Source organism: Trachinotus anak, unplaced genomic scaffold (assembly GCF_046630095.1).
Source record: "Trachinotus anak isolate AG129_WGS33_773 ecotype Australia unplaced genomic scaffold, CSIRO_AGI_Tana_v1 ptg000019l, whole genome shotgun sequence".
NCBI lineage: Eukaryota > Metazoa > Chordata > Actinopteri > Carangiformes > Carangidae > Trachinotus > Trachinotus anak.
The window spans coordinates 23,413,292-23,552,563 of NW_027273870.1; the positions used below are offsets into that span (position 1 = coordinate 23,413,292).

Below are 139,272 nucleotides of genomic sequence, written 5' to 3' on the forward strand. Positions count from 1 at the left end.
ATAAATGTAGTGGAGTGAAAAGCACAATGTTTGCCTCATGTAGCAGAGCAGAAGTAGAAGCATCAAAATTGTACTTAAGTTCAGTACTAGAGTAAATGTGCTTAGTCAGGTGTTTGCTAACAAGTTTGCCTTATCAACTCAAAAGATAATGACACTGCAGTGTTCAAATCACTCGTTGAAGGAGACCAGGAGAGTCCCGTGTATCTTTGTTGAGGAACATTGGGGATACCTTTGAATTCTGGCGAACAATAGGGGAAAACATCTCTAAACTACTGTGACTGTGTCCGCCTCATTATCAGCTAAACTCTTCCTCTTTTGTTATCCAACTCCCAGCTCTCTTTCCAGTAAAAAGACGACAGTCTCCATCTTGGACGACATCGGCAGCATGTTTGACGACTTGGCAGACCAACTGGACGCGATGCTCGACTGATCTCCTGCCCACGTCTCATTTCCAACTCCCTCTCCCTCATCATGTGTCGGTGTATCAAGAAAGCTCTCCCAAGGCTCGATGCTGGCGTTCTGAGAGTGTGTGTGTGTGTGTGTTTGAGAGTGTGTCCCTCCTGCGCGAGCGCTTCTCATGTAGCCTTGTACAGTATACTGAGGAGGGAGTCCTCTTCGTCTGCTGCAGTAGCTCTAGTACGCCTCCCGATGCGAGGAGGCCGCTCCCACACAACCTCTGACCTCTGCAGCCCAGCGAGTCACCGCCGCCCAGCCCTCAGACAGCTGTGTGGACCGAGAAGCACAATCATGTTCCTCATCCTTTATCTCTACAGACTCTGGCTAGGACAGAGATGCAAACTCAGTCAGACAGGGAGACCGACTGATAAGCATATTGCTTGCAAAAATAAGCACATAAACTGACTGACTGACTGACAGACAGACGGGCAAATAGATAGATAGATAGATAGATAGATAGATAGATAGATAGATAGATAGATAGATAGATAGATAGATAGATAGATAGATAGTCAGAAAGATGAATACAGATGAGACACTGGAAAGAGTTTTTAAAAGCACAAGGAAAGACAGGCCACTTTCTGAGTCTGTCTCACTCCTGCGATGTCAACAGGATGCATTTTTCCAGATGAATCGTAGCCTCTATTTCTCTTCTGTGTGCGTGGAGGATTGTGGTTAGCCGGACTTCCTGAGCTGTGTGTTGTCTCTGTTCATGTTGTTGTTCTTGCTGTTGTTGTTATTGTTGCCGTTGTTGTCGTTACGAGTGTGTGTTGTCCCTGCTGATGCTCATGTCAATGTCCTCCCACTCGTACAGTAGTTATACTAATGATCAGAACGACGATGTAGATGTGTGTCCACGAATTTTGAGACACTCACACACACACACACACACACACACACACATAAATGCACATCACATCGGTTTTACAGTTATCTCACTGGTGTTCTGCTTTGTTGGTGTTTAGCTCCACCTATGGAGGGTTGCTTGGAAATCAATCCACACATTTACATTACAAAGACTGACTTACACACATTCACATGCAAACACACATATATACAAGCACACTCATGCGGTGTATCCCTTTGTCCTGCTGCAGTGAACAGTGTTTTTAAAAGATAATCCTATATTTCAATGCTTTATATAGTACATCCAGTATACATACATAGAGTTTATAATATACCTGGGTATTTGAGCTGTTAGAGCTCCCTCTAGTGTTGGTTAGTGAAACTGCCTCTAATCTGCCCACCTTCCATCTTGTCTCCCCCCTTCTTTTTTTTTTTTTTTTTTATCTCCCTTTGTGTCCGTTCTGTTAACTCTGCATCTCTCTGTGCCTTGGTAGTGTTCTTTCATATATTCAAGATTATGTTTGTCTCTTTTTTTTCTTGTTTTCCACTCTAAAATGTTTAATGGTTTTCTCTGTTTCCTCACAAACCCATGCTCCTTGTATGTCTGTGATGTCGAACGTAGCTTATAGGTTGAGTTGTGAGTCCTATATGATCCCTGAGATCAATCGCCCTGTCTGCAGTCCTCCTGTAACCATTGAGAAGCCTTGTTTGAGCCCATTTACACCACCCCTGTAAGCTGTAATAAGTTGGCTCTGCTTCTCCTCAACTCCCCAGTTTTCAGTGGTCCCCCATGTAGGCCAGACAGTGGATCAACCACCAGTGTTCATCCCAATGAAGAGTCTACTTGTATTTTTATGCTCTTTGAAAGCAAAGATATATTTGAGAGACAGATGGTTCTATGTTAATAATAAAAATGATAATAATGATAAGACATTGAATTGAGGTGAGCTGATTGAGCCTGTACATTTATGGTTGAGTTCTGGATGTGTTGTGACGGCTGTTGTGCCATGGTTGGGTTTAGGTTGTGTTTCTGCTGTGATGATGCATTCCTGTACAGCTGTGATCAGAATAAATGTATAAAATAAACCTTATGTGACTCTGTGAGTGTTTTTCTTTTATATCTCATCTGCTGAGGAATCTGCATCTGCAATATTTCAGGGATTTTGGGAGGTTGAAAGATGTGGGGTGACGAGGATTTTACAAATGTCACATATAATAGGATATTTCGAGTCTGCTTCATATATTTTTAAACTTTTTTTATTTTGACAGTTTTAGGCAAAATTTATTAATGAATTAAGATAACAGTGGCAGTGCAAAGATGGCTTTGAAACAACATTTAGACTATAATTTACAGAATACATAAGTGGACAATTCAATAGGTAATTTTGTGGCTTTTTAAAATCTTTAAAAAAATTGTACAGGGTTTGGTTCCAGTCTCTGATGGGGTCTCTGGACAGCATCTAAGTATTTCTGCTGCACTGTTCACTTTTGTCTCAAATCTTACTGAATACTGGGTCTCTTTCTTATACTTTAAAGAGAAGGTACGGACCTCCTCCATTTGGAAAGTGCCTTGAGATAACTTCTGTTGTGATTTGGCGCTATATAAATAAAATTTGACTACTGTACCACTAGATTTCTCTCACTTGGAACCTAAGGGCCCAAGTTAAACCATGAAAAACAGCTCCAGATCCAAAATGCACACAAAAGTATTTTAACAGCAGTGTCCACATCTCTACCTTATTATACACCAGCATCAAGTGGATGATATGCAAATAATAATTATAGTCCACGATGCAGAAATAATAGGCATACAGTGTGCAGCACATGACTAATCACTGGTAAAATATCTCTCTTACAAATAAGGCAAAAGGCCAATGTTGTTTTCACTCTTATTTCTAAAAAGTGACTCTGATTGCTGCATATCACCAAAAATACACATTGCTTACCCCGTGATACACTGAATTAAGAGCAATGTTTTAAGTGAGGAGTTTACATTTGGAGCTCTTGAAGTACTTATTGACGATGTGTGTCAGCAAATTAGACAGCAGCCATAATTTGACTGAAGGAGCATGTTTGCCTGATTTCAAGAAGACTTGCATATAGAGGTGGGGATTTTATGGTCCACTTGACCAAAGTTTATGCTACATAACTGAAGGATTTGAAGTGTAAATATGAATATGAGTTTCTCAAATAATTAAGATTAGCCAACATCACCACCTGTATATACCACCTGTACTTTACCCTATTACTGTACTGGCTGAAAAAAGTTAATATTGTCTATTTATTCATGTTATGCTTTGTGCATGTGAGCAGAGCATTCACATAATGAACATTTATTTACAATCGTATTTTTCATTTCATTCGTTTTATATACAGTCTATGGTTTAAACATGCATATGTATCATATCTGGCCCATTATTTTGGTTGTACTTCCTGGTATAACTTGGTAACAGATCAAAATTAAATATTGTTGTATGGCCCACCACTCATTTCCAATTTTCAACAGCATTTAATGATATTTAGTTGGTTAAGATTCAGAAACTACAGCTCCCATGAGGCTTTGAGGGGGATTCTAACTCTAAGGTTAATGGGACATGTAGTTGTCTGATGCCAACGAAAAACATGGTTATTTTAGCGTTGTTAAAAAGATTGTCTGTACAAATAACTCTGTCGAGCACAATACTGGAGGCAGAGTAAGCGCAGAATGTGGTCAGAAAATCTAGTAATAATTTCTCCGACTTTCTTAAAGCCGGAAAAACACAGCACAGCGAAGGCGGGACTTCCGGTTGAACCGGAGCCATATAAACCCATCGCCTCCGTTTAAACCAGCCTCTTACTCGCAGCTTTGGGAGGAAGCCGGAGCCTCGCTGTCCTTTCCCAAGTTTATCCTCCAATTACTTCACCATGAGAGAAAACAACAGCCGACGGTCTCCTCTTTTCTTCTGTCGCCGAGTGTTTCCGGTTGTTTTCACAGCGGAACCGGCTCAGACGGGTGAGCGTGAAGTTAACATGTGCAGGACCATGTGCAGGACCTCAGGCTGCCATGTTGGTCTGAGCAGCAAAACGTGGATGATCTTAGAGCAGGACAGAGGCACACAATCCCTGCTCATGTAGTCCAGTCCACATTTAACAGGTCTGGGTTTAGGGGTGTGTGATCTCGACCTGGCAAAATTGCGTTTTGTGTGTGTTTTCAAGTACAGTTCAGGTTTCACAGATCTGCAGCTGTCTTTAAACAGTCTTCCTGTTAATGTAGTGCATGTTTGTTCAGTATGAGACTGATGCATTAGCATGTGATCACTTATAGTAATGTGGTGGAGTTAATATTAACTACTTCATGTGTCATTTATAATGCAAATATGCATTATCATTTATATAAATTGCTCATGTTTTGTATCGGAGTATCTTAAAAAGCACCTATTTCAATTTCCTTCACAGAAAAAAGCCTTGGAAGATAATTCAAGTTCATGTATAAAGGTCCTAAATGTTTTTTCAGTTTTTAATTTGTTACTCCATTCATACATTTTCTCCTTCTTATTCAGGTCCAGGCCATGTTTAAAGACAGTATTAGGAATTGCTCTAGACAGCTGAGAAGCACTGACGAAACAAAGAGACTTGGCGGCAGTGATGTAAAAATGTTCATGTTTATGTCCAATTATCCAAATTCCCATTACAGATGAGGCTGAAATTGATGAGAGGGCAGGCTGAGGGATGGACGGTGCTATGTTTCAGCAGACTGAAGACTTGGGAGCTGGCTGAACTCCATCCTTCAGGATGACGTGACGGTGTCGACCTCATCAGGTGGGAGAGCTGGTGAGCCTATATGTTGGTTATGTGAAACGGTTTCAGCCAGTGATGACAAACTAAATAATCTTTTCTGACACCTACTATGAGAGCTGAACTCCAGCTCCTGATTCTAACTTTATTCTGAGGCTCCACTGTCAGAACATCACATCAGCCTTCACCTCAAAACTGTCACTTTTCCCTAACTTTGTTTTTAAAATGTTAAACCACTTTACAGGTAAGAATGAGGAGGCTTCAAAACTGGCCGGACGGAGATCCAAGGCCAACTTCAATCACAGATGATTGAAGTTGTTTTGACCAGGTGACACTGCTGCGTTTGAGAGCTGGTGAGTTCATATAGTATGTTGGCATTTGAACTTTTTTTTTTTTTTTTTTTTTTTTTTTTTAAAGCCACTGATGACAAACTAAATAAACTTTTCTGACACCTACTATGAGAGCTGAACTCCAGCTCCTGATTCCAACTTGAATCTGAGGCTACCTGGTTGTTGTTGTTCAGAGCATGTGACCCCGCCTGTTTCCATCTCTGAAAATGTCCACTTTTCTTGCGCAGGTGAGACTGAACAGATGGGAATGAGGAGACTGAAGACTTGGGAGCTGGCTGGACAAAGGTCACAGATCCTGATCCAAGGGGCCACCGCTGAGTAAGAGCTGGTGAGTCCATATAGTATGTTGACACTCTTTTTGTTGTTGTTGTTGTTGTTGTTTACAGCCAGTGATGACAAATCAAATAACTTTTCTGACACCTACTATGAGAGCTGGACTCCAGCTCCTGATTCTAGCTTTTTGTCTGAGGCTCCTACAATAAATATGTGCACTTGATGACTGTAGTTTCTTTATGTGATTTATAACTGAGCTCCTCTCTGTTGCAGGTGGATTCATGAGTCATCACAAAGGAAATGAGTATCCCTGAATGGTGCTGCTGATGGCAAACAAGTGATCTGGTTTATTTAAATGGAAAGTCTGTCTTTCATTCCCTTTATTTTTTATTTTTTGTCACAAAACACTGAGTCTAATCTGCATTGGTCTCTTTGGTCCTGTTCACACCTGACATTAAAATGCGTCTTCAGTGAGCACGTACGATCAGATCTCACATTTCTGCCCGGACAAATTAAACTTGTGGCAGAGGATGTCAGTTGGTCCTTCAGCGTAGCCCAGGACAAGTTAGCGTTCACGCTGCTGAAAGAATTTGCTCATATGTAGCCCACACCGCTTCTGAATGTGGTCTGAGTGCCTGGATTTCAAATGTCTCAGGTGCATTCACACCTGTCCACTTGTAATAGGATCTCATGAGACGCTTGTCAGTGTCAGATCTGAACAGGGGCTTTCAGATTTCCCCAACACTTTATCCACATGTTGTCAAACTGTCAAGTTTCATGTGTTGAATAAACGGTGACGCTGTTGACTTGTTTTCTGAGCTGTTGCCATATTACATACAGCCATATTCTGACTGAAGGCAGTTTGTTTGCTTTGAAGAAAAGAGGTGAGGACTTCTGCAGTCCACTTGTCTTACATTCATGTAATTTCAATAGATTTTTTTTTTTTTTTTTTTTTATTAAAACTTTGCCAGAGACTTTGTTAGTATTCACCTTCTCACACGGTCTCTAGCTGTTTTACATGTGTAATCACTCCAACATGTTCTCAAATGTCAGGCATATGGATATAGTCTACATAGGAGTTGTAAATGGGAATTTCTCAATCGTCCTTCACTGGATCTTGATCATTTATATTAAAGAAAAATGCTCAGTCAATTTGGGGCTAATATCAAATTATCTTTCATTTGAATTGCAGATTGTGCCTCTTTTTAAATTGGGGTCTGAAAGAAGTGGGGTTCTTATAGAATTAAACAAACTTATCTAAATAGATTAGAGGATTCAGAGGCTTCACACTACATCTTGTCTATGCAGTGGTAGAGCTCAAGTATTGTAGCTACTGAAGTACAGTTGTGATGTACTTGTACTTTGTGTATTGAAATTTTAGGCTACTTCATACTTTCACCCAGAGTAAAAGTACTTTTAACTGCTATAGTTACTAGTTTATATTATATGTATAAAGCAAAATAGTACATTATCAACCTATATTATTAAAGGCCCTGTATAGGCATGCGTGTTGGGATTTATATCTTTGTTTACCAAAACAAATGAAGTTCTGACTTGTCCTGCAGCCAAGCAGCAGAGCGCATCACATCTGTCTGTTGTTGTTGTTGTTTGTTTTCTGGTCTGAGATGCGGGGCTTCTCTCACTGTGCTGATTGCTGGTCAGCTGATGGAGTCTCTAGAGGCCTCTGGTCTGTATTAACCCACACACCGACATCATCTCCGCTCATCTGAATAGAAAATCAACTCCCGGCTCGTCCCCCCCCCCCCGCGGAGCGCGTCCTCATTTGCGTGTTTCCTGCTTGGGCACATTTCCATACAGGTGCGTCCTCCGCTCCGGGCTCATTTGACTGTGAAACCAGGCGGTGGAGCTGCTTCCCTCCGCCCTGCGCATCCCGCATCCAGTCGCTACCGGAGAGGAGCGCAGGGGAGTGCCCTGCGCCGCGGACCGCCGACACACAGCCTCCTCCTCCTCCTCCTCCTCCTCCTGTTCCTCTTGTACTGAAGCCGGACTCATCTGCCGGAGAAACTCCTCGACTCTCTGCGGTTCAAGCCCAGTCTGCACCCTCTATCTCCCGGCTGCACACGAAATCGACCAGCGGTCCTCTCCGTTAGGCCTGACGGTAAGAGCGGTTGTTTGTGTTTGTGTGTGTGTGTGTGTGTGTGTGTGTGTGTGTGTGTGTCAGGGGGGTTTATGTCTTTCTATCCACATTTAATCACGATGCATCTGCGTCTGAGCCGCATCATCCATACTCGATTTATCCTCGTACACACTGATGTGAATGTCGGAAGAGACTCAGTCGAGTGTAAATGCGCCTGAAACGTCCCTGACTGCTGAGTGATGGAGGCTGGTGTCACTGAAACACATTTGGAGGACATAATTACTAAATGATGAAGGCCTTTTCACGGAACAGCTGGCTGCTGTGGAGACAGCAGGGTGGATGCTTGTGGAGGAAACTGGCACCGGGCGCCCGACCTACTTAGATCCATTAAAAAGATGAAGAGGAGGAAGAAGAGGAGGAGGAGGAGGAGGGAGAGACAGTTTCCAATATAGAGGACTAAACTGATCCATGGCTGGTCTGAACTCTCATCTGGGCCCTGTCTCTCTCTCTTCCTGCTGTAATGTGGCCTGTGGCAGGGTGGGGCATGATTTACAATAAGTAGAAATAAAAGACAGTGAAGGCAGCCAGTGTACTATGGTGGATTATTTGAATGTCATTTTGTAAACATTAGAGATGTAAAAGCAAAGTGCATTCTCTTAAGTACTGTACTTAAGTTGAGTATAAATACACTGAAATTGCACTTTTGTGTTTTGATGTACTGGAATTTGATACTTCTACCGCACCACATTTATCCGCAATCATTTACTGCACCTTGTTTTTTTTCCCTCTTGTAATGTAAAAACAAGGAGCTGTACTTAAATACAATTTCAGGGTTATTAGTATGTTACCTGAGTGTTTCCATTTGGTACAACCTAATACTATTACTCCACTACATCCAGTGGAGGTAGAATTAGTTTTGAAATAGTGTCAAAGGTAAAAGTCCTGCATTGAAAAATGGACTAATTGGATTAGTTACTGATGCATTTACATGTACATTATTTTAATGTTGCAGCTGGTAAAGGTGGGGATCATTTGTGAATACCCCTGAAGACCAATAAAGATTTACATTAACCTATAATAATAAATCATAATTTATTTGTTGATCATATTTTCTATTCTTAATCTAAATCACAAAGAGCAATAGTAACTAAAGTTTTTAACTGCATTGGACTAAAAACCACAACATTTCTGAAATGTGAGGAAAATGGAAATACTCAAGTAAAGTATAAGTATCTCAATCTGTTCTAAAGTACAATATTTGAGTAAACGTAAGTGACTATATGTAAGTTTTTGAAATTGCTATATAGCCAACGTTAGCATTACAAGCTGTTTACTTACCAGTCTAGAAGAAACGTGAGTTCAGCATCACACTTCATTCCTTTACTCAACAAGAGTTGTCTCCAATGGTGGAAAGCAATGCCAGTGTTAATTTATCTAATTTATTCCACTGAAATTTGCATGCTAACCAGCCACCCCTGGCACATCCCATTGCGTAATACTATTTTCCAATACCGAGTCACTGTAGCATCCCATCCGCCCTTAAGCATTGTTCAGAGGGTGTACTATAACCTCATGTACTGTAAATGCAATGATGGCTGAAGCTCTTGGCAGGTGACCACCACCACCACCACCACCACAGTCCAGCATGAATCCATGATCAGTGGCAAGATAAAACTTAGATATAGCCCCTTTAAGGTCATTTTACTGCTTAATACTCTTGTACGTTTTTGACTTTCAAAATCCATTTAAATGGACAAATGTGGTGATATTGTATATTTTTCTTAATGTCAAAAAAGAACCAAAGGTCTTGTCCAATGTGTAATGTTTGCTAAAATGTTTTGTTCCCAGCTATTTTAGAAGATTGCAGAGCCTTGTTAAAAAATGAAACTGTATTTATTTTGACCAGTTTAGGCAGTCAGACAGATGAATGCATCGTTGGTTTTGATATTTTTGTGAGACAAACTGACAAGAAAAATATGTGCAGAGTTGCTTAAGTTGAAGATTTGAAGTTACAAAAACATTTTTTGAAACATTTCAACAATATGAGAATAAAATATAATATAATATAATATAATATAATACTTGTTTTGAAAGCTGCTTCATCGCTGTTAAAAGCTGCAGTGACAAAAAAAAAGCCAGTGTTGGCTTGAATATGAGAATATAATTTGCAAGTAGGAGTTTTACTTGTATGAAAAACAACTAACATATGGTCTAAATAAGCAGATCAACATTCATCGACATTTCTGGCAGTAACTATTTCTGTATGAATACAGGTTGTTCTATCAACCACTTCCTCTGTTCAGTGACGCACCCCAAAGTACTGCCATCTGGTCTTCATGGGGTTTTCTCAGATACTGTCAAACAGGGTAGGGGCTCCTAAACCTAGGGGTCAGGACCCCATAACTGATAATAAGATATATAATCACAATATGATTAACACTAAGTAATTTTCGGATTCCTGTTTCTCAAATGTGATGATTTGATGTTTTTTTCTTGATCTTACAAGATAAGGAAACTGAATATCTTTGAGTTTTGGATAAAACAAGACATAAGAAGACGTTAACTTGGGCAGCTGGGAATGATAACGGGTATTAATAAGAAATAAAATTACACTAGGGCTTCAACTATCTTTCAGTTTATCTGCAGATTATTTATTAAGGACTCAAAAAAATGAACCGGAGCAAAGACAATTACTCTTTGGTTGAACTGGTCACAACCACCAACCAGTGTTGAAGGGTTACACGGTGGTGTTGATTCATTTTAAACGTGAAATAGTGATGAAGTCAGCCCTCCATCCACTCAACCTGCTGTGTGTTTTTGTGGTGTGTGTCTGTTTGTGAACAGCAGAATCATAATGGAGGAGTTAGACGTCCCACAGATGAGGAGAGAGGTGGAAAGCCTTCAGTATCAGCTGGCAATCAACAGAGAGAAATCCTCCATCACTGTCACTGAGTGAGTGTGAACTGTCCACACACACACACACACAGAGATCTATTAAAGTATTGATTACCATTTCCGTGCTGACAGTGTACTTTTGTTTTGCAGGCTGGTGAAGTGGATCGAGGGTTGTGTTTGTGAAGATCCGTTCCTGAACCCTGAGCTGATGAGAGCCAACCCCTGGGTGGAGAAGGGCAAGTGTGTGATCCTCTAATGGTCACACACACACATGCACACACAAATACACATTCACACAAAGTCACGGATGCATATTAACTAAAGAATCATCACAGTCACGCTGCACTAACTCACTCTCTCTCTCACACACACAGACATTATTGCTATTATCTTGTTTATTTATTTGGAGACTCCTGAATGCTGTTAATTTATGTGAAGATAACTGTGTGTGTGTGTGTGTGTGTGTGTGTGTGAGTGTACAGCACTGAGTAGCTTTCTAGAGGTTTGTTTTGAAGGACTGCTGAGAAATGTTCAACAACACAACGTTTTTATTGGCTCTTTACACTGTCAATCAAAAATAAAGACTGTTTTGAATTTAACAGATGGATTTTTCGATTCATTTAGACGCTCACATGCAGCACAGCAGCAGATACAGCTGAAAATTAGGCAGTCGTGTGTGTGTGTGTGTGTGTGTGTGTGTGTGTGTGTGTGTGTTACAGTAGTTCTCTGATGTAGACATTTCGTCTGACAGCATTGGACATGCCTTCGTTGAACCGGAACCACACGTCACTGTTGCCCACTGCTGTTCCCATAGCAAGAACTGCACATTTCTCACCTAGAAGAAGAGGAAAAGAGCAATTAAAAAAAAAAAAATACAACGACACACACGCACACAAAATATACTGCAGTGCTCATGGAGAGAAGAGAGAGGACCCACTGGTTCTTCAAGCTCCTCCTGAAGTGACCTCATGACTACTACTAAAGAGATAAATCGCTTCATCTAATATGTAAGTGACAGAATAGTGATTGACAACAAGTTCAATAACTGTTTAACATAGAGATGCAACTAAAACAACGACAAATTGTTTTGATAATAGATCAATGAGGCAGTGTTCTCAGTGGACTGGGATCCATAAAATTACGTCATATCCTCATGTTGCTTGTTTCGTCTGACCAGGAGCCTAAACCTCAGTTATATTCAGTTTATTTTCATTGAAGAAGAAGAATATTATAGCAAATATTCACATTTAAGAAACTGGGACCTCAGAGTTTCTGCTGTGTGCTTTAGCTTCAAGCATAACTTCAATTAACTGATCAAAGTGATCATTGCTGATTTGCAGGTTTCGGAGAAAACTGAATCCCTTTGGGTTTTTTTAACTGTTACTCAGACAACACGAGCAAACGGAAATCATCAGCGCCTGCCCCGAGAACAAGCAGCGGGAAATTAACATTTTATTATCTTAAGAGCTCATTGATTTATCAGTAATGAAGACAATCATTCGTTGGAGCCCTACTCGAGATGCTTAAGCCTTTTTTAGTGTGTGTGTGTGATGCATTTTGTTATACGCTCATGTTTTCCATGGTCCCGTCCAACTTCTTCTCTCCTCACACGTCAACTCAAGAGCATCTACAGATACCAAGTACTGATCCAACACCAGTGCTGCCTTTTTCCCCCAAAGCTGAAAACTACACACCTCACTGCATGAAGCTCATTGGGATATATGCATATGTTAGGTCACTAAAGACTGAGTTGACGGCCTCGACTGAATGAATGTAGCTCAACTACAATTTTTAAAATGGCAGGGACAAAGAAACTGTGTTTAATGTGGTTCAGTTTCATTATGGCCTGATCCATTAACCAGGTCCGTCTCCACAGAGATACAGACTGAACCTCTCACCAAAATACTGTAAAACACCAAGCAGTCTGTACAGGCCTACAAACGTGCTGACTTTAGAGTAAGTCTATCTCATACAGTGATGCAGATCATCTGCACCAACCAGACACTGTCAAACTGATGTGCAGGTATTCAACAGGGGAATTAGGACGGGGATTTACAGCTGTGCCTGTTTTGGTTCCTGCTTTGACCTGCATATAGCCACAGCTCTGCGTTTCCACCCTGATTAACCCGTTAATCAATTTCCGGGATGCACTGTTTTCAGGAGGGTTCATGATTTTAATGGGTCTGACTTTAATTGCCACAACCACTAAATGCTGAATCTGGGCCTGTGTTACCAATTCAACAAAACACACAGGTGCTTGTTCAAAGCAGGTTTTGAATCGCAGTTAAAGGCATCATCTACCTGCACAGCTGTCGTCCAGCCAAATAAAACAACTTCTGACTGAGGGCAGACTTAAGAGGGAAGGAAAAACGGTTTTAAAATTTCAAAGAATAGTTTTTCCTTCAAATTGAATTGAACAAGCTGCAGTTTATGTTCATACAGTACATGAGAAATGAAAGCAATAACTGAAATAACTATTGTATTCTACTAAGAGGTTACAGAGGAGCAGTAAAATGCTTTTTTCAAAACTGTGAGTAAAAATGAAAACTATTATGAAAATATTTACCCTGGTGCGATGTTGGAGGAGAGAAAACAAACGACACAATTCAGTCTAAGATTGTAGATCAGGCCATGTCACGCCCTTGGTGTTGATAACACAAATATGATGTGACCAACGTTATAGTGGCAGTGCTGCTGACAGTCCGGATTTCCTGCCTGCAGTCTGCCGCAGGAGCACTGAATTAGTAACATTACATAACACACATCAGTTATCACCTCTGGTGTGTTTGGACCTGATGTGCCTCGAGGCACTTTTCCCTGGAGAGCCTGTGCCCTCAGAGCATTTGAATAAATGACGCCACACTTGCGTCACTGAGCACAGTCTCTACAGTACCTGTGTCTGAGGACGGCTGCGGTCTCTGAGGTTTAGGGGCAACAGCTCGACCGAAGAAATCCACCTCCGGCTGCAGGACACAGACACACAAACACAGGGTGAACGGGATAATCAGGAAGTTTCTAAAACACTGTCCTCAATAATAAGGTCAATAACAGTGACAACCCCCACCCCCTCCCCCTCCCCCTCCACACACACACACACACCATCTCTCATTAGCCTAATTTCCCAGTCTTATCATTGGGGACTTTAACCCAGTAGCTCCTCATTATCCTCATTTCTGCCCTCTAGAGGCCCCCTCTCTTCATCACTCTATTACAGAGCTATTAAAACTCCTCAGCTCTGTGCAAATAGATGCTGGCTGCTCCTCTCTGGCTCCACCTACAGGCGTTAAATAACACATTCAACTGTGGCAAGATCATCACCAGCAGGAAGGGTGCGCCATCGCTACTTCCTCAATAAACTAGGTGCTCAGCTAACCAAGGAACCTCCACAAAAGCCTAAAATAACATCAGTGACAACTAAACTCATAGATTTCATCAACACATCTCAGCGTGTAAGCTACACAATGGACTGACACTGATCTTGTAATGTGGTGATTCCCAGACCCTTCATAGGGATTTTTTTTTCATGGCACCCCTAGTTGCCCACTAACCTCCATGGTGTCATTTTTTTATTGGAAAATTTGCAACTGTATGTTTCAGTTATAAGAATCTATTCAAATGAATAAAATAGGATTAATGTAAAATATGTGATACATATGAACAAACATCAATTTGTAGTGAAATACAGGCCTCGGAGAAAGAAGAAAGCAGCAGTTTTAAGCTGTTTCTGTGTGGATTTGCATATAAGTAATGAACCTGAACAAGTGTACTGGTTTGTTAATGTGTTTTTTTGTTTTATTCAGAATTAAAATTTGCTATTTTTGCCGATCTTGAACTATGTTGAGGGTGAAGATGTATCATCATTTCTTTGAGCTTCCAGAGAGCATGTTACTGTCAAACTGTGCTGTTATGTCAGTGATTCACTGCACTAAATGTTAGCGAGCACAACACCCTGCTGTAGCCAAACCATTAAGACTAGTATAACACCATAACGCCAGATCTGACCACTATGTGCGTTCTGTGTGTCTTCACGCAGCTACAAGGCCCAACGGCTTCAAGATTAGCCGTCCTTCCTTCTGAACTCTCCCCCTTCCACCACATCTTTCTTTTGTTTGATTTGGTTTTGTTGAATTTGGTACAATACTACACAATCACTCACAGACACCGTGAACCTTCTGAAGGACAATTTCACACATGGAGTTAATATATTTTGTTTCCCTTTTTGGCTAATAAATTGGATCATTTGATTTTCCTGGTACAACTGTGAATATTTTCCTTTCTTCATCGTAGCCTCAGAGCTGGGTCCTGACACCTCTGAGTGTGTGTTTGTGTGTCTCACCCTTGTCTCCACTGTCGTCTGTTTGACAATGTTCTCCAGCCTCTGCTGATGGTTCCTGGTTGGTTTAGGACCGGTGCTCTTTTTTTCTTCCTCTTTCTGCATCAGATAGAGACAGCAGATTATAAATACATTAGATTATTAACACACACAGTGACCTGATTGTCTGCAGGCTGCACTGTGTCTAACAAACCCATGATCTCTTGGGTAAAACCATGTTGTGTATTTGAAGTCTCACCACAACTGGGTTTCGCTGCAGCATCACTTGCTCAGCTCTCCTCATCCTCTCCTGCTCCATCTCTCTGCCGATGGTTTGTTTGGCCTGATACGTCAACTGGCGACGCGGGGGCAGGCCTGGAAACCTCACCACCTCCTCAACGCGTCTACAAACACACACGATGAGTAAATAGCTCTACACAAACAAGAGGCACACGTGGTTTACACAGAGACACACTCATAACACGATGCAGCTGACACTGCGGTGAACCCTGTTAGATGACAAACAAAATAACTAAAAACTTCCACTTTTGGTGCCGTGGTTTACATTCTCCAGGATAAAACCCTGAATCTGCCTCATCTAAAACCTTAATCCTCTTACCCCTGATCTCCATCTCTATTCAACACACAAACACACACACACACAGGGTACGTGCCAGTGAACTCTCATTCAATGCCTAAAGGACCTAAATATAACATAAATAAGATAATACCAGTCTGTGGGACTGAGAGCTATTCATTGCCAGTTACCGCTATAAAATTTCAGTGCTGTTATTTTCAGAACTTGGCAAACGCTAACGAAAGAGCCACTTGGCTCAAACTCCCCTTTTAACATGACGAGTTTTACACTATGCAGCTAAAACTAAGTAGTTTAACCTCTGACAACGACATTTATCTGTTTAGCAGTTCGAGGTGTGAGCACACACGGCCACCATCTGCAGCTTATACAGCAAGTTACATATAACTAACAAACTCCACAGAGGCAGGTCACATATACTGAACATAACATTAAAGTATATACATGTATGTCTTTTTGAATTCAGCTCTATCCTAGTGATAGATTATCTGTTACCCAGTTAACCCAGTTATTTTCAGTATGTCTATAATGTGATTTTGCCTTGTGTTTCTCTGCTTAATGCCTTTTAGGTCTTACGTAAAGCACTTTCAGTTGCCATGTGGTTGAAAGGCGCTATAAAACAATAAACTTACCTTGCCTCTAAAATGTCAGAAAATAGTGAAAATACCAATCACAATTTCCTGAAGCCCTTGTCGACATATTAAATCTGCCAACAAAAGTCCAAAATCCAAATGTATTTGATTTAGTATCATAGAAGTCTAAGGAAGCCAGCAAATACCCAAATATGATAAATATGTTAAAATCTGAGAATTTGTGGCATTTTGCTTATAAAAATTGAAAAATGTTCTCAGTTATGCTTTGTCCTTGAGCTCAACATTCCTCGTCCAGCTTTTTCCAACACTTGTTTCCTCCCAGTTTCACTCCTCCAACAACCCTTCAACTGTTTGTCTACTCAGCTCCCACACCACCACCACTACCACCATCTCACACTATCACCAGGTGTTGAGGGGATTATTCTCTAAGCCTTCATGCAGAGAACCACAGTGTGGACAAGAGAAGTGACCTTCAACCCCCAGGAAACACACATCTGCTCTGCATGTGTCCTCATGCAATATACAGTGGAGTAAAAGGGTGTGTGTGTGTGTGTGTGTACTCACGGCTCCAGCACATATGTGTACTGTCCCTCAGGTGTGCGGTCCTGCCTGTAGCAGAGGTTGTATGCGAGCATGGTGTCAATCAGCTCACGCATCTGCTCCTTCTCTCTGCTGCTGAACAGCTGTGGATTCACCTGGAAGAATCACAGGATTTACACACATTTTTACTGACACTGACATGACCAGCAATGTGTTTTTTCCCCCTATTTTTTCTCATGAACCCCAACTTATACCAATTTCTGTCTCATCGACTCATCGCTTCCGTGCTCAAACACATTCACATTAGTTCTTGGGATAGATTTGTTTGTGGACAAGAAAACTCCACGGGCCCCTTTAACACACTGTCAGAGAGGTTTTAATTAAACTATACGTTTATCACTGAGGCCTTAGTTAGTGGTGGTGTTGAACTGGACTGCCGTATGGTGAAATGTGTTACTCCACCCCCTCCACCCCCTGAAATTATAGAACTTATATGCATGTGTAACTTCTGTGTATATGTAATATGTATTTTCTCTAAGGTCCACATGTGATAAATTGAGTCAGGGCAGGAAAAGCTGAGGTTCCAGTTCAGACATTTACACACCAACACCTATGTAGGTATACTGTGCATGCTTTTACATACAGGCCGTAGTTTGGGACAGATAATGTCGAGGAGCAGCGTAAGGATATCAAGGGTCAGGCTGAGCAGGCTGATCCTGGTTCTGATGCATGCTGGGATATCAGCCAACATGGAGGATAAGGCGTTCCTGCTGCTGAGGAGACGGGAGGCAGCCTGGAGAGGACAGAATGACTCAGTGATGACATCTCAATTGTTAGTATCAAGACTTTGCTGCTTTTGGTTCCTTATTTGATTTGTCATTTAACTCCACAATGGTGCGTGGAGCTGATTAGTACCTCGTGCTGGCTGTGGGGGTAGCTGATGCGGGGCACGTGTGTGTGGGCAAACAGGAAGTGGAATGTGACGGACAGGAAGGGCAGGTATCTCATCAGGGAGAAGTTCTGGTTGTGCAGAATGATGTGGTTCAGCCTGTCTGAGAACGACAGCCAATCCAGAGCCTCGCACACGCTCTGCAGGTTGGGGTCTCTCACACGCATGGACAGATAATTATCATACAGACCCTGAGGAAAAGGAGGAAATATATCATAATGGATTCTTTTTTTCTGGTGCTAGGAAAGATTGGTGCTTTCACCACTTGAGTAGTGGCCTTCAGAAGAAAAGACAGTGCTCTACGTTCATTACCTGGGAAACCTTTTCATACTCTCCACTGGATGAGGCCAAGTGTAGAACGTGCTGAAACCTTTGAGCTCCGCCTCCTAAGCCCGGTGCCTCCTCAAACCCCTCACCGATACGTTTCCTTCAAGACAAATTAGGACGATTAGTCGACATGTCGTTAGTGAGGGCCAAAGAAGCAGAACATTTATGATTCATGACAAACTCCAAGTCAAACTCTGGTAAGACACACACTCAGACAAGGGGTGAAAAAACACACCGTTTTGTTCGTGGTAACTGGAAGATCTCCTGCCACAGATGGAACAAGCCTTTGTTCTGGTCCTTCTGTCCCACAGAGACACACTGGACTGTCTTGGCGTCCAGCTGCTTGTGGCCGCGACCGTGGAGGAACTGCATAGACGAGTGCGCAAATTTTAATATAACGGCATATAATATAATTGTATATTTCCAGTAGACAGAGGCTCACCAACATTCAGACCCCCCTGCATGGTGCTGCCACCCACCTGTAGTGTGTTGATACAGGACCTGATGTCGTTGTCTGTCTTTTCGCACAGTGACATCAGAGTGCCTGTGTCTGCCTTCATCCCCTGCTGGAGCGAAATCTGCAAACAAAGACTCAACATAAACATGCAGTGTTCTTGTCAGTGTGTGTGTGTGTGTGTGTGTGTGTGTGTGTGTGTGTGTGTGTGTGTGTGTGTGTGTGAACTGACCTCTGCCAGTCTCTGTGCGAGGCGGGAAGGCTGAGTCTGAGGGAAAGTCAGGAGGAAGGCCTGCTGCCTGAGAGGTCTGAGAGCTGGGACATAACTAAAAGCAAACAGAGGTCATCAGAGAACGGCTGGACACACGCTAAATCAAATATACACAAATAAGACCTAATTTACATGTTTAACATTTATGTGCCCGTAAAGCTTTAACACAGTCTCTCTTACAGGTCGTTACAGATGCAGATGATTGGTCGAAGCAGGATCGACTCCTTCTTCTTTTTCTTCTTCACAGCCTCCACACCGGCCTCCCCGCCGTGTCCATCTTTCCTGTTCAGAGTTGCTGACAGAATGTTGATGGCGGCCTGTCGAGCACCACAGATGAGCATATTATTAATATTGAAATCAGTTATTTTACTTCTTGTCTTTACTGATTCCAACAGTGCCCTGAACGTACCGCAGGCGCTCCATCGATCTCATCAATAATGAGGCAGTTGGGTCTCTCACCGGCTCCTAACACTGACTTCATCTGCGTTGCCGTGTCGATGCGTTTCTGGAAGACCTCTGCGCTGCGGTCGTCACTGTGTAAATAACATCACTGAGGTCACGACAGGAGGATTACTCTAAACCTAAATCTTATCATTTACTGCTTTTATTGTATTAGTCTTGATTTGGTTTGTTTAACCTGGCATTGATTTCCACCACATTGTACCCAGCATGCTTGGCAATGACATGAGCCAGGGTGGTCTTGCCCAAACCTGGAGGACCAGACAACAATGCCACCTAGAGAAGGACAAAAAGAAATTAGCTTTTTTACAACTAAATGTCACTAAACTGACATTGTACTGACACGAGTTTGCAGACCTTGTATTTAGGTCTTTTGTACTGGTCCAGTTCAGCCTCCAGCAGCTCCTCAGTAATCTCAATCTTGGTCTTGAAGCGATTTGGATTCTGGTTGCCTTGATTGGGTTTGAATGAGTGTTGGTTGGGAGCCTGTCTGTCAGACCGGACAGGGCGGGACTTCCTCTCTCTTCCAAACACAACAGTGTCCCAAAGTTTCAGCCACTTGAGCAGACAGCGGTTGGTAAACTGCAAAGACACAATCGCACACAACTGGTGTCAGATATTCAAGCAGGGTCCACAAAAGACTTGGATTTCTCAATGACAGAGGGGTTTTATTTACTGACATACACAGACTATACACACACACATCACTTACATCATCACTGAGAAGCTCTGTGTAGTGTCGGGGAGAAAATCTGTCCACCCAGAGACGTGAGCTTCGGCCCTCCGTGTCTGCAGGATCGTCGTTCTCTTTATCTTCTCTGCTTTCAGGCTCAACAAACACATCGTTCACACTGCTGCAACAAAAAACACAAAAAGACAATTAAAAAGCAAACACTGCTTCTATTCACTGTCTTGATATGTTTGAATGTGTGTGTCAGAGAGACAGGTGGTGTTACCTGGCCAGCAGCTCTGTGAGGCGCTGAGATTCCTCCACAACCTGCTGATGACGCTGTGTGATTTAAAAGAGGAAATGAGTGAAATACATCCTCCAGGTATATCCACAAAATAAAATGTATTAATTTATGTAAACAGTTTGTTGCTTTGGCCTCATAAGGTGCTACTGCATTAGATTAAATCAAATTGATTTTGATTAAATGAATTGAAAAATCTGTCAATTTGAACTTGAATAATAGCATTATATGTTTTTCAGCTACATTGTTTTGTATCAGACATTTAACATTTGGCTTTTGTTGGCTGCAGATACTCTCAGGTCGTTGGTTGAGAATGATCATACTATTCTCTTTACTTGGCTAATCATTATTAACTGTTTGGATCTAAGGAAACTAATAAACCTGCAGGACTTGTGATCAATGAGAATCAACAGTGTTCTGCAGTACAGGCTACTTGGCAGATTTCACACATACAACAGGAGCTGGGTCACTCACCCTCTCTGCTTCATGCTCTCTCAGCACACTTATTGGCACCGCCAGGAGCCCCAGTGAACCCTGGGAGTTAGGTACCATTCTGGAGTCTACTGCCTGGAGAAACACACGGGCAAGTGCAGAGAAATACAGAAACATGACATGAATAAGTGCTAGATACCAAAGGGACGTAACAGCAAATCAGGGTTTTACAACAAGGTGCTCTGAGGTGTTTGTGCAACACTCAACATCCCAGATGTGTGATTGCTGAGGAGTTTAACCTTCGTCCCTGTGTCTTCTTTCTGCCGAAGATAGACCCGACTCCCTGATGAGTCTGTCACACTGATGTACTCTCCCTCTAAAGGAGGTCGCTTCAGGACACGTAGTGATGCTGGCGCCGCTGTGGGAGGTCGCCTGGGCGTCTCTGGGATCGTAGCAAAGCCACTGATATCCAACACAGCAGGAGTAGACCTACAAAACAAACAAGAGTGAGTCTATTGTAGTGTAGATCTAGTGCTAATGATAAATGCCCATCGCAACCGACCAGTGGCCGAAATTATGGCTTTAAGTTGCTTATTGTGTCTGATCGACAATCAAAAATCCCAAAGGTATTCAAATTATAATGACATGAGAGAGAGAGTAAAAACATGTCATTTGAGAGGTCATGTAGAGGTCAGCACTACATGTTATAAATTGAAAAAAAAATAGACAGAAGCACCTTAAATGTAAATACAATATTTAAGTGATCAGACAATCCACTCAAGGCATTACTTACTTATTATTTTATCCACTTAAACTTAAATATACAGCAAAATAAAGTTTGCAAAAAGCAACTGTACATTGCCAATAATAAACCAGATATGAAACCAACTACTTGATATCGTAGATGTTGTTTACTTTTCCCTCCATAACATCAGCGGCTTTCCCCATCAGCTCACACTGTGTTTATTACAGGCCCACTTAACTGTACCTCCTTCTGCCTCTCTGATTATTTTTCTTCAGTGTTCCCAATCTTCACCATCACATCTCTCTTACCTGAAGGTGTGGGAAGGTTCATACTGCTCAGGAGAGGATGGAGGTGTGATGTCAGCACTCTGCGGCGGGGACTTGCTCTCCTGAATTTGTGATGTGCTGAAAAGTCGCTTGGCCACACCTGCATCCTGCTTCTGCCGCTTTGCCTTAGGAGCTGAAAGGAGAACTTCAGAGTTATGAAAACAAAGAAACAAAAGGACAAACCACATTTTAATTTTCAGGTTGAACTCACTGATGGGCTGATCTTCCAGCAGGCGCTCTATGTCTGAAAGGTTGTCTCCTGGACCCTGACTCAGATGTCTTCCTGGCTTTGAAGATTCCTCTAAACCATTCATGCAAACACACAAACACAAAGATTTACATACACACACACACACACACACACACATATATATATATATATATATCAGCCTAAAATGTGCATGTATTTGAAGATTTTCTGTTTTTTTCACTTTTAGATCATAAAAGTTATATGTATAAGTAATCTGAGGATGTTACCTTGGGTTAAGGGAAATTTCAATAGGATTTAGATTTAATGACATTTAATAGGCTAAACAATAATTAGGTTAATTATATAACATAATGAAGAGATTAGTCAGTAATGGAAACAGTAGTTAGACTAAGCCCAAGACATGTGTTTGGTGTATGACTAGTGATTATAGGTTTAATTAGAGAAGATCCACCTTTATTGTAATTGCACAGAGCAAGGATCCATATATCAAATACAGTTTAGCATCTAACCAGGAAAAGCAAAACATCTATAATTATCTATAAATATTAATGAATGGTATTAATATGTTCGCAGAGTGCACAATAAACCTGTGTATACAGTATCTTAAGATCTAAATGTCATGTTATGACTAATGTGTGGTATCTTTTATGAATAAAGCAGTTTTTTAAACGTGAACCTCATAATTCAAAACTCTTCTTGCATGAATTTGTGAAACTTACTCCAGATTTATTTCTAAATAGCGAAGGTGTTAGATCATTCCACTATTAATGGACGTAATCTAAAAGAAACACGAACAGGTCAAAGACAGACAAAGCTCTGCGTTTGTTGTCCGCATGAAGATGTAGTAAAGGTAAACAGTTCAAACTTGTAACTACCTTTGGTTGTTAAGAAAAAATACATGAAAGTTCCTAGTGGAGTTTGTTAGCTGGTTCAACTACAAGTCGACTCACCCTCCATCTGAGCCAAAACTTCCAGTTCATCGGCGAACTGGTCCTCGAAGTCATCCTCTCTCTCGAACAGTTCGTCGTATTCGTCCATATCGGCAACACGATACACGGAGAGACACTGTAATTTGTTAACTCTACAGACAAACACACCCTAAATGCTTACTGAAATCAAATAAAAGCTATTCGCTGCTCCAGCAGCCAGTTTCACGGAGCAGATTTCCCGGCAATTTTTTGTTGTGAAGGTTTATTTCCGGGTTACAAACCCGCCCCCTCTTCCCATGGATGTTTTTTTTTCAATAAAACTTTATTGACAGAAAATATTCAATACAAAGGCAGATATTATTAATGTATCTTCAAACAAACATTTGAACAACAGCCAGGGGGGTTGGCTAATAAATGAATACAGAGAATAAAGAGCACAAATTATATGTCTTTACAGCTCTCTTGTTATCTGAGTCACAGATACTTTGCATATATTGTTCTGTTTCCCTTTGGAAAGCCACAAAGCATGGCTGAGAGTGACTAAATTCAGCTTTGTGTATGTGATATTTCCCTAATATTATTATCAAGTTTATGACATACAGTTCTTTCTGTTTCCTACTTCTGACATCATGGACACCAAAGAGTAGCCTATACTGTTCCAGTCTAAAGAAAGTTTCACAGTTTCAGGCTCAGAGTCACACAGAGAACAGTTCACACATTAATCTTTCTTAAATTTATACATACAAATAATGTTTGGCAGGGTAATATCTATGAATTAGTTTGTAAGACACTTCTCTCACTTTATTTGTAATTAAGTATTTGTAAGGGAGGTTCCATATATGGACCCAGTTCAGATCATTAACAATATTAGACCAGTACTGAACAGCAGATGGGGTAGAAGTGATATCAGTTTGAAGCAGAGATCAGATGAGATCATTTCTTTTTTTAGTTTTAACAGAGAAACACATACACACTGGTGTTAATATAGGATCTAAAGGAGGACAGACTGGTTTTCCAGCACCTCTTCATAGAGTTAGGATACCAGAAGGAACAGCATCCATTACAACTGCAAAGTCTTTTGGGGTGACAAGTTCCCAGGGATGTCATGGATGTATTATAAGACCTGGATGACGGATCTAAAAATGGCGCCATTCAGTTCAATACAAGTTGCTCGCCTGGCGCATACGCCGAAAAAGTTTCTGGCTTCCGGGTTACTTCCGCGTTATGCGGCCCATAGAGACTGCGCAGTAGTGTCACTCCCATCATGCCTTTGGGCAACGAGAACGAGCGAAAAACGTTCTCGATCTGGCGCTGCGCGTTCACGAGTGCGTTCATTGTGTGCACATCCTCCTTAGCTTTGATTTATCAGTCAAACTGTTGCTGAGTGACTCAGTGCTGCAAAACGGAGACAACAAACATGTTTACAAGGTTTTTCACCTGCATTTATTTAGGTTTGTTACTCTGAGTTTACTGTGTGTGCAATCACCACCAGAAGTGATCACATGCTCATCAACCTCATATCATTTTACAGGCTTTATATCTGAAATGAATTCAAGATCTTGCTGACTGAGAAGAGTGCATTTAGGTGAGGGATCAAGGTGGAGCTGCAGAGGGAGCAGACTCATGCCCACAGCTGGTTGAATCTCTGCTGTGACCTGGGATCAGAATAACGACCAGACTCCTGTCTCTCAGCTTCCAGTCACTTATTGTGATACATTTAAATTCTTTAAATCATTGAGTTGTATTGATATAAGACACAGACGGGTAAAACAAGCTGCTGCCACTGCCCCAGACAAAGTGACGAGAGACGAGGAAGTGACGTCCTCACTGATGAGATGACTGACAGACTGAACTTTCATTTTGACCCCTACAGAGTGTAGTGACTTGTAAATGTAAAGTTTGTATTTGAATATTGCCACTTTTCAATTTTCATTTTATATGGTCATAGGACGCCCACATGAGTGTGTGAAAATGAAAATGCTAATTGGATTGCTGCATTTTCTTTTTAATTAAATTGTGTGTACTGTGGGATGTGGGGTCACATGACTGCCGGCCTGAGCAGGACAGGTGTGCTGACTGGGCAGCTCACACAGGTGTCCTGAGTTTTCTTTGTTCTGTGTCCTGAGCTCATTCTCTGATTGGCCTTCAGTTGAGCTGCTTCCCTCCATCTTTCCACCTTTGTTCCTGAGTGTGTAGAGTGAGTAGTTTATTTCATTATATTTCCTCCAGTCATGTTTATCCTGTTGAACATCTAATCTCCTTGGTGAGCTGGATTAGTTACTCACTTGAGATTCAAATGTTGGCCGTTGTGTTGTGTTCACTTCACACTCAGACTTTATGACCAAACAGTGAAGTCTTGATTGGTGCAAGGTGTCAGATGAGGTTCAAACTGTAAACTGGACACCACTGAAATCCAGGACGACCACAGCTGCTGTTTTCAGTTTGCTGCAGAGGCTTTTCTTTATTTTGAAGGAGGCTCAGTTCGTCTGGAGTTTGAGTTTGTGGGTCACCTGTGGAAAAAAATCTCACTCATCTTAATATTTTTTTAAAAATCGTATGAAAATCAACAGTAGTTTGCAGGTTTCTGGGGCAAGATTACTCAGCTTTAGCAGCAAAAATCCCCAAACACACACACACACCAAACAAACCTATTCAAATTATATGGTTGTCATGGTTTAATATTTGAGTTCATGGTCTTCAAGAAAACGCATATTTAAATAGTAGGAACCTTGTCTTGTGTTCTTGTTTTCTTCCTCTGAGTGTTGAACATAGTTCAGACACAGAGCAACACTTCAGTCCTGTCACTAGAGGTCACCACAGACCTGCAGCTCAGAGAGGAGCCTTCCTCCTGTGGGCTCATTGTGTGCACATCCTCCTAAACTCTGATTTATCAGTCAAAAAACTGTTGCTGAGTGACTCTCAGGAAAATGGAGACAACAAACATGTTTACAAGGTCTTTCACCTTCATTTATTTAGGTTTGTTATTCTGAGTTTACTGTGTGTGCAATCACCACTGGAAGTGATCACATACTCATCAACCTCATATCATTTTACAGGCTTTATATCTGAAATGAATTCAAGATCTTGCTGACTGAGAAGAAGAGTGCATTTAGGTGAGGGATCAAGGTGGAGCTGCAGAGGGAGCAGACTCAGCTGATGGAGATTCACGCCCACAGATAAATTCTTTAAATCATATGTCTGGCAATTTCCATTGAAGTTGTATTGATATAAGACACAGACGGGTAAAACAAGCTGCTGCCACTGCCCCAGACAAAGTGACGAGAGACGAGGAAGTGACGTCCTCGCTGATGAGATGAGACTGTCTCTCAGCATCTTATCACTTGTTGTAATACATTTAAAAATCTTTAAATCTCATCTCTGGTCGTTTCCTTACAGGGAACAATCTACAACCACTGCCCCAGTGACAGAAAAATTACAATTGACAAGGAAGTGACGTCCTCACTGATGACCTGCCTCAGTGAGAGGACTGAGTGCATTTTCATTTTGAGCCCTAAAGAGCACAGTGACATGTAAATGTAAATGCAGTGGCCTGAGGGCTGTTTGTTAATTATGTTTAAATACTGTCACTGCAGAGCAGGTGAAGTCTTTGAAAATCATCATTTTAATATGTTCGTAGATGAGTACACACATGAGTATGTGAAAATGAAAATGCAAAATGGAGTACTGCATTTTCTTTTTAAATTATACTTAAAGCATCCTGTGGGAAGTGGGGTCACATGACTGCTGGGCTGAGGAGCACAGGTGAGCGGACTGGGCAGCTCACACAGGTGTCTTGAGTTTTCTTTGTTCTGTGTCCTGAGCTCATTCTCTGTTTGTCCTTCAGCTGAGCTGCTCTCACTTTTGTTCCTGAGTGTGTAGAGTGAGTAGTTTATTTCATTGTATTTCCTTAAGTCATGTGTGTTTTAAGTGGTACATTTAATCTCCTTGGTTTGTTCTCCCACCGTTATATATTTAATGCGATAATGTATATACTGATTTTGATTTAGAATTGTTTGTTGATTTATTCAAGATAAAGTGATAGAATTTGACCTGTATGTTCGCTTCCTTTCATTTGTAGACATGTGACCACTCACACCCGACTGACTGCAAGCAAAAGATTAAAAACCTTCAGATGGAACCTGCTTGTCCTGCTTTGCTCACATTCATTCAGTCCAGCATTTTATCCTAGAACACATACGTGTGTCAGAAATCTCAATTCTATCATGGATTTTTTTTTTTTCAGTTTCAAGTTTATATGATAATTCTCTTGAAGTCTTCTATAGGCTTTTGTAATGACCTTAATGTTTAAAATTTAGTCTGTTATTTTCCTGCACCAGATGCTTTGAGGACAGACCACTATAATCATGGATTGGACTCTACAATCATAATCCAGATTGTGCATTTAAAGGAGAACCCAACCCTTTGACAGAACTGTTCTTATTCCTGTGCCTCAGAACAGTTTGGTCAGTATTTGTGAACATGCAGCTCTTCACTGAAGTTAGAAACCAAAGAGAGAACATTAATCTTCGATGTCGACCCGGTTTGCTCTTTAACAGTGAACGGGGCTCTGATGCTGTGAGGCCATAAAATGTTTATCATTTCTTGGCCCGAAATGAGATTCAAATTTCAAATTTTGTGCCCAATTTAAAGCCAAATGAGACGTGTCAGGAGGAACACAACACAGCTACTGTAGATTATAGGGTTAGCAAGGTAACTAATTTCCCCCAGTGGCTCAAATTAATTTCAGCTGTAGATGCTGAGAACAAACCTTTGACTTTTTCAGTCGATCGTTCCAGAGTCTGTTTTTCTGCTGTATTTGTTCATTTGCGCTCAATGTGAGCGATTCAATTAAAGATTGATGCATTCCACATTTTCGTTTCTCACTGACAGATTTTAATCAGTGTTTTGATGGAAGACACAGCTGCTAATATTTCAAAGTCGATGCCGTTGTGTTGTCTCTGGAGGATTCTCTGGTTTCCAGCTTTAGGACAGAGGGATGTTTTCAAACACAGACTTCACTGGTCCTGGGGCCCAGGAAGCACTTCTGACATTTAAGCCTTTTATTTATTCAAAGTTGCTTCAAACGAATGAACTGTATGTTTATGAATGTTGTGATTATTATTTACTAGTAAGTTAAACTTACAGCTTACAGCTGTTGTTGGGCTTCTACCTTCACTCACCGCTGCAGTTTATGAACTTTAAACATTTCCTTCACCGGCACTTCCTGTTGTTTCTGGCCTTCATGTTTCTGCTTTAATATTTCCCGTGTGTCCGTGAGACAAACCGGAAACAAACTCGTTAGACTCGGTCGAGTCTTTGCCAGAATGATGTGAGTAAAGTAAGAAATATAAACCGGGAACAAACACGCAGAAACAGCTGATCCTTGTGACAGTGTGGAGGCCGGTGAACCGGAAGAGCCGAGGAAGCCGCAGAGCCGCAGAGAGCCGCTGTTTATCCGCTGCCCTCCTGCGCTGATTGGGCAGAAAACGCGCGTTTTCTTCTTTAAAAAGAAGCAACAAACAAACATGAGGCAGAAACTGAAGCTTTGCTCTATCAACAGCCTCCAGCGGATCTGCTCCTCTGCAGCACCACCACCGAAGGTAAGAGAGTTCACTTTATTCATCAGAGCCTGTTTGGTTGGAGGACGAGGCCTTTGCATCATAAGAGAAATGAACTGAAATATTGATGCTTCTTGTTTTGTTTGCAAAGAGGGAAACTCGGCACAAATGAGACGCTGGATATGTTGAACAGAGTTTTTGTAGCTGCTGAATCTGTGAGAAGTGATGTTATTGTTGGAGACAGCAGTGGTGAGCTGATGCAGAGACGATGTGACAGAAGTTGTGCTTTTGTTAAACTCTTTGTGCAGACAACTGTGAAACTAGGGCTGGGTGATCTTACTTTGGCATATGATCAACTTTTAATATGAATGTACAGATGCCTTCATTAAAGCTGATATATTTAGAGAGCCCTGGTTAATGTCCAGGGTTAACGCTGCTAACCTGCCCACTGCCACCTGTTAAACAGCTAGCATGCTAACCGCAGCTAGCATGCTAACCGCAGCTGGCGACAGCGGCCCTTGTTCTGCAGCCTGGAGCATTTGGCTCACAGACATATATTATTTTATATTATATTATATTATTATATTCTTCACCCGAGCAGAACAAGAGCTAATGTCACCAGCCAATGAGACACCTGCGGTAAAGGCGGCACACGGGAGGCGGGGCTGCTGGTTAGCAGCTGGTTAGCAGCTGGTTAGCAGCGACTTCACTTCCAAATCAAAGCGCTTATAACACCTCATAAATAACTGTGCTGTCCAAAAGAATACTCCATATGAGCTCAGCGAGAAATGTGATTGGTTGTGGTACAATTTGTACATGTAAGACAACATTGTTGAGGAAGAGCTGCTAGCTAGCTAACATCTGGAGCTGGTGTCCAAGTGGCGGAAAAAGACGTCGTTACTTCCGCTTAGGACTTTCACAATAAAATCAGTGGAAACAATGTAGATCGTGATAAAGCTCGAAAGATTGACATATGACCTTTGGCCAGATCGTCCACCCCTATGCTCAAAAATGACAAGTATACATTCTGACATTCTGACAGAGGGAATGACCTGCCCTCTGACTGAACTTTGTGATTGGATTGTCATTGTCCAATCAGTAAGGTTTAAAAAAACAAAAAAAAAAATTCTCTTTTTTTCTTGGCACCAGTAAATGCCACTTAAACCACAACCAAGTAATGTAAGGTTTTAAAAATCTTTCCAGGATTCCTGTTAACAGTATCTGCAGTTGGAGCTGTGTGCGATAACCTCCTTTGAAACTGATGGGAGCTAACTTCATAACTTGCACTTGACTGAGTTTATAATGGTAAGTGAAATGAATTATTTAAAGTAAAAATGTTTCTCAATATTGTTTTGTGAAAAGCTGCCTGAAATGTCTTGATTTGCCCTGCGATGGAAAATGTATTTTCGTATAACTGCATGTTTTCATAGAGATGCCAGAACCAACCTCAGGCCAGGACCACATCCTGTATGGTGCCCCACACCCAGCAAAAAATGGTAAGTCATGGGCATGACTCCATCACATACCTATACCTAAACTAGGATCAAAAGGATTTTGAGCTTATAAAGTGATGTTAACAAATAATTCCAAATGTAGTTTTAAATCAATCTTTGTAAACCTGCAAAATCTGTATGAGAAACTCAAGTATATACACATGAAGACATTGTGCTTGTGTCGAGGAGGTTTGTGTTTGTAAAAAGACCGTGTGATTTTAAAATCTGACCAAATGAAATCAGTGGTGAGGTAACACAAAGACACCGTGGAAGAACTGCTTTTGTCAATGTCTGTGTATAGATACAAAGCAGACAACTGTGTAAAACTTGGTGTTCAAAGTTTCTACACAGTGTGTGACACTGAATTTACATGCACACTTTTGACACCATCCTTACACCTTAAAATGATTGGACAAAGACAGTCCAATCACAAAGCAGAGTCCAATTAGAGGGCAGGTGGTTCTGGTATCTTCATCTTTATCGCACCTCCTGAAAGATGTGGTAGATTTTCAAGATGGACGACAGTGCTGGCTTTAATATCTACTACACCGTTCAGGATCTGCGACAGATGAAGGCAACAGAACCACCTGCCCTCTGAGTGGAATCTGCTTTGTGATTAGACTGTCTTTGTCCAATCATTTTTAAAGTGTAAGGATGGAGTCAAAATTGTACTTGTAACCTCAGGGTCATACACTGTGTAGGAATTTTGAGCATCAAGTTCTACTGTTTGCTGCTCTGTATCTGTTCAGAGATTTGGCAAAAGCACCGTCTTCCACAGTGCCTTTGTGTTAAATCACCACTGACATCAGTTGCTCAGTTTTTATTTTTCAGTTCAGTCTTTTTACAAATGCAAATATTATTTGCACTTTTCACTGTACACTAATAAGACATAACAAGCTGTACTTGGTATCAAATTAGACAAGACTAGAATTATGTTCTTAGAGGGTAATTTACAACACATTAGAACAGAACTATGTTGTAAACTAAAGGGAACTTTTTCTTTTCCTTTTTTTTTTTTTTTTTTTACAGCTTGCATAGCTTTGTGAAGCAAAGTGATGCATCAAACAGAGTTGTTACAGAGTAGCTCCTCATTACTTCGTCGTTATATCACAATGAATTACTTCACAACGAATAGAGACGGCAAGTTTCAACACAAGTATTCATATTTGTAATCACATCCATGTTGGTTTTTTGATAAATTAGTGATAACAATTAATATACTTTGGAAACTTGCTGTCTCTGATTGGTTGTTAAGGAACTTATTTGATGATATAATGATGAATTAATGAGGAACTGCTCAGTAACAACTCTGTTTGATTTATCACTTTACTGACCAAGACTCTACAAGGTGTAAAATATCACTTTATCTACAACTTTGCCCTGCAATGGAAAGTCATTGTATTTAATACAGTACCATTGTATGTTTTCATAGGGATGCCGGAATCCAACTGGGGCCAATACCACACCTTGTCGTCCTCCACAACCAGCAAAAATGGTAAGTCATATTCATGACTCCACCCCATACCGATATAGGCTCAAATTAGGGTCCAAATGATTTTGAACTTGTGAAGTGATGTTCACAAATAATTCCAACATTTGTAGTCGTAAATCAACCTTTGTAAACCTGTGAAATAAATTTGTATGAGAAAGTCAAGTCTGTGCATGGGAAAATGATTTTTTCCTTTTGACAAAGACATTTGTATTTGTTACAAAGAAAAGACTTTGTGACTCAAAACTATGAACAAATGATCAGTGTTGAGGTTAAACAAAAACACAAAATAAATAAATGGTTTTGTCAACAACTGTGCTGATACAGAGCAGGAAACTGTGAAACTCTGCTGTGTGTGACCTGCTGAGTTTTATAGTTTCCAGCTTTTTATCTGTACACAGACATTTACAAAAGCATTTCTTTTGTGTTAAACCCTCACCACTGACCATTTGTGTAGTTTTATTCAGAGAGTCTGTCTTTGTAGCAAATACAAATGTCTTTGTCAAAGGATAAATTTTTTTTTTCACATACACAAACTTCCATTTCTCCTGCAGATTTATTTTACAGGTTTATGAAGTTTGATTTACAACTACAACTTTTGGAATTATTTGTAAACATTACTTTACAAGCTCAAAATCATTTGGACCCTAATTTGAGCCTATATAGGGTCGGGGGAGTAAGTCGGGGGAGTAAGTCGGGGGAGTAAGTCGGGGGAGTAAGTCGGGGGAGTAAGTCGGGGGAGTAAGTCGGGGGAGTAAGTCGGGGGAGTAAGTCGGGGGAGTAAGTCGGGGGAGTAAGTCGGGGGAGTAAGTCGGGGGAGTAAGTCGGGGGAGTAAGTCGGGGGAGTAAGTCGGGGGAGTAAGTCGGGGGAGTAAGTCGGGGGAGTAAGTCGGGGGAGTAAGTCGGGGGAGTAGCCTCGCGCGAGGCTGAACGAGCCCGATGGCTGGGCGCAGGGCCGCCTGGGGGTCGGGCTGTCCAGCCTCGCGCGAGGCTGAACGAGCCCGATGGCTGGGCGCAGGGCCGCCTGGGGGTCGGGCTGTCCAGCCTCGCGCGAGGCTGAACGAGCCCGATGGCTGGGCGCAGGGCCGCCTGGGGGTCGGGCTGTCCAGCCTCGCGCGAGGCTGAACGAGCCCGATGGCTGGGCGCAGGGCCGCCTGGGGGTCGGGCTGTCCAGCCTCGCGCGAGGCTGAACGAGCCCGATGGCTGGGCGCAGGGCCGCCTGGGGGTCGGGCTGTCCAGCCTCGCGCGAGGCTGAACGAGCCCGATGGCTGGGCGCAGGGCCGCCTGGGGGTCGGGCTGTCCAGCCTCGCGCGAGGCTGAACGAGCCCGATGGCTGGGCGCAGGGCCGCCTGGGGGTCGGGCTGTCCAGCCTCGCGCGAGGCTGAACGAGCCCGATGGCTGGGCGCAGGGCCGCCTGGGGGTCGGGCTGTCCAGCCTCGCGCGAGGCTGAACGAGCCCGATGGCTGGGCGCAGGGCCGCCTGGGGGTCGGGCTGTCCAGCCTCGCGCGAGGCTGAACGAGCCCGATGGCTGGGCGCAGGGCCGCCTGGGGGTCGGGCTGTCCAGCCTCGCGCGAGGCTGAACGAGCCCGATGGCTGGGCGCAGGGCCGCCTGGGGGTCGGGCTGTCCAGCCTCGCGCGAGGCTGAACGAGCCCGATGGCTGGGCGCAGGGCCGCCTGGGGGTCGGGCTGTCCAGCCTCGCGCGAGGCTGAACGAGCCCGATGGCTGGGCGCAGGGCCGCCTGGGGGTCGGGCTGTCCAGCCTCGCGCGAGGCTGAACGAGCCCGATGGCTGGGCGCAGGGCCGCCTGGGGGTCGGGCTGTCCAGCCTCGCGCGAGGCTGAACGAGCCCGATGGCTGGGCGCAGGGCCGCCTGGGGGTCGGGCTGTCCAGCCTCGCGCGAGGCTGAACGAGCCCGATGGCTGGGCGCAGGGCCGCCTGGGGGTCGGGCTGTCCAGCCTCGCGCGAGGCTGAACGAGCCCGATGGCTGGGCGCAGGGCCGCCTGGGGGTCGGGCTGTCCAGCCTCGCGCGAGGCTGAACGAGCCCGATGGCTGGGCGCAGGGCCGCCTGGGGGTCGGGCTGTCCAGCCTCGCGCGAGGCTGAACGAGCCCGATGGCTGGGCGCAGGGCCGCCTGGGGGTCGGGCTGTCCAGCCTCGCGCGAGGCTGAACGAGCCCGATGGCTGGGCGCAGGGCCGCCTGGGGGTCGGGCTGTCCAGCCTCGCGCGAGGCTGAACGAGCCCGATGGCTGGGCGCAGGGCCGCCTGGGGGTCGGGCTGTCCAGCCTCGCGCGAGGCTGAACGAGCCCGATGGCTGGGCGCAGGGCCGCCTGGGGGTCGGGCTGTCCAGCCTCGCGCGAGGCTGAACGAGCCCGATGGCTGGGCGCAGGGCCGCCTGGGGGTCGGGCTGTCCAGCCTCGCGCGAGGCTGAACGAGCCCGATGGCTGGGCGCAGGGCCGCCTGGGGGTCGGGCTGTCCAGCCTCGCGCGAGGCTGAACGAGCCCGATGGCTGGGCGCAGGGCCGCCTGGGGGTCGGGCTGTCCAGCCTCGCGCGAGGCTGAACGAGCCCGATGGCTGGGCGCAGGGCCGCCTGGGGGTCGGGCTGTCCAGCCTCGCGCGAGGCTGAACGAGCCCGATGGCTGGGCGCAGGGCCGCCTGGGGGTCGGGCTGTCCAGCCTCGCGCGAGGCTGAACGAGCCCGATGGCTGGGCGCAGGGCCGCCTGGGGGTCGGGCTGTCCAGCCTCGCGCGAGGCTGAACGAGCCCGATGGCTGGGCGCAGGGCCGCCTGGGGGTCGGGCTGTCCAGCCTCGCGCGAGGCTGAACGAGCCCGATGGCTGGGCGCAGGGCCGCCTGGGGGTCGGGCTGTCCAGCCTCGCGCGAGGCTGAACGAGCCCGATGGCTGGGCGCAGGGCCGCCTGGGGGTCGGGCTGTCCAGCCTCGCGCGAGGCTGAACGAGCCCGATGGCTGGGCGCAGGGCCGCCTGGGGGTCGGGCTGTCCAGCCTCGCGCGAGGCTGAACGAGCCCGATGGCTGGGCGCAGGGCCGCCTGGGGGTCGGGCTGTCCAGCCTCGCGCGAGGCTGAACGAGCCCGATGGCTGGGCGCAGGGCCGCCTGGGGGTCGGGCTGTCCAGCCTCGCGCGAGGCTGAACGAGCCCGATGGCTGGGCGCAGGGCCGCCTGGGGGTCGGGCTGTCCAGCCTCGCGCGAGGCTGAACGAGCCCGATGGCTGGGCGCAGGGCCGCCTGGGGGTCGGGCTGTCCAGCCTCGCGCGAGGCTGAACGAGCCCGATGGCTGGGCGCAGGGCCGCCTGGGGGTCGGGCTGTCCAGCCTCGCGCGAGGCTGAACGAGCCCGATGGCTGGGCGCAGGGCCGCCTGGGGGTCGGGCTGTCCAGCCTCGCGCGAGGCTGAACGAGCCCGATGGCTGGGCGCAGGGCCGCCTGGGGGTCGGGCTGTCCAGCCTCGCGCGAGGCTGAACGAGCCCGATGGCTGGGCGCAGGGCCGCCTGGGGGTCGGGCTGTCCAGCCTCGCGCGAGGCTGAACGAGCCCGATGGCTGGGCGCAGGGCCGCCTGGGGGTCGGGCTGTCCAGCCTCGCGCGAGGCTGAACGAGCCCGATGGCTGGGCGCAGGGCCGCCTGGGGGTCGGGCTGTCCAGCCTCGCGCGAGGCTTCATGCAAACAACAGAATGGGAACTTAAAAATGTAATAAAGTAGTAACAACTATTAGCATCAACACTTCACATTTACAGCTCTAGTTATAATTATAATCTTCATAAACTACATAAACTATTAACTGATTGAGAAAACATTAACAAAGGACTCAAGCATTAATTACAGCTTCTAAACCCTTTATGAATGGTGCCTTTTTAGGAAGAGGCAGTGATATGTCTTAAACTTTGATGCACATGTCTAGACACTTTTTTATTTATTTGCACCAAACAAAATGCAATATCCACCACTTTATAATCCTACTCCTTTGATTTGTTCAGTTTCCTTTTTTTTCTCTGCTTCACCAGAAGAAATGATTTTTACTTTTAATCGATGATTAATTGATGATGATTGATTAAAACCAAATAGAAATACTTTGAAGCGCTGATCACTGGCTATGGAGATGTGCCTTCATACAGTCTGTGTCACATCTGTTCAGATTAAAAAGAAACAAGACAACGCTATGTGTAATTAAATAATCTGATTCTATTCTGGGTGATTTTTCCCTTAAATGTGACTTCTTTAATTTTAGTGGCCTTGTAATGGAAGTCACACCTAAGTGTGAGTGTTCACACAATTAAAAACTGTTTGTTTAATCTGAACATGTCTCGACATTTTTCATTGAGCAACAACATGAGAGGACGACAAGCGTGAGAGGAAGAGAGACAGAATTGGGTGAGTTTGCTTATGTGCTCCCTGATGTGAAATTAACTCATTTTCACACACAAACTGCTGGCTGGTGTTTGTCTGCTATAAGGAGCAGATGGTGGCAATGGAGATGCCCTGACGTCACACACATCATCATTAATCTCACACACACACACGCACACACACACACACACACACACAAACAGAAAACAAAATATAAAAGCTTAAGATGATGTTGGGTGCAAAAAAAAGTTTCGCAGAACAAATTCTAGATAAAATTTGAATTATTTCACATTAATTCACATTTAGAAGAATTTAAATATGGAATTGCTTGGCAATATTTTATAGTACATTTACTTAATGTGTAATTCCAAAATCACAGTCTTCATTCTATGCAAAAAAAAATTTTCTGAAGCTCATAATTTTTTCTGAACCTTCACTGGTTGGAGGATCTTTCAAAAATCTTTCAAAATGACTTTGCTTTTAGTTTGTCATTCCCTCACTGTTCCCCAGTTGAGCTGCAGTATAGGGATGGTAACAAAAATAGGTCATTTTAAACCAAAAAAGGTTGTAACTTTGGACAACATCCATCCAACTTTTCAACTGAAGTCATTTATTAGCTTCAGATAAAACTCTGAGCGCGTTTTTGACGTATGAAATAAGGACTGTAGATCTTGTCCCTCATCACTGGGCAATGAATCTCAATGGGCGGCAAGAACAGGAGGATTTATCATGGGAAGAAAAATCTGTAATTTTCAAGTTAATTTTATGTCGACTTAATGACTGCTTCCTAAAAGTCACCACACACAGTTCAGAAACTGTTAAACCTGTTTCTCTCACACACACTTTCACTGACCCTTCTTGGCACTTAGCAGCAGATGTGTTTAGACGCTAATGATTATAAACTTGTCATCGCCAATGATTGACCATCTGTGTGTGTGTGTGTGTGTGTGTGTGTGTGTGTGCGCGTGTGTTTGTGTGTGCATGAGCATGAACTCTGGTCCACATGAGCATCTGCTGTACTCCACTGCTCACCCACACCACACACTCCATTATCCCCTAGCACAGTGTGTGTGTCAGCTCCGCAGGTGCCACATTAAGGTGATGTGTTTAATCATCAATTCAAGCAAGGGACTGCCCTCTTCACACGTACATGTGACACTGTCTCAGGCTTTCAGCGAGGTCAGCGTGTAGTTCGGCTGAGAGCAGGCTTTTAGCGAGGGCTGGAGTGTGTGTTTGTGTGTGTGTGTTAGTGAGATTGTCTATTGTTTATGTGTTCAAAGGGCAGCGATTATTTTAAGTTTTTTTTTTTTTTTTCTTTTTTAAATCAAATTGTGTTTTTAAGGAGTGTAATGTGTTTTTCTTGGTGTTTAGGGTGTTTGCAGTGTCAGGTTGTGAGAGTGTAAACCAGCAGTCTGATGAGACTCTTACTGCACAGGTGTGAGGGTTAGATTCAGCAGGTGTGTGGCTATAAGGAAAGGGCAACATAAGAAGCAACCGTGCGTGTTTCTGCTGTTATTTTTAAGTGTGTGTGTACTTTTGTGAACACTGAGGATGTCTAATTCCACCACCAACTTCTACGCCCTACCACAGTCCTTCAGCTCCTCTGACATCATTGTAATAGTTACCTACTTTCTTCTCAACCTCGCTGTCGGCATATGGGTAAGAGTCAGAGGTGTATATATGTGTGTGTTCTTGCACAGTTTATGTGTGTGTGTGTGCGGATGCTTGTGTGTAACAGTTTCCTCTGTCAGTCATCATGCAGGGTCAGCAGGAATACTCTGAGCGGATATTTTTTGGCTGGACGCGACATGGCCTGGTGGCCGGTGAGTGTGTGTTTGTATCTCATGATCTGCCCTGTAACATCTGTAACATCTGTAACACTGCTGATGTTGAGATTATAAGATTTTATCTGCATTATGAGTGTGTTTTAGATTTGAGTTTTAGATTTGAGTTTTCACATCATAGATGGCAAAACCGATCGTTCTTTTGTATTAGTCAAAATGGTACCACTTTCTGATAAGGCACTGTTCATAAAAGGTTTATAAGCTATAAATATTGGATTAGTTGGATGGTTAATAATAGCTACAATTAAGGGTTAATAAATTTACCTTTTTTTTTTACCAATTTGCCAATTCTTAATAGGTAAGTGATAAGAAAATTATAAGTACAACATTTTATTTGCCAGGTTGTGGAAAATCCTCCTCCAACACGACACTGTGCTTGTCTTTAAAGCTAGCTTTTTAATTCATCAGGGAGATGCCTCCAAATGACAGTTTAAGCACTTATCTGCAGAACATCTGGACCAAAATCCATTTATAAAATGCTTATTACATTTACAACTGCAGACTTAACATGGTATAAGCCTTTATTACCTTACACATAGAGTTTGACTGCGGCTGCTGATATGTGTGCAAATGGTCTAAATTTAGAGAGAACAGCACAGTGATGTGCTGTTCAGTGATGTTGGTAAAAATTCAAAGAAGAGTTTCATGTGAATAACTCAGTTTTGACAAAAAAAAAAGTCAGGCAGGTGACAAAATGTTGAGAAGTTTTAATTCTTATTGTGTTTTTGTCTTGTGCTGACAAATACTAGTGCCTGGATAATACTAATACTGAATATCAGTAAGGAGATGAATGCAGATGAGTGAGACTGGTATTGGGCATGATAACAATCAGACTGCTGGTGGGCTAAAAAAAAAAAAAAAAAAGATACCATTTGATGCTACTTTATACTGCTCCACCACAATTCACACAGATTGAAATATTGTACTTTTTATTCTTCACAGTCATCTGATGGTTAGTTACTTTTAAAATGAGATTTTACAATAAAAAACATGACAAACCTTTTTGACTTGAGACCCCTTTACAAAAACCTGTATCTTGTTGGGCCGCTTGTTACAAATGAGATGTCTATGAGTTGTTGGCAGTTCCACTAAAGTATGATCTCTCCTCTCGGTTTCATTTAAATAGCTGTTTCAGTTCCAAAGAGATAAGAGTAACCAACAATTCTCCAAAAAAAAAAAACACACAAAGATTAGAGAAGCATCCAGAAAATGAAAACAAATTTGTCTAGCAGTAGTTTGCTTTCTCTTCTTTCCTCTCCTCTTAATTATCTCGGGGCACCTCAAATTTATATTGTGACTCTTTGTGTAGATCGGAGCGTCTCTGTTTGCCAGTTCAGAGGGCTCAGGTCTGTTTATTGGTCTGGCTGGGACTGGAGCTGCAGGAGGCATCGCTGTCACTGGTTTTGAATGGAACGTGAGTAGAGCCGCACACACACACACGAGATGCTATTCTAGTTTATCTACTAACTGAACACATCATAGTCTGGTATGAAGGAGATCTGCTAATCCATCTACATGTTTCTTTTGTGGCGCGCTGACAAACTATTTGTGCAATGAAACAATAACATACTCCCTCAATGATTAATGTCCTTCCTTGTATCTGAAAAGAAAACAAATGACATAAGCACAACAATAGCTATTTCACCTCTTTTAACATGACTGTCTAGACCAAAGAGATAAAACTACTTTGCGGCGTGTTTGTGTTTGGTTTGAGCGTCTTCCTTCAGATGTAACAGACAACCAGCAGCAGGGGGCAGCAGCAGCACAACCTCTTAAATGGCATCCAGATGTATTAGGTGGTGAACATGAGGCTCAAGTCAGCCCACAGTAGCGGTACAAAGACTTGCAGACCACTGAAAGAGTTAAATGTTTTTCCTCAGTTTGAGATTTTTCCTCCTGCAGTGACTGACTGTGGCAATCATGTCACACTTCTCTTTCCTCTTTCTGTCTCTTCCCCTCTCTAAGGCCACCTATGTGTTGCTGGCACTGGCTTGGGTATTTGTACCTGTCTACATCTCCTCAGGGGTTAGTTTGCATATACACACTCTCACACACACACACACACACACACACACACACACACACACACACACACACGAATGGGTGCATGTCTGCTTGTTATGGCTGGTTCAGCAGGTACATTTAGGTGCCAAGAGACATTCTCTTTACAAGCATTCCCCGCCTTGAAAATTCCCCAACAGGGTGTTACACTACTGTGGCACACACACACACACATACACATACACACACACACACACACGCACACACAACTGTCCTCTAATAATAAAGAGCATAAATTAGTTTTTCTCTTAGTTGGTTTATGTTTACATTAAAAACCGGTGACGTGTGAACACATCAGACTTACCCCACCCACTGTTACCATCTGCTAATTGGCCAATCGTACTGAGCTCCTAGGCTTCTTGAACTCGCCTCTTTTGTGTAGTTGTGGTGCTTGAGATGTCGAAATGTGTGTGTTCAGATCGTGACGATGCCGGAGTATCTGGGCCGTCGTTTCGGAGGAGAGAGGATCAGAACCTACCTGGCTGTCCTCTCACTGCTGCTGTCCGTCTTCACAAAGATATCAGTACGACAATGTCCCACTCACTCACACACACACACACAAAAACAGGATAATACTTCAGTTGGCTGCACTGGTTTTTCCACCATTTAGTAACACCACCTGCACTGAGACTGACTCCTCACTGATAAAACATGTTGTGTTTCCATCACCAGACTGACCTGTACTCCGGAGCCTTGTTTGTTCAGGTGTGTCTGGGATGGAACCTCTACCTGTCCACTGTCCTGATGCTGGTGGTCACTGCACTCTACACTATTGCAGGTACACAAACAACAGTGACATTATATTTGCATATCAGGTTTGAGCACACCGCAGGAAATTTAGAGCACAGAATTTGCATACCTTTTATTTGGCAGGTCAATTATTAATCAAACAAAGATTACTTTACATAAAGCAAACAAAAATCTATTGTGCGTGTGCAATTAACTGTATTATTTGCATTGGTATTGTCCACACACATTACTCATTCATTCTTTATCAATTTCACAGTTCTGTGAGATCTAAAACCCTTGGACACTTGCTCACAGTGTCTCTCTTGCTCTTTTTACATTTTTGTGCACTTTCACATTTGCCAGCTTGCTAGTTGTTGATGACTACAGTTTTTAGATTCTCAAATGGGCCTAAGTTCTTTTTGATAATGACGTGCTTTTGACTCTCAGAGCCAACAACACAATATAGTAAACAATATCACACACACTGTACACAGCCACATCTGCCTGCTTTTGTGTAATTTTAGATCCATGACGAATAGATGTGCTGTTGTGGATAGATGCTACAAACCCACACTGTACACTTTCATTCAGGTGGTCTTGCCGCTGTCATCTACACCGACACTCTTCAGACATTTATCATGATTGTGGGAGCAATCATCCTAACAATTACTGGTATGTGCGATTTCCATCATTTAAACCTAAACTGTGTGTAAACATTTGCACGTGTACTCATGAAACAGTAGCCATTGTAAAGAATATATTGTTGAAGTTGTGTGTTCCTGACCCACAGCCTTTAACAAGATTGGTGGCTACAGCAACCTGGAGCGTGTGTACAGCATGGCAGTGCCCAGTAAGATCATCCCCAACAGTACCTGCCACCTGCCACGTCAGGACGCCATGCACCTGTTCAGAGACGCCGTCACTGGAGACCTGCCCTGGCCGGGCATGACACTGGGGCTCACCATACTGGCTACCTGGTACTGGTGCACCGACCAGGTACATCTCTGATACACTTTTTTCACACGTTAATGTCTCAGTGTTGTTTGTTTGTTTGTGTTCTGGAGGCAACTGCTGATTTAAATGACACAAAATGAAAAGTATTTTAATTTGTGTGCTTTCTGTAGTTTTTGTAGTTTTTCCCTAGTTTTGTGTACCAATTTCTAAAACCTGGGAATGTAGAAAATCTAATGTCTTGCTTTAATGAATTCACTGAAGTCCTGTAAAAATAACATAAGGGGTCTGATTATCAGGCATATTTTAGAAACAGCACTTCCAAAATTTCTGTTAACTGCCTAAAACTGTGTACAGGCTCAGTCACTGTAAATATGGCTGTTCAAAGTTGAGCCAAAAATTTATATTTCCAACACACAGCTTTGGTAATAATCTTAGTCTGTGCCTTTGTTCTCTCCTCCAATTCAGTATCATAAAACACTCCCTAATCTCCAGAACAGCTACTAAACGGATTGTGTGTTGAGACTGTTTCGACTACTGTTTCCCAGGCCAAGAATGATCTTTCAATCCAATAATAAAATTGGTTGGATTGTGTTCATACTACTTGTCCTAACAGACTTCATTCTACTAATGTGGCTGCATCCACAAGTTTCTGTAAAAAGAAAAAAGGTCAGGATCCACCCTGTTTCCCAGATGATGACTGTGCCAAACCCAAACACCAGGCTTCAAAAGTCCTTTTAGAAAACTCAAAGCTACAATTATATTTTTCTGTCTATGAAGCAAATGCAGACATACTTAAAAATACCTCACTGTGCACGTACACAATTCTGGATTATTTCCAAATCAGTTGTCTGGGTCCGGATCCTTAGGTTTAAGTCATGGATTTTCACTTTCAGAATGACAGACCTTCCTGAAATATAATGATGCTGATTTAATTGAACTGCTTGAGGCATGAACAGGGCAACAGTCTGTTTTTTTATTTACATGACATGACATTCACTTTTGGTCCCACATCAGTGTTTAACATTGCATACACCTGGTCTTTACAACCACAGAAAATTGTCACATATGAAAAGCAATCAACACAGTAGCCTTACCCTCACACCATCAGTAACCAATCACAGTGGTATCAACGCTACAGCCTGACTAGTCTATCAGAGAGCAAACATAATCGGCTGATCTCACATGTCAGATACATCGCATCTGTGTATCTTGAATATGGAAAATGTTACAGTACAGAATTCTGAAAAAGAAAAGTAGTTGAGGTAAATTAGAAATATTTGTTCATAGGATTCTTTGCAAGACTGAGGTGAGAAGAATATCACAGCTGACCAAATCTACCATTATATCTGTTATGTTCTACAAAATACCCTGCCTGTAGTAAATATCTTAGCTCTTTTATAACTAAATTTGAGGGATCTATGCTGGAAAAAAAGTGTATGTTTATGCATTTGTTTGTAAACATAAATATCAGCTGAGATATTATTATCAGAGTTCATTTCCTCCCAGATATCAGTATCTACTTCTTAAAAATTGATTGTAAGGAGACATGATTCATTTACAGACAATACCTCTTAAAACACATTATTAAATCAAATTGCCAACCCATGCTGACGTTGTCAAAAAATCTTGTATGTTCTTGTAGGAGCCTTGAGATTTCAAAACAGGAAATGACAAGCATGCCAGAGAAAGAAAGGATTCCACATTGAAGAGTCACCAGTTTCTTAGCAAGTGCATATCAAGAAACATCCTTGTGTACCTGTGCTGGTCCCCAGGTCTACCTTGTAGCCTTGTTATTTTGAGACACTTTCTTCTGCGACACACCTCCTCGTGCCCTTAAGTGTCTGAAATTGTTCAGTTTTGAGAGAGAAACTCCAAGCAACCCTGATTGGTTGTCTGGTGGGTGCGGCAAGGCATGGTCCATCTTCCTGTATCCCGGGCTGTGGCGTCGTGGCGACCGGCTGGACCGCATCTCTGGGCGCAGCTGGGCCGAATCAGGGTGCAGTGTTTGGCCCTGCCAGTAACGGTGCCCTCCAATCACTGGACCAGCTGCTCGGGCAGGGCGGTGGTAACTTCCCGGTTTGGCAATGATTACTTTAGGTCCTCGCTGCCTTGCATCACGACCTGGAGATCTTGAGGTCTGGAACAGCTAGACAGAGAGAGATGAGTGAGACCTCATGAACCTACACATGGTTTCTATTTGTGAAGCTATGAATGACTGTAAATCCTCCACTACTAAACTCACTCATGGAGTAGCTCAGGGATCAGTTCTGGGCCCTTTCCTATTTAGTAACTATATGTTACACTTGGGTCAAATGTGTTTATTAAAACAAATGTATTTTGGGCATTTTATGTCTTTATTAAACTGTTGTGATATGAAACAAAATGAGGGCAGAGTGAGATGGGGAATGACATGCAACAAAGGTACCCAGCCACACTTAAACTGCGAAAGTTCATGTTCAGTATTTTAAGCCCCTAGGCCTTTTATTCAAATGAGGCCATCTGATTGAGCACTGTCGGAGTATGCCTTACAGCTAAAATTTTGTAATCTCAGAACATCTTTCATTTAAACTCCAATAAAACAGAAGTAATTATCATAGGTTTAGACTCTGCATTCATATTCCCTCTTGTAAAACTTTAAGCCGCAATCCAGAACTCTACCATGAATGAAAAGTAATGTCTATGGGAATCGGGGCGAACATTACCAGGCTTCTAGTTTTTGAGTGTAAGCTAGTTAGCCTAGCTTGCTAGATTTCACTTCACAAGATGGTGGCTCTCCCCTAATGTTGAATGTTGTAAAGTGGTAAACAGCTTAGCATTGGTTCTGTACTTTTTAGTACAAAACCAAAACTATATAGAGTTGTTGCAAAACGGGACCGTGTCTTGTATCAGTGTTCATAGGCTACATGGCTGTGATGTGCTTCAGTGGGTAGCTAGTAGTTTTTGTATATTGTCATATTGTTTATATTGGGTGCTTGTTCTGCATTCGCTCTTTTAATTTTTATCCGTTATACTTCACTTAATTCTTCTTTTAAACATATATATATATGTTTATATGTTTATATATATATATGTTTATATATATATATATATATATATATATATATATGTATATGTATATATATGTATATGTGTATATATATATGTATATATATATATATGTGTGTATGTATATATATATATATATGTGTGTGTGTATATATATATATATATGTATATATATATATATATATGTATATATATATATATGTGTGTATATATATATATATGTGTATATATATATATATATATATATATATATATATATAGTATTCCACTGAACATTTCTTGGTTTTTGTCTTCTGAAGGGTGCTCTAAATAAAGTTAACGTTATTACTCTCTGTTTTTCTGTATGTAAAGGTTATTGTACAACGGTCCCTTTCTGCTAAGAACATGAGTCATGTGAAAGGAGCATCGATCCTGGCTGCCTATCTGAAGATTCTGCCCTTCATCTTCATCATCCTCCCTGGCATGATCAGCCGAGCTCTCTATCCAGGTGCGTGCACATACATGTGGGCAGACAATCACACACCTTTTAATTAGGAAAAGGGCATGACATGTTTAACTGTAAACAGGTGCCAGCTTGCCGGTGATACACACCCATTTTCAGATAAATTTGTTTACAGGTGTGAGACATCATCTTTGTCTTTCCTGTAAATGGAGAATCACTGAACTGTGTTGCCTGCATCTTAATGACAAACATTATTCCCGTGAACCTCGACACTTGTTTTGTCAGTGATTGCTCATTACGCATTAAAAACAGGATTTAAAAGATTTAGACAAGCAGTGTGTCAACATCTACGTCAACATCACTTTGCTACGTAAAACTGCAGCTTACAATTATTTCTGTTAATGATTAATGTGCTTATTATTTTTTCAGTTAATCTATTAATTATTTAGCTCATTAAATGTGGGGAAATAGTGAAAAATACCTATCCCACCTGCAGTGTTATTTTTATAGTGCTTATTTTATTCGACCATCACTCCAAAACTCAAAGATTCAATAAACAATCTTATAAAACGGAGAGAAGCAGCAAATTAACCTACTAATTGCTTCGGTTGACAATTATTTTTCACAGTTAATCTGTTTATCATTTCAATTTTCTGTGTAACTATTAAGTCTGTAAAATGTGAGAAAATAGTGAACAAATGTTCATTGCAATTTCAACATCCAAAATCCAAAAGACTCATATTGTTGTAAAACAGAAAATACCGCAAATCCAGATACACTTGAGTATCTGGAACCAGCAAATATAAAAAGATTCATTGTTGGCAGCTAATGTTCTATGACTCATTGTTTAATCCTAGAGGATTAGTTATATTGATATTACCTCACCTGTCCTATGTGCCTGTGTGGTGAGGGGTGACCTTGTCTGCGGAGCTGCTGTGATTGGCAGATGAGGGCAGTGCTGTCCTCTGACTGGCTGGGCTCTCGCAGGTCCAGCATGCTCTGGGAGAGGCGGGCCATCATGTTGACCCCATCTCCTTGGCGATGGCCGCGACCTGAACCGGTTGTCACTCCGTTTGTCAACAGGTCACTTGGCTCCTGCTGGGAGTCATAAAACTCCTCCTCTGACGCTGTGGAAGCACTTGAAGGATCATCATTGGCTGCTTGGTCACAAATGACCTTTGTGCTGTCTTGGCTGCCATCTTCGTTGCTGCCTGAGTCCCTGCCGTCATTCTTTGATGTTATGCGGTCACGGCTTGGTGTCAGCTGCTCCCGGGTTTTCTTTTTGCTAGAAGAACCATCTAAACTTTCCAGTTGGTCAGTTTTTACCAGAGTCACCTGTGGTTGGCCAGGCTGCTCTGACGGGGCAGAGTCAATGACTAAGTGCAGTGTGCGGCGTTTAGGAACAGGGGGTGCTGCAGGTTGTGCCCCTGGAGTTTCTTTAACGTTGTCTGTTGGCTGTGAATCAGCAGTAACATTGGTTGATGATGTGGGAGTGTGTGCATTTGGTTTTTGTGTGTCTTGTGCTGGAGGTGTGTTGGGCTGCTGAGGGGCCCCTCTGGAATCAGTTTGGTCTTTATTCGGAGCTGTGTGTGTTTTCTCCTTGACCTGTTTTTTGGTTGGACTGACAGGAGTAGGGGCTTCTGGACTTGTATTGCCAGAGGGATTTTTGGCTTTTCCTGCAGCATTTGCATCCTGACCTGAAGCGGGTTCCTCAGTCTGGGGTGTTAGCATCAGTGGTGAGCTGAAGCGTATAGCCTGGCTGACCTCAAACCTCTCCGACCTCTGTAGGTGAACCTGGTTGGCCCGCTTTTCATCCCTGATGTTGATAAAGCCAATCACGTCGCTGGGTGGGTCTGGCTCTGGCCAGATGGGCAGGTATGGAATCAGGTACGCTTTCTCCAGATGGGCTAATCCTGGGTGTATGGGTGGCTCTTCTATGACCTCCTTAAGACGCCCTTTCATAATTTTTAGCCCAGTGGGATTCTGGGAGTTTGAGTTCTTGTTGCTGGAGTTCTGGTCAGAGGAGGTCGGACTTGCATGGGTTCCTGTGGCAACCAGGGCATATTTAGGATTGATGAGCTTCCTAGCAACAGCAGCTGATACAGGCGCAAGAGCTGTCTGAGGGAGTGGGTCAGGGATTGGTTCATCTACCATGGGAACCTTGCTGAGAGACACACCTCTGGACAAGAGGTAAAGGTCACGAAACTGGAGGTCAAACGTCTCCACTGCCTGTCCTGTGATCACAGTGATGAGGTTACGGTCCAAACGAGAGGAAGACCAGGTGAAGCTGGAATAATAGAGACAGGGAAACATAAATTCACAGCAGTGATTCCCCTCTAAATGTGCTTGTCTAAAGGGTGATTAGATTTGGAACTTTTTCATTACATCTGTCCCAGTTCCTGTGTCTCCCATCTAAACACTTCCTTGTCACGACAAAACCCAAAACAACGTGTAATCATGACACCAGTCATTTGTAGCCTGAAGACATTTATCATATTGTGCTCTTTGATTACACTGCAAGATTGTTTTTCCTCAACATCCTGGTAGAACAAAGAATAAACTAATAAATAGATGACAATGGCAGTAAACCCGAGAGTCTGTGTGAGATTTATAAACTGTGTAATTTTCAGAAATTAAAAAGTAAAAAGGTAAAGTTCAGCACGCCACTTGGAAGCTGAGCAAAAAGCTCTAAACTCTATACATCTTATTAAGTTATTATGGTGAACGAATTAGCTGCATATTTACAACCATTTGCTTTAAGCTGTGTTTTGGCTCATTAATTGCTAAATGCTCTACTACGGTCAACCAGCCATTTGCTAACTTTGCCTGTTGTTTTGTGCTGGGTACATAGTTCACAGTGGGTTTATCTGAATCTGGTTGAAACACAATGAAAGGAGTGAGAGTGAACCAAAACAGTGATCTGAAAGACACCAAAACGCTATGAACATCGAAGGGGTACTGGGTAATGGGTAATTACTTTCTGTGGGTTTATCTCTACCAATGTAAAAATATTGATTAGTGCAAACAATAAGCAGGAATGTAGAACATACTGTTTAGCACACTGCTCACCTGTATGAACCCGAGATGGCTCTGTCTCCATCTACCAGGAGAAACTTCTGGCTCAGCGAACCACGCACCTTCTGCGCCGAGCGTGTGAAGAACTCCACACCTCCACAGCAGCGCACACGCAGATTCTACACACATGCACATACATACAGAGTTAAAGCTGTGTAAACAAAGGCACTTGGGAACTTAGTACTTACAGGAGGAGGGATTTTAGTGAACAAAAGAGAAATAAAGGCAACATGAGCATGGAGAGACAGAAAAGAATGAGTTTTCTTGTTGCTTAAGAGCAGCTCTCTAATACCTGCATAACCTCATGTTGGCTGACTCTACAGGTTAGAGCCTGGACTATCTATGTATGTGCATGCTTGTATGACACACCCTGCGGTGTTTGTCTTCAGCCCTGTGATAAGGGTGTGGTTCCAGGCTGAGCGTTACCTCGTAAGTAAGTGTTCTGTGCGAAATCTCACAGCAGACACTAACCATTGGAGATCGTAAATGCTCATAATGATGGCAGAGATGGCAGATAAGAAAGAAGTTGAGAGAAGGGGGGGGGGGGGTTTCTGCTGGTTAAACCCATGAGGAAGGAAGAAAGAGAAATGAAAGAGAAGCATGTTACCAAAAGTAAAGTGAGCGTGCACATGGGTTATTTAATTGCCTGCAGCACAGACAGAAATGTGCTTAGTGTCTTTCTGGTTTCCACTCCAGATTTCTAAGAAAATCCCCTGTGAAACACTAAGTATTTTCTGTTACTGCCTCGACCAGTTCAGCTCTGACATTCAGCCTATAGCAAACAACTTGCTGATGCATGCACCTTACCAAAGCCTGCCGGCAAAAACCTGTTATACCTACACCATTTGTGTGCCCTTCTTTCAAATACTCCCCGATCTAGTTATTTCTGAAAATAACCTTTTTCTACTATTGTATACTTGCACAACCCTAACCCATCCCACAAGCCCAACTAGCTCATCCCCCAGCTTATCAAAACATCATCTGGGTGTGTCTATATACGTACCTTTAGGTGTCCACGGTGCATATCAGCTCTGCCACACATGGAAAGAAAGCAGGGGACTGCAGCCATGTCAATTATTATGTATACAGGAACTTTGCGTTTGTACGCCGCATCCAGCAGGTCTCGAAAGATATCCACATCTGTAAACACATCCATCACCACGGCTATTACCTACACACACACACACACACACACACACAAAAACACAGACAGGAAACCACAAAGGGTGTTAGTGTTTCCTGGTCTGTGAGGGTGGGTTTGATTTAAGCTGCTCTTATCAACAATATCAAACTCATTAAACCCTCAAAAGGAAGCTGGGCACTTGTGAGAACTGCATTTGAACAATAAATGAAACCCTTTAAGACAGAGAATGTTCCCACTGTCCAGAATGATGGTTCCTTAAAAACAAAGAGTCTTTTGCAGGGTGGTGATAAAGTGAGAAGTGACTGGACAGTGTGTGTTCAACAACACAGCAGCACTGGTGACAGCTGGGTACTCTTCACACAGTGCTGCCTGTTCACTCTCCAACTGACCCAGTTTTGAGTTTAAAACTGCAGAAATAGATAGAGAGGAGTCCCAAACATGGACAACATAGCTAAGAAACTGAACAAGACAACAGCTCTGGAAAAAGCTAGTTGGTGAACTTTGGGGGTTTTAATAGTTTACCACAGATTGCAAATCAACTTTATTATGACTGTTCTTTTGTCTACTTGCACACAGTGAAAGACGGTCTTGGCAATCATAGAAAAGGTTGAAAACTAGAAGGTAAAAGAAGATAGGCTGTAGTGTGTAACATTAAATAGTCTTAAAAAGCAGGATACTTTATAAATACTATACATACAAACCCTATGCAGGGAACAGTTTGTTTGTAATTGAGTTCAGCTGAACAAAAGCCTCGGAAAAAAGGTTGTTTTTGAGCCTGGATGTGCTGGGTCTGTACTGCCTTCCAAGCAGCAGAGTTAAGCCTAATTATTTGAAGTCTTAATGTTTGTTGCTCTGGTGCAGAACTAAACTACTATATTTGCATGTGCCAATGTTCGTGTATGTGAGAGGTAAAGGTTAGGGTGCTGGCATGTAGCATATTCAGCGACGTCAGAGAATTTCTTTCCACTAGCGTGTCAAGATCAGACTTGTTTCATTTAAAAAAAACTTTGTTGGGTGCATGTGTGAGTTGGCACATGTGAGAGAAGAGAGAAGGAAGTAGGTTTGTGAGGCAGGAAAAAGGCAAGTAATCAGATGTAAATGGACAAAAAAAAAAAAAAAATCAAACTCTGGCAGACACTGGATTAAATTCAGTCCAAAAAAGCCAATGTCAGATTATTGTTGGTAGATATGTGATTTAGCCAAGTGTACAACTGCATCGCTGTCTGTGGTGTGACAGGAGAACACAGAGGAGGAAGTCAAACCTCAGATCAAAACATTCATTCTCAATTTGTCATTGATTTAACATAAAGAAAACAATGATGGTGAACGAGAGGTGAACACAAACACCTAATAGCATGATGCAATTCTGCACAATTGGTGCAGCTACTAACGATTATTTTCATGCAAATATTTTTTTCTCAGTTCATTGATTTCTATTTTTCTTAAAATGTCACAGAGCAGTAAATTTGCTCATAATAATGTCACAAATTGCAAAACCTGATGCTGGAGAAGCTGGAACCAGAGCTAATTATAACAATAACTACCCATTAGTATCCTGTTAATTGACTAATCAATTAATCAACTAGCCAAAAGCACAAATTGGCTACTTCAAATTTGTTCTGTAAACTACAGTACTGTTGAGTTGTTTCTGTTTGATTCCCTGAACTTTCTTTATCACTACAAACTTTGCTACCACCATCTTCTCCATCCTCTCCTCTCACCTTCTGCGCTGAGGCGATGCTCTTCCGCACCACCTCCTTGATGTGCGTGTGCCCCTCGGTTGGAGGTTGGGTGTACACGGTCACACGCGTCACCCCACGGTAGGAGATGGCTTCGGGCCACCCCAGATCCAGCTCGGCCACCGAGGCCTCGGACCGGTCCGGCCAGTACTGGAGCGACACCTCCCCGTCTCCCGCTTCTTCCCCGGACCCCGGGGTGATGTTCCCCGGACCCGGCGTCTCCGGTTTCTGATGATGCTCGTACCCGGGTCGGTAGGCCTCCGCTGTGCGCGCAATCCGCTCCAGCTCCGGTTCCGAGAGGAACTCCCGGACTCCGGACTGCCGGATGTAGTCCGTGAAGGCGTCGCGGCCGTTGGCGACGAGCGCCTCGAGCGCCAGCCGTTGGTCCTCGCTGTAGAAAAACTCCGGCTTGCTCTCGCTCACCCGCCAGTTGACGTGGTGCTCGTCCAGACACTGGATCTGAGACAGCGCCATGGCCCCGGTGCGGCCCCGGTGCGGCCCCGGTCACTAAACGGTTAACTGCCGAAACCACTCTGACCCAGTTTCCACTTCTCGGTCCGGAGGGTCAAACCTCAGAAAAGTCATTACGGTCCATAACGTGTGCGCCTGGCCTGGGCCCGTGATGTGAGAACGAAAACGATTTTCATCAAAGGGGAAATGAGCCGCTACAACAAGGGCTCCACCTCAGCCCAGATACCTCAGGTGACTCACACTAACTCAGGTGTCGTCGGAACGGAGCTCCCCCCACACACCTCCACCCCCAACTCACCGCCCAGCGCCACGCCTTTCACCTGACAGCGGCCGCGGAACTGCAGAGGCGGCCCGGTTCAGCTGCTCCAGCCGCGGGGCCCGGCAGACACGGAGGCAGGCGGCCGTCTGGGTGGATGAGTGTGTCTGTGTGTCTGCCAGTGAGTCAATCCAAAGCGGAACATGTACTGGAGATAGAAAATTCAGTCATTAATCCTCCTTTTAAAAGTGTTGAAACCGAGTGTGACTCAGCCGAACTGCTGTGCTGACGACTCACTTTTCCTCTTTGTTTGTCGGAGCGCTTAAAGTCTGACAGCGGCGCTTCACAGCTGCTCGAAAATGGCAACTGAGTCAAAAAAAAGTCGTAAAATTAACCAACGTGGCACTTACGAGTCCAAACTTTGACTGAGTCCGAGTCCACAGCGATTAAACATTCGTTATTTCCCTTCAAAGCGTCCCTCCGGGGTTAAGGTCCAGCGCGGCAGTGTGCTGCAGCTGCCGGTGAGAGCCTGACCCTGGAATTCGGCAACGGAAGCTGAGTTACCGGGGGCGGAGAGGCGGAGTGTCCGGTAGTTGGTTAGGAAAGAGAGAGTTTAAACTCCACCCTCCTGTCTGGACAGAGGGAGAGAAATCGTGTTTTTTCAGCAGGACCCTTACGACAGACAGTGTAATAACTAACCCAGTGAGATAAGTTTTACATTGTGTTTTGTTTTTTTTTTTTGGGGGGGGGGGGGGTTATAATTATAGTTAGACTTCTAAAATTATTGTGGTATTAAATGTGACATAAGCTTAATCCAGAGCACATAGGGTTACTCAGCTTTTTGCTATTTGGGTTAATTGCTGGACTGTGATGTGTCACTGAGAGGTCTACTGGAGTTTCCGGTGATAAAACACTGTGAGAAATAACCAGTGAACATCTGTGTCAGGTTTAGATTTCCCTTTAATGGTTTAGGTTTTTCTAGATTGAGGAGGAAAACACAGCCAAGTGACCCTTGTTGTGAGTCCACTTCTTTGCCACCTATAACAGATCTGATGTTAATGTTATGTCTGTAATGTTCTGAATATTAAAAGCAATGTGCTCCACATCTGGAAGATCATTTCATGTCACTGTCTAATTCTAAGGCAAGGCAAGTTTATTTGTGTAGCAACAAAGGTAATGTGCTGCTTGTCTAATGCAACATGTACAGGCATTCATGGTGAATAATAGTGAAGGAGGAATGTGATCAATCCAGCTGTGTCATTTATTATTATTGCACTTTATTTGTATAGTCTAAATATTTCATACAATGCAAGTGCTTCACATCATTGTACGCACGCTAGAAAAAACACATCTAAAATAAATAAAACATTGACTACATTACAATTACGCTTAATACAAATGAATATGAACATGAACTGCCAAAGGAAGCCATTCTTTGTTAAAGCTCAGTGGGCTAAAAAATAGACTAATATCATTAAATTTAAAAAAGTATCCACTTAAGATACTTTTACTGTAAAATAAAGGTAATTTATTCATGTATTATCATTGTCTTCTTCAATATGTAAGATACATGTTTCCCCCGAGAACAGTTTCAATGACCTAAATCCATACTGAAGTGGAATTTTACCCCAGCTCATTTGCCCGTTCTTTAGCAGAAATTAGAGACAACATGAATTCTGCATGAGCTCAATATTTAGTTTCGTGTAAATGATATTTGCCTGACCTCATGTTTCAGACTCTGTTGGCTGTGTGGATCCTGAGGAGTGTGTGCGAGTGTGTGGAGCTGAGGTGGGATGTTCCAACATCGCTTTTCCAAAACTGGTCATTGAACTCATGCCAAGTGGTGAGACTACTGCATATTTTTATTTCAGCATGTACCAGTGCTTTGATAAATTCTTTTTTAATTTTCACCTGCATGCATCTGTGTATTTGTATGTGTATTACAGGCTTGCGGGGGCTTATGATAGCAGTGATGATGGCAGCTCTGATGTCTTCGCTGACTTCCATCTTCAACAGCAGCTCCACACTCTTCACCATGGACATCTGGAAGAAACATCGACCCCGGGCCTCAGAGAGAGAGCTGTTACTGGTCGGCAGGTAGCCATGTTACACATGTATGGATGGGCACACAAAGCAGCGCAGTGGTCAGGGAACATTTGTTCTGCTTTAGTGTCCTTGAACAAGAGTTTAAAACCCCCTCAGTTCTGTGGAGGGTGAACTCATGACACTAGGAATAAAGAGAAGCTTGTTTGTTGAGAATGTGAAAGAAATGTGAAAGAAATGTGCTGTACATGTTTGTTGCAGGATTGTGACAGTGATCTTGGTGGTGGTGAGTGTGGTGTGGATCCCCATCCTGCAGTCGGCCAATAGTGGCCAGCTGTACGTTTACATCCAGTCTGTGACGAGCTACCTCGCTCCACCAGTCACTGCTGTATTCACTCTGGCTGTCTTCTGGAAGAGAACCAATGAGCAGGTACGGAACACAGGCACAAAAACACATGCATGCATGGAAGTCCTCCAGCGGCTCATATACATTTTACAATTGAGGCTGCAACTTCTGATCATTTTATTATCTATTGGTCTGACTTTTCCGTTAATCAATTAATAGACATGCCAATAAATTGTCAGAAAAAGGCAAAAAAATTATCCACGGCAAAATCCAAATATATTCAATTTCATAAGAGAAAAAAGAGAGAAGAGCAGCAAATCCTCACGTTTGTGAAGCTGCAACCACTGAATGTTTGACTTAAAATAAAAAGAATTTGGCAATCAGTTATCAGATACTGTTAGAGACAGTCTGTTCTGTTTACAGCCAGGAACATACATGTACACTAGTTTTTACTGAACAATAAAATAGAACTAGATTTCATTCCAAGAACACCTAAATGACACAAGATCTTTCTTCTCAAACATGCATTAGTGAGACTATTCAAACTTAATTCCAAGTTTACTTGATTCTGGACAACAAACTACTCAGCAGAACCTTCTGGAGTTTTCATATTTTCCTCTTCGCACTGTTTGTCCTTTCTCCTACACTGTATGGCTGCGCAGTTTTATTAGTCTCACATGGGATCCAGCTAAGTGCAAACATCCCTTACTGCTTGGTGTGAAGTCCTGTGTGAATGTGTGTGTGTGTGTGTGTGTGTGTGTGTGTGTTATGAAGTGTATTGTTTATTATTTCCTCTGTAAGAACCAGCATGTACATGCTGCTCTTTCACCGCAATAAATGAAAGTGATTGTTTCTGTCTGATAACAGAGTGCAAGTGAGAGAAAGTGTGATTGTTAGAAGATAAAGATAACAGTGTGGGGTGAAAGAGATAACAATGGTGTAGTTAGAGTGTGGATCAGCCAAGAGCTAAAAACACATGTTGAAACACTCTTAAAGTGCAAGTAAAGACCAGTCTTTAGTCAAGTAGTCAAGATTCAATCCCTGTTTTATTGCTGTTTGTCCTGGGTGTGTCTGCACTCTGCTGGAATGCTTGTAACTGCTGAAATCAAGAGGATGTTCTCTGTTTTTGTTTTTTTTCCTAATGAAAGGGCTTTTTCCCCTTTATTGTGATGTAAATTACTTCTATTCAACTCAGTCAGTGTCTGCTTTATTTTACTTTTAACCTTTTTATTTACAATGAATTTACAATGAACTTGCCTGGGGATACTACATGAGTTGGCAATAGCCCAGAAAATACTGATCTGGTAATTTGCAGGTCAAAGGACGTCCACGTTATTATATGAAGTCATTGCTAGTGGTGTGGATAGCAATGTCAGCTGTGTGTTGGCCCTTCCAACACTTTGGTCTAGACCTAAACATATCAACCCATACTGGACGGATTGCCATAAAATTTAGTACTGACGTTCATGATCCCTGACTTTCCTGTAGTGCCACCAGCAGGTTGACATTTTTAGTTTTTAGTGAAATGTTTCAACAACTATGGGAAGGAAATTTGACACTCATCAAAGTCCCCCTGAGGATTAATTGTAATAACGTTAGTTATCCCTTAACTTTTCATGTAGCACCATTATTAGGCTGAACATTTTGTTTGTCCAATACAGAACATCTGCAAAGCTAAACCTAGCTCTAAGCACTACCTAAGTGTCTGTTTAGGCAGTGTTTATTGCTAATTCACAAATGCTAATTATTATAATATAATATAATATAATATAATATAATATAATATAATATAATATAATATAATATAATATAATATAATATAATATAATATAATAAAAGCAATGCATTTAGCTTAAAGCACTGCCCATAGCCTCAAACAGCGGCTAGCGTGGTTATAGCCTCTTTAGCCTTGTTTCACATTAATGTACTTTCACTGAAATGTGGTTGAAAGTTACTTAGATGTCTAAAAACTTTTACTTTTTCACCAAATTTTGCACAGTTTAAATCTAGATATGCTTTTAGATCTGCAAAATACCAAAACCATGCTTACTGTTGGAGTTAAAAATCTCACAGCCATCTAATTCTTTTGATGGTACCATTTCAAGTTAAGACCTATAAAAAAAAAAAAAGTTATGGAGAAGGGTCAAAAGCCCTGTTACACAAGAGGTATGAGCTTTTTATTTGTTCAGCTAAACACAGTGAGTATATGACTTTAAGAATCGAAATTGTGTTGACTCATGTGGTCAAAGGGAACATGTTACAGCACACGATGTGTCACACACTGACACTGTGGAGAGCAAACTCATAACGTGGGAATATGATGTACTCTTTGAACCAAAGCAGCAATTGTAACTCATAAAAACATTAATAAACCCTGTAATTGGTGTCATTATGTCTAGCACATGTGGCATCTTATGTATTCATCCCTATCTGCCTTTGTGTTAATCTTAGAATTTTACATTAAGATTTGTATTAACTAAAACCAGAAAAACACACCATTCTACAATAGTTGGCAATGTGACAACAAAAATAACTGTCGCTTCAAATGATTTTATTCATATGTAGATAAATAGATCAAAGAGAGAAGGGGAGTAAAGCAATAAGGAAGGAGAACAGAGAGAGGAGGAAAAGTGAGAAAATGTGATGAGCGGTGAGGCCGAGGTACAGTTGATTGCTTTGTGTGACTCAGTGTGAGATAAGTCAAACTGCACAGATCACATTTTTTAGTGAAGGTTGAAAAGAGAAGGAGACAGACGGTTATTTGTGTCACTGTATGTGTGTGTAAATTTGTGGCACGACAAAGATGACAAATCATAATGGTTGGAAAGTGAGAGTGCTACAAGCCCAAACACACCCAAGTGTGACCCAGGGCTGCTCCAGTCATTAGACGCAGGGAGATCAGTATATCACTTCGTGTCATGTAATGTCATCTGTGTGTGTTCATGTGTGTGTGTTTTCAGGGTGCATTCTGGGGCCTGATGGTGGGTTTGGTGGTGGGTGTGTGTAGGATGGTGCTGGAGTTTGCTTTCCCTCCTCCCAGATGTGGCATTGTGGATTCTGCACCTGCAGTGCTGCGTGACGTCCACTACCTCCACTTCGCAATTCTGCTCTGTGGGCTTACTGCTATCGTGGTTACTGTAGTATCACTGCTCACACCCCCGCCCAGCCCTGAACAGGTGTGTACACTTAGATACAGTAAATAACAGCTATGAGGGAGGTAAGCTTATCTGAGTAGTCTTTCTGTGGATACACCTGTCGTGTTATCTACTGAAAAAAACAGAGATGAATCTGATGTAAAGAAACAGGCAGCTGAATATTTGAGAGCAGATTATATGAAGGCTGACTTCTAAAAGGACAGTCAAAGAGGCCATGCCTATCTAAATCCAAAGGATCAGTAATCAGCTACAGAGAACAACAGAAATATTAAAGTACAGTAGAAGTATTGTTGCACACAACAGAATGACACATCAGATGCTTCACATTTCAAGTCTCAGTATTTTGGATGACTCACATCTGACATTACTTTGACCTGTGTATGAACTCAAAATGCAAACATCAGCCTCTCTGGTATTTAAAAAAAACAAAAAAACTGTCATAACTTATTTCAAGAGAATTAGACAAATATAGAAAACAAGCAGATCTGCTTAACCTCACCCATAAAAAGCACACACAACATTCAGTCCTCACATTAATCCAATTCATCCACACCCTCAAGTGTACAAACTATGCTCACCGCACTTATCTGTAACCTCCGAGTCCACACAGACAACTTATATCAATGTATTTTATGTACAATGAGAAAGTTTTATATAGGTGGTTTTTTTCTGGTCAATTTTGTTGCATAAAAATCAAATCAATACTAACTGCGGTGCTCTTTGTTGTCTAAGGCGAAGAATCGCTGTCCAGAATAAGTTTCATGAATAAAATTTAATCACACATAGCAATAAAACAATAAAAAGCCATATACAATTGTTATACAACTATAAAAAAAATATCGCTCTGCTCTCCCAGGTGTGTAACCTGACCTGGTGGACAATAACTGAAGAGCCACAAAGAGAAATTCCTCTACAGAAAGTGTCCTCTGTCAGCCACCGTATCTCCCAGGGTAAGAGTCTGGTTATTCACACCACTTAGAATAAAACCAGCAATCATGTGATAAATAGTCATCTACACACACATGCTGCTATAGTTATTGTTTCAGTAACTTCCTGTTTCTTCTCTGTGCATGTGATGTTGCAGGCTCAGAGCCATCTCGTCGGGTGACATGTGGCCAGGGTGTAGGATCGTGTATCGCAGCACTGCGGCGGTCAGAGGAGACTCCAGCTCCCAGAGTTCCTAGTGTGAGAGAGAGTGTGTTCTGGTCAAGGTTCTGCTGTGCTAATGCGCTCCTGCTGATCAGCATTAACATTTTTCTCTATGCATACTTTGCCTGAGCGGAGAATCACATTCAACATCCTGCCTCACCCGCAAGCTGAACTCCTGCCAGTCCCTCCAACATGAACTAAAAACCAACCGCCTGCCAAACAGCGGCTGATTTCTCCAGATCCAGGAAGGTGGCAAAACAAACAGATTTTTCAGCAGATTTTACCTGAATTCTGTAGAAATCAATGCATTGTATTTCACGAGAATAAGCCTGCAGTTGTAGTTTCAAGTGCTATAAAAGATCCACATCCCAAAATAGAAAATACCCAGAGAGCAGATCCCTCCACCAAGGCTGCACAAACTGCTAAATTTATTATTTTCACAACAGCAAATGCTGAGACATTCTTTTATCTGCATCTGGATCCACATCTGCAACAAATTACACATAGTGATTGACAATAATGGAATACACATGCCAGACTTTTTCATTCAAGTAAGTGCAAAATGTCATGAGAAAATGGTGAAAATGTTCACTTCATTAGACATACAGTATTTCTACAGATATGCCTTGATGTTATGTTTATTATTTTAACACTGCCCTGCTATAGGACATTGGGTTATTCTATTTGCATCCAAGCTTTAAAGTTTCAGAAGGGTATTGTACAAATTACAATGAAGCTTGTGGCTTGTAACAAGCTAACCTGAATGTGCAGTTAGTGCTTGAGGCGAATCATGTCTAATAACTAAAGCTTACAAAATATATAGTAAGATATTCAGAATACATCTGTGTGGGTTAAGTTGTATGTGACTCTCATTATTCTATTTAATTTAGAATTTATATCTTTAACAGTAATTGTATAGTTTTATTGATGACCCTCTATCTGTCATGCAAGGTTTTATGAACCTTCAGTTATTGTTCTAGTGTTCTTTCATGCTATTGAGCTTTTTCTCATTCACATGAAGCAGCATTTCTCGACCTTTGCTGGTCCACGACTGTCAAATTCTTGTAACTCCAGGCTATTAGAGTTTTTAAGTTTAAATTTGCAGCTGGAACTTCAAATGCATCCAAATTATATTGAAACAATGAAAGGTTTTAGAATTATTTTTCTATTATTACAAATTACAATTTATCAATGCTGAAAATTGCCTATGGCTCCAGTTTACTTGAGGGGCATCAACCTCGAGGCTGATAAAATAAATAAATTGCCTATGTTGCTGTGCATTTGAGCTATTTTTTATTGCTGAAATTCATTAACAAGTATTAAGAAGCACAGATTGTTGGATCTGAAGAACCTCATGTAAGTCAAAATACCTTGACAACTTGTCCACCAAATGTTTTTTTCTTGTGATATCTCTAATAAATGTAAAGATATATGCATCAAAGCTAAATGTGTTTGTCCACAAATGTTTGTTACATAATTTATAACTAGATGATATCACTCTTTATTTGGCTTCTGTACAGTTTTCTTACATTTACCACAGGGGAGGTTAGGGCAAGGACAAGATGGTAAAACAAAGTGAACATACAGTTAAATTTCACTTTTCAGTCATATATTTAGTACAGACTGTTGTGAAAGGACAACAGGAAGGCAACAGTTTTTCTCAATTCAATTAATATGTCAATTCATTTTTGATTTACTGATTAACTGAAAAATATGGGACCCACAAAGTTACATCTTTGAATTGTGTGTTTGTATTGACCAGTAGTCCACAAGCCATGGAATTTAGTATAATGACATAAAACAGAGGAAAGCAGCAAATCCCCACATATGAGCAGCTGAAACCAGCAAATATTTGTCATTTTTGCTTGATAATTAACTTAAATGATTGAAGCCACTGAAAACCTGCTTTCAAATCTTCAATAATAAGTATTTAGGACTAAATTAACAAAAAACTAAAGGAAAAAAAAAAATCTTTGGGTATTATTAAGGCCCAGTCACAGCAGTATTCAGAATCATTGTGATCAGAGTAATCACACATGAAGGAAATCCATGAAAAGTTTTGTTACTTTGATTAACTGAAAATTTGCACTGTTGACCACTAGCAAGCTGAGAGAGAGTCTGAAATGAAAGCTATCATAAGTTATTGTTGCAGCATATGAGACAGGAGTCAATGGTAGCCTCCCAATTCATCTTTTGAACTCTGAACTCAGCTACTATATGACATATTTAACATTTATAAACACTTTATAAATATTCAATAAGTTTATACCACACTAAAATGTAGTTATAGCCGTAAGGATATCTATTAGTGAATATTAATTTGTCAGCAATTATATCTTCTCCTATTAAGACACATGTTGTCACAGTTGTGTTTTGCTACGTTGTCATTCATTATCTATTTGTACAGTAGCCTCCACCTCTGAGTGCCCACACAAAAAGTGACAGTTGTTGGCAAATATATTCATAAACACTTTCACCTACATTATAGTGTGTTATAAACCATTTATTAAATGTCTGTTAAATGCTAAATATGTGGACTTTAAATGAAGAGTTGCCATGAAGACATACAAGCATGTGAAAATTTCTTTTTCCAACTGAAATCCTGCCCATTTGAAACCAGGGAGTAGAGCACAGAGAAAAACAGAAATAAAGACATTTCTAAATTCAAATATGGTCTCCATGTAGGATCGCATAGCTCACAGTAAGAAGCTGATTGAGAAAATCTGTTTTCAGGGCCGTTTATCAATAATGAAAATTTATGTTGACGATTCAATAATTGGTTTCAGCTCTAGTTCAGTCACTGGATTAGTAAGGTGAGTCACTACTGCCAGGCAGGTAAGGGTCAGTGGTACAGCCATGTTTAGTCTGATTTAGTGTCAGTGGTACAGCAGTTGGACGTATTCTGGTGGAAAGACGCCTACTCGGCCTCGACAGCGTCCTCTCCAGGTCAGTGAGCCCGAGCAGTCCAGCAGGTCAATGATATCACCACGCAGGAAGTGGAGGTGGGCGGTTTGAGGGGGGGTGTAATCACAGAGGGCATGAGCCAGACGAGGTTTCTAGACAAAGACAGAGCCGAGTCATGACATTAGGCAAACGTGTGTATTTAACAGAAGTGAAAGGTGTTTATTTAAAAAAATGACTTGATGATTTGTCATACCCCCACAGCTGGATCCAGCAGACGTGTGGAGGTTTCTCTCTCCAGGTGAGAGGGGTAAGAGTAGAGACGGGGTGAGGGGAGGGACTCCTGAGAGCTGCTTTTATAAGGGTTAGGGTAGGGGTTACATCCAGGGTGGGACAGCAGGCGAGGGGATGAGGGAGGGTCTCTGAGGTAAACCGCTTTCTCCATGGCAATGCTGTGAGTTCTGTAGAAATCCACCAAGCGGTTCAGGGAGCAAAACGACTCGTCCCAGATGCAGTACTGACCGCCCCCCTCCAGGACCCGGAAATGTTCAACCCTGTCACCATAGCTGCAGAATAAGAGTGGTGGATAAAGAAAAGTGAGAAATGTAGGCAGGTATGTATGCATGCTCCTTTTTGCTCCAACACCTGCTTCAATCGATTAATAAAAAAGACCAAACATAAGATAATAATAATCAGATTAATCATTAATACAAATTATTTTGTATCTATTAAGAAAAATATATTAACTAAAGAGAAGAACTTGTCATTAGAAAACATTTTACCACTGATGGTATTTTTGATGTAAATACATTATATCTGTTAACTATTCTTCTTTATGAAGCCAAGAAATGTATTTTGTTTGATGTGGTTCACTTCACTCGTCCCTAACATACAATTTGAATCAAATTTCTGACAAGTTTGCAGAACTTGGAAACAAATACATCCATTTTTGCATTATTTGAAGGAGCCTCCTTTCTTCCCCTCCATGCTCCCCTGCCCGAAATATATAAATAAACTTGGAAATGGAAAATAACATTACATTCTATTATTATATTATGTATTGTAAAAAGCAGAGGCTGTAATTTCAGCACAACACCTTTCACAGTTTGTGCATAATCTTTTATATTGTGTTGCTGTGGTGTGTTGTTTTCAACTGCATTGTTGTGTTGGAAGTAATTGTCTTTGGTCCTTTTTTGTGTAATTAATGTACAATCATATTTCAATTTCAAAACAAACATGTCCAAATTACTATTAAATAAGAGATAATCTGTTTATTGTCTGATGAGTAATTGTTTATTAAGCCGATCCCTCTTTTACACTGTTAAGATGATCATTGTATCACTCTGAAGGGAGGCAACAGCAGCCCTGTGGTGCTCTGACGAAGGCTTGTTTGCTGTACTGTATAAGCCTAAAAAGTGAAACGTTTTGTTGATTCTGTCTCGTTGTAGTTCATGTTGGGGCAGCGCAGTGGTTTCCTCAAGAAAGGGGAGGGGAGCAAGAATGCATGCTCTCCTGGTTCCTGCAGTTCAGACCCAACACATGAGGTTAGATTAAATGGCGACTCTGTCTGCAGGTGTGGATATGAGTGCAAATGTTTGTTGTGTCCCAATTCCAAAAACCATGCTAATTGTTAACAGTACATATTCATCTTTAGAATATTCTGTTTATGTGGTTAGTTTCCACAAAAACCAACTCACTCCACTGATTTTACACTAAAAGGAAATGACACAAGACTTGCACTGAAAAGCTCAGGTGTTACTAATAACACCAACAATGGCTCTGTTGATTCAAATGTCCCAGTAAGCCATGACAGTGTGACAGTGACTCAGCATGAGCAATGTACCAGGACCAGGACCCTGTGGAACAGAATCCAGGCATCCCTGATTTTTTTTTCTGTCTTTACATCTGTGCTTCTGCTGCTGTGATGCTAAAATATCTTGCTGTGAAAAAAGGCCTATCGTGGGACAGTTGGGCATCTCATCAACTCGACCGTTCACACTCAAAAGCTGCTTAGAATTAGTGCATATAATGGAAAATGACGGGTGGCACGCTACAGGGGGAGACATGGTGGATGCATAGTTAGAGAAGGTTTTGCTGGTTGCATCTCAGTGCAGTGTTAGGCGTAATGACAAACTGTTGTAAACTGTTGCTGTTTACCAACTAAAAAGCTCTCATGAACTTTCCTTGAACATTATCTCCCTCTGCTGATCACAATGAGGATTACACTGCGGTTGTGTTGCATTAATATCAGTCTCTCTGTGTGTGTGTGTGTGTGTGTGTGTGTGTACTTATACTTGCTACATAGTAAGGACCAAAGAAAGTATTTTACTAACAGAGTGAGGACATTTTGGGAAAGTCCTCACTTTTTGAGACACCTTCAAATCACATTTTGAGAGTTAAGACTTGGTTTTAGAGTTATGGTTAGAATTAGGTTTAGGTTAAGGTTTGGGTCAGGGTTAGGGTTAGGCACTCAGGTGTGATGGTTAAGGTTAGGGTAAGGGGCTAGGGAATGCATTATGTTAATGAGTGTCCTCACAAAGATAGAAGTACAAGTACACGTGTGTATGTATGTGTGAGTGTGTATATGTACATACATGAAATTCCTCTGTCAGCCTTTGCAGGCAGACAGATGTTGTGCCTGAAAACATTACTGCGTGTGCGTTATGTACACGGATGTCTGTGGCATGTGTCAGTTGCATAATGTACCTGTGTTTAATTAAACACTGTGTCGTATTACATAATGGCCTGATTATTATCGAACGCATTTAATTTACCCTCAATGATTAAATGTGTCCCACGTCACTTTGCTGACCCAAATTACACTTCCTCCTCCATACACACACACACACACACACACACACACACACACACACACTTACTGTCTGCGCAGCTGTGATATTTTTAGCAGTTCTCATAGAACATATTTAAATAGTCTGGCTCTCCTCTCTGCACACACACTCAAAGACACGTGGTTGCTGTGACTTGCTAATGTGCCCACTGTGATGGAAAACAAACATCCCACTGCACACATAGAATAACAAGGAGCTGGTGCTTCCTGTGTGTTTCATGCAACACTTCTGGTTGTATAGTTGAGGCCACGTTTGTTTTGAGATCTGACCCAGGAGCAGATGCTGTTATACAGCAGAGTGAGGGAGGGGGGGTGGCTGAGTGGGAGATTACAGCAGCACAGCAGATTCAACACATGCAAATATAACTGCTGCACTTCATCATATAAACATTTTGCATCTCATTAAAATCAAATTATGTCAATGGAAATGTTTGGTCAGTCTGTAGCATGAGATTTGACTTGACCGTGTTAAATGAATATCTCATCCTGACTGAGGATGACCTCTGTGTTTGCATATGTGGTGCTTTCACTGACCTCACGGAGACAGAAAACTCTCCTGGAGCTGATTCACTCTCCCTCACCAGGAAGACTCCAGTGTCCTGCCAGCGGAGACGCTGCTCAGCCTCAAGTCTCGACACCCGTCCTGCAAACCACCTATAAGCACACACACAAGTTACACACTCCTCTGTGGCTGATACATTTTGAGAATTACAATATATTCATGTTGCTCTTTAAACTGATATAAGCATGAGGAGCTTCTAAATTAAAAATCAAGTCAATCAGATACATCAGTGGTTCTCAACCTGCAGATCAGGACCCCAAAATGGTCTCTTAGAGTAATTTAGAGGGGTCACAAGATGATATTTTTGTAATATAAATTTGTTTTTGAGAGTAAAAATTGTAAACAATCTAATCTAAATAATTTTTTTGTTGATCACAACCTGTGATGAGGGGTCACAAGCAGACGTCGCCTCATTTTGAGGGGTCACAGGATAAGAAGGTTTGGAACCTCTGATGTAAAAATGTTATGGTAAAGCAAATGTTATCAATAATTTTACAGAGAATGCTAAACTGATCTGTTATTCATAAAGAGTACAACATATGTGGACAAATTTGTTCTTTACGTATGAGAAAGGAGGGAAATGTAGTTTTCGGGCACATAGCCACGCTTCCCCCGGATCTCTGCTGTGAACCAACAAGAGTCATCCTCCATTTCTGTCACCTGCAACACATGTGCACGATCACTCTTACTATGTAGACATACAGCCTTTGTGTTACTTTTGGAAAATTTCAAACTTTAAAACCCCAACATACACACACACACACACACACACACACACATACCTTGATAATGTCCCCTTTCCGAAAACTGATCTCGTCTGTTTCTGATGCTGTAAAAGAGAAAAGAGCCACCGCCTCCATGCTGAGCAGAGCGAGTAGAGTCCACTACGAAAATAGTTTCACCTCATGAATGAAGAGAGAGAGTACAGCTGTGTGAGTAGAGCACAGCAGGATGTTAACACTCTGTTACAGGATGAGATAATCAGTGTGTATATGTGTGTGTGTGTGTGTGTGTGTGTGTGTGTGTGCAGTCGCTGACATCCTGCTCATTAGTTAATGAGGAGAATTTTCTCTGCGCGTGTGTCCCTCTGCGCTTCCATGTGACCGAGTTGGAGAGAGTGTGTGTGCACACGTGGAGGAAGCAACTGTCCTCCATCTCCAGCTCCATCTCCTTCTATAATGTCTACACACTTTAAACTCTGGGGCTTTAATGAAGTTCCTCAGGGGAAATCAGGGACAGTGTGAGGAAGAAAAGAGAGAGAGGTGGAAGAGATGAAAATAACCCTGTGAGTGTTTATGGCCTTTTCTTGGGATTATCACAAGTCTTTGTAAAGCAGGTGCTTCCAGCTGATTCACTTGTTTTTATAAAGAACACAGTAACTAACAGCTGATTCTTAAAACAATGTATAAAATGTGAAGCCACACTGCTGATACTTTTCTGTGATGCTGGTCTCATATCATCCCTTTTGCTCTTCTCTCAACAACTTCAAGTCTCTATAATTAAACTATAATTTCTTTTTTTTGCTTCTTCCTTCAGTTCTTCTCTTCTCTTCTCTTATTCCACCTGGTTCTACTTTGTTGCAATTTTTATTGTTTTCCTTTATTCTAATATATGATATACTGTATTCATACATTTACTGTGTGGGGGGGCTACAGCTGCATTTCATTCTGCAGTCCTGTAGAGTATAATGACCTTGACCTTTAAAAAGGTGTCATCAGGTAAGTATCCACCAAAACCATGTTTCTCAACTCCAGCTTTTAAGATAACTGGAAACTGGAAAACTTTGGAATTGCAATATACTTGCAAGAATAACACAACAGTGTCTTTTAGGCAAACAACCCCAGATGTGATGTCACACAGTCAACAACAGTACAGATACAGAGGAAGTAGTAGGAGGGGTGGATTGTGCTGATGGATGAGCAGAGAAATTACACAAAGCTCATAAAGATTAAACTGTACATTTATTTAAAATTCATTTGTGCATAGAAAATTTGATCTCAGTAGAATTGAGTGATGTTTTGATTAAACTGTGTAACAATGTGTGACAGATATAATTGATTTGTATGATTCAGTAATATGAGCATCTGCTACCTGACAAAAATCACATCAAAATATGTAAGTGTCTTTATTTTCAATGGGGTGGGGCATTAAATCAGCCCTGAGCTAATGTGAGTAATGGGTGAGATAAAGCTAAAATACAGATTTTGAGATCAGTCAGGTTGGGTTGTGAGTACATGAGTGTGGGTCTCAGTTTCAGGCCTGTGCAGGACTCTGCTGGTGAGTTGTGACTCCCCTCTGCTGGAAGTAAAGACAAGAGCAACTGCAAAGTATCAAAATATATTGAAGATGAACAGGGATTTAACTATATATATGAAAATATATCATGAAAAGCCATCAAAGATCAACAACTGCCTGCTTGGTGTTTAATGGAGCTGTAATATTAAATGTTAAGAAATTCTCAAAACAGTTGAGGTTTTATCAGCCGGCTTATTCAATAATAGCCAATAAAGAGTGAATACATTGCTCACTGCTGTTTTTTGCAAAGTTGTGTTGCTACCTGCTTAAGTTCACAAACACTATACAGAGCAGTGTTACACACACATGAACAGAAACAGTACGCATCTGTATATCACTGAAAATAGGGGGATTCCTCTTTGACTCAAGTAACCAACATATCACAACAATGTAAAGGCAAATGTAGCCTGAGTTAAGAGTGTGTTGCTCATCACCAACCAACTAACTAACAAACCCACATAAGGCAGTGTGTGTGTGTGTGTGTGTGTGTGTGTGTGTGTGTGTGTGTGTGTGTGTCAGTAACAGTCCACTATGACCTCTTGCCCTGGTTGTGTGTCTGGATGAGTGTGTGCGGCACTCGCAGTCAGTATGTCCTGCAGCAGAGACAGGGGAGAGTTATGGACGTGGTCACTGCTTTGAGTCAGTATGTCCAGCTTCGCGTCCAAATCCAGAGACCTCAACACCTCACACACACCGACACACACGCTGCCGCCTCCCTCGCTCTCACCGTCCTTTCCCATCTCACCACAGTCTTCAGCATCGACCACATGTGCTCCGTGGGCAGCGATGTCTGCCTCTTCAGTCTGATCATGCTTCCTCATCCTCAGTATTTTTCTGATCTCTCGCCCCCAGCCCAGTCCAGGCAGTTCACAGGACACCTTGGCGACTGTTACCATGGCAGCAGTTGCCTCTAACGACATAGGGCAGACGGTTTCTCTGAGTGTAATCAGGAGTTGACAGGCCTTCAGACCCACGGGTCTATCACAGTCAACCAGACCACTCAGCAATGCTGAGACGACTCCCTGCTCCACCAGATTGTTCAGCACAGCGGCCAAATCTGACTCCACACCCTCTGAGTGTGTCCCGGTGTGTGTGTGAAGCGTGTAAGTCTGATCGGAAACCACAGCATATGGGTGCGGCAGGGCATGGTGAGCATCTGAGCCCTTCCTGTAACCACGGTGACCTGAAAAGGCTTCATCCAGCAGCAGCTCAGCCAGCTCCAGAGTGTGAACTTTGACCTCCCAGTCCAGATCGGTGCTGCCCAGAGAGAGGACGGAGCTCACAGAATTCATCAGGAGAGAAGAGGAGGAGGAGGAGGCAGATGACAACACAGATGTGTGAGAGGAGCGTGAAGAAAACCAGGTGATGAAATATTGCACAACTGCCCTCCTGGCGAAGCCCTCTGTGTCCTGGGAGAGAATTTCAAGCAGCCGGCTCACTATGTCAGGCTGGTGGGACACAGACAGTCAGGATTATCAATACAGTCAAGTCTGTGTTACACAAAGTGATGAGAAATGAGAAGAGCATATCACAGTTTCTAGATGGTATAATCCATGAATGAGAATTTCTATAGAAACTGGCAAACTTGATAAAAAAAAACTTTTGAGTGATGGAACTGATGTATTTCTCAGAGGTAAGAGTGAAGCCAAGAATTTTAACCTCTTAATTTTTAATAATAATAATAATAATTATAATAATACTAACTTCAAAACTGAGGGTGGTATATGATAATTGGATGTATGTTTATTTGGTCCAATAATCATGATTTCCCTTTTGTATCTTTTTAGTTTGAGGAAGTTTTCAAACAGCCGAGATATTAAACAGTAATTAGATTTTTTGTTGGTAGCTTAGAGGGGATTTAAGGTGAGGATTTTTCCTTCATTGTTTTGTCTTTGTGTGTTTTCAGTTACTCTGGTTGGCAATGCTGGGAGTTACATGAGGACACCTAAGAGTGATAAACGTTTAATTGCCCCACCACCCACTCTTTGTACCTAGAGGTACAAAGGAAGGTAATGAGGGAGATGTCAGTCAAACACAGGCTGTACACTCCCACACAGTGTTGAGATGAGGGCTTATCAGATAAAAGAATTGAAAGCACAGGCTCTCCCATGGGCGTGTAGGGCCTTTATACTTGAACTTATAGTGCTCAAGGTTTATTATATACTGAACAGGTTAGATACATTCAAGGTCTGCAGCTTCAAACAACTGCTTAGACTCCAAACTTAGTTGTAATCCAACATGAATCAGGAAGTGTTTGTTACACCATTTAACAATATAAATATGAGAACACAATATAAGAAAGCTGGAAAGATCAAACTCAGACGTTGTATCCTACACTGCGGCAAGTTCTTCCCTGTAGTCTTGTGTTTTCCTACCTGCTCCTGTGAGAGTGCTGCCCCCTGCTGCCAGCTCTGTGCCAGTGTCTGTGCCAGTGCAGAGATGGCACTGGCTCTCACGTAACTCTCCGGGTCCTGCAGCGCCTCCCTGAGGAGAGGAGTGCTACGGCAGCCGCCCAGTAAAGCCTCAGACGCGTCACACACACCCCCGGCTGGTTTCAGGACACCTGCCAGTTTTCCCAGAAACTCCACAGTTGAGTCTCTCACCTCCCAGCGCATGTCACACACACGCTTCTTCACCACCTCGCCGAGATCTAACAGGGACACACATGCGACGTAATGTCACTGACACAACCTACAGCCGGTCTGTTGTTTGTGTTGATTCAGGAGTATTTATGAGCCTCAGTGAGGAGGCTGCTGTGGGAACTTTACCTTGTCTGAGCTTGTCTGTCATAGAGGAGAGGTCTTTACTCACACTCATCCACTTCAGTAAGGCCTGGTAGGACTTGTGCAAGACCTGAAAAATATAGATACAGCAATTTTTGAAGTATCCTACAAAACTTTCTAGGTTGGTCAGGACACTCAGACCTATAATCCCAGAGACAACACTCATAACCTTCACATATGCAGCATAAATGGCTCAAACACTTATGATGTAACTAACTGTTGCAGCACAGTGTCGGTGACCAAATGAAGTAAAGGAAAAGTGTTGTGTGTTGTGTTCAATGGACGCGGCATGCATGGACACAGGCACACAGACACACAAACTTACGGTGGGGTCAGAGTCAGGATTGTTCAGATACTCTATCAGAACTGTGAACACCTCTATCAGCTTGTCTTTCACTCCTGAAACACACACAAGGAGAATATTGATCATAATCAAATGTTCACATGGCATTGGTTTTCTGTTTGGATGCAATTTTGTATCCGACTATCCGATTATTTAGACAAATTTAAACTTTGTTTTATTAAGTTAAATTTACTTCGATACCCACATACAGACATTTGGACACTGTACAGAGAAATCCCCTCATCACATACACTAGATTTGTATAATGTGATGTCTCAGAGGATGTTGCCTGTTCAGCTGAAATCAGGTGAATGTTTTTGGCACTGTGGCTGTCTTTCCTTTCACAGTATCTAACAGAGGTGATGTGTTTCTACTGCAGCAGACCGAGTTTTACCTGGGCTGCTGCTGAGACCTGTCAGAGCCTCTAGAGCACTTTTCTGAACTTTGCCACTGCCGATGACGTTCCTGAAAACCTCGCTACAGCCAGCGGGTGAGGAGGAAGAGTCGCCACTGCAGATCCTTAACAATGACAGGACTGCAGTGACGATTAAAGCTGGAGGGCAGGGGAGTAAGTCAGGAGGCTGAGGATATAAAGAGAGGGAGATGAAGAGAGAGAGAGAGAGAGATGTTAGGCTGCTGCACATAAGAAATAAGGTCCATTTCCTCCTCTGTATTCTCAGATGTCCTTGCAGTCTCACCATGAGTGTGATCCGTGGTATGTTTGTCAGACAGACACAGATCATAGAGATACAGGGGGTTTTACTCTTCAGCTGCTCCACCACTGAAAACTGATGCTCTTCTACAGCAGGAACAGAAACAGAAAAAACATATAGTTCATGCTGATGCTAAACAACACACTTTTACTTGTTTGTTTTTTTTGTATATATAAGCATATATCACAGTGTGTTACCTGCAGTGTTTGTGCCCAGAAGAGTCTGACCAGTTATAATGTCCAGGGGCAGCAGTAGTATTCTCACAGCCCGGCCTGTGTGGACAGTGTCTCTGAAAAGAAACACAGGAAAAAGACACAAGCTCAAAGTCTCTACAAACTGAGGTTGTACTGGTGAGGCTCAACCAGCACCGTGTGTGAGAGGGTGTGAAGTCGTTCTGCTTACTGATGGCCTCTGCGGAGAACAGCAGCTGCAGCCTGGATGAGGTCAGAGGGTTTGGTCTCAGTCAACATGGATGACAGAAGATGGACGACATGTTGGTGTGGGACACATTCATCTGCGCTGGAGCGGCTGGAGACAGAATCAGATCAGAATCAGATCAACAGTAACCCGGCCTCCTGAGGCGTTCAGTGGAGCACTTGGTCATTCTGAGTCTCGGCTGAACATGCTCCTCTGGCTAAACAGAGCACTGTGTTTGACAACATCCTCATCTCCTTGACTACATGCAGAGGGTCCAGCTCCAGCAATCAGGACTGAGAAAAACATGGACAGACTTTCAAAACTGAAGCCACTCATTAGAAGTTGCCTTGATTTTATTATCATCACAGTGCAAACTTTTTTCTTTTTACATAATGTTTATGCAGCAGCAGTTTTATTAGTCTGCAGCTGTGTCCTAAATCCATACTGCATATTAATTCTTGATTTGGAAATGTGCTGTTGATGAACACTGTTGCCGTCAATTGGAGGACATCATTTCGTCCCCCCCCTCCCCAAGGAAAAACAAGCGAAAAACAAGGAACAACAGAGCGGCACATAAAGCCCAGTTTATTTTTCTGGACTCCCCCACATGCTTTAAAGAAGGAGTTCAAGTTGCTTTCATCAGGTTTTACCTCAACTGACAGCTACATGAGCTATTTTATCCCATCAGCTGTCAGATTTTTAGACAAAGTGGAAAAAAGTGGTGTGAATTTGACCTGGTTGGCCCCTAGTTTTCATCCTCCTGTTTTTTTAGAAGGTTTTGGTGATCACATTGTATATTATGTGCATTTTTTGTATTTATTGTCATTGTTGCATGTATTGCCATATTTATTGTTCATGCAACCACTGTCTTCAGACTAAATTGCCCCTAGGAAACATTAAAGCTCTTTAAAGCTCCACTCTACTATGTTGGCATCCATATGAGGGAGCTGTTCTACCTGTATGCAGCCAGAACGACGTCCATCAGAGGCAGTGTGAGTTGACGGTAGCCTGCTGTCACCAGCTCCTCCAGGGGGTCTGCGACTGTCTGGAGCAGCTGGTCCCGGAGAGGAGGTCTGGCCTGGGCCAGGAGCAGGCCCAGCAGTTTGAGGGTCTGCACACTCTGATGGAGCTGTGTGTTTTCTTTGGGAACCAGTGAGTCCTTGAGATACTTGGAGATCGCCACGACGACAGCAGTGTAATCTTGGCTGGTTTCCATGGTGACACCTGAGCGCTCTATATCTGTGATGGAGGCTTGTGTCCTCTTGTCATCCCCGTGTTTCTTACCTATGCCGTTACATCCTGCAGACAACACTGGCTGAAAGAACAGCAGGACGTGGGCGAGCGTTTGATTGGCAGCTGAGGCAACAAACAGACTCGTGTCTGTCTGGAGTTGCAGGAGTGGTGCAATGAAATCTGGAGAAGCAAACATAAAAAACACATGTATAAGAATTTAAATCAGGACAGGGTAAAATGCTCTTTCTGAACTATGGATTTAGGCCGACAGTGCATCTTTAGTCTTTACTATCACCTGTCTCTCTCTCATTAAATGCCTTTTTGAAATATATAAAGTGTAAAGAGAAGAGGTCTTATCTCCTATATGAAGTCACCTGCTTCTACAAAGAAACTGAGAGCCTTTGAGTGCAGCAGCATGCTCCTTAAGCCCCGAATCCAGCCAATCCGTAAACAGGGGTCCTCCCAGAGCCCTGCTTCGTGCCAGTGCTGGTGGTTAAAGGCCAGGTCCAGAACAGAGCACTCCTGCAGGGACGGGGGCATCACCAGAGTCAGGTTACAGTCGGCGCTGGCTGGTGTTAGAGTAGGTACTGACAACAGAGTAGTAAAAGGTACAAGGTGTCATGAGTTCTACCTGAAGCATTTTGAAGCCGTCCTCAGTGGCAGCTATTAAGCCGCAGAGTTTGAGAGTGAAGGAGGTGACACCGGGATCTGATGATGTTTTGTAAACCACAGTGGAAATGAATTCAAGCAGACATGGGTAGGCCTCCAGCAGAGCTCCCCCTTCATCAGGAGAGAAAGTGGACATGAGACATGAGTGATACAGATTGATCATCCATCAGTCCATCCAGGGCTGGAACAACCCTCAAAGTCAACCCCCTGTTCCTCTCACTGTTTGTGCATTTTGTATGTTCTGCTTTGCTTTTGCCAGACTACAAATAGCTTCTTCATTTTTGAACATACAGTTTTTTAGGAATATTTACCATGTAAGCATAATATCAAGAGAAATAAAAGAAGTATCAAAAGATGCAGGACCCCTCCCCTCTACAGTGCAGGAGCCATCTCAAGGACCTTATAAATTCAGTTTAGAGATGAAACAATCAGCCGATCAGTGATTATTCTTTTTAGTAGCTTTTTAAGCAGAAGCAGCTTCTCAAATTTGGACCTGAAACTATTAAATACATGCATCGATTTATCAACTGATAAAAAAATATAATCTGCAACTCTTTTGATTATTGATCAATAATCTCTGGTTCAAAGGTATCAGTTGTGAGATTTGCTGCTTTGCTTTCTAAACAGACACTTGAAGGTTTTTCTGTCTCTCTCCTTCTCTAATTGATAAATCATTAGCATCTAATGTGATTATAATATGTTTTGAAAAGTTGGTTGAACAAAGAAAGCAAATTTAATATTTTCCCTTCAGCTCTGGGGAGTTATGATGGGCATTGTCTCTATTTCCTATCATTTTACAGACGAAGCAATAAGTTGAAAACATAATCATCAAATTAATTGGTGGTTAAAGGCTCCTCAAAGCATCTAGACAGTACGAGAGGGAGAGAGAGAGGTGGTGAGAGAGTGATAGAGTGATAATAAAAGGGACCAAGCTCTCCCACCAGTTTCTCCGGTGAACCAGTCCAGCAGTTTCTCCAGGCTGGTGTCATCGGGCAGAGCCCTCCCCGAGTCCACCAGCACCTCACAGACCCGGGGCAGCAGCGACACACACTCTCTGTCCATGGTACCAACTCACCCCTGCGTTGTGTGTAACTTCACATTATAGGCATGTCTGGAAGTATAACTTAAAAATATATATAAGTTTTGCAGTAAAGCTAAAAGCAAATCACAAACTGGTGTGTTTTCTTGTAGTTTTTCTACACGTCCATCTAGCGGGAAATAGTTTCGGATGTACCGGCGTGTGGCTTCCCTCTTCTTTCTTCTGTCGGGGTGAAATCTGAGCGTTATAACTAAAGGCAGCGGCGCAGTTTAGCGATCCCTACAAGTGTGGATAAGTCAACTCATGTGTCAGAAAGCCACCTGCCGCCGGTCCATGTGGTTTACAACTTTACGCTTTACGCGCAGCGCGTCATGCCGCCGATCCGGTTCCGGTGTTACGTTTCCGTCGCATCGTCCATTTTCACGTAGCCGCACATGGTGCCACACCGGCCGAACACCGCCAGCCTCTTCGTTTTTGGGATTTTTGCTCCGTTGTAGCGAGAAAGCCGTCTCGTAGCCCTGTTAAATGCAAGATACGGTGGATATGGTGGACGACCCCGAGTATGAAGAGGAGGAGCCTTCCTTCAGCGACCCCGAGGACTTCGAGGATGATGTCGAGGATGAGGGTGAGCGGCAGCAGGAAAGACGCCGGCTTTGCGGCCTGGTGCTAACAGTTAGCTAAGTGCTGTGCTAACAGTTAGCTCAACGGCAGTGGTACAACAGATGCTACGAAGCTCGCTTGTCACTTTGTTTAACTAACTTCTCGGTAATAGCAGTAGACTGACTACGTGGTAATGGCAGTCAGTTACACAGATACTCCCCCATTTTCATCAAAAGTCATCTCAAATCCAGCTAACATTAGCCGATGTTATCACGGCTCATTAAACGCCCACTGAAGCCTCACCCAGACCCCAGACAGCCTCTCGCCGTGGCCTTGTCACTGTCATTTGGTAAATTTAAACCGCCTATTAGCAAGGTGAAGCCAACAGGAAACATCTTCGGGCACCTGAATGAAAATTAAGGCCAAGACTTTTCCTGCAGCCCGTAGTGTGCGTGAAGCATGAAGCAGCTGGTAATAAAAGATAGCTTTCACATCCGTATATCGTCAATCCTCACCCAGTGTGGAGGGGAGCTGGCTCCTCAACCCCCTTCAGATAAAACCTGAATTATCTGCACAACAGTTTGACCACAGTGCCTCCATTCACTGTCATGCTTTGCATGTGTTTTGTAGCTTTTGCTTTTCCAAAAGAGACCACAGGGAGTTCTGGAAAATTCCTCAGCAAAATGAGAAAAGGAATAAAACACTGTGCTGCCAGATTTATTAGGTCAACATAGCTAGGTTTAAACAACAGTCCTGCTGTAAGTCCTACCTCCAGGCTGTGATATTTAGGCTGTATAGAAACTGATTCAAAGAGGTGATAGTACAACTTTATGGTCAATTAAGGCTGTGGTATATGGTGCCATTGAATCTTTCTTAATTACTCATTTGGTCTAGAAAATGTATGAAAATAAAAGCCCTGAATTGAGTGATGTCTTCAAAAAGTTTATACAAAGCCCAGATACTTCTCATTCACTATCACTTATGACAAAGAAAAGTACCTAACACTCATTTGTAAAGATGAAAATAGAAAAATATTAAAAGTTTTGCCTGAAAAATAATTATAAAGTCATTGTAATTAACCGACTAATTATTGCAGCTTAAACTGTATCCCACATAATTGTACTGAAATAACCTTGTGGTCCACCTATTTCTACCAATGAGAATTGGTCACACATTACAGGCACCTCTGTGTATTACACCACAAACTACAGCTTCCAAAATCACATTAAAGTTGAATTAACATCTTTAAAAACACAAGTTTCACAAAGACTTGACATTATAACCTTCATGACAGCAGAACTCCTGCTTAAACTGTAGTTGTTTTAGGTAGGTGTCCCTAATAAGCTGTGTGGTTTATCATTCACTTTACAAAAGTTAGTAATTTAGGCCATGGGTGGCTGTGTTCATCACAATGTACTATCACTGGGACAGTTACTGTTACATTTTTACTAGACCATCATAACAATGACCATGTGATAACTTCTATTATAACAATAAATGATGTCAATAGCCTCATGTAGGTTTTAATTTAAGAGACTTTGGGCCATGAAAATGTATCGAGAGGCCCACAGCCCCATCAGATAAGAGACTAATATTGATGCTGTCCACTCTGATCCACATCCTTCTCCTCCTCTGTTTAGAGCTCCTGGGTGACATCCTGAGGGAGAAGCCCCAGGAGGCTGACGGCATAGACTCAGTGGTGGTGGTGGACAACGTTCCTCAGGTGGGACCAGAACGTTTGGAGAAACTCAAGAACGTCATTCACAAGATTTTCTCCAAATTTGGCAAGATCACTACTGAGTTCTACCCAGAGGCTGATGGCTTGACCAAAGGGTATGATCCTGTTGTCTCACACATGTGATTCATCTCTGTTGTGTTATGCCTATGTGCTGCCTTAATGTTGAACTTTGGGATGTAAAACGTACCTTTTTCTCATGTAGGTACATCTTCCTGGAATATGCTGCTCCTACTCAGGCCCTCGAGGCGGTGAAGAATGCTGACGGCTACAAACTCGACAAACAGCATACGTTCAGGGTCAACCTCTTCACTGACTTTGACAAGTGAGTGTGCAGTATCAGACAAGACATGTCATACAAGTAAATACAGATGTGTAGGATACAAGAAGATGGATTGTCTGTCTTTGTTTTCTCAGGTACATGAACATCAGTGATGAGTGGGAAACTCCAGAGAAGCAGCCTTTCAAAGATTTTGTGAGTGTTTGCTGTAACAGATGCTACTTCTTACTATTAATTGTACATGGTTTCATACACAGGGTTATTGTTCTCCTTCAGTTTGGTAAAAAGGATTTGACCCTACATAACCCCTGTTAAATTGACCACTTAACATTAACAAACCAAATAAAAAAACTTTAAGTGTCCATTAACTGAGTGTGTGTGTCTGTTCAGGGTAATATGCGCCACTGGATTGAGGACCCAGACTGTCGTGACCAGTACAGTGTGATCTACGAAGCTGGAGAGAGGACCGCCATTTTTTCCAATGATGCTAAGGAGCCAATCACAGTTGAAGAGAGAGCAGTAAGTAGTTGATCAAATGCAGGACTTAAAGAGTCGTATCAGACATGATTCAACAGCACTGGTTAGTTTGCTGACCAATACTGTCTTTGTGTCTCGTTGCAGCGCTGGACAGAGACGTACGTGCGCTGGTCTCCTAAAGGAACCTATCTGGCCACATTCCATCAACGTGGCATTGCATTGTGGGGCGGCGAGAAGTTCAAACAGATTCAGAGGTTCAGCCATCAGGGCGTGTCCCTCATCGACTTCTCACCATGCGAGAGGTAATCAACATTTCTGATTAGCAGCACTGACACTTTATTACCTGATAAAGTGCTTTTTACTGTACGTACATATTTACACGTTAGTATCAGGTGTTTTTGAGCGACGTGTTGGACATGGAAAAGATAATTTACTGCTTGACATCCTAATCCTGCAAATCTTAAACTGTGATCATGAAATGAAGGAAAATTATTCTTCTGTCCCATCCAAAAAGAAATGCAGAGAAACACACTACCCTTTGCATTTCTTCTCTTTATTGGTTAGTCTGAACACCCTTACAAAAAACACAATTTCAGGCTACATTTTAATATTTGATCATTAGTCATCTTAATTCTATCCTGTACAATTGGATAGATGGCTCACAGAAGTTGTTTGCTTTTTAATGCAGAAGAGATGCTGAGCTGGCACCTTCATCAGCGCACAGCAGCATCAATGTGTACATTTTGTTATTTAGAAGAAAAACCAATAGAACATCATTTAAAAGAATAACCATTTACAGTAAACCTTGTGCATCATGTGATCTTGTATATCTCATGGTTAATGGCAATGACCTGGCTATGGCACAAGAAACGTGATTGAATGGTGGATATTGTTAGATGAACTGTGCAGCATCTGAGCCGTCTGACGCCTACATGTGTGGTTGTGATGCCATGCAGGTATGTGGTGACCTTCAGTCCACTGATGGACACCAAGGAGGACCCACAGGCCATCATCATCTGGGACATTCTGACTGGACAGAAGAAGCGAGGCTTCCACTGCGAGAGCTCTGCACACTGGCCCATATTTAAGTCAGTTCACTACGACTTTCTCTTCTTCTTTTGTTTCCAATTTCAACTTCACTGATTTTTTACATGTGTTACTGTTGTGGTGTTTGAATGTACTCTGTTATTTATTTGTTCTCAGATGGAGCCATGATGGAAAGTTCTTTGCAAGGATGACCACAGACACACTGAGCATCTATGAAACTCCAGTAAGTAAACTTACAAGAAGCCTGAAGTTGTATTTATGTTAAGTGTGCAAGTGACATTACAGCCATGTTTCTGCTCCTTCCAGTCTATGGGCTTGCTCGACAAGAAGAGTCTCAAGATTAATGGGATCAAGTAAGAGTCTTTGACAATGAGTTCACGATTTGCTTCTTATGATTAAATGCTTTTATTTGTGAGAGCATCCTGCATGGATAGTTTGACAAAGATCTGTATGTTTGTATCTATAGGGACTTCTCATGGTCTCCTGGCGACAACATCTTAGCATTCTGGGTACCTGAGGACAAAGACATCCCAGCCAGAGTGACTCTGATGCAGATGCCCTCCCGTCAGGAGATCCGGGTCCGCAACCTCTTCAATGTTGTCGACTGCAAACTGCACTGGCAGAGAAATGGAGATTACCTGTGTGTGAAAGTGGACAGGACTCCTAAAGGAACACAGGTACACAGAGGGAGAGATAAAAGGGGGGTGGGAGCTGACTGATAAAAATCAAATGCTAAATCTTTTTTTCTTTTTGTCTATTTCAGGGTGTGGTTACCAACTTTGAAATCTTCCGCATGAGAGAGAAGCAGGTTCCTGTTGATGTGGTGGAGATGAAGGGTAAGAACATAACAAACACAAAAAGTAACAGTGGTTGGTTCCTGCTGACAAAAAAAACCTGATCTATTGTTTGTTTTTTGCCTTTCCAGAAAGCATCATAGCTTTTGCATGGGAGCCCAACGGCAGCAAGTTTGCTGTTCTCCACGGAGAGTCTCCCAGAATCAACGCCTCCTTCTATCATGTCAAAAACAACGGCAAGATTGAACTCATAAGTGAGTAGATCTGACTGACACATGACTGACCTGTTGACACTATGTTGCACTTTCAATGACATCCCAGAAACTTCCGCTGAATGTGCCGCTGTGTCCTTATTCTACAGAGATGTTTGACAAGCAGCAGGCCAACAGCATCTTCTGGAGCCCCCAGGGACAGTTCATGGTGCTGGCTGGACTCAGGAGGTCAGTTAAATCTGTGTGTGTCTGTGTGTTTGCATTTGTGGGAGGGACAGACACAAGAAGCCGCTGATGACAAACCAAATAACTTTTCTGACACCTCGTATGAGAGCTAAGCTCCTGATTCCAACTCTGATCTGAGGCTCACTTGTATTTGCACTTGAGTGTGTGTGTGTGTGTTTGTGTTTGTGTTTGTCTGCACTGGTGAATGCCTTTGTGTGTGTGTGATCTTCACTTTATCTCTCTGTGTGCAGTATGAACGGAGCTCTTGCCTTTGTGGACACGTCAGACTGCACCATGATGTACATAGCAGAGCACTACATGGCCTCTGACGTCGAGTGGGACCCAACTGGTCGCTACGTCGTCACCTCCGTCTCCTGGTGGAGCCACAAGGTACACCCTGCACCCTGCTCCTCTCCCGCCTGACCAGTTTCAAATTCATTCTGACCTTGGTGTGTCTCTGTGTCTAGGTGGACAATGCGTACTGGCTGTGGACGTTCCAGGGCCGTCTTCTTCAGAAGAACAACAAGGACCGCTTCTGTCAGCTGCTCTGGAGACCCAGACCCCCTACCCTGCTCAGTGCGGAACAGATCAAGGTACCGATGTTTCTGTATGTATGTCATGTATGTGTGTGGAGCCAGTGATGACAAACTTAACTTTTCTGACACCTCGTATGAGAGCTGCACTACGGCTCCTGATTCAAACTTTGATCTGAGGCTCACAGCCACAACATCCTCTGTAATTTTACAGCACGTAGTTGAAATTGTGTTGGTTATTTCATGACAAACCATACTCAGGTTTTATGGCCATGCAATTTTTCTTTACAGTAAATATCCCTTTGTCTCTTGCAGATGATCAAGAAGGATCTTAAGAAATACTCAAAGATCTTTGAGCAGAAGGATCGTCTGAGCCAGTCCAAGGCCTCGAAGGTTTGACCCATTCCATTTCTTACCACTTAATCCTACCTGGACTTTGTGTTGGGGATGGTATTTTTAAAAGAATTTTTATTCATTTCTAATGTTTTCAGCTCCATTGGAAACAGTTCAGACTGTTAGCAGATGATTAATATGTTTGAAAAACATTCAATTTTAAGATGTAGAGCATCTTTAAGTCTCTCAGGAAGACTTAAAGCTCTCAGACTGCTTTGAAGCAGAGCTGTGGTATCACAGATTTCAAAATAAAATTTAGCCTAATGATAATGATTCAAGTGATTCAGTGACATAAGGTGAATGTTTACAAGCTCTAACATCAGTGTCACAACACAAGGGTGATCCTGTTACTAGCACAAACAAAGACAGTGTTTTAACACAAGTTTCTGAATGTCTTTGTGTGTCTGTGTGTGAGTAGGAGCTGGTGGACAAGCGCAGGGCCATGATGGAGGAGTACCGTCGCTACAGAGAGACAGCGCAGCAGATCTATCAGGAACAGAAGAGCATCCGCCTCGAGCTCAGAGGAGGTGGGACCTCTCACTGTTACACTCCTAAACCTTCACTTGCTTCCCTCAACAGTTTTCACTTTTATTTAAGAAAATCTCTGACTTTTTGCGTGCGTTTGTGTTCCAGGAGTGGACACCGATGAGCTGGACAGCAATGTGGACGACTGGGAGGAGGAGACCATTGAGTTTTTTATCAACGAAGAAATCATTCCCCTTGGAGATCTGTAGTCCCCTACGCAGGTAACACCTGTTACATGCTGTACATACAGATTGTTTCAAAGGTCCAACACACGATGTATGACGTATTGGAACAACTTTATTTATAAGTTGTCTCATGTGTGGTCAATTGTTGTTCTTGCCTAAATGGAAAATTAGTTCCTGTTAAAGTGTCACCCATACTACAAACACTACCAATATTTTCTTGTTTACCCCTACTTTATGACCATGTAGATAGTTTTATGTGCTAAACTTCTGAGACATTTGCAAAATACAAATGGAGGTGAATGGATTTCAGGATGTGTTGATCAAAACTATGTCTCTCAGTAAAAATGTCCCCTGAAGTACTATCGGCAGTTCTTGTAGACTATTTATCCTGCTGAACTGGGCCATTTGTTGTGCAGCTGCTGAATTTTATGAAGGAACAAACCACAATTATTCGAAAACATGGATCAACAAAATGAGTCACATTTCTGCATCTGCCTTGTGTGTGATGTGTTTAGCTTTTTGAGATTGACAGCTGTATTAATCTCTATTTCCCTCTTCATGTAAATGACCCAAAATGGGAACAGACACTCAACATTCTCGATCTGTATTTAACCTGTTGTGTCTCTCTCTCTCTCTCTCAGTCCATCCATTTTTGTGTGGAAGGAGGAGAGAGGAACTGTGTCATTGATTGGAGAAGGACGACGACCACGCTGTGAATCTTGAGGTTCATCTCAAGCCTCAACCTTCAACATTAGCGACATCATCGAAGCACGCCTTGCGGATCGGCAGCAACACCGAGGGACGAGAGAGGATACTTTGTATTGAATATTTTCTCTCTGTCTCTCACCATCATCCGCCCCATTTTTTTTTCTCTGTGGAACTTGATATTTAGTAATACTGCCTCCATTTTTCTATTCATCAATTGGAGTCACTCACTCGAACCTCAGCCCCGTCTCTTATTGGATTCTTCCTCTTGGGGGTTGCATTTGAACTAGCTTCACCATGCTAGTGTGTTATCACAGGGCAGCACAGAGTGCCATACCAGTGGGGGCTGGAGGTATTGTGACTAAACAAGTAGCCTTGTTAAGAAATGTGTTGATGTGGCGCTATAGCGGCTTGTATCCTCCTCCTTTCAGACTAGGCTTTCACACAGGGAGGGGTTGTGCAGTGGGAATAACTTTAAATAAACATTCAAACTCAGTATTACCTGGCTCTGTCTAAGTGTTTGGTTCTTTATTCTAGAGGGAATTAGCTGTTCTCTTGTTCTGGTGGGAATCCAGCTTCAGTGACATGATCACAGCCACTGAGCTAAATATTTAGGTAGTTCAGAAAGAATCAGTTGATAAAATAGGAAATTAAACGGCAACCTTTTTGATCATTATCAGGCAAAAGTGCCAAAAATTCTGTGGTTCAATCTTCTTAAATGTTAGTATCTGAAGCTTTTCAGTTTTGATATAATTGTGAATTGCATTATCAAAGGACACGCAATTTGCAGTTGTTTTTGACCGTTGGTTGCAGGTTTGGGTTTACGTGTTTCTGTGTAATCCAATTTAAACTGCCTCGCCTAATCTGTTTAGAGCTGGTAACCCAGGTACCCCATGATCTGATCCTGCCTTGATAATAAAGATGCTGTGGAGGTTTCTGCAGTATACAATCCACAGCAAGATGTTTATCTAATACATCATGATATCTTCATCTGAAGAGGACAGTACATCCCACACTAGGGAAGTAAACACTGAGCATAACAGACACTGGCACTTTTGTAGGGCTGGTTCAGTGATGGTGAATCATGAAGCCATTTTTGTTAAATGGTTTGCAGTAGCCCTGTCCAAACGCATGTTAGTTTAGCCTTTACATGTGCAACTATGAAATTAAAGACGCATACCAAGAGATATGATGTACTGAAAAAAACTTTTTTTTAAAATAGGATTCTATTAAAAAAAAGCCAATTTTGCATGATTTTTATCTTTACCCTTGAGTTCTTCAGAGCTTATGTAATCAAAATACAGGCGTTACTGAAGTACATTCTCCTCGGCTCAGCCTTATCCTTGAGGTAGAAACTTGGGTTTAAACCTGTTTTGTTTGGAACAAATCACATCTCACAAACAGATTACTACAGTTCCTTAGAACTGCAGTTAAAAATGCAGCTGTGTTTCAGCCCAATTCCAGCCGCTGACACATCACCCAGCTGGCACTAGAGGCTGATGTGTCTGATGTTAAACTGTCAGGGAAATGTGCCTAAGGGGACATTTCTTTCAGCTCAGATGAAATCACATTTTACTATTTCTATCTTTCATCATAGTCAAAAATATTTACAGTCGAAGTCATGAAGTCAAAGTCATAAAGCTCACTCACTGTTTAAATATTTTAGACAATCTGTCATAAAGGGGAAAATTACGCCTCAGTTTTCTCATAGATTTTAAACCCATTTAATCTGTTTGCAGAAAGTAAACCATGGTACAGTTTTTTATTGTTTGTGAGGAATAAATAAACTGGACTGAAAACATTTTTTTAAGATGTCCGTAACTACAGTATAGTTGTGCGTTTCATATTCAACGTTTGTGTCATTGGTATTGACACAAACCACATATGCAGAAACTCAGTTGATTCAGTTAGGTTCATTAGTCAGTACGGTTAATCCCTAATGGAAATATGGAGTCAGACACTGTTTTTCTGTCCCCAGCGAGAACGCTGACACTATGGGCAGCAGAGATATTTTACATCATTAACCATAACGGACCAAAGTGTATGTTCATACTTTCCTGTACAGATTTTCACTGTGTTGTATGATTAAGTGAACAAAACAACTAGCGACTTATTTACAGAAGACAGTACCAACCTGTTGCACTACCTGCTAGGAACTAGGTGGAAAAGGTGTAACAATAATAATATGTTTTATTTATAAGCACCTTTCAAGACACCCAAGGACGCTTTGCAAGGCAAATCAAACATTTAGAAGCATAAACAAGATAAAATAATATTTTAATTAATGACAATAAAATAGATGAACATGTGTAGATGCACGAACACAAACAAAATGCATAATTGTACATTTCACATAGCATCAGGAAAGGCCAACCTAAATGAACGCATTCTAAGTTTTGAGTTAAATGATGCAACAGATGTGCAATCGCAGAGTCTGAGGGAGAGATTCCAGAGGTTAGGGCCTGCTACACTAAAGGCCCTGTCGCCCATGGTGCACAGTCTGTGGGGGGGGGGGGGGGTTTGTGAAGTGGTTGGGCATCAGAGGAACATAATGATGTAGAGGATTTATAGGGATGATGAAGATTGGATAGGTATGGGGGAGGGGGGTTATGAGTTCCCAGGACCGAGTGTGGCAGAGAGGTCTTGCTGCTGAATTTTGTACAAACTGAAGTCTCTTTAATTAATGTGTGTGTGGGTAAACTGAGGAGGAGAGCATTGCAGTACTCGATCTTGGATGTGACAGAGGCATGGATGAGACTCTCTGCAGCAGATCGGGAAAGAGAGGGCCGAAGTCTGGAGATATTTTTCAGATGGAGGTAGTTCTTAGTCATCCAAACATTGATGTCATTTAAGTTGGCTGTGAGGTCGGATGGTCGCAAAGTGTCGGTGGGCTTGGTGTGGATGTAGGTTTGTGTGTCATCAGCATAGCAATGGAAATTGAGACCATACTGACGAATTATGTGTCCGAGAGGTAGAATGTAAATGATGAATAATAATGGCCCAAGGACTGAACCCCATGGGAGAGGGGAGACGTGGGGGACCTGAGGTTGCTGATGGAGACAAACTGTTTTCTAGATGTGAGGTAAGACATGAACCAGGATAATGGAGTGCTGGTAACCCCAAGTAGATTTTTTAAACAGTAAAGACGAGGTTCGTGACAGACTGTTTCAAAGGCAGCAGTGAGATCTAGCAGTATGAGTATGTTGATAAAACCAGAATCCACAGCTATCAGCAGGTCATTTGTTACTTTGGTGATGGCCATCTCTGTGCTGTTTTGTCCTGAACCCAGATTGAAGTTGTTTTTTATATATGAGCCTGGAGCTGGTTGGCCACACATAACTACGTATTGATCCACCTGGTCCTCAATGGGGTGGGTGGAGGGGTTGAACTATAAATCTGATGCTTTTTGTTGTTGCCTTGAAATTTCTGACTTATTTTTAGTAACAGAGCCACTGTGGTCCCAACTTTCTGTGGACTGCTGGGGAGCTGCCTGGACCTTTTGATGTGGACACGGCAGCCACCCCATCATTTTCCCATCAGCTCACAGATGTTATAAATACTCATTAAGAGGCAGCTCTTGAGCTCTTGATTCCAAGATGGATGATACCATGTTTAGGTTTTAAGAGCATATACAGTGAGGAAAGTAGAAACACCTGTCCAGTGTTATGAAATGTAACACAACAGCCCTGTGCTAAATACTCCTTTACTTGACATATTCACGTTTTATTGAAACTGTTACTTTAATTTTTGTTGTTTGGACTCATATTTAGACTGTACCAAAAATAAGGTCTCTGAATTGTTTTATTTAGGTCTGCTTAGACTTTAAATATTTTATTTAGTTATGCTTAATAAGAAATGAAATTCTGACACCTCAAGACTGCTTTAAGGGAATTTCTTCAGATTTGGTGCAAACATTCACTTCACCTCAGAGATAAACTGATTAGATTTTGGTGGGCAAAGGTGACAGGTCAAGGTCACTGTGACCTCACTTTCTTGTGAAAATTCCTCTGCTAATTATCACCCAATTTACCACAAATGTCTAATAGGATAAAATTATGAAGTGAGGACATTTTATATCCAAATGGTCAAAGGTCAACTTCACTTATACACCATAATATTCTGCAAACACATCTTTCAGTGCTGTAACTCTGGAAGGGGAGATTGTGGCCAACTTCCCTGGAATAGACAACTAAATTCTAGTTTTAAATCAGGATGCAACTTTTCTATAATTGAATAGGCCTTGTTGTTTATAATCAATAAAGTTAGACCATTCCTAATTCTGCTGCAGCCTTGGTGCCCCGGGACCTTACTTTGGGAACCTGAGTCATAGGCAGGTTTTTGGTTTCACAGCGGTGAGCGCAAAAACGGGAGTGTGTCCGCTGTGCAAGACTGGGTGGCTGCCCCCCCCCCCCCAAAAAAAAAAAAAAATCTCGCGAGAGTTTATTTGTGTGGAGCGTAGACCGCTACGGTCCCGTTGTGCCAAGCCGGTCTCATCACCGGGCAGAGGCGCAGACAGAGAGGGGGGACACCGAGCAGGCGACAAAGGGCTGAGTGGCCGGCACCATGGAGCTCATCTGCCGGGTAAGACAGAGCACGAATCAGCTCATGTGTAGTATTTTTCTCAGAGGGATTAATGTCCAGACTGGTTTAATTGTCGCACTGAGTCATAAAGGGAACAGACCTGGGCTTTCCTCCACCCAAAGCCAGCATGATGAGGAGGTTTGTGGGGAGAAAAAGCAGAGGACACTGTGGAGAAATGTAAGTTTAGTCTGCCTGTCGCTGCGGACCGGAGAGGGACAGTGTCCGGAGAGGGACAGTGTCCGGAGCAGCCGCTCAATGGGCGCATTGTGAGCTGTGTACTGTATGAGTTCAGGTTGTTTTCCGGCCGAGGACTGGGAGGAGGTGATGGTGAGTCCTTTGGGAAAAAAAAAAAAAAAAAAAAAAAAAAAAAAGATTATGAACTGAAATAAAACAGGTCAACAGCGTGCACCTCCCTGAGCAACATTTTTATTAAAAACCAAGAAGTGCTGTACTGTTCACCTCCACCGCAGACTTACTGCTGAGCGTGTGTGTGTGTGTGTGTGTGTGTGTGGACAGTGCGCGCCAGGACACAAGAGAGTTTGTGGATGTTAATTTCTCAAAATAGGCCCCTCCAGTCAACGTGGAGTTTGGATTAAAAACCGAGTGGAAAGAAACACCACAGAGAAACCAATAATTTCCTCTGTCCAAATATGAGCCGGAGGACTTTCTGTCGTGCTCTTTTTTTTTTTTTTTTTTTGTTTTTCTGGTTTTATTAGGACCCTCATTTTTTCCACTATTTCCCCGGATAGCAGATGTTTTTATGGAACAATAAAGGGTGTAAGCCCTCTTGCAGGCTCTGGGCTGACTGCGCCTCCACCCCCACGTCCCCGTTTGTTCACATCTCCGTGACAGCTGAGCGCCCCGGGCGGAGCCTGAGGTTCCCACGGCCCCTGGGTAACTTCACACTGGTCAAAAAGACATTTTTATTAAGAAGTAATAGAGCTAACTATAAATGTCTAAATGTCATATTTGACTATGTGAAGTAAAATGACTGCAGCTGTTAAAGAAAATGAAATTAAGTAAAACTATAAATGCAAAGTGTTTTCCTCTGCTATGTATTGGAGCATAAGTTTAAAGTGGCATATTCAGTAATATTCAAATGTAGTGTTTTGAAATTGTACTTAAGTAAAGTACTTGAGTAACCACCAATCTCTACCTCACCAGAAACATGTAAGTGTTACAGCTCACTTTTCAATGTTTTTCATTTTTGTCATACATTATTCATCATTCATGACTTTCTTATTCTAACATTTGTTAAACATTAGTAAATTATCTATTAACCATTTATGAAGCACCTGGTTACAAAAAAGAGATATGTAAAAGGTGCCTTGTTAGAAAGTCCAAACTAATGTTAAGTACTAGTAGAAAATAAAGTATTAAACGATGATGTTTAATACGATATTAGACCTATAAAATTACTTTCTACACTCGTTACTGTGTAAATAAACTGACCTGTTTATATATGGATATTTTGACTTTGAACAAATATTGTGAACCCCACTGAAGAAGGACATTTTTCAGATCTTAGCAATACCACACACGCGCACACACGCACACACACACAATTACAGGTAAAAGACTTTCATTCATCATATTATTTTACTAGGAGTACAAAAATATTAGGCATAAAATGAATGCTTAGCTAAGTACAGTGCTGGCCTTTATAAAAACTACTGTATACTGGGTAGTTTAATCTGTAACAATACGTCACATTTTCTAAACTCATCATTTGTTTTTTTATGTAAAATCTTGATCTTCAAAGTAAGAAGTTACCTGTGAAACAAATGTATTGGAATAAAAAGTGGCATATTTCTACAGTACAAGGTAGTGTGGTACAAATACAGTACTAAATGTACGTAGTTTGATTAACCCCCAGTATGTGTCTCATGAAGTTGAGATACTGAAGATGCCGCTTCATGTTTTATTCTCAAGTTTACTTCTCTACATCTGGTATCACACTCAATCCTTTTACTTCACTAAGGCTGTGAAAGCAGAACTTGGGTCTTTGTAATATTTCCTGTGTCATTCAATTGCAGCCGGCAAGCAGGAAGTGTCTCCTTCCGTAATAAATGGCCACCATGGAGTTGAGAACCTCTTCCTCTTTTCTTCACCAATCATTGCTCTGGACCTGATATTACCATGGGTATTTGGCGTGGTCTACGAGTGGCGTTCGTCCTGGGGTCTTTGTTTATGATCCTGCTGATCATTGTCTACTGGGACGACATCGGGGGCTTCAACCTCTATCCGCTGCAGGACCCCAGACATCAGGCGCTTCCCCATTCTTGTCCACGGACTACTACAGGCTCTTTGCTTTCGCCTTCCACCGGCAGAGACCAGAGCAGTTCCTCCTTCACCATCCCCACAACCGCTTCCAGTACAAAACTCAGCCCTGAGCAGGCGAGAGGGGCAGCTGAAGAACAACAACAGGAGGAGGAAGAGGACAAACAAGAGCAGAGGAGGGAGGAAACAAAGGAGGATGAGGAGAAGGAGAGGAGTCATACGTCTGTTTACGACGAGGAACAGGAGGCAAGGAAGCAGAGGATCATGGATGTTTGTTCGGGGCAGGACACTTTGGAATTCCCTGGAAGGACTCGGGCATTTGAGCAGATCCCCAACAGGGAACTGGATCATCTGATAGTAGATGATACACACCAGATTATCTACTGCTACGTTCCCAAGGTACAGCTGTCCTGTGTGTGTGTGTGTGTGTGTATTTGTGTGAAAATGTAGGTGGTGGTACGCATGTGGGTGGTGAGTTGGCTCACTGTGTGTGGATGTAAGTGTAAGAAAGTAAGAAGACAAACAAACATTCTTCCTTCTTTGGAAACTGATCGAAACACATATTCACATGTTCCAAGTATCTCGTGTCTTCCTGAACGTCTTTGTCTTTACTTCTTCTTTCCTTCCTTCGCCGTTCTCTGTTCAGGTGGCGTGCACCAACTGGAAGAGAGTGATGGTGGTTTTGTCCCAGTCTCTGATCTCACCCTCCTCAGGAAAGCCTTACACTGACCCAGAGGCTGTACCTCCGGACCTCGTACACAACTCCACTCTTCACCTCACTTTCGCCAAGTATGACACCCACACACACACATAGGAATAGACACACACACACACACACACACACACACATATATACAGTAAATACTCACAGCTGTATTGTTGAGTTGCAGTAGTGGAAGAAATATTAAGATATTTTTACAGTAAAAAAAAAAAAAAAAAAAAGGACACAGTATGAAGACAGACCAGAAAAAGTAAAAGTTCTCCATCCAAAATTTTACTGAAGTAAAAGTACAGAAGTATTACCAGCAAAATGCCCTTAAAGTATCAAAAGTAAAAGTACTCGTTATGCAAAATGGCATTATTCAGAGAGCGAATATTAACCATTAAACTGATTTGTATTTAAAGGAGCAGGAGCAGGGGCTGTAACCAGGATTAAAAGTACTGACACCAAAAATCCAAATACACCATGTGCCACCTCTGAAGACATTTTTGACTAGCCAACAATAAATATTCAAAATTTAAAAATTAATTAACAAGTTCATTAATTAATTAACAAAGTTATTTGAATTTTTATTTTATTTATCGATTTAACTGTCAGTTTTACTTTCTGTAAATTCTCTCACCCTTTAATGCTGTTTCAGGTATATGTACAATAAAGGGATTTGTTATATATATATCGACAAATGCCATCACTATATTTTAATTTGATGCTTATTTAAGATGCTACGCTATAAAGTTTAAAGATATTGAAAGCTAAAACAATAACAGGAACAATGCCCCCACCCCCATTGTGTAAATTTCACATAATTATAGAATGGAAACTCCTCTTCATGTTGTTAAATCCCCCAAATTTCCCGAAGAAGTACTGGGGGCATGAATGTGGTTTCTTAACAAGCCTTTTTCACAGCAGACATTTTGACTTGTCGCAGCAGGAAGAGCAGAGGTGTCACTTAAGACTAACGACGGCTCCGACCGTGAGCCAGCGTGCACAGTATCAAGACCCTGACACGAAAGAAGCTAAATGGAATTCAGCCATCGTTAACACCTGTGCTTTTCCTACTGTCACATGTAAAAATGTAAAAAAAAGTCCTGTAGTAGCTAAAACCCTGGTTGGAGTGTACCTCTGAAATTCAGATTTGCAAAAGCTGCACTCATCTTTTCACTAACATGATCACAAGAGTCGATGAGTAAAGAAAAATCAAGAAAAATACTTTTTTCTTTTTTTTTAGCTAAAATATGATTATATTGTTTTAATGAATGAGCAACAGATGACGGAAAAAAGATGTGTTTGACTAAAACAGGTCAGCTGATGCCTATTTGCCTAATTTCAAAGTGCAGTCTATATTAAGCGACCATACATACATTACTTTTTTTTACCAAACAAGAGAAAATATTTTTGTATTGTGAAAAAAATCTGTAGTCTACACAAACCTTCCTGCATAGAGAGACCAAGCCCCCATTATATTTTTTTTAACAGCTCAGTAAAACATGTCAACATGTCGAGCTGTCAATTCTGAAATGAAAGTGAGTCAGTCTGGAAATATTAAGTCGGTCTCTCGCCTTCCAATTATGCCAATAAATCCATTTCTAAAAATTGTAGGGTAAGAATTGTACGAATTTACACGGGGACCCTTCACGATTGAAAAGTTCCGTGGTTCTCTCTTTCATCAGTTCTACAATAACACTTAGATACTGAGTTATACTGAAACTGTGTCTGACAAACTCTCCATGAGCTCAAGGAGTTATTTACCGAGTTGACACTTGGAAGAGGAGAGTGGAAACGACGGGCGGGGCTTGGTGCTGCAGCACAGACAGACCTTTCTCTACCCCTCGGGAGCTGTCTGTGTTTGGATTCGAGTATCTGAACATATGTTTTTCTGTCTGCACCGTTATGCAAGACACATCTTTTTCTCCTTTTAGACTGTTCTTTTTTTTCAGGTTATTTAAAGGTATTTCAGTGTTGCATGAAACTTGGATGTTTGACTGACAAACTGTAAAGCATCACAATTGCAGCTTAAGAAACAAGACAGTGACACTAATAGAATATCCACTGTTGTGTTCTGTGTATTTGTCCATGTGTCCTTTACCAGGTTTTGGCGCCATTATGGTTCTCTGTCCCGCCACCTGATGGCACTCAAGCTGCAGCGCTACACCAAATTTCTGTTTGTGCGGGACCCTTTTGTACGTCTCATCTCTGCCTTCAGGAACAAGTTTGGAAGGTGTGTTTCATGGTAGAGAGAGTGAGTGTGTATGTTTGCGCATGTACGCTGGTTTAAGGCAGAGGAATGTGCTTTACTATGGATTAAACAGAAGTTCTTTGATTACTGAATTATTAAAGTGTGTGCATTTGTGTGCATATTTCAGGCCAAACGAGGACTTCTACAAGCAGTTTGGTTCAGTAATGCTGCGTCGTTATGGTAATGTCTCTGGGAGTTTGCCAGAGACTGCAGCCCAAGCGTTTGCAGCTGGAATCAAACCGACCTTTGAGCAATTTATCACATACCTGCTGGATCCAGAGACGGAGAGGGAGAGTATCTTCAACGAGCACTGGCGACAGGTATTTGTCTCACACGGGTACATGCACACAAGCAGAGCAAACCTAGATTTAATACGATTAGATTTTTGAGATAATTGGACTGCAGACATAACAAAGACGGAGCCGCATCTCCTTTGTTTGTGTTAAAAGGCCATACCGATATAATATGGAGTTCTTAATTAAATTGTCTAAGATTGTTATTATATTTTGGCAGGTAATAGACAAGAAACTAATTTATGTTTTTGTTCTAATAAGAGGGCTACAAGGACAACTGCACCTTTGGAACATCGCTGCCAATTCCATTTTGAAAATTTTGCAAAAAAGTCAATAATTAATAAAGTAAAATAAAGTGTATTTCTACTGATCTGTTTCCAAATTCTTTTGTCAGCTGTTGGTGGAGTCATGGCGGCAACTTTCCAATTTTTTCTGTATGCAGGCAGATTGTCCATTTTTGTTGTGTGTTGTATTATGGAAGAGTAGCGCCTGTCAACACCACACAAAAAGGAGCCATTTTAATCAGCATGTTGGGATAGGTCACTTAGTTTTTCCTTGGCATTATTGGTTTGGGAAAAAATCAGCTTATCATTTGGACTATTTTTCATGTTTTATTCACTAATATGGTCTTTATTCTCTAATAATGTTTTTTATATTCTGTTCTCATTTTAAAAAATAATATTAAAAAATATGGTTAATAGTACAGATACACATACACACAGTAAGGTGTAGACCTGTACAGCAATAAGTAACATAACTCAGATGAAATAAATGAAAATCAGACACTGAGGACAGCAAGGTAGCCAAAACCATCTGGGGTAATAAATACAGAACAGGAGCAGAGTTGTTTTTCAGTTTTTCTTATATGCTAATATGTGTACACACACAGTAGAAACAGTCTAAGGCAGATAGACAGACACACAGTCACAAACTATTTAAAAATTTTTTTTTTTTTTTAAGGTTTTTAAGTATCTACCTTATGTTTGCGTGTTTCAGGTGTACCGTCTGTGCCATCCATGCCAGATCAAGTATGACTTCATTGGACGACTAGAAACCCTGGAAAGTGACGCAGATCACCTGCTGAAGCTTCTGGAGGTGGACAATCTGCTCCGCTTCCCTTCAGGGGCGCGGAACCGAACTGCAGCCAGCTGGGAAAGAGACTGGTTTGCACAGATTCCTATAACAACGAGGAGGGAACTGTACAAGCTATATGAACCAGACTTTGAGCTGTTTGGTTATCCCAAACCTGACAGCGTACTCCATCAGTGATCTGCACAGAGCCAAAGGCCCGGGCCCTGCACTGTGTGTAGAGCCCACACCTCACCTACCTGCCTTTAAAGACCAGTCTATGATGCTGTTTGTTTTGTTCGTTTTGTGCATACCTCAAATGACAGAAGGGTCTGCTAGTATTATTTTATTTTTGTCATCATTTCATATCTGAAGCACACCTGCTTACAAACTAAGTTATCCCAGTCTGTTTCCCCATGCAAAGGCACTTTGAATAGTATTTTGTGAATAGTATTTTGGTATATCATGGGGAAAGGGCTGCAGCTAACTGTTAGCTGACATTTCTGAGGGAAATATGGTGCAGAAAAATAAAGATTTTTTGTAAATGTTTGACTATCTTTTTCTGTTTTTACTGTGTGTGTGTGTGTGAAGCAGTGGTAGAGGAAGTATTCAGACCATTTGTGGATAAAATTAAAAGTAAGTAAAACTGGCGAAGCCACAGTGCAAAAGCAGTCCATTACAGTTAGAAGTTCTCCCCTTAATTTTTTATTTATTGTATATCTTACATCTTTGCTGTGGCTCTGAAGGAGCTTTGTCAAGTCTTAGGATCTCAGCTTAAGCTTGAAGACTACAGATTTTTTAACAGAAACTTTACAAACTAATATTGAGTTTGAAAGTTTGAAACATGCTGTTGAATTAAATGTGCTTGAGTTGAGCCTTTAGGGAAGGAACAGCAAGCAACACATAATACTGTATCCATGTGTCAAAGTATGGCACAAAATTTAACCGTAACATATTATAAATATTGTATAATAATATATATTATTAATAATTATGATGTAATATTATAGGTCATAATTAAATAATGTTAAATTTAGTCGTGGAATAAAAAGTACAAAGCACATTTCCCTCTGAAATGTTAAGTGTAAGCATAAAGTCGTATATATGCACTGTAACTGTACATATATACCAGTAATTTATGTTTTACTACCCTAGAATTGTAAGACCTGGATGTGAAAGCACTTTCTACCACGGAAATGTGTGTATGGTGCAGTGGGGGGTGCTTAAAGAGAGAGCAGGACATATAATGACGCCCTCCACCACTTTCTATTGCACAAAAACTCTCTCTTGTTGCGCTCACCACTGTCCTGCTGTCTGTTTCCACGTGTTCCAGCCGTTTCTACAGCCCCTCCCCTTCTGTCCTCAGTCTCTAACATTATTGGCTGACCCTTCTGTCACTCAGCCAGTGGTGCGGGGGGGGGGGTGAAGTCACGCCCATCTCGCTGCTTGACAGTTCGTTGCATGACGTCACCGGTTCCGTCCCAACACGGAAACATGGAATAGTGGCAACGGTTGCGTTGGTGTTATTATGGGTTTAAAGCGGCGCTGCTAGCTTACAACTCAGCCTGTTTGCTAACTGTCGGCGCGGCTTTGGTCATGTTAAACGGCCGCTGTCAACTTTCTGACCGATGGACGCTCTCGCTGGAAATGGAGAGAGAGTTCGACCTCTGTTGTTAGTTCAATAGCTTCAGTCTTCCGTTTGTTCAGAGCCATGAAAGTCGGTGTTTTGGGGGTCATGAGGGCTCTGGGACGCCTGCTGCTGGCTCTTCTCCTGGTGTCCTGGGAAGGAAAACTGTTTCAGGTAAACTTTACATTGCGGGTGTTTCTGCTGCTGCTGCTGTTGTTGTTGTGAATACTGCTTGTGTCTTGCTATTTATGCGGAGCTTAGTCCGCAACTGGCATCAAGCTGCGCTTCTGTGTCTATTTCAGGATCGAGTAAAGTTGCCATGTTATGACTGGACGTTTAAAGTGTTAAGCAGCTCTCCGAGGAGTCTATATTGCCTGAAGAAAGTTAATACTGCCTCTCCCTCTTTCTCTTTCTCTCCCTCTCTCTGTCTCTTTCTCTATCTGCGTGTGTGAGTGTGTGTGTATGTGTGTGTGTGCATGTATGTGTGTGTGTGTACCAGTGGTCCCAGAGGTCAGGGAGGGGGGGTGGGCCACAAGGCCACAGCCTCAGTGTGAAGTGTTGTCAATATTCATTGTTTGAAAAATTCAGTCAAAAGACAAATAAAACAATAAAACAACTATGAAGAAACTCAAAACGACTACAAAGCGACACAAATTGACCAATTAGTCTCAAATAACTATTAAGATACACAAAATTACCACAGATACACTAAATGACCACAGAGAGACAAACTACTACAAAGATGTGAATAATTTTTGGGTCACCCAGTAGCTCACCTGGTTGAACGCGTTTGTTTTCCCTCACTGCGGTGACCTAGGTTCAAACCCAGCCCAGGCTCTTTGCTGCATGTCACCCTCTCTTTTCTATCAGACTAACAAAGAAAAGCAGAAATGCTGAAAAAAAATTACCATAAAGAGACACAAACAGTTGTGTGTGTCTTTCGGTCTGGGGGTCTTATGTTGGAGGGGTGGGGAGACTTTTATCAATCTGATTATGATTTATAATCCACCTGTGTGTGTTTGTATGTGTGTGTACACGAGCATGTCTGCACGTCTTGACTTGGTGTTTGCTGTAGTGTGCATGTACCATGGAGTGCTGTTCTGCTCTGTGTTGCCAGTTGCCTCCCCATGGTGGGTAAATATGGGAGCGGTGAACACACACATTGATAAACGCACACACACAAGCTCTTAGTGTAGGGTGTAGTGTTTGGAAGGAGAATAAGGATATCCTGCTAAATGAGGAACACAGTCTGATTATTGGAGCAGAAATTTACTGCAGAGCCGGACTATCAACCCCTGACAAACTTGACACACCCACTGTCACACACACACACACACACACACATACGCTTACGCACATGCTGTAGTCGAGGTATGCTGAAATCTTGGATACATGACACGGTGACTGAACTCCCTGTGAGACAGCTGGCCTAAAGTGTCTCTCTCTCTCTCTCTCTCTCTCTCTCTCTCTCTCTCTCTCTCTCGACCCATCAGGTTGGAGGGGTCAGATCAGTCACCCTCCCAGAGTCCCTCCTGTTCGTCTCCACTCTGGACGGTAGTCTGCATGCTGTCTCCAAACAGTCAGGAGACATCAAGTGGACCCTAAGAGAAGGTTCATACTTACACACATCAGTACTATTTCCTAATATTGATTTTTCATTTTTAAATATTTCTTATGAAATTATTCTTTGAATTCTTTCAGACCCCATCATACAAGTACCTGTCTACCTCACAGAGTGAGTAGCATACACATTGTTATACATACATATATGCACAAACATTTTGGCCTGGGTGGAAAACGTATTACTTTTTTGTTACAAACAAAATGTGTTTGGGGAACTGAGTATTGAAACCTGTCAAGTACTAAAAGCTCGCAACAAATGTCTTATGAGATTTGTGGTTGTCTTTACTTATTCTTTGATCATATAGCTCCTGATGTAAATCCGTATGGTGATAATTTTATTCTTTTTAAGCAGGCAAAGCTGCTTGTGTTTTGTTCACAGTTTTGTAGGAAAAAAGTAAGGACTTGAAGGGGAAACTTAGTGGACTAGAGGTTAAGGCATGAGAATACACAAACACATATGAACTAATCATTGTACTGATGTGTGAACGTTGTTTTTTGTAGCCCAGGTTTTCTCCCAGACCCCAATGATGGCAGTTTATATGTACTGGGCGGCAAGTACAAGGAAGGCTTGATGGTGAGGACGTGCAATGTGTGTTTTTGTGTCAGTTTGTCAGTTTCTGTTTTCACTTTTTGACCTCAGTGTTTTGATGTATCTGCAGAAACTGCCTTTCACCATCCCAGAGCTGGTTCAGTCAGCTCCCTGCAGGAGTTCTGATGGTATACTCTATACAGGTGAGACTGTGTGTGTGTGGTATTAAGTGCAATATGCTGACAAAGGTATGACCATTTTTATCACTGTTTGTCAGACAGTTGTCAGAGACTGAGATCAACAGACGAAGCATAAATATTTGACATACCTCACTGTGTCACTGCCGCAGGTAAAAAACAGGACGTGTGGTTTGTGGTGGATCCTGAAACAGGGGAGAAGCAAACCAGTTTAACCACCTCCTCCTCTGAATCCATCTGCCCCAACACTCCACTGCTCTACATAGGACGCACAGGTATGTTACACAGGTAGACGTCCACATGCACATAAACGCACATTGCTGAGGTATTCTCATGAATCTCTGCCTGCTGTTCATGACCTTTGCACCTATTTTTTCCAGAATATGTGGTTACCATGTTTGACACCAAGACACAGGAACTGCGATGGAACGCCACATACAATGATTACTCTGCTCCCCCGTATGACGAGAAACAAGACTACAGTACGTCTCTGGACACACATTCACTTAGACTGACTGATAAGACAGGTTAATTAACTGGAGAAGTTCGATGTAAATATGAACTTGCAGAATCCGCCTGGTCATATGTTAGTGCATGAAAAAACTAAAACTAAAAACAAAAACATTTGAACATTTGTATGTGAAGAACAGGTGCATTTAAGGAGAATTAGTACTGTATGGAATGAAAAAAGGACAACTTCTACTAGAGTCTTTTCACTTAGAGTCTTGTTAATTAAATGCAACTTTTTGGTCAATAAATTTTTTTGTTTAACTACTATTTCTAAGCCCTAGAATATGCTTTTACTCTTAAAGTCTTTTTTTGATTGTTTGCTTGATTTTTTTAAGATATATGACCAAGCTTCTTGTTGCAGTCCATCTTGTACAGTACTAACCTGTGCTACCTGCTTTGCCTCCAGAAATGGCTCATCTGGTGTCGAGCGGTGATGGTCTTGTTGTGACAGTTGACAGAGAGACAGGTAGGGAGAGGTGTGTGGTTTTTGCTATGTGAATATGTTATGACATTTATATGTGAGGGGTTGAATGTGTGCCTTTATTTCAAGGACTGCATTTTTGTCTTCTAGGTGACGTCCTGTGGAGTCAGAACTATGGTTCACCCGTCGTGGGTGTCTACCTGTATTCTGGTGATTCGCTAAGACATGCTCCCCACCTGTCCCTCGCCATGGAAACGCTACGTTTCCTCACCTTCTCCTCTGCCAGCGACCAGGCAGACACACACTCCACTTTGAAGTGGAGCTATCAGTTTGTGAAGGAGCAAGCCAGTGCACAAACACAACTTGTGTAAGAGAAACAAACACACACACACACACACACACACACACACACACACACACACACACACACACACACACACACTCCCGCATGCATACAAAAGAATAGAAAGTTGTTATGTTCAGTCCTTAAATGATGTTCTGTGGCTGGTTTCCATAGCAGTTCATAATAGCTGTAACTACAGGGCTTGTGGAAAACACAGACCTTGGCCACTGCTAAATTATTTCCCAGCCTGCTCTTATACTGCACCGATTGTTGTTGCAACTGCTTGAAATTGAATACAGACAAGATATATACAAAGAACTTCTGAGTCTGTGATTGTCTCAATAATGATACCTCCAGTTACATTATCACCCTTCCAGATCCACTTACTACAGGCCAAAAGATAATGCATCATCTCCAGTTTGCTTGTAGTCTGTTTATCCCACGTTTAGGTCTGTTTCACTGAGAGTTAACGCAGCATGAACTACTAATACTGCAGTTTAAAGGAGCTGTTTGTAAGTTTTTCTATTGCTACATAGACAGCTAGAGCTCTGCATCAAACTTCCTTCCTTTACTCACCAAGAGCCAAGTGGTGGAAAGCAACACCAATGTCAAGTCTTTTTTCTGTCACATCTTTTAACTAGCATGCTAACCAGTTAGCTGCCCTGAAGACGAGGTGCTGCTTAGAGGAAGTATTATCTCTTGTCTTGTAAATGCATCGATGGCTGAAGTGCTTGTCAAGTGGCAATTACTATCATCTCCTGGCAAGAAACAACGTTCTGCAGCAGAGCAAACTTACAAATATCCCCTATAATGAACAGCATCTGCTACAATGATTAAACAGCAGTTGTTAAACTCTTGGCTGAACCTATGTTTGAGGAGTCTGGTTATACTTTATGTTTTAAGAGACACCTGCCAGTCAGTCAGATACAAGATTTTTCTGTAGAGATAAAAATATATAATGCCTGTGTAAATATACAGTTTTTATTCAAAACTAGTTTGTATCTTCATTTTTCAGGTCCTGGTGTCAACAGACTAGAATTTTATTTTACTCTGGAAAACTCCAAATGTAATAAATAATTTCTTGTCCAAGGACCAAATTATTTGATAAAAAAACACTTTGTGAGTGTTTGCAGTATCCAGCTGATAGAAACACGAATAAACAAGCTTGACAACTTCACTTTCTTAGCTAAGGAAATAACCTAGATTTTGTTTCTTTAAGACCGACACTCTACGTTGGAAAATTGGATTCTCACCTCTATGCCTCGACTTCCCTTGTCCACCATGGAGTCTCTTTAGTCGTGAGTTCATCTTTATCATATATCAGTATTCACACACCCAGTTTCCTCTAACATCCACATCTGTAGTAATACTCCCTGCTGCTTTAACAGAACATTAATAGTACAGTACTGCATATCAGATCAGGTCTATCAGAAAGCGACGAACTGAAAATCATTGTGATGATAATAAAATGGCTCTTATGTGAGTGGTTTGTGGTTCTGGTTACCATGGCAGCCTCGCGGCCTGACCTTGGCTCGGATTGATGGTCCTGACACGGCAGGAGTGACGGTCAGAGAGCGAGGGGAGTGTGAGATTACACCGTCTACTGATGTGCGCTATCCACCAGGGAGCACAAACAGCCAGAAAAACCACTGGCTGCTAATAGGTAAACATACACACGCACACAGCCTCCACAGCCACCTCACTTCTGAACAGAGGCACTATTGATCGTATAGAAATCCGAGTACTGAGCTAAAGCAGATTGATCTCTGTATGTTCAGAATGTCTAGAAACTGCATGCATAGAAAAAAATGATGTGTTAGATGAGTGAAATTCTCAAAAAAATAAAAGAATTATTAGAGTGTAGAACTTCCAAATCTGAAAACCTTTTTACCATACTGAAATTTTTAAAAGCAAGAACTCTGGCTTGGCTGAAATTCTGAAATATCTCTCTGATTTATTGACGAGACAAGAGAGTGACCCTGGCCCTGACTCAACAAAGACAGACACTCATACAGCTCTGAATTCATTATAACTGTGTCTGTGTGATTTAGGCCATCACGAGCTCCCTCCAGTGGCCCACACCACCATGCTCAGGGATTTCCCAGTTACTCTGCAGCGCTCTGGTGAGGCAGTGATCCCCCCACGTCCTCCTGGCTCCTCTGCCTCCCCTGTCTCTCCTGCGTCCTACTACCACCAGCGATATGTGAGTCACACCCCAGCTTTACACCTGAGAGTCAATAAATTACACAAATAATATCAGGCAATTATCCTGTCTTACTAAGCTATTACTGTCCAGTACTGTACAGCCTACTTCAGGCTGTGCCAGAGACCAAAGAATTGATGTAATGAACTATTAAACACTCCTCTAACAACCACTTTAATTGCAGACTGCTTTATATTAAATAAAGTAGACAGACACAGATAAAAAAAAAAAAAAAAAAAAAGAAGCCTCATCATATTTTCAGTGTTTCTTCTCCCTGTTGTCTTATTGTGTCCTTCAGTTCCAGACAGTTGCTGATAGCCATAGTGACACTAATGCTAACAGCGGAGGGGTGGACGGGGGCAGTTCAGGACAGGCTCAGGGGCCGGCTGCTGTGTTGCCCGTCTACATGACTCAGGACCGTCTTACTCTGGCTGTTCTGACGCTGCTGCTGGGAGGATGGCTGGCCTTCATGCTCACATACCCTGTTGTGAGTTTGTTTGTCTTCTGTCTATGTGCATTTAAAATGCAGGGCCCGTAGTCATCAGACTTTCAAGAAATATACTTGCTCTGAAGTAGCGGTAGTGAACAGCAAAGTATAAAAATACATTTTATGAGCAACTCTCAAGCAATCACATGACAGAGTGCGTTGTTCATAGGAGGAATAATCAGTCAGAGATATAGATTGTTAGATTACATCTGTCTTATTGTATATTATTTAAAAAAGGCATTACAGTTTATTTAGTGGTATGTTATTCTACAAGAAAGTACATTTTATTGAAATCTTAAAATCTCTGCAAGTGACTAACATGGGAAATGAACAACAAACAAAATATTTAGAATGTATAAATGTATAACTAAAGATTAAAATAATAGGAAATTGGCTGAAATGGAAGCAAACTTGTTCTGCTGTCAGTAGACAAGGTACGTATCACAACGACAAGTGCAGACAATGAAAATCCTTTGACAGTGATTACAAATTGAATCAATGTCAGATTTATTCTCGTTGTTGTTTGTTTGCACACTGGTAAATGCCAAACAATTAAAAAGAGGTGTAACATCCTATCAAATGTTCACATGCAGATAATAGACTAAAACTACCCGATTCCTAATTATACTGCTTCAGCTAATGCATTATTATTTTTACAAATTTCCCCCCATGGGATTAATTAAATTCATCTCATTTTATTTAACATTATTGTGATTACACAGAAAACAGAGGCGTCCTCAGCTCAGTTTCTGCACTGTAGCCATTTAGCACTTTGATTAGTACAGATCCAGGTTTCAGGTTTTATTCTAATTTATGCAAATGTTTGAGAATGCACTTTCTGGCCAAGAGTTCAATGAAAGGATTGAACCCATTCACATGCCTTTATAAGGTAAATATGTAGCTACAGTAAGGAGCTGGTTATCTTAGCTTAGCATAAAGACTGGAAACAGGGGGAAACAGTTAGCTTGGTCCTGTCCAAATCCTCCTTCCAGCTCCTCTGAAGCTCACTGTCTAATACGTTGTGTCATTTTTGTTCATTCCGTGTGAAAACTGAGGCGTGAAGATGACAAATTATAATTTTACAGCGTTATGTGCCAGTGTTGAGTATTTTTTGGTTGGATTCAGTGGCCATGTGGTAATGATATTCTCATCTCACTCTAGGCAAAAAAGCATATAAATGTATTTCCTAAATGCTATGGACAAATTTGAAAAGCTCCATGAAATATTCATTCTTAGATTCTCTCAAACAGTTTTGTGCTTTTAATCCGTGAAACTACTCAAATTATTTAATCTACTTATGCTTAAATTAGTAGGTTCATGGTTCTGCCATGTGCCAGAAATTCATTAACCCCTGAAGAGCAGTTGTGAATATGTTGTCTTCAGCATGTAGGTGAAACAAAAGAATAATGATAAAAATGTCCATAGTCAAGGAAACAGTGAATGTTGTAATTCTTACAAAAAAAACATTTTGGCTAATATTTTTAGGCTGTCAGTGAAGTTGAAGCAGAAACTGTCTGGAAACGCCCCCCCCCCCCCCCCAAAATAAACCCAGTGATGAAAAACATACTGTATACACCACCACTGTAGCTGTTTTTATGCTGCCATGCTACAGATCATAAACAGGATATGAAGGCATAATGGTGGGTTTATAACTTAATAATAATACATGACAGACACATCATGTTTACAAAAAAGCTTGTTCCTTCAGACTCAGTGATCTAATTAGATTTTGTAGTACTTGCATAAATTTGATTTTTTAATCAATGAACAAGTTCATTTTTGTCAAGTGCAATTTAATGCAAGTGCAACTCACTCTTCTTACAGTGTTGAAATAAAGCTGTAATTCTAAGCTTGGATGTACTATGGTTACAACATGAAACTCATTAACAGTGCCTGTGTGTCATATGAAAACAACATGTCAGTATAGAAATGTTTGCAAATTTATAATTTCATCAGCTTATCTAATGGAGTGTAATTTGTTAGTATAATGACAGTAATTAGCAGTAATTATGGAAAGGCATGCACTTCAAATGACTCTTTTTTTTTAAAGCTTCCTTCTGTTTTTAGTGTTGAATGGTATTAACATTGTTTTTATTGATGCATTGGATTTATTCCTCCACTACAATATTCAGAACTCTCATCCTCCATCCTCAAACAGCTTTTAGTCTGATCCATATCTGCGTGTGTTTTCAGCGTGCAGCCCAGCAGCTGAAAGCTCAAAGGCAACTGGAAGAGGCCTTTGAGTCTCGTCTCCAGCGCATGCAGACCAGCATGCAGACGAACGCTCAGGCAGTGACCTTGGTTTCTTCAGACACAACCCTTTCTACTGACACAAATGTCTCCAGTGGTAAGCAACTGATAAAACAAGTTCTCTGTTATGCTGTATTCCCTTTATTTAAGGACTTAGGGGCCGAATTCAGTGATTAAATATTTCCCTTTCCAATGCAACAAAGACATGAAGCATTATTAAAAAGTGCTTTTGAAGCAGCTTTTTTTTCCTCCTAGCTCAGAATATTTATTTCTTGATTAAATTAGGTACAAAAAGTTAGTTAGTTCTATGTCAAACTCGCCAGAGATGTATACACACATATTGTACATCTGCACTTTTCTATATCCAGACTCTATACCCGCGTCTGCTGACCCTCCACCTAGTCCTCACACTCACAGCAGTAGCGCCTCAGACGCTGATAAAAATGGCACAGCTGCTCACAAACCCACATCAGGTAACACATCACACTGTGTTTGTGTATTTAGACATAGTGTTTATTATTTCATTCTGTCCCTCACAGTTAAGATGAGATTCATTTCTCTCTGCTTCTTTCTTCTTCCCCAGCTCCCTCAGAGGGAAACAGTGAGGAGGTACAGGTGGGTAAAATCTCCTTCACTCCATCTGACGTCCTTGGACACGGCACAGCGGGAACTTTTGTCTTCAGGTATGATAATGTGTACATATGTGTTTTAAACTGTGACATATTTTACCACAGTGCTGTTACCACAGCAATGGCCTTAATCAATGGACTATATTAGTGGATTTACATGTGTTAGATCATTAATTATGAAACATGTATACTTAACATTTCTGACTACGATTTTCTGAAGCATAATCACTGATATTTGTTTACACTGATTTCATTATAGAATGAAAATTAACTTGCAGAAATTTTTCCCTGAGACAGTTTGAAGAAGTAATCCATCATAGTGAACAATTAGCCGCCTTTATTTGGTTATTAGTTGTATTAAGAAGGGTGCTGAATGTAAACTGTGTTGGATAACTTACCTCAAACAAATTGTCTCAGCAATTTGGTTCTCATACCATAGTGAAAAGAATGTAAGCCAGTGGATACATTAACCACAGGTAGAAAAAACTTCTGCTATGCTTTGGAAAATCGTTGGCAGTGACATGAAGCTTACATAACTTTGAGTTAATGGACTAAAGCATAGAAAACCTCAGTTATTTAACATGCAGTTTAATGGAAAAAGCAGGAAGTGCCCTCGCTCTGTGTGTTTCCACAAAAAATGCAGAGTTTGTGAGACAACGTATATTGTTCTGATGCACACACACTGGTCATGATGTGTTATAAATGCTCTGTGTTTATGATATTAGGGGTAAATTTGATGGACGGCATGTGGCGGTGAAGCGAATCCTGCCCGAGTGTTTTGAGGTAGCAGAGAGAGAGGTGCAGCTCCTCCGAGAGTCCGACACTCACCCGAATGTCATCCGATATTTCTGCACAGAAAGAGACCGCCTCTTCACATACATCGCCATCGAGCTGTGTGCTGCAACCCTGCAACAGGTCAGTGTTTGTGAACAAGCAAAGTACTGTGAGACCTTAATGACGGAACTAACTCATGTATTCTGTTTTCTCTGCAGTATGTGGAGGATCCGTCTTGCTTTCCTGAGTTGAATCCTATAACTCTGCTGGAACAGACCATGTGTGGCCTTTCGCACCTCCACTCACTCAACATAGGTCTGAGATACACACAAAAAAATACATATATACACACATGCAAATACACACATACGAACGATATTTCTAAACCACTACAGTTAGAAACATATGACATATAGTGGTTCTTTAGTGCGACAGCTAAAAAATAAAAAATCTTCTGTTATTTTTCTTTCACCCACCTGCCTTTCTAAAAATTTCTGCTTCGGCCTCCATCATCTCTTCCTTTAGTCCATCGTGACCTGAAGCCTAGAAACATCCTCCTCTCTGGCCCCAGTGCGTTGGGCCGGGTCCGAGCTCTCATCTCTGACTTTGGGCTCTGTAAGAAGATCCCAGACGGTCGGAGCAGCTTTTCTCTGCGGTCAGGAATACCAGGAACTGAAGGGTGGATAGCACCTGAAGTACTGCGAGATACACCTGGAAATAAACCGGTAAGATGCAGAGATTACAGGGTAGAGTGGCCAGTCTTCGAACCTCTGAACTGATTCAGTCAACTCTGATAATTGGCCACGGAAATCAAAAACTCTTTGCTTTTGTTTGTCACTTTCAGTCTTATAAATCTCCAATGACCTCTTGAACATATGAACCAAACCCAAACACCAAAACTGAGTGACCCTATGTTGATGTATCTGTACTTAAATTTACATTTTCTGTATTTTTCAGCCCTACTGATTCAGTTTTTCTCTTTTTTCCTCAGACAGCAGCAGTGGATGTGTTCTCAGCCGGCTGTGTGTTTTACTACGTGATCAGCAGGGGGCAGCACCCTTTTGGCGATGCACTGAGGCGACAGGTCAACATCCTGTCAGGAGAATATTCACTCTCACATTTTATGGAAGATATACACGGTGAGGGCACAAGTACACCGTGCACTTCAGTTAGTTCATCCTAATTATTCTAGTATAATTGTAAACCATGCAGCTAATACATCTTTCCCTCAAGAAATTTGCATTCTTTCAGTCCCAGTAATTAAAGAATGAAAAGATAATGATCTGTAAATTCCTTTGTTATTTGTGGAGGCTTTAAATTCCTCTAAGTTTCTTGGTAAAATTCCAAAACAGGAATAATTAGCTTGCAAAGGAGGCTGAATGTGTGAGTTTAGTGACATCTCAGCAAACCATCTTCCTTGCAAATTCTCTTAAAGAATTCTCTTAAAAAATATAAAATAATAAATATTCTTGCCTTCAGTTGAACCCCTTACAGAGTGCCATGACTCCTTGAGTAAATGAAGTTTTATTTCTGGACGCCTGATGAAGGTCCAGACCAAAAAATGCCATTGAAGGATTTCAAACCTTTTTTTTTTTTTTTTTACATCTCTGGGCTTACTTGCACTTTTCAAGCCTTTCTATCAGTCTGCATTTTGGATTGAAACAGACATAAAATTATGCACGACTAACCTGAAAGCAATATTTATATTTCTGTCAAATCAGATGACGTCATAGCTCAGGATCTGATTGAGGAAATGATCGGTGCTGAGGCTGAATCACGTCCCTCCACCGCCTGCGTGCTCAAACATCCGTTCTTCTGGAGCCCAGAGAAGCAGCTGCTCTTTTTCCAGGTGTGTTAGGGTCACTTTAAAGAGTTTGTTTGTTTGGTTTTGTATAGCAACATTTGTGATGCTACAGATCTCCTTTCATGTCTTTCAAAATTGTATTTTTTTTTCTTGCTTGCTGTATTAAAAAATCTAAGTGGACATTTAAGAAATGTGCAAGAGGGGTATGAGATGGGATTGTGCAACTGTGTAGCCTCAAGTCTCAAGACTCTAGAAAATTTTTTTCTGGGAATGTGTCTGTACGAAGGATGTGAGTGATCGCATAGAGAAGGAACCAGCAGACAGTCCAATTGTGGTCAGACTGGAAACTGCAGGACGAGCTGTGGTCCGAACAAACTGGAGGATGCATATCTCTGTGCCTCTGCAGACAGGTACACACACCAACATGCCCACATAGTTCACATAACTGCAGGATAACAAAGCCATCAGTGGTTTATTTTCATGTACATTTCAGACTTGCGGCGATTCAGGACGTATAAAGGAAACTCAGTGCGAGACCTGCTGAGAGCCATGAGGAATAAGGTCAGTTGGCACACTTACATCACATGCACTCAGATTTTTTTGTGCAGCCACATGACGCATTCAGTCTGTATTTCACGTTTTGCATTCTTCATGTTACAGAAACATCACTACCACGAGTTGCCGCCGGAGGTGCAGGAGACTCTCGGCGAGCTTCCCGAAGGCTTTGTCAGCTACTTCACCTCACGGTTTCCACGGTTACTGATGCACACACATGCTGCTCTGCACATCTGCGCACAAGAGAGACTGTTTCACCCGTACTATCTGCCCCCCAGCGCCAAATAACTTTCACATGACTCAAATGCACTCTTAACACATTTACACACACATACACTGGTTTACTTTTTGTTGAGCAAAGGAGATCCCTGACAGTGCCCTGTTATTGCTTTTGTAAAGCCCATACTGTTTTTGGGGGGAAGTTACAGTGCTGTGAAAAAGTTTTTATATGGCTTGAATTGTTTTATAGATTCATTTTATTTTTCTGCAGCTATTTTTCAAGAAATTACTTTAGGATTAGATTAGAAAGCACTATGAATCTGTATCTCCACAAAGGCTGCACACATTTGTTATGTTAATAATAGAAAATGCTGTTGAACTATATCTTAATGTGTAACTCCTCAGAATAGACATAATGAAAGGTAATCATGAGATGCAGGTGCCAATTAAGTGCCCCAGCTGAGAAGAAATACTTCTGATACATTTTGTAAAATTCACCAACAAAGATCCTGCCTTAGTTTTTCCTGAGCTGATGTGTGGAGTTTATTTCATCCTTATTCTACATTGCTGTTCTTTTGTTCTCTTATTTATGAAGCAGGAGAAGCACATATGTTTTCTATCATGAATCATTTTTGCCTTATTCTAATAACATGTTGCACAATTGTTATTAGAATAAGGCAACAATGATCCAGAATGCACCAAAACAAATCACTTGTTCTTTGGCCTGTATTATCAAATTTCACTGAAATATGTTTCCAATTTTAAGATATCCTGCTAACAGACAAACAAACAGATGGGAAAACATAACTCCTTCACCAGAGGGTATTATTGCAAAGATTTTGTCCTCCATCATGAGGTTCTTCTAAAACATATACAATGTTTTATATTTTATTAAATTAAAAGGAAAAATCACTTATTTTCTGAAGATATTCATTCACAGTGTGAAAAGGTTCTGTAATAATGTGTCATAAGCAATGCTGCTCAGATCCCACATTCAGATTGTAGCTACAGGCTTTAGCTTTTAAAAATATAGTAATTCTGCCTGTGGAGCAAATAAATCCTGAGAATAGATTAAATGGGAACCTTGCTGGGTTTGATTTGAGTGTTGAAAGAATTCAGTTTACCGAAATAAGGGTCTACTGTGGAAGGTGATGATCACGTCTGAATGGCCTTGGAGCCCAGATTAACTTTGTCACAGCACTGTAGGTAACACAGACACTGGACAGCAGGTTTCATGAAAACAGAGCTTGTGTTGTTGTTACAAGTACAGTGTTACAAAGCTGCATGTCGTAGAAGAAATCTCCATTATCCATTTAACCGGTTACTTCAACAGTTTACTTTGTGTTACTGCTGTGTCTCTGTCCACTCCTCTGTACAGAGACTCCACAGTATTTTCTCCGCTGTTTGTTTTTATCTATTTGATGTATGTGTGTCCTTTACTGCACTGCTGAAGGTAGCTACATTGACTGAACAGTGTAGTCGGCCGTATTTTTCATTGAAGGTGGCACATGGAGCGTAACAGTCAAATATCATTGGCGCTGTTGAACTGTGGGCAGTGTGCATATGCTGTGAAAATCTTGATTTATCACCAGTGTGTCTGGCCAATAATGCAAAAATGGCAACTACATTGCCCGTTTCATTGGAGGTCACAGACATGTATGAGCAATTTTGTGCTGTTTACCCATTTTTAACTGATACGCAGTATGTTTCTTTGGCTCACCACTCCTGAATGTCGGCATTGTTTGAGCTTTTAAGCCCCCACAGCGTCGCAAAATGTTACTAAGTGCCATGTGAAATTTCCTCCCCGTAACTACTGGATGAAGGTTTGTTTATAGAGCTGCAGTAGAATGAATGATGAAGAATCAAACTTTTGTACTTTTTTTTTTTTTTTTTGAATGAGTGAATTAAATTGATGCTTTGGGTGTGCCAAAGAATGAAGAAAATCAGGTCTCGTGTTGAGTTTGTGAGCAGACAGAGAATACAAACCATGAGATCAATTCTTATCTTCGGTCTTAAATGTTCACTTCACGACAACGCAGTAATCAATCGTAAAAATGTACCTTGAACACCCTAAAAATTTTCCTCTTACTATGAGCAATGTTTTCTTACACAAACACACTATTTTCTGCCAAAGTCAGCACAGTTCTCACATGACAGATTTCTGTATTTGTTTTTTGTCTGTGGATTTAGCAACATTTGAATCAGGATCTGGGGACACTTGTGGAGTTGTTTGCTTGTGTTTCCAAGGCCACATTAATCAAATGTAATTCAACCACAACCACACAGGCTTAGTGAGGCGCATTAAGTGATTAATAATGTTGATATTAATCATGTTTTTTCTTATATTGTTGTTTATTTATTCATGAACATTTGACATGCTGTAGAAATCACTTCATGGGAAAGCCTCTACTGCAAAACACTGTACTCTACAATACACAATGACATCCTAAAGATGCTAAATAATTTTCAGTTTCAGTTTAAAAGGATGGTTTAAAAGGACATGACTTCCCCTGAATCCTTCATTAAACAAATTCAATACTACTGCACCATTTACAGCATAATGTTCTGCACCTCAATTACAGAATGCTATTATCTACGGCCTTGTTACAGTAGGAGTTGCTACAGTGATCAACAGTAACCATAAGGGATAAAATCATGAGAAATAAACCTCCTAATTGCGGAGGGGTGCAGTGTAGCTGTCTCCCTTTCCAGCAATAAGCATAATTGCAGTTGTTTCTTTTCATTTTCTAAACCAAGCGGAGAGGAAAACATCACGCTGTTACTGTTGATAGACAAGAATAACAATGGTGTTTTTTGTCATGTAATTTACAGAGTAAATGATGCATTAGTAATAGTGCATTCTGAGACATTAATTACGCTACGTGAGACTTCACATTTCAAATATGATCCTGTTTTTTTTCACACCATAAAACAGCAGCTTTAACACAACCCTCCAGGTTTAGGAAGGTACGAAACAAATACACAATCTTCTGAACTTTTTCTCTTTTCCTGGGTGAGCAATTTGCCAGACAACAACGTCTTTAACGGCACTTATTATGCATGAATTCACTCAAAACACACTAATTCATGTTGAACAATAACAACCTAATGACCGGGATCAAATGGTTCAGTTGAAACATGAAAGGGTTGATCTTACTTATGATGATGAGGCACTCGTTCACTGATGGGAGGGGAGACGGGAGAAAGGTAAATTTACATAAGGGTTGAATGTGTTATATACATGAATGTGAATGAAGCCATGCTGAACCATGCTTTTCAGTGTTGGAAGAAAGAAGTCAGTGTTGGGATTCATAGAAACCTACATACGCTGAAGTAGATTTAAAAAAAAAAAATTATTATTTTGTTTTCTTAATATTTTGTGCTCTCCTCTTAATTGGAGATTATCCCAAGTGAAAAATGTCCTTTATCTGTAAATTTGCAGCTCAATGATGTGAGGGTTTGTTTTTTTTATGGCTTATTATTTATGTGTATTTGGAGGAGCTGGAACTCGTTGCTGGGGAGAGGGGTGACTGGAAATATCTGCTTAGCCTGCTGCCACTGAGACCTAACCCTGCATAAGCAGAAGAAGATGGATGGCTGGATGAATTGGTGAATGAAAAACAAAAACACTGAGCTATTTTAGACTTCTTTTTTTTGGGAGTTAAAAGATAAAAGCTAAGAGCCCAGATCACAGGCAGTGGTGCACTGGTCAATTAAACACGTTGCATCATTGTTTTTATCCCAGCAGAGGGAGACATCTGCCTGGTACATCTCTCTCTTGCTCCTCCATAACACCTTAAAGAAGAGATGAGGATAGTCAAGTGATTAATGAATTCTTTCCAAATGTTCAGTTTAATTTTTGTAAAGGTCATGAAGTCATTTTTTTAAAGGTTATTTATGCACATGTAGTTCTGTTTGTCATTATCTTTCTGTGTGCGTTTGTTTATCTGTTGTGCTCATCTTCCCTGATTAACAAGCAAACTGCCCTCAAGGCTCTGTGACAAAACAGAAAACACGTCCTGCAGAGCAGATACGATGCCAGACATCACTGAGTTAATTCCACTGTCAGTGTGAACTAAAACAGAAGAGGTTCAATGACGTGACGGCCTGGGGTCCAGTGATGTGTCACGGCCAGATCATCCACTAATGAACCATAAGTTGTTTATGTTTCACTGTATGATTCATTCGTTTGGTCAGTTCCCCAGTTCTCATGTTTGTGTGTGTGTGTGTGTCTGTGTGTGTCTTTGAGGGGTAGAGGCAGAAACACAGGGAGTACTTGGCTCATTATTAAATATCAGAGTTCAGCTGTAGGCCCAATCAAAACAGCCTTAGGGAAACATCAGCTTAACCAGAGTCATGAGACCAAATTCACTCACACACACACACACACACACAGCTATACAGATAAGTGTGTGATAGTACTCAGGTCTGCGTGCACCAGTGTGGTCAGCAGACCCAGAATTTCTTATTCCTCTAATATATAATTTTAGCTAATTTAGATTGAAACCAGAAAAGGATCATCTTTTGTAAACTGACGTGGGCCTGCTGTTGAAGCAAAACTAACTTAGGGGTGGGTTACAGTGGGGTGTTGGTAGGTTGGTGGGATGTATACCTTACAACAACGTCTTCTTTTCTTTTACTGTATTTGTTACTTTCCTTTTTGCCCATCTGCTTTTAATACTTTCATTGTGTGTAACTTATAATGTAGAGCATCTTTGAGCACTTTTTAAAGCTGTGTGTTATTATTATTATTATTATTATTAGTGTTTCATTACAGAGATAAATAACGTGCTCATTGCTGAGTTCTATATAAAATAGTAAGCGTCCTCACTGGCAACAAGAAGATACAAATATTTTCATCATCTTTGTTTACATGAGGTCTCCTTCAAAAGCTGCCTCAGTATATCACCACTGCTCATCAGATCAGATCTCATGCCTGTTTACTCTAGTTACCCCGAGGGTAAATGCTGAACTTGAGAAGGCTGCTTTCCACTACTTTGCACCTTAGAAACAGAATAGATTAAGAAGGATTTTAAAATTTGAATGGCTTATCCCACTGACCGATTTGAAACTTTAATCTTAAAATCTACTTAGTGATTTTTTGTTGTGTCACGTTATGCTATACTCAGGCCTCTTTTGAAATTGCTGACGTGTTCTGATTGTCTGCTAGGGTATTATTAGCTGTTTACTATGATCTTCTATGCAGTACTAGGTGGTTGCTATGGTGTTGCCATGGAGTTGCTCGCCTTCTTTCATTGGTCATAGCTTAAGAATTGTGCTGGATTGGCAGCTGTTTATTCAGGGGCATTACAACTATACAAACTCCAATGACCAGCACACAGTGGTGGGTCATGTGACAGAATGGCAAAATGCAAATCTGAGTAAATCAAAATGTTGTAATGTTGCTTGCCGAACCACAACAAAAGAGCAGCTGCTGTAATTAGATAAAACATTTTTGTCCTGGAAGTTTCAAAAGTGCAAGAAAGAACACAAAAGATATGATAACACAAGCAGCTGAGTGTTTGTCTGAGGAGATATAAATTTTAGATAGATAATCATTTTTGTGTGTGATAATGCACAATTTTATTAAAATTCTTTCCACCATCCTTTCCGCTCACAAAGCAGATCTGCAGCTATTAAAAGACACTTTGTGGAAAAAAAGGAGTGGATTGGTCTCTTTTACAGAGGACATTTAGAGAGTTTAATGTGTAACAACTGGAAAAAAGCACGGGGGTAACTAATAAAATGAATGATGCTGACACACTGCCTCACCATTGTCATGGCTAACTGAGAGTCATTGTTAATGTTATTAGTAACACCTGTGCCTTTCCCACTGAGACAAGTCAATATGTCTGCTGTGAAAAGGCCTGTTATCTTCCTAATGAAATAATACGTTTGTATTCAGCTTGGTGTGGTCACATTTACATGTTACAATAGAATAATAATCTCTAAAATATAAATTACATCACTTCATGGGAAGACAAGTAATTAACTATTAAACTATCCTGCATGAGTGTTTTGCTAATGACCATAGTATCTAGTTTAACACGATTTAACACAGATACACACGCATACACAACACACTCATGCTGAAGTGAAACTTGAGGACAAAATGTCCTGCGCCTCTCTGCCTCTATAAACGAAGGCTTCCTAATGTTTCAGAGACCACTGGGGATATATTTTTCTGCTCCCTGCTTTTTCCTCTCATCTCCTTTGTAGGATACCACGGGAGGCTGGTTTGGGTTTCTCTGATGTGTGTGTGTGTGTGTGTGTGTGTGTGTGTGTGTGTGGGAGGGAGAGGGGCAGATCGAAACAGGCAAAGGGATGTCGTCCTTACAGTCTCTCCATTTTGGGATCAGGACAGGAAGTGGGCTCAACAGAGGAAACATGACCTCCCCCACTACCCCCCACCCCTCCCTCCCTCCATCCTCTTACTTTTTCTTGTATTCCCTCTTCCTCTCTTTGTCCCTCTCCCAGTCTGTGCCTTCCCATTCACATGGTCATTTCTGTCTTTTTTGGTTGTAGAGATCATGTGGGCTGCCACACGTGTTTGTGCGGTGTCTGAGAGAGCGTGTGTGTGTGTGTGTGTGTGTGTGTGTGTGTGAAGACCTTAAATTACATTCTACTCACACCCTGTGTAAATAAATCTATGTTAACCAGTGATTTCTAAAACATCGCTAAAACTCTGGTGTAGTTGTTTCTGGGCTGCCTCCCTCTCTCCTGAGACTTGTATTCTGTTATGTATCAGAACTCCTCTGATTAAAAGCCAAAGCAAAGGTCAGACTCCGCTGGGTAACAGAGATATTACCCGACATCAGCTTTACTCTTATGCCCAGCGGTCTGATAGCTTTAGCTGATGAGCTTCATATTACATTACGTGGAATAAGAGCCTACAGTTAGCCTCCAGGCTGTACATCAGTATGACATTACCTCAACCCTATGCTCTCTGGCTTTGCTTGTGTTCATAAATAGAGAACAAACTGCCCTGGGACACAAGAAAAACACATTTGAATTTTTTTTTTTCGCCACATCTCGCCTTCATGAACTCCTAATATTTTTGAAACTCCTCTGCCACCTCCCTCTGTTTTCCCCTTTCTACCACTTTCCAGCTCAGAGGTTGTTGACCTCTCGCTTTACTATATACACAATCAAATACTCACAGACGGCAACACTGAGAAAATAAAGAAACAGCATGTCAGCAAAAGGCAGTGTATTTCACCACAGAGCACAGAGCCAAGGCACTGGGAAACAAAAAACAACAGCAGAAGACCTCCCTCTCTTCATCCTCTGCCTCCATCCTGCTCGTCTTTCAAAGTCTGCCGTCTGTTTATTTGTTTCGTTGCCTTTTTTCGCCCCCAGACGTTTTCCCTTCTGGTCGTTTTTCTCTCGGACACATCCAGTGCAATGACGACACTTACAAAAAAACTTGTGTGAGTGGAAAAGGTAGGTTAGTTAACGACAAATGTTACAGCAACATTACAGTTACAGTGATACTGTTAGACCGAGTGGCGTTTGTATTGTAAGGTTAACACACAGTGTCAGGCAAATACTTACAGTATTCTATGTACAGGAAGTATAAACATGCACAAAACTTCACTATGAACACACACAAAAACGGACAAATTACACAGTTCGATATCATAAGGCGTGTTGAAGTGCTCATGAGCAGCCTCGTTCCCCCCTAGGCCATTTGGACTCAATACTCAGGGTGGGAGGAGCAGCCCAGCTGTGTCCTACTGCTGCGTACCACAATGCACATCATGCAAATGTCGGGGATCAAATCAGTATTTTCATCTCACAAATTCTCCACATAATACACAGGAACCGGGAAAGGATATATTTTTGAAAATACACGCTTCTGATTGGCTGACAGGTATACGTTAAAATCACGTAAAAGAACACCAACACCAACACGCTGAAAACCACCAGTTTAACCACCATTTTAAAGCAGTGCACAAAGTATGTAAAACCGCAAGTAACCATAGCAACAGTACTTTTTTCTTTATGCTACATGACCAGGTAACTGTCACTGGTGAAACAGACATAAATAAGGCTGCAACTAGTGATTATGCTCATTAGTGACTGATCTGTTGGTAACTGTTTTGATTTTATTGCTCGATTTATCATTTGCTCTTTAAAATCACATTAACTGATTTTTTTGGCCACAGGCTGTGAACCCACCATTGAACCTTTAAGTTGATATGGCAAACAGTTGCTTATTTACACATCCAGCAGACACACAGCAACATAAGCATATATTTGGAGTCGTGTCCTTGGTCATATGATGAATCTAAGTTCAATCATCAGTCTCTTGTAAGCTCTGTTTTTGGTCTCCACCAACTCCTGAGGGAACAATCAGGCTGTTCAGCTGCTAAATACTCCACTGTTTCTGCAGTGTGGTGCAAATCAGGTCTTGCACAGTAACTTTATCAGAGGTTTATTTAAAAAATAAAATAAAATCAGCTGCCTGCTGCAGCTGGAAACAATGCTCTTGAAATCAGTGACACACCGAACCGACTTTTGAGCTCTACAATCAAAACAAAGAGCTGAAAAGATGCTTAAACGCAGCACATTACTGAGGGGAACTGCAGAGTCGATTAATAACTCTCTGCGTGTTCATCACTATGAGCAACCTTTACTCACAGTAAAAAAAATCCATTAGTGATATAAAAAATATTGTCTAGTGCAGCTTTAAAATGTCAGAAAACGGTTAAAAGGCAGCAGCAGTCTGAAATTCACACCTACTGAATTGGAGAAAACCAAATCAAAATGATGTTTACTTGATCAATAACAAAGGATTCATTCACTATCAAAATTATTGTGGAATAATTTTCTTTTTCTGTCCAATTACTAGACAAACCAAAGGTTAAAACTGATTTTTAAAAAATGATCTCAATGGGATTCACATTTTATTAGCATGATAACACCCTCTGAGGTGCCCCACTATAGAAATACCATAGTAGAGGAACAGATCTCACTGTGTATCATCATCTACATACATTAGCTGCTCAGTCTGCCCTGTTTCATTCACTCATTATTGTTTGGATGTTTTGTGTCAGCCCTTTGGTGTAGACCTCTCACCCCAACTGCTACAGTCGGTACAGCAAAGTCCACAATGGCTGCCAGAAAGGTGAGAATAAAGTCATTAACAGTTCGACCCTGTCATGTTCTGCTGTTCCCGTCACGTCTACAGGGCAAAAGACCAGGAACAGGCAGTGGAACCGTATCCCACAGTCTTCTTGTAAAGGGGATACTTATACAATATACCTCAGGTTAAGTCCAGGCTATTGTGGTGCATGTACTGGGATTTTGTAGAGATGAACCATAATTCATGCCAGTTCAGGAGCGGTGTGTTTCTTTAAAACCAAAAAGAGTCTCTAATTTGACCGTCTGCTGTTTCTGCTGCAGAGGGAGGAGGCAAACAATCTGCCTATTGTGCCAGAGAGAAGAGGAGAGGGATAGGTTAAGAGGGACACGACTTGTCTGCAGCTGTTCATCTCTTGTATGATGGTTGGATAAGGAGAATAAAGTAAGGGAGGAGAGATGAAGGTAGAGGGAAAGACAGTGCAGCAGAGAGTGGGGAGCATAAGACAGACTGATCTCTTTCCTCTGTTAAAGATCATTGACAGGAACACTTGTGCAGCCTTATCACATAGCACAGCATATGACCAGTACAGGCCCAAAGCCTCATCCCTCTCCTTCTGTCACATTTACATTAAGACAAGACTATAAACTTTCTTTCTTCCTCACTCTGCCTTTCTTTTTTTCCGCTCTCTTCCCCTTCCTGCTCACACAGCTTGATCCAGCTACATTTCAACAGGCAGCAGTCGGACTCGGTTTAGTGACAGGGTTGTCATCAGTCTTATATACATCTGAGAAAAACACTTTCAGTGCTCATGTCATGTAGTTGGTGCTTTTCTCTCATTTCTCTCCCTCTCGCTCTCTTTCTTTACACATTTCTTGACATGTATATTAAGGAAAGAACACTTGAGTGCTACAAATAGGAGAAGGTGACTGTCTTTCCAGCACACACACATTTTTACAGGTTACACGCAGGGTCTTGTCCTCCATGACCCTCACAGTGTCCACAAGGGGCCGACGTAGGTCCAACAGGTCCAGAGTCACCTCATGGGTTCCACAGGTTCAGATTTCAGTTAGATCCACTCTGTGGGTCAACTGACTGCTCCACAGGTCAGTGTTCACATGCGTCACAACGAAGCAGGCCTTCTCCTCCAGGCTTGAGTTCACGGCTGGTTTCACAGTTTACAGTTAGAGAAGCCGTCGTCTGCAGCATGAAGGTCACTGCAGCATGATATCTTTGAGGTTTTCCTGCAGGATCGTGTCCTTGACGGCGTGGAAGACAAAGCGGATATTTTCTGTGTCCACGGCGGTGGTGAAGTGGTGGAACAGCGGCTTCCCCCGGTTTCTCCTTTTACGACTGAACGACTGCACCAGGAACGCCTGGAAGGAGCAGAGCAGGGACACTTAAGTTACAGTTACAGGCAGCTTTCTACAGGGACTTGATTCTTTAAATGTCATGTATATGAGAAACCCTGTTTCTGTAATTGAGTTAGGATGAGATTTCCCCTGGAGATGGACATGTATACAAATTACCGTCTCATCTGCTCTTTACATGTATACATTTGCATGACAAAGACTTCAGACCGTGTGGGATGGGAGGATGAAAGGAATTTTTTTTTTTTAAAGCAATTCATAATATTTGTAGCTACATAAATAATAATATCAAAATAAGTTTCCAGAGCTAAACATTTCAAAATATTTGTGCTTTACAGTATTTTTTCCACTGCACTGTCAACATTTCACAACAGAACAGAAAAAAAAAAAAAAAAAAAAAAAAAATATATATATATATATATATATGTATGTTTTTTATTTTAAAGGTCAGGAACCTCTACGTTGTATCAGTTCTGCATTCAAAATCAGTAATCAGTGAATCCCAAGCAATGGACTGACCTGCTGCATGCAAATGTAAATTCACAGATGACAGGTTACTTAACGTGTGTCTAGCCTGGTTTCTCTGAGTAAGAAAAGGTGACACACCACCAAAGCAATCAATGCCAATGGAGCTTCACATTCTATTACAACATCATTGCTTTAACATGCTTTTCAGCTTTGCAGCCATGAATAGTGTTAACAGCAAGTCACTCATACAAAAGGCAATCACGGCAATGACCAAATTCAACACATGTGTAAAGCTGATCACACTCAAAAGGGATGTAAACTCTCACATAGCTACAAGGGGCAGGTAAACAGACCAGCACCAGGTCTAATCCAACAAAGTATCATCTAGAACAGGAAAACAAGAATGTAACCGCTGTTAAGGTTTTAAAGAAAAAATATTACTAAGGTCTGCCGTCTGGTGGTGGTGCTAAATCATCTTATCAAGTTATATCCTCTGAGATTCCTTTAGAAAAGAACTTGAGGCTCTACAGGGTTTGATCGCTCTGATTGGATTGGATCTTTTTCTTATTGTGTTTTTGAGGTCGAACACCCAACTGGGACACACACTTCCTGTCTTTTTTTTTTTTTTTGGATTAACCTTCCTTCTTGTGTGCACTGACTTAAAGCCTGCGTGTGCTCACTCACTTACTGTATGTATGTGTGTGTGTGTGTGTGTGTGTGTGTGTGTGTGTGTGTGTGTGTGTATGTGTGTGTGTGTGGGTGCGCAAAATCATCAGTGTGTGTACCTGTACATCCTCTAGCCTGCGAGGGTCTCCTCTGAACTCGGGAAAGTTCTTGCGAATGTCCACCGTGCGAATCTTCTCCACCAGCAGGTCTGTTTTGTTGAGGAAGAGGATGATGGACACGTTGAGGAAGAGCTTGTTGTTGACAATTGTCTCAAAGATGTTCATACTCTCCACCAAACGGTTTGTCCTTCGATCCTCCATCAAGACCTGGAGTCACACACACACACACACACACACACACACACGTTATTCTTTGTTTTTTTTTCAGGTTTTATCTGTGCACCAATTAAGAATTCAGCCGTCATCATATGACTTGATTTGAACTGGAGCCACGACTGAGGCAACAATCAAGTTTCTTCAGCCAACCACAAAGAGAGCTTTGTGTAAATCTCAAATGTTGTGTCTCTCTGATGTTTCTCGTCCATTTCGTAATTCCAGAAGTCAGGAGAATAATGATCGGACTGTCTGATTAACCTCTGAAAATCTCAGCGTGACATGATCAGGAGGGGGCGAACGTGTTTGAATGGTACCTGGTCGTACTCAGACGACGACACCATGAAGAGTATCGATGTGATCCCGTCAAAACACTGAAACCACTTCTGCCTCTGAGACCTCTGCCCTCCCACATCCACCATCTTGAAAGGGATCTTCTTAATGACAAAGTCGTGCTCCACGATTCCTTTGGTCGCCTTCCTGGCAAACAAAATGTCCTGCTTGCTTGGGATATAGTTCTGAAAAAAAAGGGAGATAAACATTTTATTTTTCTTCTTTAAAAAGTTGAAAGGGGTGAAGCAATACAGAGTGAACTTCAGATTTAACCAGTCACTGTGACTCACCAGTTGTCCAATACGATCCAAGTTATCCAGGAAGTATTTCACTGACTCACTCTGCAGACAGGAAGAGGAAAAAAAAAATCCATTAGAGCTGAGAATGGAACAGAGTTATCTTATTACACATTAACCAAACTCGAAAGACACAAATAATCCAGTTAACCCACTTCATCTGATCATTAGAACAGTTTGATTTCTTTTATTTTCTCCGTGTTTACCTCTCGTTTCATAGAAGCTTATTGATTTAATAATACATCAGTCGATGCAACAAAGGACAGAAAACATGAGACCAGCGTTAATCATATCAATCCCATCATTTCATCAATCCCATCATACCGTTTGTAGCGTACTCGGAAGCTACTTTAATGGAGAGGCTTGACCGATATCACAGTGTTCTGAATGTATAACTGGACCGTGAACTGGCGCGACTCACGTGATATAACGGAGTCGTAACTGGGTCTCTGTGTCCACATGAGCCCCGTCTTTATTAGTGCTGTCTCTAATCACATTTAGTGTGCACTGCCACACAGACACTAACATGACTTTATGGCTCCATAAAGCTCTGTAAACTGATATTAAAGCTGCACTTACCAATATTATGATATTGACAATGGATCAAATGACTGTGTGTAATTTGAAAGGGGCAGCTTGTGTTTTAGAGGGTTTTTTGTAGATTCTTTTGTTTTTCTGGACCAGTCTCCTCTCTCACCAAGCTCGGTTTAACTGGAAAAAGCCCTGCACCCACTGCACCCTGCCTGTCCAGCATTAAATAGCAGACAAAGTATTTAGCTGCTAAAAGAGCCACATACTTCCCGCAGGACTGGTGGAGACCAAAAAAAAATCTAAAAGGAGACTTAATATTGAATTTATATTCACTTGGTGGCCAGAATTACAACTCCACATTATTATAATACGAGAATACGACCAAATGTGTTTACAAGTTTATGTACTTAAGATTTTGAATGAATGCTGTAGGTTTTTAGACTTTGTGATGTATTTTTCCTGCCATTTAAACCTATATTTAAACCCATATTTAATCCTGTAGTAACAGATTTTTTGCCTCTTGGGGGCAATGGAAACAAGTTGTGAACAGAACATTGACTTTTCATCACCTTTTAAGATGATATGGGGAAACATTTTTGGTAAACAGTTCCACATTTACACACACAGCAGGTATGGAGCAACATTAGTATTCCTTTGGAGTTGTGTTTCTGGCTATCTGATGATCACTCTGTTGTAAACTCTGCTTTCGGTCTCCAGAAACTCCTGGGGGAAATATCTGGCTCTTTAGCTTCTAAATGCTGCACTACAACAACAGGAAGTTGCTGCCTGTGTCTGTCTGCAGTCTGGTGACAGTGACAGGTAGTGTACAGTTGGTTTTTAAAGCTCTGAAAACAGCTGCCTGCTGCGGCCAAAAGAAGAGAGAGAGAGTGACCCTGAGGAGAACATTTGTTGATGAACAGTTAAGCAATGAGCCAAAAATCACTATAAAGCTCTGTACAACTGAGGAAAGGTGATAATTCTCTGCAGCTTCTTCACCACAAGTGACCCCATTCACATTGGAGAAATATCAATCACAACCACTTGAAGGCATCAGTTGAGTTCATTTCATTTCTGTACAGGAGGAAAATCAACTGAGAGACTCTTGAAACTTGAGTTGTATCATCCATCGCACTTGCATTCATTCTTGTCAATACCACACTGCTGTTGAGTAGTAGTGCGGCTTAAGTGCAGCCTCATCGTCACTGCAATGGATTACACAGCTCAAAAAAAAAAGTTTTGAGAGGCTGCTAATTGATTCTCATACTGAGTGGAAACTGTAGTGGTAGTGGTAGACCTCTACAGCACAGCAGCATGATTTGCAGAGCAGTTTGCTGTGGTGTCAGGGATTTGTAATTTGTAGTAAACAGAGTTACAACTCGCTAAACCAAAACTTCACAACACAAACTGTGCATAAAACATGTAGAAACACAGGGTTTAAGATGAAAAATTGGGTGTGTGATGTTCAAACTACCTTAAATATTCTTCCTCACTTATGATTCCTGACAATAGTTAAAAATTGAATCTCTCTCTTCCTCCCTTCCTCGCTTAAACACACACACATTCAACAGGAAACAGCTGTGTGTGTGAAAACAGTGGGGAGAGACATGGGGGAGGGAGGGATTAGCAAGTCAGACAGAACCGAGTTACACAGTCATTTTAGCACTACCATTACACACACATACACACACACACACACACACACACACACACACTTGGGCCTCACCACAGTGTATTATACATTATTCCTCTTTAAAACCATGTTGACAGTAACTTTTTTCCAGACTTTGCAGATTTTCAGTTTCTGACCAAACAGAATCAGTGAAAACTCCTCACGTGGCTGTTAAATTAATCGCTGTCATCCCTGACATGTCGCGGAACAACCAGGAAACAAGACCCCTGTGCGGGTGAGATTTGACCCCGTGACCCTGCCGCTGACCTACAGTGTCACTGCAATAGGAAACACAAAGCCGGGCACTCTGATTGGTTCAGCGGGACGTGAGCAGGAGGAGGGGCTGGTCGGAGGGAAAAGCAGGGAGAGGGGGAATTCCCAGAGATGAAGGGATACGCAAACACAGACACAGACACAGACATATATGAGCACACACTCACACACACAGATCATTTCCACAGACGCTTTAACTGCCATCAGCAGGAACGAAACAGCCTGATCATTCATGGTGGTGGAAGCGTAAAACTAAATATCAAAATAAATTCATTTTATTAGGACAAGGATGAGTTTAAGTGCATTGTAATGCAGATCCATAAGTAGTTAAACTGTAAAATATAGCTATAGTGTGTGTGTGTGTGTGTGCGTGTGTGTGCGTGTGTGTGAAGTTGAATAAGGCAGGAGGAATGTCTCCATTCATGGCTTGTATGGGTAGATTAGGGGCTTTATTACAGTAAAGACCTGAATAAGCTCACATTCTGCAGTGCGTGTGTGTGTGTGTGTGTGTGTGTGTGTGGCAACAGGTATATGTGTCACTAGCAATGTGTGTGTGTGTGACTGGGTGTGCCACTATTCTTTGAAACTACAGTGGTCTATTAACTCGCAGTGTGAATCTGTTGAGTAATAATCCAGGGCTGTAACTAATCATTCTTTAAGTTATTGATTAATCCAATGATTACTTTTTGGTCAAAATATTCAAGGTGACATTTTTAAATTGCCTGTTTTGTCTCAACAACACTTCAAAATTAAGCCTTGCAGATCCGTTTTATTTCATGCTTTTGCATTTGTTAACATGCAAAACTTTTATTCATACAACTTCTGTTCCCTAAAATTCCCTTTAAGTTTGTTTGACTGTTTGTGTTTATTGCACAGATGCACATTGTTGCTCTGATGTTGTTGTGTTTCAGGATCTCCGCAACTGCCCTGGTGAGAACAATGTTGTCAAAAGAAACGGAGAAATTGTGGCAAAAACTTTGAAAATAAGACTCACAGGAACAATTTTCAGCTCTTCATGCACATAAACACACACTCACACACACAGCGGTGGGAGACTCTTATAAGTAAAAGTCCTGCGTTCAAATTTTACTTAAGTTAAAGTGCAAAAAATATACTTAAAGTACCAAAAGTACTTATTTCAAAATCATGTATATTATATTATTGGATTATAGTTACTGATGCATTAATGTTAATATCACTTAACACAACACCCAAACCAGAAACAGGGATATACGGAAAAAGATTTTTTCCTCTGTAAACACTTATATATAAATTACTGTACATACAGTAAAGTCAATATTAAATCATGGAGTACAACTCCTCACTGACAGCAGCAGCAGCAGCAGCAGCAGCAGCAGCAGCAGCAGCAGCTTCCAGGTTGAAATCTCATCTCCTCCACCATATGGAGTATATGTTTGTGTCTGTGCGTGTGTTTCGGCCTCTTTTACAGCCTCTCCACATCTTTGTTGGGCTTCAAAGTTCCCTATACAGTGTCGTCTAAACTCATACCTCCTTTATTTCAGGATGTCTGTGCTGCTGAAGACAACAGCAACAGTTTACCATCACAGCATGATACACAACCTTGTTTTTGTCAGGCGAAGGAGGTTTTGGTATTTGTATCCTATATCAAACTCTGCGTTATCTGGGTGTGGTGGGAACACAGAGAAGCTTGCAAGTAAACAAAATCCTTACATGTGCTCGCTTTCAGTTTGTTTTTCTGTCACTATCTCCAACTCCTTCACTCCGTTTTCCTTCTCTCTCTCTCTCTCTCTCTCTGCCTCCCCATCCCCCCGCCCTTCTCTACTTTCCACTCCCTTCGTTTCTTCCTCTCGTTGGACTCTCTCTTGCTCTCTTCCCTCGCTCTCCCTCCGTCTGCCTGTGGCCCAGCTCCAGCTGTGCCTGGGAAAAGCTGACTATGGTATCCCCGGAAAACCTCTCCGAGAGTGGAGAGAGATGGGGGAGGTTTAGAGTCTCTAACTCAGCACATTTACTCCACGGTAGACATTTTTTTCTTTCTCTTACTTTGAAATGATAAGGCTAGTGATACTTTATTATTTACTTATTGTCAACAAATCCCGTGAAAAGAACCAAACCAACAATGTGTTAGCCCATCTCAATGCTTCATACTTTCACTACCCCGAATGTGACACTCAGGCCTCAAAGTCCTTGTTTCTGCTGAAGTTGTAAATCTATAGAAAGGGTTACAAATGTGTACTTCAGTTTTGAAAAAGCTTAAGTAACTTCCTGAAACAACTGGGCACTGCAGTTTTTAGCAAACAGGAACAAAACAGGAGCAAACTGCATTTTTGGAGTACTATTTATAGTTATAGAGCCACAAGGGAATTCCTGTATTTTTTCAGGTCTTATTCTCATAATTCTGAGAATTCTGACTATGGGTTATGCTAACTGTGCACTAGGAACCTCTTTTTTATAGAGATTCGGAAAAACTTGACTCCAGCAAAACAGTATATATTGGGGCAAACAGTGCAATCCTCCTGATGTTTTCCAAAGCCCCAGGGTTAGCTATCACGCTTGTTAACCGTAAGAAGATCTACTTACTGGGCAACTTGCCAGCTAACTAAACAGCTGCCTGTAAATCTCAGCTCATCTACACACGGTTTGTTTACATATTTGTTTCAGTGGATTGCTGGCGATTTAGCGTGTGCGCATGCAAGGGAAGTAGTAGCAAACACCAGAAGATTTTTCTTTCGTTTTGTCTTTTATGGAAATGCAAGAGAACTGTGCAGTGGCTGGCTGAGAGCGAGGCTGGCTGGACCAAATGATCAGCTGTCCATGCAGTAATAGAATAATGCTATATATGAAATGATAAATAATAAATGTTTGTTATGGGTACAGATGAGTAGTTTGTGAACTGGCTAGCCAAACAGCTAGCTTGGTTAAAGGTCCCATATTGTATAAAGTGAGATTTCCATGTCTTTTTTGAGTATAAAGCAGGTCTAGGTTCTATATAAATACTGTGAAAGTATCAAAGCCTCAGTCCACAGAGAAATGCACACAGCCTGTATTCAGAAACTGAGCCTTAAAACAAGCCATCAGGACTTCTGTAACTTTGTGATGTCACAACTGTACAGTCATTGCCCTCAGTTATGCCTCCAGCATGGCTCACCTGAACCCATAATCCAAACTTGCAGGATTCGGTTTCTCTGAGTGTTTACCTGAAATCTGCTTTATTTTTATTCAATTGCACAGAAAACAGTCAGCCAATCAGAAGAGAGGCCCACAGCCTGTCCTCTGATTGGCTGACTGACCAGAGCTCCAGAGAGAAGACTGAGAGAGGAGATGTAAAACGACATTGAGGTGGTTTTTGGTACTTAAAACCACAAATATATCTTCTTATGGTTAACAAAACTTCACATAAAACAGTGGAAAAGTGTAAAATACGAGAACTTCAATACGGGGGTTGTTTTATGTCTTCACTATCATTTGGACTTGCAGACGAGTAATTTAAATGATTTGCGTATAATTTTAGTTGATAAGGTTTAAGCAAGCTTTTTCCCAGTAAATGTTGTTTAGCTGGAGTCACATTTCCCAAACAACAGAGGTGGCAAGAAAAAAAATCAGCGTGACTCACTAGTCAGTCATGCTACAATTATGAAAATAAGACTCAGGTTGAAAAAGAAAAAACATTTCTACAAGGCACATGTTCTTGTGCTTGTGAGTATTTACAGCTGCGGGAGTGTATGTGGGGTTGACTCAAAATGAACTACTGCAGGCCATGTCACCCAGTGCAACAGTGTGGTGTTTAATAGTGTTTGGACATCAATGGAGCTCTACAGCACAGAGGTATAAGCTGTTTCAGGCTTACACAGACAATGCTATTTCAATTCATAGTTGGTTTTTGGTCTTTTCATGGGATTCGCTACGACAGTGTGAAAAATATAAGAATATCGAGGGCCTTATCCTGTAAGCTAGACTGATCCAGAATGATGCAGCGCTGTGCAGCTCGAGCATACTAGTTTATCATAGTGACTCCTGATAAGACAAGGCAGTCTGACCCAAAGCTGTGCACTGACATCTCACACACACACACACACACACACACACACATACAGTATGTTAAGTGAGAGGGAGACGGAAGTGGCTTCTGTCTGACTCCAGATAGTTTTGTCACTGATAAATGTGTAGCAAGGTGAAAGGTCAAACTTGCAGCTCTGAGCAGACTGTATCGCTGCAGCGTCACTTTAAGTAAAGAACCAATAAACTGGCGGCCACAACCGATACAAAGCGCACTGACAACAAGACCATCTGGCGATGCCGATGGTGTGAGACATTTGCTATGTTGACAATATGGTTAGCAATCATTCATGACATTCTGCTGAACCATTAAGGGTCATTAACAGTCTGTCTGGCCCCTTTACAGCATATTTGTAGACACTTGTAGCATCAAGTGGTTTTTCCAGCCATTCTGCTCCTCACAAATTGTTCTTTAAACTACAGTAAGTGGCTGCTTTAAAGCTGCCACTATTTGTTTGGTTCTCTTCAGACAGCAGAGAAAAGAGATCGACTTAAACATCTGGGCAAAAATAAACAGGATGGTCTGACTGGAGATGGGACTGAGCAGCCAGATATCCCATTTTACTCTTTCTGGACATCTTTATGTGACATCTTTAAGCATTTCAGTCATTATTTAAAGCTGGTCTGAGCAGGATTTATTTTTTATAATATGCTTGTCTTATTAGCCTAAATAACAAAAAGACAAGCTTTCATATCCCCGACGGATATAATATAAATATGTCCCATTTGACATAAAATTGTAAAACAGTCTACAGCCATTCTAGTGAATCAGTGAAGCAGTACTTAGGGACAATGGTGCTTTGAGCTGTATAGATGGTTAGTATTTAACACATTCACCATCTTAGCATGCTAACATTTTCTAATTAGGACAGGAAGTGCAGCCGAGGCAAATAAACCAAAATACTGGATAAATTGAAATTTTGACCTAATGTTAGATGAGGGATCACACAAAATAAATACCAAATTTCATGGCGATCGATCCCATAGTTGCTGAAACATTTCACTAGTAAAACAAAAATACCTCTTGATGAAGCTACAGTAAATGAATAATCATTAAGATTTTGTGCTATTGCATCCCGCAGATGTCGGGACCTTTTACTGCATAAGTGAAGACTTTGACTCGCTGGTGGCGCTCACATTTCTTGTTTCTGAGAATCTTCAATCTGGACCAAAGTGGGCGGCTGATTAACCCTGCCGTCCCTAGAGCCGCTAACATGGCTAAAAATCATTGCTGCAAAGTAAGTGAGGAAAAAGAGCTTAAGATTCACCCTTAAACCTCCACCCCCACTACTCACTGACAAAAAAAAGGCTTTAATGAAAAGAAGGAACAGGTTACCAGTGAAGCATTATGATGCCTTTTGATGATGATTTCAAAGTATTTCAAATTTTAAAAATAAAGTGCTCCACCACTCTGACATTTGGGTGAGAATTTTATTAAACTTTTTAAAAAATTCTGGCATTTTCAAAAAATAATAATAAATACTGCCTTATTTTCCATCCATTCACTGTGACTAGTTAAGAGAAAGTGTTGTGTGCATCCTACCACGTTTGTTCAGTGGCTGTTTAAAATATTAAGGTTAAAAGGAAAAAGAATGACACTGCAATTTACAAGCCATTTCAAATTGTGTTTGGTTGCAGTGTAGTGTAGCAGATGAAAATCCACAGGGCTCTATTTCACTGGCTCCATTTCCAGTCAAGAGAAAAATAATTACATATTTGGAAAGTGGCCAAACAATAAAAGGAGAGAGGTAAGTTACTCAGAAAAAAACAAGAAATATTTCCGCAGGTTTCACACAGTGCTGCGCTGCTTCACTGAGTCGATGGGTAAAAACATTTCCGATATTATCCATTTGATTCATCTGAAGTTGAGAGCATGTCAGTGATTATCAGCGCTGTGAGGACTGGCTGTGCTAAATCAGTTACCATGAGGAGAGCTGCTGCTCTCCACTGCTGACGTCACTGAAGTGATGTGGAAACATTCACGTCTAAAAACATTTGAGGTTCACAGCCACAGGGACTACAGAACTAAAAAACATACAAAGTTAAAAGGTTTTTTTTTTTTGTTTGGTTTTCTTGCCATTACTCTTCAATTTGACAGTTCACAGCAGAGTGAGACAGAAACGATGGAGAGGAATGATGAGTGTCAAAGATCCTGGGCTGTATTCAGATCCAGGATGTTATTTGTTCTGTATTTTAAATAAGGTTGACTTCACACTTTTAACCAGAAATTGCTTTTTGCCATTACACTGATACAGAAAAGGAGATGTTACATTTTCCACTGATAAATAAGTGAAGTCTTGCTCGGACATAGGTCACTCACTGGACGCTCTTTGGCTACTGTGATGCATTAGAAGAGAAGCATCGTCTCAGCCAGTGAGTAGTCTATGAGTAAACATGACTCTTAGTCAGTGAGTGAAGTGGAGGCTGGTTTTTGATGCAGAGGAAGAGAATTAGTGAAAGTGGTTTATCTTCATAACCTGGAAGTCAGGACCCACCCAAAGGGTCACAAGGTCACTGCAAAGCAGAAAAATGACTGAACAATTTATTTTTTGTGAATAACTAAATAATTCTTCCTCCTCATGCTGGAAAAAATATTTTAATTAAAAACAACCTCTTTAGTTAAAGATGTTTTAAGACAGGCAGATGCAAACTGTAACGATGGGTCATCAGGGGCTATTGCTTTAATTTAGGGGGTCACAAGTTAAAAGGCAGGGAACTACTGGCATAGACTACTACATGTACAGTTTGAGACATTATTATGTAAGATTTCAATCTCTTGGCTATGTCTGAAATATCTGTGACTGAAGACCAGTACAATTTTTTTGAGATCTTTTGCTGAACTTACTTCTTTAAACTGCAAAATGTTCTTTTAATAACGTTTAAGTTGCTCGTGAAAACTCACGTCTATTGTAAGGCTTCCTCATGCGTATTTTAATCTGTCAAACCTGCAAATGTCTATATGTCCATATGTTTACATATGTGGGAATAAATGTTTCACTGTTTTCACATGAATTATTTTATTGTTTTATACCAGCCCTTTGTAACACACTTTGTAAATGCTCATTTTGATAAATGATACATAAACAGTAAGTACATTTATAAACTGTCACAACCCGTCATTCATCCTTTATCTAACCACATGAAGAGGTCTGCAGTTGCCATGGGGTACAGAAGAAGACTGGGCTGTAGCTCTGTCTTTTATTAAATATGTCTATAAATAAATAATGTTAAATTAAAGCTGAAGGCTGTAATTTCACAATTTAGGAATCCAACTGAACAATTATTAAATGTCTTTGAGTTTAAAATGAATTCAAACCAATGGAAAAAAAAATATTAAAAAAGTATGATTTGGTAAAAAAAAAAAATGTATCCACATATTTTGGTTAAAAATAAACACAAGTTGGATTATGAATTGATGCGAGGCTGATCTTAAGGTTATTCATTGTCACAATAATCAGTAGATCGGCAGCTACAACAGAGCATTGCCACCAGCACCACCAGCACCACCACCGCCCTAAAACCCAACAGCACATGTTGCAACTGAAAGTGCAGCAGGAAAACTTGAGCAAATTTGACCAAAGCTTCTGCAAAAATGAAAAAAAGAGGCCAAACATCAACAAATCTGGGACCACTGTGCCCAAAATGAGAAAGATAATAATAATAATAATAATAATAAAATAAAATAAATATCAATATTATATTCAGTTTTGTATAATCACTAGTGTTAGATAACATCCAGTTTAAAATGCAGAGGACACATGTCAGGAGTCAATCGGCTGTGCGGGCACATTAGACAAAAAATCTGGAGGTTCCTCTCTGATCTACTCACCAGTTGGAACTCAGAGCGCCGTGCGTAGGCCTCTTGTATGCCGACGTCGGCCCACAGGGCGCTCAGTGCCATCACGTACAGCTGAAACTCGCTGGGCTCGACCCCCGAGGCGCCCACGCGTCCCTCCCACGACATCACCAGCATGCCTTGCTTCTCGTTCTCGCAGATCTGCCAGCTGATGCCCAGCTTGTCCCGGGCGTCCACCAGCACACGCATGCCCTGCAGAAACGCACAAGCAGCATGTTACAGGCCTGAAGCGGTGCAGCAACTGCTGTTTCTAATGTCAGCAATATTGTACAAATATTTCCTGACCACACAGATGAGAAGAAAAAAAAACTCTCTGCATGTGCTGATTCCTGAGACATCACCACTGAGTGTAGCATTACTGGTAAACATGGAGTAAGTTTAATGGTGAAGCACGTGTCTCTGACTCACACACACACACACACACACACACTTAAACACATGCACGTGTAGCTGCTGGTGGTTTTCTGAAGAAAAACCCTGCTGACTGATCTCTTTGGGAGGTCTCCTACTGAGTAACCAACACACACAAACACTGAGATCCAGCGTTGTGTTTGTTTTTTTATTAAAGCTTATTGCAGCCAATTTAGTTAAACATTTTTTTTTGTTTTAAATTTTTATTTGTACCTTACTATTTCTACTTTTTTTCTAAATCTAATTTAATTCGTCACTTTTGATGTTTGTTTTCATAGCATGTTAAATTTCTAAATGTACTGCATTAATAAAGCTTGTTTGCTTTATTGTCTAGTTTATCGACTGACACAACAGAGGACTCTGCACAGTAGTAAACATTCTCAGTGAAGTGCGAAGTGTTTCAGGGGTCACCGCAGGTTAGGAGATGTGTGTGTGTGTGTGTGTGTGTGTGTGTGTGTGTGTGTGGTGTGTGTGTCTGTCAATGACTCATGACAACCTAACCTCTTGTGCAATAGTCACGCCAAAGTTGTAGAGCTTAATGTCATATTCAATAGGTGTTATGTGCCCACAACATCAAGTCCCTGACACAGCTCAACTCTATCTCTACAAAGACAAAGAAAATCTTGAGAAAAACCCAAAGCGAGAAAAAAAAATTTGAGAGAAACCTTGGACAGGAAAATCAAAGAGAGCCCCCCTCAGATAGGTGTGTGTACAACAGGAGTAAAACAGTCAAATACAATAAAGAAAGGAAGACAGCAGCTACTCTGTGTGTATGTTTGTGGCATGTGAGACTGTGTATGTGTGTGTCTGCCCGGGGTGCCTCTTTGAGACTAAGCGCTGTGGTGTGTTTTTAAGTCTGATCCCTCATTTACTACTTTTTTTTCATGTTTATGTTTTTTTTTGTAGTAGGAACGAGTAAAACAGGCGACAACTCAAACGACCGAGGAAACCCCAGACTGTGACTCGTGTTAAACACAGACACACACATGTAACCATGATCTGACACACAATGAGATCCAACACCAGCATGCTGGTGGTGAAATTACTAACAGAGAGTCACTGTGATGAAGCCTTGAGTCACATCCAGTCATGACTTTTGTCTATATAATCATTTACTTTTTTTCTGTTTGGAACCAGCACAAAACTTATCAATTTACTAATCTGAATACTCCACTTCACTCTTGTCTGTCTCTCTTCCTGTATGCTGTCCGTTTCCCTGCCAGCGTGTCCGTCTGTCTTTCCCTCCTGTAATAAGTCTGTAGTCAGCTAGCGTGCCTTTATAGTTTACATTTCTACACCAAATACGACAACGCCATATCAAGTTGACCAGGCTTGTCCTGTTTCAAAGCCTCCTCCAAATTCGGCCAAGAAATGCTGCCTTTTTTTTTTTGCCCAAATTTGGAGCACAATACCAGAGTATCCTCCCCATTCTCTCGTGTGAGCTGGGCTTTTTTTTTTTATTAGGGCATTCAGGTGATCTTTGTAAACTTATCTTGTGAAAGAACCTGTAACACAGGTCATTTAAACTACTAGACAAACAAAAATAAAAGTATATAATGGCAGTCATTCATAAACCTTCCTTTTTCCTGTTGGCATTCTGGTTATGTTGATTTACAGATAAGATGGGCATTATAAAGACGCCTTAATCTTTATTCTGGTGGATTATTATCTATTTGTCCCTCATGTATTAAAGGGAAATTCCACAACTCCTACTGTAAACGCTTGTTTAATTTACCTTAATCCTAGCTTACTGTGGTGTTTCAACGTTGTTGTCTGTTTGAAGAGGACTTACTGGTGATGAACATGGAAACGTTTAACCGTGAAAAGGCCTCATGAATGCAGCATTCATTTAGCATCTCTCTGATGCTGTAGGTGCAGCCTGTCCTCCAGTATGTGGACAGCATCCTTTCACAGGACTCAGCCTCTAAACTGGACAGGACAGCCTGTCTTTGAGTCTTCTGAACCTGAACCTGTCTGTCTGTTTGACATATACAGTAGGCATTGCTATTAGATAACTACCAGAAACGCCAGAATACAGGAACTATTTCACAACCTCACCCCTACCCCAAGCACAGAGGGCAACACCAGTCGAAAGAGACACAGAATTTGTCAGAAGACCAGCTTGTCTTAGGTGTCACTGGTCGTCAGTCCCTGACTACATGGAGCTGGCAACTTGTACTTTTACAGTCACGATGTGGTCGATGGCATTGTTAGTAGCCGCCTACAAGCTGTCCGGGAGTGTCAGAGGCCTGCGTCTTTTATCACTATTTTATAATTATACAGTAACTGCCGTCCTGTACTGATGTTGTCCACCCCATGAACTGCACCACCCTCCTCTGCCTTTTGTGCCCCCATTGTCTTCTCAAAACGTAGAACATCGCCCACTGTAGAGCAGACCTCAAAAACTGTCAGAATACAATATCCAATCATGTAATCAGTGCCTCTTTGCCCTGCCCTGAAACAAACAAGTATTAAGTAGTGATTAACCTCTTCAATCTGCTCAGTTTAATCAGCACAAACTGTCTTGAAAACCACAGAACTTTATTTTTTAATTCCTGTGAGTTTCCCAACATGCCAAACATGCTGAGTTTGGGGCTTCAATAGCTTGAATGGGGGGTTGGACCAAGCTGATAAAGAATAAACAAAAAAAAGAGAGATTGGACGATGATGATTTAGCCGATATATCAGTTTTGCTAATTCCTTTGCTAAACAGTGGCTGTTGTGACAATAACTGGATAATGGTAAATGCTAAAACATAGTACTAGATGGGGAAGAGACACATAGTTTATGAACTGACTCAGTAACTGACACAACAATATCTATGTAAAGTTTGTTAACATAACATTAGCCACCAAGCTACTGGTCATACCAGACCAGGTGAGCCTGTAGCAGAGAAGCTCGTGAGTGCACTGAGCTGAGCAACAGTGTGTTTTATTGCTAATGAATTCAACTTTTTACTTGTGAGAGAAGGAAAATGTGACTAATTCTTTAAGAGCTTGTACAGCCTCACTTTAAAGCTAATTAAAAGGGAAAATTAAAGGACATTTGTTGATTAAGATAAGACAAATCAGCCAATTGCACTCTGTGTAAGACACACACAGTTTTCAAACACTGAACTTGAAACATCAACCCTGATTGATGGGGTTTCGACAAAAATTGAGTCAAGCAAGAAAGCAATAATGATAAAGAAATAATGACAACCAGAGAAAGAGAGAAAAGAAAAGCCTTTTCTTTGCCGCTCAGCGTGTTTTCTTGCCAGGTGGTGGTGACTGTCGCTTGACAAGAGCTCTAACCATCGTTGTGTTTACAAGACCAGAGGTAATAAAACTCTGAGCAGAGCTACGTCTTCAGACTGGAGGCTACAGTGAGTCGCTATTGGAAAGTGACAAGATAGGCTGGGGCTGGCTGACTAGCGTACAAAACTTACAAATGGCTCCTTTAATGAAATAAAAGATCACATGCTCTAAATTTAGAAAAAAGAAGTTAAAGATAGATGATTGTATTTACAAAATGTAAAGCATGTAAATAAACGGATACTCATTGGTCCACTTTTGAGTGTAAAGCTGTTTCCCCGCTACCTAACTCGAACCAGGCCGCAGTTTTTTTTCAGTTTAACTCGTGAGAAATAAATGATTCCACTTTGACAAGGATTATACCAGAGCTTTATCCGTTACTGGAGGTATAATTACTGAACCTCAAGGAGCGGGACCACACCTGAACTCCACCTCTGTTATTTATCTTTATAAGCCAAACTGTGTGTGCCACACACCTGTGTGTTCTCTTTCACCTTTATCCCTTCTTCCTTCCTGCTTTGTTCTTCATCTCTTTATTTAGGTTCCCATGAAGTTGATCCTCCACTAACGCCCCAAACCGTAGACAGGAACTCAGTCAAACCACCAGCAGGTGTCGGCTTCATTCATGGAATCATGTTCACTTTATATTGTGGTGAAGTAATTTTTTCAGATACATTAAGTTTTAACATAATTTTTGATGGGTAATGAGACCACGTTATTTACAATAACTAATTAGCATATCCTCACCTCCAGGTCTATAATTGCCATAATTGATGCAGAAAGGGCTGAAACAATCGATTAAACCTAATCAGTAACTATTTTGATAACTGATAACTGTTTGAGTAATTTTTAAGCAAAACTTAATGAATTAATCAAAAAATCCTTGGTTCCAGTGTCTCAGTTGTGAGTGTTTTTCTTTATCTTATGTGACTGTAAACTATTTATCTTTTGGTTTTAGACTAGGTCACATAATTTTAGCAATTTGATGACATCTATAAACAATTAATTGAGTAATTCAGAAAATAATCACCAGATTTGTCAATAATGAGCATCATCTTTAGCTGGCCTGTAAATGATGCATCCTGCAGCGTGGATAAGATTATTTTTACAACATTAAAGCCACTTAAAGGCAATAGGCATACTAGATATCTGGGTCTTAATTGATTAGTCAATTGACAGAAAAGTAATTTGCAAGAATTTTGACGATGGATCTTTAGCATGTGTCAAGCAAAATTGCCAGCCTCTGGTTTCAGCTTGTCAAATGTAAAGGTTTGCCGCGTTTCTTCACAGTCTGCGTTGGGTTTTGAATTTTTCTGACAGTCGACCAGAGAAGCAAGATGTCAGCCTGGACTCTAGGAACCTGCACTGGAACACGTTTCACCATTAACTGTTATCTTATATTCAGACTGACAGATGCTTTTGGGTTTTGTACTATCAATCAGACAAAACAAGTATGTGGAAGACGTCACTTTGGACAGTTTTCACTGCTTTCTGATTATTGGACTAAATGATGACTGGATTAATTGGAAAAATACTAGAGAGATTAATCATTAATGAAAACATCTGTCAGGCTAGTGGCAGCAACTCTGATACTACTATCTGTCTTGTGTTGCTACAAGAGATAGAAGGTTTCTCAGGATGCCAAACAATGGCGGGGTGGGTGAGGGGAATACAGGCATGTACAATCTTGTTAGTATTTCTATGTGATGGTGCAAATACGTGTGCTGGGGGCAGACAAATGTTGCAACAAGATTTCCACTCGCTTGTTGTTGCCTCTTCTATCTGCTCCTACCCACCGTACAGTTTTTGATGGTGGTGGGTTGTGAGTGTATGGGGAGTGGGGGGTGGGGGTGCTTTCTGTTCTGATCCCGTGACAGGACCGCCACTGTGTGCTGGTATTCGGGGCAGGGTACTGCATACTGCCTGGGCTGTGCAGAAGTGCAGGCTCTTATCATCCTCGCCTGGGCTGTGTGTGGCACTAAGGGCGGATGTGCTCATCCCTCAGGAATAGTCTGGTATTGTTAGCTGGTGAAGGAGGCCCAGCCATGACAGCAAACAAAGGGGGAGCACACACACACACACACACACACATATACACACTTCAGGATAAAAATATGTACTATGTCAACAAACCTCTTTGTGTTGTTCAAGAAAGTTCTCAACAAACACAAAATCAAAATAAAAAAAAAAGAAAACCTAACGCGTTGACAGCAGATAGCCTTTTATATAGAGGAAGATTAAACTTTTTACTCAGGGCTATCAAGTTTGCCTGAAGGCCTCAAGCTGTTTATTTCCCATGAAACCTTGTGCTTACCTTCAGTATATTCTCATAGATAGTGTCCCGGAACTCCAGCAGCGCCTTCTGATCAAACTCCTGCCCGTTGATGATGCGCATCTGTTTGAGGAATGTGGATTTTCCGCTCTCTCCGGCCCCGAGCAGGAGGATCTTCACCAGCCGGCGGACTGCTCTCCTCTCTCGGGCGAGCATCGCGTCTATCTCCCGGCTCCTGCGCCGCGCCTCCCGCTCCTGCGCCGCGTCCCTCTCCCGGCTCCTCTCCTTGCTGCCGCCCGGGTCCCGGCTGGCGTCGGCCGGGAGCAGGCAGCGGCTCAGGGTGCGGACCACTCCCGACATGGCGAGTCGTGGGAAAAGTTCACCGAAACTTCAGTGGGAAAATGTTCATTATAGGATGTGACCTCTGGGGTGGAAATGGCCCAGCCCGGTTACATCCACCTGATGGATAATGCGTTTCCTGCGGATAAACAAATAAAGTCTACATTTAGATTTAGTGAATGAGGCAGTGATCTAGTCTCCAGCCGGCAGACAACCCGTGTCCATCTTGGTTAGACCGCGCCATCAACAAAAGTCACTCTGATTGAGAAACAAAGCCACAAAATGCTCAAAAAGTTTTCAAGTTTAAATGTTTGATCCCGTGCTGCCCAGGAAATATAATCTGAAGCTGATCTGAGGTCAGTCTGTCCATCCAGCGCACAACAATAGTGAAAGCGGCGCAAAGACTCACACCGTGGGACAGCCCATCCAAACTAAACACAGCCAGCGGTTTGTGAACTTGAGCAGCTCCTCCGGGCGGCGGTGGGACGGTCTGACTGATGGGGGGGGGGGGGGGGACTACCGGAGAACTACCGGGGGCGACCGTCAGGCGACGCCACCGAACACAGCGATGGGCGATGAGCTGGGTCAGGGAATCATAGGAGGTCAAGATATTATTGATTCTAAATGCAATAATAAACATATTCTGAATAATTTGTAGCCTATAAATAAAGACAGATGACTCCAAAGAAGGGAAGTGTTTTTTTTTTTGTTTTTTTTTTAAGAATCAATAAATCAAGATATTAATTCCAAAAAAAAACTTGGTCAGGTCAAGGACAAGCAATTTGTTGTTTCTCTTTTGCAAAACATGTATTCAAACATTTATTTCAACATTTGAAGCTCATTTTGATGATCTGTTTGCTGCAGGAGGTTCAAATACCCACGAAAATGTACTTTTCCCAGGGGCGGCCTAACTTTTGTCAACACCTGTAGCCTGCCCTGACCTTGACGCCTGCCACGCTTTAGAAAAGTCTGATTGTGAACTTTCATTAAAAAAAAATTTGAAAAATCAAAAAACACAACACACAAAATTCATTCTGTGTTGAAATAATGTTTGCTTTCCGTCCCAGGACACGCCTTCAAACAGGTCCAGCTGACCAGCAGCTACGACATTTACAAACACAACACAACACAAATATCAGCACAAATAAAAATTCAACCATCTCACTATTCAAACTCAAGAATTTGTGCAATTATTTCTCTTGCCAGGTGAATTTAGGAACTGTGAAAGTGTAGCCGGCTACAACAAAGAGTGCAAGTGATGATTAATTATTACAGGCCATCAGATCAGACTGGAGTTGTATTGTACGGCACATGCGTTATCAAGGCTTTGCTGAAAAAAAGAACATCACTCTTAGTGAAACTTGATAAAGGTTAAATAGCAAAGTTGCGAGGCAGCTTAAAGTGACTGCGAATTTCTCTTCAAGCTGGTTCCTGGTTTCTTTTCATCACAAATGTCTCCACACTTTCTCTTCTCTGTCAAAAAGCCAAGCAAGCCAAACTGTAGCATCAGTGCCTGCACAGAAAAGTCCATGTCCCTGGGAAACTTAAGCCTCTTGTTTGGCCAAGCTAACTGCAGACTCTCTGCTCGACAACATCTTTGCCAGAGAAACAAGTTTGTCTGATCCAGGCTGCTTCGGGGCCAGTTTCACTACCAGAATAATCTGCATCACATGTGCCAGTTGGGTCCACAGACCTCGAGCACTCCAGCAGAATCCCTTCTACCCACCCACTGTCTGTTGCTGTTACCAAGATGGTGACTGTGAGCCAAAGGAAGTGGACCCAGCTGAAACCAGCCAGCTGGATGAGGCAGCAGACATGGAGGTGGAAGGCTGTGAGGAGGTGTGAGGGCCATCAGAGAGAATCCGCTTGGACGCGATCGATGCTGAGCAACGCTAACTAATCAGCATCTGAACTCTTCTGTGATCAAAGGAAAACAGTGCACCAGTGTTCTCAGTCAGTGTTGCAATTTTATTTCATTTTTGTCATTTTAATTTGAATTGGCAGGGCCTTTGTTTTGTTGTTACAAAAACACCAGCACACGAGACGCACTTTCTTTCTTCCATTTTATGTTCCGCAGAGATGTGAAGGAATAAATCACAGCAGAAAAGATGCTCGGCTGTAATTAAAACCAGGAAAACAGATGTCAAGAGAGGACACAATAACTGAATAACCATCATTCTTCTAAGATAGGTTTTCAGTGTAACACTTTCTGTCCTAAATTATCACAGCTGTTTTTCATGGGTAGTGATTATACTATCATTATCCCATTACTATCATTATAAATGTATGATTTATGTAGCAAATTAATTACAACAAATTATAAAAGTTTTTAATTCCCCAAACTAAGAAAATATGAACAGATTTTCAGTATTGTTATCAAGTCTGCTGTAATTAAACTGACAGAATGACAGAACTAAATTTGAGGACACATTTCTCCAAACAGCTGATTTGACTTTGAGACAAATAGAAATTTCAGTGTATGAAACGTTTTGATAAAATGAAAGGGCATCATTAACAAAACATTAGATTGTGGACCTTAATGAAAATGAAGCCAGAAATGAGTGGAGTGAGTATGAATTTTCTAAAATTGAGAGAAAACAAGGATGAAAAATTGCATATAAACTGTTGTATGTCTATGCAAGAAAACAGTATTTTTTTTAAATTCACAACTCCTTTCATTCTTAATATGATTGAAATTACATGATTTTTGATGGATTTCATACAGACAAACCTCTACAGGTTATAATTGGCCAGAGCACCTACAATGCTGGGCATTTTGTAAAAGCACAGGGAGAAAAATATGATTGAATATAATTAAGATATTTGAATAGCAAAATAGACTAATGTCTTTGTGCTCAGACTTAAATGCATGTGTCCTTGGAATATTATTCACCCAAGTGTGACCAAATGGACCCAGGATAAAATATCCTTTAAAACTGTGTTATCACATTTTTTTAATTTACTAATTGTTCTGATTCTGCTTTATATCTGATTGTAGATGTCCCATATTATGCTTCAGTATAAAACTTTGTT

General features: G+C 41.7%; 11 protein-coding genes, 2 long non-coding RNA genes and 5 other non-coding genes across 30 annotated transcripts in view; 12 read left to right on the forward strand and 6 right to left on the reverse strand.

Moving 5' to 3' along the window:
- LOC139636386 (caskin-1-like) overlaps nt 1–2,393 on the forward strand; it is a 32,948-nt gene extending 30,555 nt beyond the window's left edge. For all 4 annotated transcript variants that reach the window (XM_071504436.1, XM_071504435.1, XM_071504437.1 and 1 more), the window contains one exon: nt 334–2,393. In XM_071504436.1, the coding sequence (XP_071360537.1) occupies nt 334–430 (97 nt within the window). In that variant the 3' untranslated portion in view covers nt 431–2,393. The remainder of the gene's footprint in view (nt 1–333) is intronic.
- Nucleotides 2,394–4,111: 1,718 nt separating this feature from the next.
- On the forward strand, nt 4,112–6,505 carry LOC139636576 (uncharacterized). Its single transcript, XR_011694428.1, has 5 exons — nt 4,112–4,294; nt 4,976–5,100; nt 5,321–5,429; nt 5,654–5,754; nt 5,973–6,505. It is a non-coding gene; the product is annotated as an uncharacterized lncRNA (long non-coding RNA).
- Nucleotides 5,147–5,235, forward strand: LOC139637184 (small nucleolar RNA SNORD60). Its single transcript, XR_011694560.1, has one exon. It is a non-coding gene; the product is annotated as a small nucleolar RNA SNORD60 (small nucleolar RNA).
- Nucleotides 5,492–5,580, forward strand: LOC139637185 (small nucleolar RNA SNORD60). Its single transcript, XR_011694561.1, has one exon. It is a non-coding gene; the product is annotated as a small nucleolar RNA SNORD60 (small nucleolar RNA).
- On the forward strand, nt 5,811–5,899 carry LOC139637187 (small nucleolar RNA SNORD60). Its single transcript, XR_011694563.1, has one exon. It is a non-coding gene; the product is annotated as a small nucleolar RNA SNORD60 (small nucleolar RNA).
- A 1,178-nt stretch (nt 6,506–7,683) lies between the features above and the next one.
- LOC139636575 (guanine nucleotide-binding protein G(I)/G(S)/G(O) subunit gamma-13-like) lies at nt 7,684–11,094 on the forward strand. Of its 2 annotated transcripts, none has more exons than XM_071504779.1 (3): nt 7,684–7,818; nt 10,642–10,749; nt 10,843–11,094. In XM_071504779.1, exons 2-3 carry the CDS (start codon nt 10,652–10,654, stop codon nt 10,946–10,948), a joined length of 204 nt encoding a protein of 67 aa, XP_071360880.1. In that variant the 5' UTR covers nt 7,684–7,818; nt 10,642–10,651; the 3' UTR covers nt 10,949–11,094. The 2 variants fall into 2 exon arrangements, with proteins under 2 accessions (XP_071360880.1, XP_071360881.1); XM_071504780.1 differs by having other exon boundaries at nt 10,645–10,749.
- Nucleotides 11,095–11,130: 36 nt separating this feature from the next.
- On the reverse strand, nt 11,131–23,062 carry chtf18 (CTF18, chromosome transmission fidelity factor 18 homolog (S. cerevisiae)). Of its 2 annotated transcripts, none has more exons than XM_071504777.1 (22): nt 22,828–23,062; nt 21,878–21,967; nt 21,649–21,799; nt 20,895–21,084; nt 20,638–20,730; nt 20,149–20,201; nt 19,905–20,046; nt 19,550–19,774; nt 19,371–19,468; nt 19,143–19,266; nt 18,914–19,050; nt 18,695–18,788; nt 18,488–18,586; nt 18,244–18,374; nt 17,994–18,108; nt 17,648–17,872; nt 17,376–17,525; nt 16,757–16,887; nt 15,264–15,408; nt 15,029–15,124; nt 13,586–13,655; nt 11,131–11,527 (listed from the first exon to the last, which is right to left on the reverse strand). In XM_071504777.1, exons 1-22 carry the CDS (start codon nt 22,913–22,915, stop codon nt 11,406–11,408), a joined length of 2,769 nt encoding a protein of 922 aa, XP_071360878.1. In that variant the 5' UTR covers nt 22,916–23,062; the 3' UTR covers nt 11,131–11,405. The 2 variants fall into 2 exon arrangements, with proteins under 2 accessions (XP_071360878.1, XP_071360879.1); XM_071504778.1 differs by having other exon boundaries at nt 11,223–11,527; nt 19,905–20,043; nt 22,828–23,049.
- A 1,506-nt stretch (nt 23,063–24,568) lies between these two features.
- Nucleotides 24,569–28,375, reverse strand: LOC139636567 (uncharacterized). Its single transcript, XR_011694426.1, has 3 exons — nt 27,987–28,375; nt 25,092–25,316; nt 24,569–24,990 (listed from the first exon to the last, which is right to left on the reverse strand). It is a non-coding gene; the product is annotated as an uncharacterized lncRNA (long non-coding RNA).
- Nucleotides 28,376–29,457: 1,082 nt separating this feature from the next.
- slc5a10 (solute carrier family 5 member 10) lies at nt 29,458–59,587 on the forward strand. Of its 5 annotated transcripts, XM_071505529.1 has the most exons (18): nt 29,472–29,669; nt 29,795–29,860; nt 31,290–31,351; nt 35,653–35,717; nt 37,445–37,516; nt 38,847–38,951; nt 39,503–39,562; nt 40,017–40,121; nt 40,271–40,376; nt 40,919–40,999; nt 41,118–41,323; nt 44,678–44,813; nt 53,189–53,296; nt 53,400–53,550; nt 53,758–53,926; nt 56,803–57,018; nt 57,854–57,947; nt 58,082–59,587. In XM_071505529.1, the coding sequence occupies exons 5-18, from the start codon at nt 37,502–37,504 to the stop codon at nt 58,273–58,275; spliced, it is 1,746 nt and encodes a 581-aa protein (XP_071361630.1). In that variant the 5' UTR covers nt 29,472–29,669; nt 29,795–29,860; nt 31,290–31,351; nt 35,653–35,717; nt 37,445–37,501; the 3' UTR covers nt 58,276–59,587. The 5 variants fall into 5 exon arrangements, 4 of the variants coding, with proteins under 4 accessions (XP_071361629.1, XP_071361627.1, XP_071361630.1 ...); XM_071505528.1 differs by lacking the exon at nt 35,653–35,717 and having other exon boundaries at nt 29,471–29,669; nt 29,780–29,860; nt 31,290–31,352; XM_071505526.1 differs by lacking the exon at nt 35,653–35,717 and having other exon boundaries at nt 29,471–29,669; nt 31,290–31,352.
- Nucleotides 42,235–52,001, reverse strand: fam83gb (family with sequence similarity 83 member Gb). Of its 2 annotated transcripts, none has more exons than XM_071505523.1 (5): nt 50,709–52,001; nt 48,847–49,014; nt 47,838–47,962; nt 45,649–47,055; nt 42,235–43,427 (listed from the first exon to the last, which is right to left on the reverse strand). In XM_071505523.1, the coding sequence occupies exons 1-5, from the start codon at nt 51,198–51,200 to the stop codon at nt 43,370–43,372; spliced, it is 2,250 nt and encodes a 749-aa protein (XP_071361624.1). In that variant the 5' UTR covers nt 51,201–52,001; the 3' UTR covers nt 42,235–43,369. The 2 variants fall into 2 exon arrangements, with proteins under 2 accessions (XP_071361624.1, XP_071361623.1); XM_071505522.1 differs by having other exon boundaries at nt 45,654–47,055; nt 50,709–52,000.
- On the reverse strand, nt 59,571–66,288 carry LOC139637052 (GRB2-related adapter protein-like). Its single transcript, XM_071505530.1, has 5 exons — nt 65,240–66,288; nt 65,020–65,117; nt 64,430–64,549; nt 61,304–61,613; nt 59,571–61,202 (listed from the first exon to the last, which is right to left on the reverse strand). The coding sequence occupies exons 1-5, from the start codon at nt 65,315–65,317 to the stop codon at nt 61,023–61,025; spliced, it is 786 nt and encodes a 261-aa protein (XP_071361631.1). The 5' UTR covers nt 65,318–66,288; the 3' UTR covers nt 59,571–61,022.
- Nucleotides 66,289–66,399: 111 nt separating this feature from the next.
- On the reverse strand, nt 66,400–74,362 carry brat1 (BRCA1-associated ATM activator 1). The gene is made up of 12 exons (XM_071505521.1): nt 73,852–74,362; nt 72,873–73,021; nt 72,616–72,763; nt 71,965–72,421; nt 70,994–71,119; nt 70,789–70,880; nt 70,577–70,677; nt 70,273–70,459; nt 69,861–69,934; nt 69,521–69,605; nt 69,128–69,402; nt 66,400–68,200 (listed from the first exon to the last, which is right to left on the reverse strand). Exons 1-12 carry the CDS (start codon nt 73,970–73,972, stop codon nt 67,268–67,270), a joined length of 2,748 nt encoding a protein of 915 aa, XP_071361622.1. The 5' UTR covers nt 73,973–74,362; the 3' UTR covers nt 66,400–67,267.
- On the forward strand, nt 74,354–82,166 carry LOC139637050 (eukaryotic translation initiation factor 3 subunit B). 2 transcript variants are annotated; one of them, XM_071505524.1, is made up of 19 exons: nt 74,354–74,574; nt 76,190–76,382; nt 76,490–76,609; nt 76,702–76,759; nt 76,955–77,083; nt 77,186–77,343; nt 77,998–78,129; nt 78,245–78,311; nt 78,395–78,441; nt 78,555–78,765; nt 78,852–78,924; nt 79,014–79,136; nt 79,244–79,322; nt 79,571–79,709; nt 79,787–79,912; nt 80,168–80,245; nt 80,664–80,772; nt 80,879–80,991; nt 81,597–82,166. In XM_071505524.1, the coding sequence occupies exons 1-18, from the start codon at nt 74,475–74,477 to the stop codon at nt 80,977–80,979; spliced, it is 2,043 nt and encodes a 680-aa protein (XP_071361625.1). In that variant the 5' UTR covers nt 74,354–74,474; the 3' UTR covers nt 80,980–80,991; nt 81,597–82,166. The 2 variants fall into 2 exon arrangements, with proteins under 2 accessions (XP_071361625.1, XP_071361626.1); XM_071505525.1 differs by having other exon boundaries at nt 81,619–82,166.
- LOC139637188 (small nucleolar RNA SNORD60) lies at nt 79,381–79,462 on the forward strand. The gene has a single exon (XR_011694564.1). It is a non-coding gene; the product is annotated as a small nucleolar RNA SNORD60 (small nucleolar RNA).
- On the forward strand, nt 79,952–80,036 carry LOC139637183 (small nucleolar RNA SNORD60). Its single transcript, XR_011694559.1, has one exon. It is a non-coding gene; the product is annotated as a small nucleolar RNA SNORD60 (small nucleolar RNA).
- A 3,945-nt stretch (nt 82,167–86,111) lies between the features above and the next one.
- On the forward strand, nt 86,112–93,389 carry LOC139635880 (carbohydrate sulfotransferase 12-like). The gene is made up of 6 exons (XM_071503421.1): nt 86,112–86,241; nt 88,278–88,920; nt 89,168–89,310; nt 91,332–91,460; nt 91,606–91,798; nt 92,768–93,389. Exons 2-6 carry the CDS (start codon nt 88,381–88,383, stop codon nt 93,038–93,040), a joined length of 1,278 nt encoding a protein of 425 aa, XP_071359522.1. The 5' UTR covers nt 86,112–86,241; nt 88,278–88,380; the 3' UTR covers nt 93,041–93,389.
- A 928-nt stretch (nt 93,390–94,317) lies between these two features.
- On the forward strand, nt 94,318–108,953 carry ern2 (endoplasmic reticulum to nucleus signaling 2). Its single transcript, XM_071503420.1, has 24 exons — nt 94,318–94,640; nt 95,960–96,077; nt 96,168–96,201; nt 96,591–96,663; nt 96,749–96,821; nt 96,968–97,090; nt 97,196–97,297; nt 97,732–97,791; nt 97,897–98,113; nt 99,309–99,387; nt 99,602–99,752; nt 100,141–100,292; nt 100,591–100,779; nt 102,973–103,126; nt 103,398–103,502; nt 103,613–103,712; nt 104,384–104,573; nt 104,651–104,747; nt 104,958–105,157; nt 105,424–105,571; nt 106,154–106,281; nt 106,523–106,646; nt 106,730–106,797; nt 106,897–108,953. Exons 1-24 carry the CDS (start codon nt 94,551–94,553, stop codon nt 107,077–107,079), a joined length of 2,958 nt encoding a protein of 985 aa, XP_071359521.1. The 5' UTR covers nt 94,318–94,550; the 3' UTR covers nt 107,080–108,953.
- Nucleotides 108,954–117,168: 8,215 nt separating this feature from the next.
- On the reverse strand, nt 117,169–136,407 carry gna12a (guanine nucleotide binding protein (G protein) alpha 12a). 2 transcript variants are annotated; one of them, XM_071503424.1, is made up of 6 exons: nt 135,943–136,407; nt 129,898–130,116; nt 119,555–119,605; nt 119,249–119,449; nt 118,719–118,925; nt 117,169–117,471 (listed from the first exon to the last, which is right to left on the reverse strand). In XM_071503424.1, the coding sequence occupies exons 1-6, from the start codon at nt 136,258–136,260 to the stop codon at nt 117,310–117,312; spliced, it is 1,158 nt and encodes a 385-aa protein (XP_071359525.1). In that variant the 5' UTR covers nt 136,261–136,407; the 3' UTR covers nt 117,169–117,309. The 2 variants fall into 2 exon arrangements, with proteins under 2 accessions (XP_071359525.1, XP_071359524.1); XM_071503423.1 differs by having other exon boundaries at nt 119,249–119,605.
- Nucleotides 136,408–139,272: the final 2,865 nt, after the last annotated feature.

What these genes read in the sequence shown, in the direction of transcription:
- LOC139636575 (XM_071504779.1), top strand. Translation starts at nt 10,652, where the DNA reads ATGGAGGAGTTAGACGTCCCACAGATGAGGAGAGAGGTGGAAAGCCTT. An exon ending in TCCTCCATCACTGTCACTGA is followed by an intron (nt 10,750 to 10,842) that starts GTGAGTGTGAAC and finishes TTTGTTTTGCAG; the next exon opens with GCTGGTGAAGTGGATCGAGG.
- chtf18 (XM_071504777.1), bottom strand. Translation starts at nt 22,915, where the DNA reads ATGGACGAATACGACGAACTGTTCGAGAGAGAGGATGACTTCGAGGAC. An exon ending in GTGGTGGAAATCAATGCCAG is followed by an intron (nt 19,267 to 19,370) that starts GTTAAACAAACC and finishes TTATTTACACAG; the next exon opens with TGACGACCGCAGCGCAGAGG. An exon ending in TACACATATGTGCTGGAGCC is followed by an intron (nt 15,409 to 16,756) that starts GTGAGTACACAC and finishes GTGTGTTTGTAG; the next exon opens with ACGCGTTGAGGAGGTGGTGA.
- slc5a10 (XM_071505526.1), top strand. An exon ending in CAGCCGAGCTCTCTATCCAG is followed by an intron (nt 44,814 to 53,188) that starts GTGCGTGCACAT and finishes CTCATGTTTCAG; the next exon opens with ACTCTGTTGGCTGTGTGGAT. An exon ending in CCCCGCCCAGCCCTGAACAG is followed by an intron (nt 57,019 to 57,853) that starts GTGTGTACACTT and finishes CTGCTCTCCCAG; the next exon opens with GTGTGTAACCTGACCTGGTG.
- fam83gb (XM_071505522.1), bottom strand. Translation starts at nt 51,200, where the DNA reads ATGGCGCTGTCTCAGATCCAGTGTCTGGACGAGCACCACGTCAACTGG. An exon ending in GCCATCTCGGGTTCATACAG is followed by an intron (nt 47,056 to 47,837) that starts GTGAGCAGTGTG and finishes CTATTATTCCAG; the next exon opens with CTTCACCTGGTCTTCCTCTC. An exon ending in CACACAGGCACATAGGACAG is followed by an intron (nt 43,428 to 45,653) that starts GTGAGGTAATAT and finishes CTCTCTGTCTAG; the next exon opens with CTGTTCCAGACCTCAAGATC.
- LOC139637052 (XM_071505530.1), bottom strand. Translation starts at nt 65,317, where the DNA reads ATGGAGGCGGTGGCTCTTTTCTCTTTTACAGCATCAGAAACAGACGAG. An exon ending in GAGTTTTCTGTCTCCGTGAG is followed by an intron (nt 61,614 to 64,429) that starts GTCAGTGAAAGC and finishes CTTATTCTGCAG; the next exon opens with CTATGGTGACAGGGTTGAAC. An exon ending in TGCTGGATCCAGCTGTGGGG is followed by an intron (nt 61,203 to 61,303) that starts GTATGACAAATC and finishes GTCTTTGTCTAG; the next exon opens with AAACCTCGTCTGGCTCATGC.
- brat1 (XM_071505521.1), bottom strand. Translation starts at nt 73,972, where the DNA reads ATGGACAGAGAGTGTGTGTCGCTGCTGCCCCGGGTCTGTGAGGTGCTG. An exon ending in CAGTTTCTTTGTAGAAGCAG is followed by an intron (nt 72,422 to 72,615) that starts GTGACTTCATAT and finishes TTGCTTCTCCAG; the next exon opens with ATTTCATTGCACCACTCCTG. An exon ending in TACCACGGATCACACTCATG is followed by an intron (nt 70,460 to 70,576) that starts GTGAGACTGCAA and finishes TTATATCCTCAG; the next exon opens with CCTCCTGACTTACTCCCCTG.
- LOC139637050 (XM_071505524.1), top strand. Translation starts at nt 74,475, where the DNA reads ATGCAAGATACGGTGGATATGGTGGACGACCCCGAGTATGAAGAGGAG. An exon ending in TCACAGTTGAAGAGAGAGCA is followed by an intron (nt 77,084 to 77,185) that starts GTAAGTAGTTGA and finishes GTCTCGTTGCAG; the next exon opens with CGCTGGACAGAGACGTACGT. An exon ending in CGGCAAGATTGAACTCATAA is followed by an intron (nt 79,137 to 79,243) that starts GTGAGTAGATCT and finishes CTTATTCTACAG; the next exon opens with AGATGTTTGACAAGCAGCAG.
- LOC139635880 (XM_071503421.1), top strand. Translation starts at nt 88,381, where the DNA reads ATGGGTATTTGGCGTGGTCTACGAGTGGCGTTCGTCCTGGGGTCTTTG. An exon ending in TTCAGGAACAAGTTTGGAAG is followed by an intron (nt 91,461 to 91,605) that starts GTGTGTTTCATG and finishes TGCATATTTCAG; the next exon opens with GCCAAACGAGGACTTCTACA. An exon ending in TCAACGAGCACTGGCGACAG is followed by an intron (nt 91,799 to 92,767) that starts GTATTTGTCTCA and finishes TGCGTGTTTCAG; the next exon opens with GTGTACCGTCTGTGCCATCC.
- ern2 (XM_071503420.1), top strand. Translation starts at nt 94,551, where the DNA reads ATGAAAGTCGGTGTTTTGGGGGTCATGAGGGCTCTGGGACGCCTGCTG. An exon ending in AGTGCACAAACACAACTTGT is followed by an intron (nt 98,114 to 99,308) that starts GTAAGAGAAACA and finishes TGTTTCTTTAAG; the next exon opens with ACCGACACTCTACGTTGGAA. An exon ending in TGAGAGCCATGAGGAATAAG is followed by an intron (nt 106,798 to 106,896) that starts GTCAGTTGGCAC and finishes TTCATGTTACAG; the next exon opens with AAACATCACTACCACGAGTT.
- gna12a (XM_071503423.1), bottom strand. Translation starts at nt 136,260, where the DNA reads ATGTCGGGAGTGGTCCGCACCCTGAGCCGCTGCCTGCTCCCGGCCGAC. An exon ending in CGTCGTCTGAGTACGACCAG is followed by an intron (nt 118,926 to 119,248) that starts GTACCATTCAAA and finishes GTGTGACTCCAG; the next exon opens with GTCTTGATGGAGGATCGAAG. An exon ending in GCAGGCTAGAGGATGTACAG is followed by an intron (nt 117,472 to 118,718) that starts GTACACACACTG and finishes TGCTCCTTCCAG; the next exon opens with GCGTTCCTGGTGCAGTCGTT.